The sequence below is a fragment of the Mchenga conophoros genome, linkage group LG18 (genome assembly GCF_057382185.1).
Source record: "Mchenga conophoros isolate Kocher_MC1m ecotype Shallow Benthic linkage group LG18, M_conophoros_male_GT1.1, whole genome shotgun sequence".
Taxonomy (NCBI): Eukaryota; Metazoa; Chordata; class Actinopteri; order Cichliformes; family Cichlidae; genus Mchenga; species Mchenga conophoros.
The window spans coordinates 26389778-26511673 of record NC_140543.1 but is presented as its reverse complement, the minus strand read 5'-3'; the positions used below and the strand labels follow the sequence as shown (position 1 = coordinate 26511673).

Genomic DNA, 121896 nt, shown 5'->3' with positions numbered 1-121896 from the left:
AAAATGGCTTCTTGACAGCAACACCTGATCTTGATGAGCATTGTCATGTTTTTGTTGCATTATCTTATGTCTTAAGGACATGACTGTAGATCATGTTCAATGAGAGTTAAAAGCTCATTGAGAATAGTGTATGAAGATGTTCTGACTTGATGCAGCTGATTAGATGGTTTGTAATGATTTGTATAAACCACACGACTGGTCACACTTGGTTGTTTCATTGAACAGCAATGTATAGCAGTCTTTTCTAGCTCTTCCCCCTGTGAGGTAAACAATAACGGGAAGACAGACATATAGAAGACATCTTCATTTGCCAGAGAAGAAGTACACATGCAGCTAATTATAGTAATAGCAATAATCACTATGGCTAATTAAAATGCCTGGGCCCTTTATCGTGCACGCTGGCTCACTGGGACACTGAAATGTGAATGAAAATATGAAGCCATTCTCAGTGTTATATAACCGTGGTGCTTTCCCTGCTAACAAAACAAAGCACTGAAGAAAATAAAAGCTCAAACTGAAGTGTCAAAGACATGTAGACATGTCATGTCAAAGACATGTAGACATGTCATGTCAAAGACATGTAGACATGTCAAAGCTATACATTAGTTCTGAAGGCCAACAAAATCTCAGCATATTATCAGCAACGTTTTGGAAATCATGATGATTAAAGCTGCAGAAGAGAGAAATCTAGAAAAATAAACATCCCTCCTCCTGCAGCTTCCCCCGCTCTCTATTCTAATCCCATCTATGTGGGCTGAAAAAACACAATACTTTAAATTTAAATACTGCATTATCCCACCACTTCTTACTTCCTGTGAGAACAACTTTTTTTTCCACGACTCACCGGATCTCAGCCACAAGTCTGTGAATCTCCCGACATGAACTTAAGCCCAGCCCACAGGACGTGCAGGAATCTCGCTCCCTCTCACACTGAATTTACATCTGCTGCAAGGTTATTAATGTTTTTGTTTCAGATGTAGCCACAGACCTGCTGCTCACAATGTGGGTCACAAAAACAAGTCTGCTTACACATTTCATCCCAAAATTAAAGCACAGCCTCTCAAAGCATTACATATGTGGGAAACTGGAACTTTTCTATAACAAAAATGTTTCAGTGTTGCATTTACTGATCTACAGCTGTTTTTCTGCTACTCTGTCCTTCAAGAAACAACAATCGTCCTACAGGAAATACTGGCATCATTTGGACTCCATCTACAAATAGTCACATGATGTGTGGACTTAAAAACACCACAGTAGCCAGATTCATATTGAAACATATCAGCTTGTCAGGAACCAATTTTTATTAATATCATTAATAATGTGTCATCAGCATCATCAATGAAATGAGTTAGTCTGTTTAAAGCAGAATCAAGTGTGCATTCATTGCCCTTCTTTTCTTGATGAACACTTCAGTTCCACAAAGCGAGGAAGAAAAAGGAAGGGGAGGAGACGGAGGGTTTGTGGGTGTGTGTGTGGAAAATCGGTCAAAAGAGGGCAGGGACTGCAGTGAAGGAGGAAACGCAGGGAAAACGACGTCTGGCAGAGCAGGAATCTCCCCCTTCACTGGGATATGATTGGTTTTTCCCTTGTGCAAGAACAACAAAAACAAAATCAAAAAAGAAAGATCTTCAGAATGGTGCTCTAAAAAACAAAGATGACAGAGGAAAAGGGGAATTGCTTGCTGGGATGTGGTGTTGGCTGTTGATGTGTTGTTGGTATTTTTTCTTCTTCTTCTTTTTGTTCCATAAAGCCACGTTAGGATTTGATGCAGTCGTCGTCATCAGAGGTCTGGCTGCTGCTACTGGTTTCGGACTCGGAGCCCTCCTCGACGTGTGCCTCCGCCACACTCCTCCAGGGGGTGAAGTGGAGGGTCACACCCCGTGTCCTCGGGAGAACCCCATTCCTTTGAATGCCGTTCCTCTTCAGCTGGTCAAAACACAATCACGTCGTTTAATGTGTGAGACAGACTGAGTTGAGCTAGACGTAAGCAGAGTCAGCGTTTCCTCTGAGAGCTCACCTGTTCAGTTTTAGTCTGGAACTCTCTCAGCTCGTCCTCTGTCAGAGGCAGGAAGTTGTCATCATTTTCTGGGTACTCCTGCCAGCCCATGGCCTTCAGCAACCTAGATAAGCATAGTAATTTTCTGCTTAGCTGTCTGTGTGTTTTGGCCTGTGTGTATATATAAGGCTGTTAGCAGTGTCCTACCTGTGCTCTGCCTCCAGGGAGCTGGACAGGTGTTCGGTGTCTGAGTCACTCAGAGAGTAAGACAGACCATTCTCATGACAGCCTTCCTCGCTGTAGGCTTTGGGCTCTGGGGTGCTGCTTTCACCCTGCAATAATTATTTTCAAGTTTAGCCCCAGCTGTCCTTTATGTGCTGACAAAAAGCTCTTATCCAGCACCATAACATTACATTTCACACATGACTTCTATGTGCAGAGAATGCAGAGGCCATGATCGTGTTCCACATTCAGCAGCACATTCTCTTAAAGTGTATCTATTATGCTAGTCTCTAGCTCTACATTTTGATTGAGGTTTTAAATGATCTACAGTTAGGACCTGTGCAGGTCCCCTTCCCTAATAATCCCTTCATGTGATTGGCTGCCTATTGCCTGGCTTCTATAAACAACCCACGAGCTGTGAGGCACACTTCCTCGTATAAGGAACCATGACCATATACGGAATTTCATGCAGCTTGACACAAGCACAGAAGAGACGTAAAAAGAAGAAGCAGTGTGATGAATTTTGCTCTGGCCCTGTGTTTAGCTTAATGGGTCCCTTTTAATACTTTGGGGGGAAAAAAAACTAAATATCCAAACTGCTGCCTACCTCTCCTGATGTTCCTGGGCTGCTGCTTGTTGTCAGCTCTCCAGTGCCTTCGTCCTTCAGAGCTCTCAGGAACTCGCTCTTACGGTCTGGACCGCGACGCATCAACTTCAGCCGTGACGGAGCAATATCTATGGGAGGAGTCGTGCTTGAAGGGTGCTGCAGGTGTGAGCCGCAAATAGTCATGAAGTGACAGAAAAGGAGAAATAAAAGTTACTATTATTCTTTTTGTTACCTGAGACATCAGTGCAAGAGATCTAAACTATCTGTTCAACTGATTTCAAAGCATGGCAACAATGACACATCTGTAGTAATGGCAAAGCAAGACCTTCACAAAACTGCTTGCTTTTTATTGGGGTTGCTTCATCCTTCTTCTCACCTCTTTTGTAGTATTGTGCTGTGGTGCACTGACTGGGGTGCTGGGTTTGGCTGCAGAGACGGGGCTGGTGAAGACTGAATCTCGGCCTGGCATGTGAAGACCAGACTTTGTGATCTCTCTACCACTGGATTTCCACTGGGTGCTCTGGAAAAGAGGACATGAGAGTGTTTAAAAACTCTTTTACTGCAGGCTACCATGCACGCTGGCCAGTGCACCGGTGTTATCTCTATTATGCACATTTGCTTGATAAGCAATTCTTCTCTCGGAAATTGAATCAAGCAAGCCGTTAATTAACTCAAAACATCTCGACAGTCATACTTTGGTAGGGGCCACAGCCGGCTTTGGGACCAGGTTCTTGTAGACGCTGGAGCCTGTGATGGGAGCTTTGCTGCCGTTGGTTGGCAGGGCACCAGCAGTGGCAAACCCTGCAGAGAAGGCTGTGCTGGGATCCTCCTTGGAAATTTTTTTGATAACCAGCATTTTGGACACCATCTGTTTGCCACTCGGTGGATTTTCTGGAACATAATCAAGACAATCAAATTAAATCTTAGAGATGATGGTGCAAGGGAAAAAATCTTTTGTCTTTTTGAGCACAGAAATTGAGTCAGGGCGAAAAGCTTACCCCATACTCCAGCGTGGGGAGCGACTGCTCGTGTCTGAGCCCCAGGCTTTCCAGTTGTTTCAGGGTTGAGCGAAGGCTAAAAATAAAAATAAACAGGTGCCTACATTAAATATGTAATCTTTCAAATTTTGTAATTACAACTTATGTTTAAAGGCAATAATCTGAGTACAGACTATGAGGCATAACACTCATAAATCCTCTTCTGCTTCTATTACAAGGCAAATATTGAAAAGGAGAAAATGGTTCCAGTAGTTATCCCACTGTAATGTAACAGGAAAAACGGAGGTCAACTACTCACAAAGTCCTCCTCCACAAACTTCAGCTTGTCGTCCTTGCTGTCCTTGCGTTCCTCGTTGGGGAATTTGTCCGGGTACGAGGTGCCCTTGCGGGGATGGAAGTTACCATTGCGCTGCCGGTGCCCCCCCTGCCTGTCCCTGTCGCCTCCTCCCCGTTTGGGGTGGCGTCCCTGGTGGTGGTGGCTGTCCTGGGAACCCCGCGGAGCTCCATGCCAGCTGGGGGTTTCCTTCCAACATGAGGCCCCTGCCAGCCCACCGTGCCCTCCTTTAGCCACCCCCGAGTCCACTGAGTCATGTCTCAGAAGCAGAGAGGGCTGCTGCCATCCATCACCTCCAGAGAGAGACACATACAGTGGAAATAATGACTGTCTGACAAGCAATACCAATGAAATGTGACTTTGACAGCAAGGGTTTCCTCACAACCTTCACAAATAACATCTGAATGCCTTGAATCTTTAACACTATTTCTCTGTGACAGTAATAACCTCTGATGACTCACACTGTGTGCATGTATTTGGTATAAGCAGAGAATGGAGGGACGGCAAAGAAGAAACGCAGAAACTTTTTCCTGGGTGAAGAAATGATTCACCCAGGAAAACAACATCACAGAAAACTGAGATGAAACAGCTGAATAGGAATGTGAGACTCCACACCATCACTGAGATTCACAGAGAAGGTGAACCATCATTATAAAACTGGCATCACACCACATTTATTCTTAGTTCACACAAACGACTGGATGACAGCAGTAAGAGGGGACTGTACAAAAACAGATTTTCAGGGTGGAGGACACCAAATAACAGCCATATTCTACAGAGAAAGCAGAGAGGTGTGTGCGTGCGTGCGAAGGACGATACGGCACCAGCACCACCCATTTACAGCACTGTTATGACACCACTGCCTTCAACACTATAATCCAAGCACATCATATCATTATCCAAGATGGAGACCCAAACTGGATGCTCTTACATCAGAAGTTTATTTCCTGCTTAGATCTTCAGCTACACAAAATGCAAGACTCCAACTCTAGATCTTAAAAACTGGAACAAAAGAATCTAATTCATCTTTCTTTGAGTCTCCATAAAACCCTAACTGTCGATCACTGAGAACATAAAACAAGTAGTCAACGTCACTATCTTTATAATCGCACCTTAGCAGTTTTGAATACAAACCCCCCCCCCAAAAAAAACAATGTAGGTGGCAGCTGACTTAAATCTAAGGATGATTTTAAAGCCTTGACAGACACCTCCACTCCTCCTACATGGGTGTGTCAGCTTAAGAAGTCTGATTAGACTTCTTCTGCAGGCTGTGCTGACAGGTACAAAGTGCACTTGACTGATATCTCCCCCATTTCCTTATTGGTTGTCTTATACTGTCCTACTCACTCTTCATTCACAGCTAGCCGATTTTTTTTTTCTTAAGGGAATGTCCAACATGGCTTCATTCAGCTTTCACCTGACTAGATGTCTAAATCAGAGGGATCCAACCAAGACCCAATTCACCTAAAACTGTCAGACAACAGAAGTCATTACTGCTCATTAGATCATTGTTTTCATTTAATGACTGACCAGTTAAAAAACCCCAATGATAAACAGCCTAGCCAAGTTTTCCACATTCATAGAATTCCTTCAGTCTACTATTGTTATGTTGTAAATTAATATTTACAGATCACAACAGAAAGGCACAAAACTTTCAAATCTAGAATATTTGTAACTAAAAATTAAATCATACATAATTGTCCAGATCTAAAAATAATTTAAATTTCCACCCATTTAAAAAAAAGAAGAAAAAAAAGAAGAAGAAAAAAAGCATTTTTTGTAGAATTTGAGTCATGGCTTTACTGCAAACACTTGGCCACTGGGCAAGACTATACCTTTTAATGAGCCAGTACTGGCCCCCAGGCTTCATGTTTGACACTCCTGAGATTAACATGTACTGTAACTTATTAACAAAAAACTACAACAGTAACACAGTGTGTAAAGACCCAGAGGTTGTGTTTTAGCTACAGCTACACAAGATTGTAAGTGAGCTGTTTATACAGTGTGGCAATGCATTTAATTGGAACAGTGTGATATCTGAAAAAGGTATGACTATGTCATGCATTTTTCTCTCTTCAAAGCCATTCCTGAAAGAAAATACATCATATCTGTACAGTACAATATCCTGTTGTTATACTGTTCATTTTTTAAGCGTTTGTATTGTATAACAAACTGCAGAGGACCAGATCAGCCTGGAATCTGATGTGTGCAGAAATGGGAGAAGCATACGTCCCAGTACATTTGCATAAAGTCAGAGGGAAAGCAGAGGAGGAACACAGCAGAGAGTACTCAGGTTAAAATGTGCTGCATGATATGAAAGGCTTTAAACCACCTCTCTGCAACCTTTTTATTCTTACTGAGAAGTTTAAATACAAAAATGAATAGTAGGCTCCATTCACACTTCCCCTCATGCAGTAAAGCCCCCAGATAATAACAACAGGTTGAACTGTTACCTGTCGGAGGACGCAGGGAGCCATTGTTGAAAAAACCATCAGAAGAGTTGTGGCGGCGGCGGCTCACGGCAGTTCTGGCATCTTTGTGGGGTGGGAGATCACCTTGTTTCTCAAGGTTGGCAGCAGGGGACTGGAGGAGGAGAGAAAGAGAACAGTGTTAATCAAAGCTAATACGTAACAATGCCCAGAGAAAGTGGACAATAACGTAACAGGCCACTGCATAACTGTAACTGAAATTAGAGAATTTTTCACTACATTTTCCTACTTTATTTTTGTCCTGGCGAAGAGACTTAGATTAGCTTAATTCCCATCTGTACTTTTTTTTTCTCTCCTTCTCCCTCTAACTATGAGTCAATCTATTCTTGAGGAGAGAAAGTGGAGGAAAAAAAAAAGGAAGACAAAAATGAAACTACATAGAATCGTATAAAACTTTGTCATAAGAAATGTGCAAATGAGAAAACCTAAAAAAATCCAAGCAAACACTGCACACCCAGCTCTTGGTGGTAAATCCTGAAGGTTTAATAATACTGCCTAAAAGCGCTCCTCTTGATATGAATCATATCCTAGTCATCGGCTGAGGTTCAAAGATCAAATCAGATTGTGTTCTTCAAGCTTCATGGAGGACTTCTCAACTCAGACACACACAAAAAGAAGCTAAGAAAATGTAGCTTCAGCCTGTCTGGCGTATGCTGGCTAATCCCTTGACATAAATGACACCGAGGTGAAGTTGTGTGCAAGGTGGATAATAACTGTCTAGTATCTCGATTTCACAGAGACCAATGAGCTTGGCAACTGATTACACTAAGCTCCAATAAACCGCTCAAACATGTAAACTACATGCTGAAGATGCTGCTTGGTTTTTAGACTTGGGAATTAACCAGCTTATAAATGTTATTCAGTCAGCATTGTTTTCTTGTTGGCCACCACCTACTGCCGAATGGATAACATCACTTGGTTCAACAGTCAGTATTCATATCTCAGACCACCTCTTTAATTCAATGGTTTTGCATGTCCATGACGCTGATACTGTTATCACCGTTACTGCCCTGATACAGGAAAATATTAATTGCGTAGAAGAGGCTCTTACTTGTGCTGTGAAGACACCGAGAGACCACATCACATATTACTTAATGTGAGATATGACACAGGCTACTTCTATTTACACATCTAACATAACTGTTAGACAGCTGACTAGGCATCAATGTTGACCCGAAAAGGGATTTAAAGTGGCCTTATATGCCAGTCAGCAAAATTCAGGGGTAAAAATTTAATCAGCCTACAAAAAAAAAAAAAAAAAAATGACAGGCTGAAGAATAGAGTGGTAACAAAACACATTTGGTCATCACAAATTTCACTCAAGCAGCATGTGTTGCTATTCTGAAGACCTAGAACCAGTCCCTCCAGGAATCTGACTCCTCACCAGGACATTAAACATCAAACATGGCAAAAGTTTAAAATAAAATGAGATCAGTGAATGTAGGAGCAACACCTGTGAATCAAGAACATAGGTTTCGGAGTTTTCTATTAACTCTTTACTGACTGACTCTGGATTGATGTCAATGACAGCAGTCACCCCTCGTGGTCATAATGGTTTTATCATTTCCACATCCACAGGTATGCAACAGTCCTACTGGCTTTGAGTGAACTTATTTTTATCATCAGACAGTGAGTGTGAGGCTCGGCACAGACATCCACTGCTACACTACGCTACAATGCACCTTTCGGGCAGACTTCGAGAGGACTTTGAATAAAACTGCCTGAATCTTCAACAGAGCAGAGTCCCCGTTTAATACAGTCATCTTAGGGCCACAGCTCTGGCTATGATCACTGAAGCCCCAAAAACCTATTGTTCTGAACTCAGGTGTGCAAGAGGCAGCCAATCAGGAAAAAAAAAAAAAAAAAAGAAGAGTTGGATTAAAGACAGATTAAAGTTGGATTAAAGACAACATGCTGAAGAAAATTTCTATACATATATAGAGGGAAATGTTAGGATAATAGGTCCTCTTTAAAACCTAATGTGGTACCTTTAGTGGTTACTTGAAGTTGAAAAGGTTTTGATGACCCTCTACTGAACCATGTTCTGACTACACTTTCTGTCCCTAAGCACATTTCATTGCTGAGTGCACACACATGCACTCTCATACTCAGGTGCACAAACACTGTTAAAGGTGTTTGAGCATCAGTGAGAGATACACTTGGAATCTCCGTCTCTCTCTTTCTTTTCTGTTGTGAGTGCATAAAGTACAAACACACACCGATACGTACACCTACCTTGGCAGGCTGGGGTGTGGAGAAGTTAAGCCAGGCAGGGACAAAGTCATGCTGCGCCATTTAGGTCCAGTGTTTCCGGTCAGTGGATCGAGGCATCAAACCTCATGGCCAGGATCTACCAAAAGATTTTTTTTTAAATTCAGTGTGCAACTGAAAGCACAGAAACACGACTCTCTGATGTAGAATTAAATCCCATTTCTCTTTGATTGCATGTCATCCCTTTCATGTGTTTTGTCTAGCATCAGTTATCTAAAGTTAACTGCTTAAAGTTTTTCCACAAGAGAAGCCAAGGAGTCTTATTCTCAGCTGAAAACATGGATGTAAACATCTTGTGCAGAATAATATAGATATTATATTAAATATATAAGTGCTTGGCATGTTTTAATTCAAATAAAACAAACACACTACACTAGTTAACATCACGCTCATGCATGTTTGTCCTCATCGGCTGGGTGAAACTTTGACATTACCCCAGAGTCTGTGGCTCTGAAGTCCTCTGCCTCCTCTCTCGGTCCGGCTGGGCTCGGTTCCTCCTCAGGCCTGTTGGCACTGATCAGAGTGTGTGCACTGACAGATGGGAGGCAGCACACCAACAACAACCTCTCCACCTCCGCCAGGACAGCGCAGCCCCTTTCCCCAGAGGCAGATCCCTTCGTCCAGGGTGAAGCACTTGGAGATATGTCAAAAAACTGCAGGAACGATCTGGAATGGCAATCCAGAGAACTGGCCAAACAGGAAGCAGTTTTTGAAGTCCAAAGATAGGAGTCTATGCAGAACAGATTTTCTGTCTTGAACCAGAATCCAGTCAGTTCTAATGCCAGTCTTGTGCAATGAATTCAACTGATTCAAGTCCAAGCAACTTTTTTTCTTCTTTTTTCTCCAGATAGATTGAATTCCTCAATTTATTTGAACCATTTGCTCATAATCTCATGGTAAGACTTGAAACCTGATTAGACTTGATGCTGATTGGCAAAACAAATTGATTGACTAGTGATTTGTCCCAAATGGGAGGAAGAGCCAGGTTATTATTAATATAAAGAAACAGTCTGTGAAAGTCGTCTGCACTGAAGCATGGACAACGGTTTTTGAAGCAGTTCCACTTTGACACCAGGTGCGTGGAGAGAGACAGGTGTTGTCCTGCCACACTGTGTGCCAGTATGTTTTTTGTGTTGACTCACCTTTTACCGAATCATTTTAAGACCTACTCAAACACATTCAGAAAAGAAAAATTAATTGAGAGACAGTCTTTTATTGGCAATGGAGGTCACTGCAAACCACTGCTCACCTCATTAAAATGGTGAAAAGACTGTCTTTGTTTGGAGAAAATAACTCAAAGGTTCAAAGTCACATGACAATGAAGCCAGTGAAACCCTACGTTACATTGCCGACATAATAAGTTCTCGTTAGTGAAACGGTGAAGATGTTGAATGGTACATCATAATGCTGTTTCTAGCATTATATATTTTACTCCCATCAAATTATTTCAGGTTTTGACTGTAGCAGGAACAGTGTGGACCTCTGGTTTCATAGATATGCAAAATCAAAATTCAAAAGTTGAGATGGCTTTAGCAACAGCCAAACATGTCCAAAAAGAAATCCTCAAGTGATCAACTACTCTTTTTCCTCAGGAGAAAAAAGTGAAAGTTGAAAAGCCGCAACATCCAAAAAAAAATTGTCAAGTAGGTCTTTCCTTTCCTTTTTGAAAGTGCTTTTCCCCCCTCACACAGGAAGTTTCAGTGGAGATTTCAGATTTTCTTGCTTTATGGTTCACGGGTATTTGCACAGGACCTGCAATAAATTTTAAAAGAAAGAAAAAAAGAGGTTTGCATTAAAGCTCTGGGGGTCAAAAACACACAAAATACTTAAGAGTTACTTGCCAAATTAACTACACCTTTCACAAAGTGGACCTAGCATGCTTTTCATTGCTACAATAACAGATGTTCATATTAAACTTGGCAAACATTTCAAATAACGAGATCAGGCTGATCTTGCTTTCATAGACGGGTTTTAAACCCATAACAAGGCCATCTCAGGCACACAGCCACACAGTTCTTCTGGCTGTCAGGACAAAAGCCTCATCCATCTGCTGTTCAAACCCTTTGTTTGCAAGGTGAAGAAAATCAGAGATACGCCGGTTTAAAGGAAGGTGATATTAAAAGGGAGAGCAGTTTCACACAAAGGATGACCCGAGGGTTTCACCGAGGCTCAGTGTAAGTCATACAAGTTTTATTTTGATTGTGAATCATGCAAAGCATCTTTGGAAGAGTCCAGGAATAAAAAGTATGGATGTGGAAACAAACATAATAGGTCCAAATTACCTAACAATACAGATTGATATAAGAACCCAGCAGTACATATAACTTTATGAACTTTTGTTCAGCTTGTGTTCAAACTGTTTTTTTTTAAACGGTGCACTGTAGAAGTTAATTATTTCAGATGCTAAAATTTTAACTGTAAAACTGGGGTGATCAAATCATTAGAAAACACAGAGCAATAGGTCAATAATGCTGCAAAGTACTACGCCCAAAATAACTATAAGATTGTTTTTCTTCTAAGGCTCCTGAATTAATAAACTTCCCAGACAGAGTAGCTAAACGTAAACGATATTGTATGTCTAGAGCTGCATTACTGCAAATAGCTTCAGTTTGTGTCAGCCATTATCACACTATGAAAAACATTCCGCCCTCACTGATAAACTCCCAAATAACTTCCAATTCAAGAGAAATCAGCTCCAGAAAAAAGGACGCTTCTGACACTCAAAGACGTCTTGAGAGATGCAAGAGAGGAGAAAAAAAATCAATCAGGACTCTGTGATCTCAGATCCCTTTCAGGCTGAAAGCTGGCTCTTTTAAAAACAGTGTCGGCTTTTTTTAAGTGAAATATTTATACCAGTATAAAAATAACATGCACGCTATCTTCCTGTGCGCAGACTGCTGCGAATATTAATGGGCCCAATAGTGTCTGTAAATACGGCACGAAACTGAGGTGACAATCCCAAACACCATGTTCGTACATGCACGAAGGCATGGCTCAAAACCCAAACAACAAAAACCCCACAATATATATGCACCCTTGTTTCACTGATTCGGGCTTGATAGCGTGCACCCACTGAACTATTACGTAACAGTTCAACATCAATGAATTTACCACAGGCACGAGGTACAATGTGCAGCGCACACACTTCCTTCACTCTGAAACAACACTCCAATGAATGGCGGCGGCAAAAACACTTCTACCTTTGGAAAACACCCTGCATAACGCCTAAATGCGCTCAACTCACATGTACACAAACACACAAACAGCAGACCCACCTTAACACAGCATACACACACTTCAACTAAATGACTAGCTGAATGTTATGAAGTTAAAAGTTCATCGAAATAATTAAAGACGCTAAGCGGCCAACAAGTACCACACACAACAGCGCTGTCAGATCTGTCCTAACTCCACTGCTAGCTGACTCTGCCGAGATAACTCAGGTTAACGTTAGCATAGGAATTGTTAGCTAATAGCTAGCGCTATCTAGCCTGTTGGGAAGCCCGAGAAAATTGGTTGGTATTTGAAAGGAATTAGCAAGGCTAGAGGGCTTAGTCCAGTAAACACGGATTTAATACGCCTGCGGTAACTAGAACTGACTATTTAAGCAGTTGTCACGGACATACAATAGAGGTAAACAGACCTTGCTTCGTTGGAACAACACAGTTTCAAAATGGCTACCTTAGCAGCGGCAGCACACATTCATTAGCTTGCTAAGTGCTAGCGAGCTAACTTACAGTCTTTCCTACGATACCTTCCAATAAACAGGATAGTCGTAGATATATGTTGATTCAAATATACACTCACTCTGCAAAGACCAGTGACACTGCACTTTTTTGCAAATATAAACTGCTTTAATCGCAGGACTATCGATGTTTGTTTGGGTTTTCGGTGATCTTACCACTGGCGCTGGCACAGGGGGATTCGAACAGCCTCAACTGTGCTCCATTCACGATCTGTCGTGATTATGCAACTCACTGGGAGTCTAACGAGTTTTTCATCTCAGCAGGCTAAACAGTGCGGCTTCGATGTAATTGTTATAAACTCCGATAAATAAAATATACAAATGTCTAAAGATGCAACATTATGTTTCTTTGTTATTTTTCTAAATATTCAAAGAAAACGGCGATAATAGTAAACAATGTGGGATTTTGCAACCTTGAACGCAACATAATACCTCCCCGCCAAGGACAGCCAATCCAGTCGATATCAGAGTCAGTCTGGTTCCGCTAAAAATATTAAGAGACAGACATTTAATCGAGCGCCGATATCCTGACGGCAAGCAAACGACCTCTACTTTAGCATATGAAATATGAACTTTCTCACAATTTGTTATATGTTTTTGTGTTTTCGGTGGCCACTGAAAACTGTTCTCTGACTAACATTTATATGATAACGTTTAGGTAATTATAAATCCTGTGGTTTATAGGTTGTTACATTAGCACAGCCTTGTATTACATCAGGTTGAGGTTAATGCTAGCTGCACCAACGTTAGCTCAGGGTGTATCTCGTCACTGAAACTTCAGATTGCATGTGCTGTGTAAGTGTGATTCTTTTTCCACGCCGAATATGATTAGCTTCGTCTCTGGAAGACGTATTTTGTCTGGGGTAAGAATAGTAAAAGTTTTCATTTGATAAATATATCATGCCTACTAACGAATGCAATAATTCTCTAGGTGCCAACAGAATATTCATGATGTTCTGTGATTGTGCATGGTTTCAGGTTCCAGTATGGAGATGTCTTCAGCAAATAAACAGATTACCAAACTACAGCACAAAAACTGTGCTGCTTCACACTCGAGCCTCCTCTGTCTTTATGTCATTCAGACCATCTACCACCAGCAGACTGTTGAACATCAAACCTGTGAGCTGGCACACATCACATCTCTGCCACGAGGATTCCAGAGGCAAATCAGAGAGAAGTGACAGCAAAGAGGGTTTCAGTTTAAGAGCCCTCGCCAAGGCTCCCAAACCAGCTCTGTACCTGGGATTTTCTGGTCTCATCCCCTTTATTTCTGCCCCTTTTCTCATGGCTGCTACACAATCTTTCCACCCTGAAGTGGCATATGCTCAAGTGGTGTACGGAGCTTCTATAGTGTCGTTCCTGGGAGGTGCCCGTTGGGGGTTTGCCATCCCAGCTGGTAGTCCCGCACAGCCAGACTGGATGAATTTGGGTAACAGTGTGGTGCCGTCGCTTCTGGCCTGGCTGGCGTTGCTCTGCAGGGACAACATAGCTGAAGGAGCTCTAGTTGTTGTAATGGGACTGGGCCTGTCACTGCATTACGACCTGACTCTTCTGCCTGGCTACCCTGCCTGGTTCAAAGCCATGCGAACTGTTCTCACTCTGGTTGCCACCTTTTCTCTGGTGGCCACGTTGGTGCTTAAAAAGCTCTGTCCAGAGAAGAAGTTCATAGAGACTTAGAAGTGGTTTTAAGAGGATAGTTTGTCTCTTTAACTGCATGAACATAAGAATGGAAAACATCAGGTGAACATCTGCAGACAGTCGTTGTGGTGCTACAGTTGAATGAGCCAATTTTGCTCTTATGTAAATAATATATAATAATTTGAAAATAAATAGCAGTTGTTTCCTGGGTTGCAAAATATCTGGTGAAATTCCCTTCTCATGAGGAGTGAGTTAAATACCTAAATATAGCAAAGAACAAACAATGGGCTTAAGAATTCCTTTAACACATGCAGAATCATGCTCTTTGCTGCGCTAAACACAGGGGAAAAATACTCTTCTGGAACATGTGTTTAAACAGATTATTTAAACATCTCTTTTTTTATGGGAAAAGTTGAAATAATAAAAATCGAGCTTCAGGCAGCTTTTAGTCAAAACAGCTGTAGAAATTCATGTGCTTTTGTTTATAGGAGTTCTAACCTGCTGCCTCGGCTGTGTTAAACATTAATTATTTATCGGATTGTTGTTAATTTTAGCTGCTTCTCACCGGTCAGTCACATAAAGGTGTTCATTCTTCTTGCATTTAAAAATTTTAAGGTCACCAGCTACTTTATTAGGTACACCTGTTCTTTAATGTAGATATATACCGGTAATTAGCCAATCACATGGCAGGAATTAATTTAGGCCCGTGAAGTTCAAACTGAGAATCAGAATGGGGAAGAAAGGTGAACGTAGCATGGTTGTTAGTGCCAGACGGACTGATATGAGTAACCGCCAAGGTATCGAGATTTGTGTCTCTAAACGCACAGCATGCCAAACATTGAAGCAGATGCGTTACAAGAGAAGAAGACCACACCGAGTGGCACTCCTGTCAGCTGAAAACAGGAAACTGAAGTTCACATTTAGGTAGAAATGGCTGTCCATTAAACAGACACACTGGAGTTTTTATAGCAGAGTTGGAAGTAAGTGATCCCACATTTACAGTCTCAGTGTTTTGTAAACATCGGCTCCAAATAGATGAGCCACAATCCCAGTGAGACGTCCAGTGTAATTACAGCAAGTGTGACTGCTGTAGTTCGCTTGTTTGCACAATACAGAAGAAAACTTTCCTGCTTCAAACAGCTTTACATCCGTGCAACGAATCTAATAATACTAACATGGTCGTTCACAAATGAACCCAACACACCTACGTACCATCACCTAGGATATCGGGGAGTAATGTCCTCCTGCATGCTGGTGTTTGCACAGAACTATCAGAGGGGATTATTACATTTTAACTACACTGAAAAAGAAGGGAATAAGGTTTAAATGAAATAAAGCATACACATAACTGTTTTGCGATGTTTATTAAGTCTGAAAAGCAGCATTATCAGTGTGGTGTAGTATTGTGTTTTTGCAAAGGTTTAACTGTGCATGATAAAAAGAAGCTGTGCTGTGGCACCACTTCGGTCAGCTTGAAAACAAGAGGAAATGTGATGCTGTACCATAAAGATGCTGAACATATTTCTAAGCGATAGGCTGCACACCTCAACATCAGATAGTACAAATCTGAAATGATAAAGCAGTCTTTACTTGCTCGGAATGAAGTGTAAACAGCGATGGAGAGGCACTAGTAGAAACATATGTACATAAATAATCCAGTGGAATGAAAAGGAGCGCTCTGGCATGCTGTTCGAGTCCACAGAAATTTTTAAACTTAATGCAGCCATAGGTTTTATGTGGTTCTACTGTCAACTAGGCTCAAGGGCTCAGAGTGGTAATGCACCGCCCTCCAAAAATTCTTTAAAAGAAACTAAACAGTGCTTCATCACCCGCCAGCAGTTTTCTTAGTGCCCCACGGGACTTTCAAAAAACCCTCTGTGGTTCATCAAAAATAGAACTTCTATAAAAAATAATTGTCATCACCAAGATAGCTGTGCCTTCAAATATATTGTTCTAACGTTGTGACTGAATTGAAAATAAGGACACAGGAGAGTCATGTAACAGTAAAAAGAACATTTTGGCAGATTTCAGTACTAAATGTGCTTTCATGTTCATATTCATTGATTAATTTAAAAAAACAAAAAGGAGACATCCATGTATAAATACTATGACAACATATGAAAGGCTGTTTAAACCAAAACACACTTTTCTGTATGTCTCTTAAGGTGCAGCTTTTCTCCAGTTTATGCTGTGTTTGGTGAATGATTCAGGTGCAGGACATTCCCGTCTGTCAGAGCACAGCCAGCCCGCCGTCGCAGCGGCTGGTGATCATGTTGCCGACCTCGGTCCAGGTGTCCAGGTGAGGGTCGTAGATCTCCACGGAATCTACCGTTACGGGTGCGGAGAAGTCTCTGGTGGTTGCTCTTCCTCCAACCGCATACAGCAGCCCGTTTACTGCCGACACCGATACACCGGCGCGTGCCGTAGACATCGCAGCGACCTCCACCCATTTCTCCTGCGGACAGACGTTTGCAGACGTGAGGAGAACGTTGGAGCATCTGTTAAAATTTGTAAACAGATTATTTTGGCTCTTTACCTCCTCTGGGCAGTACTTCTCTACTGTCTCCAAAGCACCAAGAGCCTCGTTCCAGCCGCCCACAGCATATATGCAGTTATTGAGACATGCGACGCCCACGTAGGCCCGTCGAGTGGCCATGACGGGCAGGGCGCTCCATCGACGCGAGATGGGATCATACACCTCTGCTGAGCGCAGCTCCATCCCTTCGTCGCTGATCCCTCCGATCACGTAAATGAAGCCTGGGTAAAAACCATTGCGTTTAGAGCTGACCTCCAGAACTGAGGGTTCAGGTGGTGACGTGCAAAGAGAAATGTGAAAACAGTGCAAGTACTTCTCGTTATATTCTTTCTTCTGCATAACAAATCTGATTAAAGCTTTTACGCCTGATTATACAGATGCATTTATTTTGTTTAAATGTATTAAAGGGACGGACACACCTTGGAACTCACAACAGCCAAAGTAATAGCGGGGAACAGCCATGCTGCCAATGACCTCCCACTTGTTCTCCTCCGGGTCATATCGCTCCATGGTTTTTCCGATTTCAGAGCCAATCCAACCACCTGCAGAAGAACAGGAAAAACACGACTTAAAGTTTGTGCAGAAGAAAGTGTCACCACTTGTCGGTCATCTCACCACTTATTTGGGCAAATATTTTTGAAGCATTCTTTAAATACAATACATTTTTTGCATTCTACTGAGATTTACAAATCACTGCATGTTGTTTATGTTTATATTTTACGCAGCATCCCGGATTGTAAGAAAGCCCTTTCTCACTCTGCATTTGCAGACTGCCACATCTCTCTATTATGTTTGTGAGTGAAATTAAATCAGGCACATTTTCTCCTAAATACTCCCATGATGCCCGTTATGATTTAATTACACTTACTAAGCTATTTTATTGTCCTTTCACAATGTGGTATTGCACAACCTCAACTTCTGCAGCAAGAACTCGTGCATTTAAATTTTCACTTTCAGTGTTTTCTATTGTCTTCTAAGTTCTTAGAATTTCTTTAAACCACTAGGTGGTGTGTTCCAGTTCTAGTGTGACCCTTACCGAGTGCATACAGAGCTCCGTGGCAGGGGCAGACACCGACTCCGCATCGAGGGAAAGTCAGAGACGCCACGGCGGCCCACTGTTTCGTAACTGGGTCGTATCTCTCTGTGCAGTCAAAAATCATCGAGTCTTTTTCCCCTAGTAAGGAAAAGAAAAGACCATTTGTTGTCAGATTTCTACTCATTAAAGTTAATTCTCTATTTAAAGCAGAGCAAACTCCCAGCTCTCTCTCCCTCACCTCCCACCACATAGATCATGCCTTCCAGGACTGCGACTCCTAGCCCGCTGCGGGCCTGATGCAGTGACGACACGGTGGTCCAGTACTGGTTGAAGGTGTCAAAGCGTTCCACGCAGCTTAGCGCCCGGCTGTCACTCCAACGGCCGCCCTGCAGCCGAGTGTAGCCTCCTGACATGAGACAAGAAGAAAAGCTCCACCATCAGATCTGCTGCATTGCAAGACTAATTTAAATCTTGGGACCCTTTACTCCACCCCACTTAGACGTAACACAGCAAAGATACTAAACCTATGGCATAGAGGTATTTCCTGGCTTTTCTTCTGGGTCTCATCTTGGCTGGCTGTAGTTGACTGTACATCTTATTTTCTTTGGGGGACTTTGTGACTTCAGTGTATTCTCTCAGCAGAGTCTGCAGTGCCACCCGCAGGCTGAAGTCGGTAATACCTAAAAATGTAAGAAAAAATGAGGCTTTGAATCTCAGGAGTTACTTCAAATTTTCAAACAATGTATTAAACACACGACATTGAAAGTATTAAATGCAACAGGAGGAAGAATGTCACAAGTTTCCTACCTTCTATGTACTTGAACAGCCTCTGTGGGGAAAGCAGAGGGAAGCGGACTGGTTCCAACACCTCTACCACATGTTTTTTCCTCTTTGCCACGTCTTGGAGAACCCACTCCATGGCTGCTGTAAAAACCTGGTACTCATCCTCGATCCTCAGCTCCTCACTTTTTAAAAGTCTCACCAGCTGCTCTTTTGACAGGCCCCTGAACTCATCAGTGACACACACCTAGAGGGGAAGCGGTCGAGAGGGTCGATTTGTGAACGTTCGATGTGGAAACTACAGAAAGAGTTTAAGTAACATAAATGTTGTTGCTGATGGAAATTGATGATACTGTTTCATTTTAACAGAAAATAAAACACAGACTTGGTCTTTTGTGTGTACCTCTAGGAAGTGAACATGGATGTAGTTCTCAGTAAACTCCAGCATGTCCATGCAGGCGATCTGCTCCAGGAACTGAAAGATGCCCACACAGTTGGATGGGTCCATGTGACCCTTAAGAAACTCCCCACAGATGGACACCACCTCATTCAGCTGCAGCATGTCGGCTGCCACCATCAGTTCCTGAACATTCTCCACAGTGACGCTGATCACTCCTAAACAGAAAGAGAGCACATTTCCAACTAGGAAAAAAGAGACTGAGCAAATAAGTGCCTACATTTACATATCACTGTAAAAAATTAGTTATTAAAGAGCCCTGACAGATGGGTAAAAGCAGAAGGAAGGTAAAAAAAAGACATAGAAAACCAAACTGGAAGCCAAATTTAAATGAAATTTAAAATGTAATATAATAAAAGAGCAAAAACTGACATTAAAAAGATAAAAACCCCAAAAGGACCTGTTAGCAGAAATACAATCACCTTTACATTTAAGCCATGACTTTGTACAGCTATCTGTAGATCTAACGCTGCAAACTTTCTTGCAAAGGATCAACATTTCTGCTTTGTAACTCAGGGTCATACCCATATGTGTGCTTTACATGTGATCGGTAAAGTCTGTCAATGGACAGAAATCAGGATTGTTATGATGCAGTGTGAAGCCTAGCTGCTGGATTCTGAATCAGCTGCTGAAGAGAGATTGATGTTGGAAAGGAGGCAGGTGTGTTAGTCAGGACCAGAGAGAAGATACACACGAATGAGATTTTCCTAGTCTCCAAACACACTCCCAAATATCTGCTAACAGCCTTAATTAGTTAATTTGCATTTAACAGGTAACACTGCTGTCTTGAAGGGAAAGTATATCTGAGAGATTGGGAATGCTACAAAACAACACAAATATTCAAGAAGTTCAAGACGGGGATATCAGGGCTGATGCAAACCTGTGTATATGAACTCCAGCAAGATTTCAAAGACATCAGTGTCCACTCCAAGGATCTGCACTTCCTCTTTGTCTGCCTCCCTCATCCCACCAGCGAACAAGGCAGAGAAGTAGGGGCTGCTGGCAGCAAGCACTAGCCGGTGCACCTTGAAGACACGGCCGCCGACTTTAAGCCCCACGTCACAGAAGTCGGAGCGGAGGCGCATCTTGTTCATCTGGGCCAGGATGAGTCTGGCGTAGCGATCTGAAGCCAGCACAGCTTGCTCTAAACCCTGGGTTGCCATGGCAGCTGCACCAGGATTACGGCAGCATCCACTGGACGTCGACACAGAGATGGAGGACATGGCAGCGAAGGTACCTCTGCTTTACCATGGAGGCCAGTATCCTCAATCCTCCTCTCCTGTGAGGCTCGGGCCTGAAAAGCACAGCACACAAAACCAAAACACAGAGGCTCAGTGCATTGTTGTGTAACCAGCAACTTCTGATTTATCGGCTACCGGTGAAAGACAAATAAGAGTAAACCTCCCCTTCTTTGTGGTTCCACAGGAAAACATAACGAAGCATTAAAAAAAATAGTCGCCACTCATCCCACTGCTGTTATATGATCTGTAACACACACACCTGCCGGGCATGTTAGCCGTCTGGCAGCTCGCTAGGGTGCTTGTCAGTGATCATAGTCTGCACGACAGTACCAATACTCGACCAGTCCCTTTCCAGACGGAGAATTACTGACGGAAGTACAAAAAAATAAAAAAAATAAAAAAAAAATGCAGCGTTTATTTTGCATTTACTGGCAACTCACCCTTAAGTTTGCTGATGAGGATGCAGGCAACTTCCGTCAGCCTGCAGGCTGTCTATACGTTTTTCCTGGACCGACTGCATTGGTCTGAATCTCCAGACATAACTAATTGATCCACGAGAGGGGAAAAAATTAATTTCTTTTAATTTGCACCACTGATACCGACAAGTTTTTATCTTTGAGTCAATTTAAATTACACAAATATTTTTCTCTGTTATTTTAGTCTAATTATAATAATTAATTTAAACGTTATTACCAGTTTGCCCCAAATTCAGGTCAGGTTTGTATTAGCACTCACCGCCAGGTGGCAGTGTTGGCTTTGAAGGAGCGGCATGTCCTTGACAATAGGCCATAGCAACCTAACGTAAATTATCACAATATTCCTACATATTTGTCCCCCGGTACAGTGTTATTTTTTTAGGCTTTAAGCTCTTTCGGTTGAGCCCACTGTCAGACTCACTGGGCTGCCCAGTTTACTTTATCTTGGGATCAGATTAGTTTAAGTATTATGTTGGAAAACTGTTAGTACATACACTCTGGGACTCTGGGCCCTTTAACCGTGTCTGCTGAAAAAAAGTGCATCTGAACTACAGTTAAAAAAGCGAAAAAAAAACCGGTAACGATCACTGGGCTTACACACCTGAAATACAAGTCTCCTAACACCCATCACTCAACTAGTATTTCCAGCTCTTTCAACACCCTGTGATGCACAAGAGAGTATGTCGTGGCTGCAGCCAATTAAAAAGTCTAAAGTGCCAGCCTAGCCAGCTTTTGAGATCCACCCTCGGCTTGCTGGAACTCCCTCCCGTTGCCCTGCGCTGTTAAATTTCCAGTAGGTCAGGGTTCCCTATAGGGCCTCCACAGTAACCATTACCTTAGCTCAACAACTAGCTTATTAGACACAACTTAAACTGGCTCTGAGTAAACCAATAAGACAAAGCTAAAACCTGAAACTGAAGAAGCTTAGAAAACAAACAGCTCCATGTAACTTTAATTCTCTCCTTGAGTCTCTTTATCGTGCTATGACCTGTGAGGGATTTGTATATCCTAACTTAAAGTGGCTCTTTAAAAGTTTAAAAGTTCTCTGGTGTTGAAATACTGAATTGTCATTAAAGGTCATTTTCCTTGCCCGATTATTATTATTGTTATTTTTCTTTTACTGTGTAACATATTTATCCCAGTCAAATACTAATCATATAGTGTTCCATTTATCAGATAGGGCTCTTTGTCATCCTTCAGTGAGCTCTTTCTCCCTCTGTCACTTTCCACTTGGTGTGTTAGTCACATTATTTCATTTTTAGCAGTCGTGAGGTGATCTGTGCTACTTTGCAATTCAAGAGCCTCATTAGCGTTTCATTGACGTGTGACAGCAGCCTCCAACACAGATGGTACATGTTACATACATGCTCCCTGCACACTCAACATGCCCATCAGACATTCATAGAAAATCCAGGCTGAAGTTTAGACTCTTATATAAAATAATAATCATGAAAATGAATTGTGTGTGTGTGCGTGTGTGTGTGACAGAGGTGTATTTGTCGCATGAAAGTGTGCCTTTTGTTCTCCATCCTGCTGCCTGGGGAGGTGTCTCTTGTAAAACAGGTTTTAAGGTTTAAGGTGAGGTACTAAAATGAACTTGAATATGATGACATACTTCCTCTGGTTGAAAACTCTTACAGTGTGTGAAAATGCTCTTCTTTTTAAGTCCCTCTTTTTTCCCCCTCCAGAGTTTTTTGCTTGTCATCATTGTTTTCTCTGGTCATCCTGTCTCTCCGCTGCGGTGACTGTACCAAGAATTTCCCCATGTCGTGGGAGACAAAGTAAATAGTGCGAAGGTCATCCTATGGAAAGTGCTCACCATAATTGCCATTCCACTTTAAGTGCAGTGTGTCTGACTTTTTTCCCCCATCAGGGGCTCTATCCTTTTTTTTTCTTTTACCAAGAAAGAAAAACATTATGAAATGAAACTGACAGATTAAAGCTGCATATAGGAGTAAAGGGCTTCAGATTAAAAGCTTACCCGATAACACAAAACAAGGGATTTCCCTATGATGATGGGAGAATCTGTGTGATATTCTTCTAACTTGTAGCAGATACTTAATAGTGAACTTTCCTTCTTGCTGCAGTCTTTGTGTGTAACTCCTTCGTTCCTTTACCACCACCATCATCATCATCAGCCTTATGTTTTCAGACCAAGCAGTGTCTGTCAGTCTTGTGCCACTTTAGTTTTCTGGCCACGTGCCTTGCTGCTGCTTCTTGTTTTCTTCTTTTTTAATCTATTTGAGAGCTGAAGTACCACAATGAGATTGTCCAGCTTTAGAAACGATTCCCCCACCCCCACCTTCCCTTAAGAAATAGCACAACATAATATTGCATGAAGTAGGAGGAAGGAAAATCACCCCAACTGTCGCTGAGGGCGTCCTGCTCTACCTGTTTTAAAACTGGAGGGATCGCCCATCCCTGGTCTAAGGCGGTATCTGAAAATCTGATTTGGCTGTGGTTCTGGATCTTGATGGTTTGTCAACAAACAGCATTGTGTCTGATTGTGTCTCATCCCTGTGTCTGAGCTGGATCAGTGTCCGCTCCTGTTTCAGTGCGATCCGAGTCTCTTTGTTCAAATCAAAGCTACCAGAGGTCACTCAGTTATAGCAAAATATATGCCAATAATAACTCGTTATTTTAGATCAACTTGTATCCAGGACTAATGCTATTTCCAACTGAGCACATCCAATCATTAAAGTTTGATTTCAGTTTCTAAAAGTCAACTTCAAATACAGGTTAACTTATACAATAACTGCATCTTTTTCCAAACTGATTAGGTTAGTGTGATTTTTGTTTACATTTTGCTTGAGGACACATACCAGTAGCCCACAGCAAGAAATCTCGACCGTTCTGGGTCACTGGGAGAACATATGGCTTAACAATCTAATCCAGAAATTACTGACCTTAATATTGTGATGAATATGTACAGCACCAAGTATAGCATTGCATACATTTGGATTTGTAACAATATGGGGCGTTTTTCTCCTTAGACGGACCGAGTCACTGGAGGAAAAAGTACTGAAAGAGGGGGAAAACAAAAAAAGGGACAAACTCACAACATCATTTTCACTCAGAAACTTTGATGTGCATCATTGACCATAATTCGCCCAGGCTCAAACAATTTTCTTTTCCATGACTTCAACAGCTCAGTGGGGGTCGGGAATCCAACCTGTTAACTTTCTTCCTGAGATGTATGTGTGTGTGTACAGACACATACACAGCATAGTGACATCTAAGCTGTTATTTGTGGCGGTATCAAAGGAAATGTGTCTGCATGGTGTTTAATGGTTCAGTCTGTTGCCTACATGCTTGTTGGCAGGCAACAGGATCTCCTGCCTTCAGCCTATAAGCCAGCTATATTGTGAGCTTGTAAAAAAAAAAAAACAGAGAGGGGGAAAAAATCCCTCTTATCGATTCTGCTTCCAACATAGCAACTGACTGCTGATTGGCTAACCTGCGGCTGGTCTCGGACTGCCATTGGCTGATCGCGTAGCGTGAAACCGTGGAATCGGACGGAGACAGAGGAGAGGAGCGACGCGATTGGCTGCTGCAAACTGAAAGCGAAAACCTTTTTTTTCTGAAAGCCTGCAAGACAGTTGATGGTGTGTGTGTTTTAGGCGTGACTCCAAAGGTAATTCGTTCTGCTACCCCCCCTCTACTCCAGTCGGGACTTATTTAAATTGAGAACTAGTAAGCGAGTTGTAGCACTGAGGTGTGCTGACAAGAAAAAAAAGTGGAGGGAGAGGGCCTCTGAGTAAAAATATGTAGGGGGGGCTGGGTTTTTACATACGTTCAACTCTTATAGCTGGAAGCCAGGCGAAAGTAGATGTTAGCAGTGATAGCCAAACTGCTATAAAAGCTTATAGTTTTGGGGTCATAGCCATGTGGCAGTGTATTTTATGTGCAAAGAAAATGTAGAAAAGGCCCAGCTTGACCTTTCAAGCCTTCATTTTAATAACCAGCAGTGAGAGAAATAGGCCCTGCACTTTCTCTCCTCTCCTTCCTGCCCCACATATTTTTCTTCCCACCCTCTCCCTGTCTTTGGGACACTCAAGCAGCCGCCTGAGGGTGACTCATTGGTACACTCTGTCCTATCCAGAGCCCTCGAATAGTAAGACTACGGAAGTGCTTAGCGGCCACTTGGAATATATGTGAATATAGAGAGGCAGCGCTACAAACAAAGACCAGAGCACTGCAAAGCCTAATGTTCGGGTTATGACAAAAGTAAGAAGCGGGGAAAGATGTAAAAGCCCAGTCTTCAGGCTAAATCTTTATTTAGGTAAATGCATCATCAGATGAGGTGTAGTTTTTATTACCCAGCTCAAGTTATTGGAGATAATTAGCTGCTGATGTTAAAGTGTGTCAAGTGTCACTTGAATTTGTGCAATCAATATATACTGATTCCACAATACAGGATTAATATAACATAGATAATACAATCAAATGCATTTATTTAGGCATTTAGAATAGTTTCTCATTTATGTTATGCAATTGTTATTTTATAACATTAGGTAATTCCCACCGTGAATACATTTGTTGAAAGCGCCTTGAGGTGACTGCCGTTATGATTTGGCACTATATAAACAAAAATAAATAGAATTGTTATATTTAGGTAATATTTCACTTGACCGACCCTGCAAAAGTCAAGTTTTGGAGCTTGATTTCATAATGCTGGATGAAATAACATTAAGATAAAGTCATTTGCAATTACTCAACAATTGTTCTTGGTTGCTAATATGAGTTTTTGTGATTTAATCTAACATCAGTTAACCTATCCAAAATCTACCAATTTGTTGGTGAATAATCCACAAATATGTTCTTGTTTTTTAAACAACTTAAATTTTTTTAAATGCAATTCAAACTTCTGTGCTGCTATATCTCTATGCCACAGGTATGTTGCTAAATTTCAGGAATGGTAGCAAGGCTCCATGATATGCAATTGGTGAAAAAAAAAATCAATTGGAGTGAATGAGACATGATGTGACTCTTACCATTCGAGGGCTGTGGTGCTATCTATCTAGCTACACTGCGTCTGGTGAGTCCTAGCCAGGTTTGCATACTGCGTGTCCACCCACTCTCCATGCTGACACGGGTAAGAGGTAGTAATCCGTGGCCTGGAACTCTCCCCCAGTACATCCCTGCCCTCTGCACCTCATTAATCCTTACCTAACACAGACCTTCTGTGATGGTTGAAAGAGGCCACCTGTTGCTGTGGTCACACAGGTGGCCAGTGGTGGTGTCATCCAGGGTCAACATTATCATCATACACCCCAGTGGCAATACATGTGTTTTTCTGAGGATTTTGCACTGGTGAAATTAGCAAATTCAGTGTAATTGTCAGACAGGGGTGATGCCGACTGTGTGATAAACCTAGAAGGAAAAAACCCCAAGCTGCTCTCAAGTACCAAATGTTAATTTCCTTTTTTTTCCTTTACAGAAGGATCAAAAATTTGAAAATGCATGTGAGAGCCATGCAAAGCATGTTCCTAAAAAATTTTTTGGAGTGACTCAACGGCAGTCAGGCTGAGTACGGAAGAGCCTGCGCACATCCTGCTATTGTCTTTATCGCTTCCTTTCTCTCCCATCTGTCTGCAGCATGTCCTCCAGTGCCCTCGCTGTCTCCCACCTTGGCAAACTCAAAGATAAGCTCATTGGACTACCACGGCTTCAGTAAAGACTGTAAACCCAACGTAAGTTAGTGTTAAGCATAGTTTTGGTCACTGGAACTTTAACAGCACTTAGAAAAATAACAAAGCTGCCTTCAACCTTTTTATGATTAATGTGAATAATAATTTTTAAAAAGTGTTTCTTGAACAGTGTTAGCAACAGACTCGAATTAGTTGACAAAACCATCATCAGTTTATTGTCTTTCAGCAAGAAAAAGGTCAGGATCTCACATTGCTTAGCGTCACCTGAGGAATTTCCTCAGTCCCCCAGTGAAGTTTGATTATTTTAAGAGGCTTAAACAACCTACTTCCATAAAGCAACCTTTAGAAATACACTTTTATTATGTCTCTGTACAGAGCGTCTATTGTCCTCAAACTCGAAAAATGTGCCAAGTTCAACATGGATTCCTTTCCTCTTAAGCTATGTAGGCTGCATGTCATGGAAAAAAAAAACATTCATAGCTCAAGCAATGCCACAGTTCAAGTAATTGAGGCAGGATACTTCCGGACCTCTGGCAGTTCACACAAACATTGGAGGCCACTAAAGAGTGCATTTTTGTGGCAAATGTCAACCTCTTGCAACAACAATACCTTCACCACCACCACCACCGTCATCATACATTGCAACAATAGAAATACTGTTGGATTGCACTTTCATCTTGTGGCATGTTTATAGAAAAAATATATATAGAATACAAAAAGCTTATACTTCTTTGAGTAACAGAATATAACATACAGTACTTCAGATTACGTTTTGATCAGCAGGTGTACATAAACTGCCCTACCCTTGCCCAAATGCAATTACTGGACTAAACAGGGATGTAGTTCTGCTCAATATTTAGTGTTTTGGTCAATGGGTATATGCTCTTACTATGGTATTCTACAGGATGTTAATGCTACATAATTATCCACTGTATATGAATGTCAGTTTATTTAAAAAAAAAAAAAAAAAAAAAAAGAGAAAAAAAGGGGGGTGGAAATAACCAAGATGCACCGCAATGTTTCACAAATTCATGTGGCATTTTACCCCCCCCCCAAAAAAAAAAAAAAAAAAAAAAAAAATTACTTGGCCCTCCAAACCACCTGGATGAAACTACATGTTTACACCATTCCCCCACCCCACCCCCACAAAAGCACTTTGTAGTAATAATCCAATATTTAATCCAATTTTAAAAACTGAACAGTTTAACTCAAAACATCTCTAGCAATGTGAATTCTTGGCTTAAAGAAAAAGTGCAGCACCTGATGTCAGTGAGTAGATCTCAGGTGGTCAGCACCCCTACCCAAAAGGTGTGTGTTAAACAAATGGCAATAAATGAAGTACACAAAAAAAAAAAAAAAAAAAAAAAAAGCTGAAAGCTTAAAACAGTCTTAAAAAAAATTAAAAAAAAATAATTCAAGCTGACATTCAAGTTGCGGTTCCACTTCTGTGAAATCCCATTCATAAAACCGTTGGAATCACTGTAGTGCAAAAAAAAAAAAAAAAAATTTCTATACAATGCACCCTGATGCAGTCTCTCGCAGTAAACATGTCCTTTTGTCTGTCACCACTGGATTACATCTCCGGAGCGGCAGGGGCCATCCCCGATGTGTGTTTTGGAGTCTGTATCAGTTTGTGTTGTTCCTCTGCGTGCTGTGAAGGTGTGGCTGCAGCTTTGGCGTGCACCGGATGTGACAGCCGCACATCCAGGGCGTCATTGTGTTGCACTAATGAGTGCAGGCGATAGTGCAGGACAAGGTCTTTCAGTGAACAGTGGACATCATAGGGCTCGGCAAAGCCGTATCCGTGCGGTGTGCTGTAGATCATGCAATGCTTGACTTCTTCGTTTACGCTTTAACGGAAAGAAGGACATCTGTAAGTGTCATGTGATCAAATCAAGAGCAACAAGCATCTCAAACAGATTCCATTTTTTGGGGCCAAAATGCTGGACTTACACAACGGAGCAGGCGTAACATCCCTGTTTGCTGCTCTCGCGGATCAGAAATGTTCCAGGGACTTTGCCTTGAAGCATCTCCTCTGCCTGCGTCCGACTCAGTTCACCAACAAACCAGCTCGTCTCATCCTGATGTGGCAAATTCTTCTCATCTCCCTTTAGCACATACGTACTGAAAGAAAGAGGGTGGTTGTCATGTCTCTTTCAATTCTGTCTTCCATTAACAAGTTATATTTATTAATTAAAATTAATGTTTTTATATTAAAATAAAGAATGTGTTTAAACTTACTCATCAAGGCTGTCGTTATGTGCCCCCAGCCAATCATTTATGCGTTTCTGCCGTACGCCTTTGTGATTAAGCCAGCTGCAAGAAGAAAAACTAAACATTATAATCCCTAATGATTGTTACCACAAATGCCACAAAACAATATTCTGATGCCACTTACTTGAGGTACTGGTCTCTCATGATACGTAGCTGGATGAGGTCTGGCCGCAGGTTGTTAATCTTCCTGTCCGTCTCTCTGTAATCCTCCACCTGCGTCCTCAAGTCTTCCTCTAAATGAATTTTGCTGTCATAGATCTCTGCGAGACGGCACTTCAGCTTCTCGTAGTGTATCAGAAAGCTGATGAGGGAAAGGACAGGTCACAGGTGTGACCAGAGTTTAGGGGTTTATGTGCAAAATGCACCCACATTTTAAGAGCCCCCCCCCGGCCACTGTGCAATGAAGTACCTCTCCAAATCTTTGTCAATTCCCTCCAAATGGCTGCTTCTCTCAAACTCTTCTCCGTAGCGCTCCTGCTCACGACACTGCTCCTCAAAGATCATCATAGTCTCATTAAAAGCCTCTATCGCCGTGCGCTTCATCTGGATCTCCTGTGTCATACAGAGTATATCCATTCAGAAAAGACTCAGGCATTTGTTAAAAGTAAATCAGACCATTAAGAAAAGATTTATTTTATTTTAAAAAGGCTGCATTTTTAACCTGTGAGGTCTTTGTGAAGGCTTCGTAGAGACGATCAAACTCCTTTGATTTCTCTTGGTACTGACTGTGGACCTCCTTAAGCTTTCTTCCAGTCACATCCACACTGTCCTCTTTCACCTAAACGCAGAAATTTCATTTGCTTAGACGACGCGTATCCTTGTGTTTATAAAGTAAAAAGAAATACATTTGTATTTACTCACGAACCTGCTGGAAACGGGACACAGGATGGGTAAGCATCAGATCCAGTGAGGCATTATATTCCACCAACGGATGGTGCTCATAGTACCAAATGAGCTCCACCACCGACGTGAATGTGAGAGGGTCTGAGAAGCCATACTTCCCGTCACGGTGGTAAATCTTGATCAGCTTGTTGTGCCCGTCTTTTCTAAAAATTTGAGTAGAGAAAAAAATTAGATCAGTGCAAAATACAATTTAAACCTCACCATTAATATTTTCTTTTAGCGCTGCGCTTGGAATCACTGTGCTCCTCTTCTCTTCATCTTACCTTAATGTCAGCGTAAAGTCTCCCTGCAGCTTTGTGGATGCATCGCGCACCAGAAAGGAGCCATCAGGTGTGTCTCGGAGCTTCTCGTTTACCTCCTCCCTGTGGGAAGTCAGTTAATGCTTAACGGAATTCAACGTGCCAATATGTTTAACAATCAAAACATCACACGAGACCTTTGAAAGGATGGGATATTTGCTGAAGGACTGCGGATGTTCTCATCCTTTACCTTGTTATGTCACCCCAGTACCATTCAGCGTCCTGTAGCGAATGCGCAGGAGGCGAAAGGCAGTTGCTGTTCATGGTGGAAGATGGTGGCTTTGTTGACCTGGGAGGGAGAGCTGCATGCGAAAGACAAAACGAGCATGGAATGAAATGCAAATTTTCCCCTCTTTTCTTAGAGAATTTAACACAATAATCTGCCACAAGATCTACTTAAGCAGTTACTGTAAACACGACCCCTTCAATATTATGACCCCCCCCCCTCCCCATCCATCCAGCCAGCAAATGAGGCACACACAGTTTGTAACACCCTTGCTTGATGAAGCCTGACAAGATCTGAGAACATGCCCGGGCAAGTTTCCAAGTTGCCAAATCATTACCAAGATCTTCAGTGCTGTCATTACTAAAAATAGAAATGTAGCTTATGAGTTAACTATTAAATTTGTTTTTTTTAATTAATTATTCCAAATACTTTAATTATAAAATCCATTATACACTAACCAGTATCCAACTCTTGTGAAATAAATTAAAGTCCATTCTCTAAAGTTTGCCTCTGGCACTGTCCTGAATTGCATGACTGGCATTTAATAGGCTATAAATTATATTTTGAGTCTCTTGGACCACCCTTTTCATTTTATAACCATTGCGAGCTTAGAGATCATAAGTTTTCCATCAACCCTGAAGGGAGGAAGAGGGAGGGGGGGGATCCGTGACTCTGGCTTGAAGACTAAGCGTTTTCCTTAAAAATGAAAAACGAGGGGAAACCGCATCAAGAGGAGTGAAGGGCGATATATTTCACTGCAGGACAAAAGTGCCTTTCACGAGGCAGTTAGGGAGAATACAAGAGCACCCTCACACAGGGGAAAGTGTGGCTTTCTCCCACCATCCGCTCACCTTCCACCCCCCCTCCTCCTGACCTCAAAAATAAACAAAAGACAGGTGCAGCAGTTCAGTGAAACGCTGCGGCTCCTGAACTCTGCAAAAAAATTTAAGTCTGCACACCTTTCCCCCCTCCTCTTCCTTCCACGGAGTCCTGCCAAAAAACACTCCACCGGCTTCCAAACGCCACATGCTTGCACTAGTACATGCACTAGCAATGCATGCAAGAAATTATTTAAAAAAAGATGCCAAATTAAAAGTCTGAAACGCACACAACACAAACTGGCTGACCCACTGTTTTCATTTTTGTTGTGCTTCCTACACCCTGTATTGTCGTCACAGATTTTCAGCTCTCATAAACCTCTCCTGCAAGCTACTTAATTAACTGTAGCCCACTTAGTATAGCTATTCGTAAATTAAATAAATGTATTAAGGCTAAGGACTCTGACGCAGTTTTTTTTACTAATCAATTGGCCAAATTCAATTAACATAACTCAAATCGGCTACAGCACATTCGCTAAACGTTTTCGGCGCAGTAACAACGCAAAAGCAAAACAGGCTACAAAATAAGCTGCAGGCGAGTTTATCGGAGCTAAGTCATGAGACGAGCTGCCTGTAGCCTACTTTCTGAGCTAGCGAGCAAATTAACCACGGCTGGCTGCAGTGGAGAACAAAGCGGTCGTTCATTAACGCACTCGCGACTATATTCTCTATAAAATGCACTCTTTCCTCTGCCGCACACGTTTGGGTACGTGTCGTTTAGGTTTAGTGGGACAACGCAAAGCCGCCGTGCATCCCTGTCAAAGTTTGCCATATGTGCCGAGACAAAAGAAAAGAGGCAAGCCACTGCGCCTGGTTCTCCGAAAGGTATTACGTAATTGCCAAGTGAATTGCGCTATGCATGCCTGGGCAATGCCACTGGGAGAGCGCAGCACTGAGGACCTGACCATTGCAACGCTTTGCCGACACCTGCACAGCATTTTCTCAGATGTCAGCTTTACTAACAGATATTAACCGATAAGAAAAAAAGAAGAAGAAAGCGGGCATTGATAAAACGCTCCCCGACCCCCCGCAGATCAGATAATGGCTGGTTTTAACCCTAACTTACCTGGTGCTTGGTCCATTTCGATGTAGAATAAACCTTCGGGAGGATAAATCATTCCTGTTTCACTAGAGTAGTCCAGGTTGCCGCTGTTGTCTTCGCAAGTCTGAGCAAAATAATAATAATAAAAAAAATGCACGTTTCTTTTAACCTAATTTAAGCTAGGCTACTTAAGAGTATTCGCAGACGCCACGTCCTACATTTAAGTGAATAAAAAGATAACTCCTTGGATTCCGCGTCCATAAGCATCCCACAGTCAAAAATTTAGTGTTCTTAAATCGCCTTTCTAAACAGAGACCATTTTCAGACATAATAGATTGTCAGTCCGTGCCTTCTCACTGTGTGGCGGCGCTCTAGTTCATCTGGGAAGTGGAGCGACTTTAAAGGGCTGTTCGTAACATCATCTTGGTACAGTCCAAGCTGCTACCACAGTAGGGGTGTTCTTTTTCTTGTTGGGATCCTGTGTCGTGTACAAAAAGGAGCTATTGAAATGTATCCTACGTAATTATTTAAAAGTAAGCGTTTTAAATGAAAATGAACATATATGCACTTAAATAAGTAAATTGTGTAAGCAGATATATGGCGTTTTCCACATAACATCCACGAACCCCTAAAAGTGTAATAGTACATTCCAGACCGTTTCATTCAGATCTCCTCAAGCTTTGCCCTAACAGCTGAAAAATCCTTTGCTGTACATGAATGGATTTTTTTTTAAAGTTAAAATTACGAAATGAAAATATTTAACGTGTATCTTTTAAGCAATCAAGAATTAGAGCAGTTTCAGCCATTATGGTTGCTCCAGTTTATTGATAAGTGAACACATTCTAAGAAAACAATGTCCTGTTACAGGTTTTAGCATAATTAAACTTGGTTGGCTAAAACACCTTTTGTAGTTTCCTAGTTGGCAAGTAAGTATTATATTCTTGTTGAGCTTGCCAGACACGTTCAGCAACAGTAAATGGCATCTTGGCTGACACCGCTCATAATTACTGCTGCTGTGAGATCATCCAGTTAAAGATAGCAGGTGTGTAACCACCTGTACACTTTAGGTCTGAAAGAAGTGGTTATTTTACAGTGACACATTTTGCTATTTCTTGCCTCATATGCTAAAAATGGCCAGAGTATTAACAGTACTGTCCTCTTATGTGTTCGGAGTGGATGAATACACACATTGTAGTTTGCTCATGACACAGAATGACATTGTGCTGTAAATTTAAACAGCCATGGCCTCTTCCACCAGTTGAACTTAGTGGCTACAGAGAGAGAGAGAGAGAGAGAGAGTGAAACAAGGCCCGCTTGGTCAGAGGTCTGCCTCTGTTGGTGTCCAGGCGTTTATAGCCACTCCCCTTTTGACCCAAGTTTAGAAAGTCAGGGGAGGTAATTGCCTCCAGCATTCCTTTTTCCCATCAGTAAGTTGATTCTTTCCTGTATCCAGTCTTTACCCAAGAAACACTGAACTAGCTGCCATGATCAACCTTGTTAAGACAACAAAAAGCACGATTATAGGTGGATGTGGGTCATTTAAGCAAACACAAATTGAGATTATTAACTTGTATAATAAAATTCACATTAGTCTGTAATTTGCTTGTTGCACTGAATCTGAGTTTAACTTTCTGATTGATGTCTGTGGGATGTTGGCATGTTTCTCAGGCCTTACATCCACCGTACAGCAGCTATGTAACTGGGTGCTCACACATGTCTGAGTGTTTGTGTGCTCCCGGTGCCCCCATACTTGAAGAAGCCTTGAAGTTTGTCATGGCGTACTACTCGGCTGCTTCCCCTTCCCCCCCACTCCCACTACCACAGTGTCAGAAGAGCACAGAATTTGCCCCCTTTAACTTCAGGGTCTGACCTCTGTGACACATTTCACAGCCACCACCCTCCTGAAACAGAAGACAGCTGGAGCTCCAGATATGTTAGCAGGGGGACAGTGGGTCTCTGGGCTCTGTGTTGCGGATGTGTTGCTTCTTGATCAGCATTAGAAAAAGTTGAACTAATTAGGTTATGCTGTGTGTTCCCTGTGCGTCAGTCGCATTCGTTGTGTGTACGTGTAATGATCAGGGAGAGGGAGGGCTGTCCTGTGGGATAAACCTTTAGGCTCTGCACCCCAGATCCAGGCAGTCCTGATGGGATCAGTGAAGACTAATCGGAAGATTAACAGGATAGGCTGATACTGCAAGCCTGCCAGCTGCCTGCTAGCTGATGTGACTCATCTTGATATCCACCACTGCAGTATGCCACCAGATTGTGGTAGTGCTGGGAAACACTGTGCACGAGCTTTAAATTAATAGGCAGATGTTTCTCTGTGCAGAAAACAGCTCAAGTTTTATTTTGTTAGGTTTAAATTTTGACACTAATCTGACAAACAAGAGAAAGTCCATTTTAAGCAGTAAGGAAAGTGGGTGTCAGCTAAATTATAGTTTTTAATTTCTGACAGGAAAAGAAATGTAAATAAACTAGAGACAATTTTATGAATCGATCACACCAGCTGCAATGCCTCCAGATCCATATGCAGTCATCCCTACATTTATTACACGAGTACTTAGCACTAATGAGTTGGACCACCAATAAATTCAAACGTGGCCCGGTACAAACTCTGTGTGATGTCCAGTTGTGCCCACGTGCGCAGGTTATTGACTAATTCAAAGCAACCCAGTGAAGTGTGATGTGTGCTCCCTAAACCAGAGAATTTCTAGTGATCTCTTGTGTCCTCTACACGTGCATAAAAGTGAGTGCAGGAAATGTCCCATGTGATTATCTTACATTTTTCACAGTTTATATGTAAAAGTGATCACAGACTCACAAGGTGAAAACAACATATATTTTATTGCAGCTGTTAACTGGAACCCAGGAGATTGGGAAATATGATTGGTTTGGTCTCATAGAGATTGTTAGATCAGTGTGATTATGGTGCGCTATATGTTAACTCTAGGGAAATTATGAAATGAGTGTCAATCCCCATATTTAAGAGTGTTAAGTGTTTACATGATAGTCCTCCTGCTGGTATTCACTCAGCCACAATAAGTCAAACAAGCAATACTGGACTTAGTGGAATAATCTCGTGTTTTTTTAGAATAATGATTGTTTAGACTTTGTTAAGGAACGTTATTAATCAGATGTTTTTTTATATTCCTCTATAGTGCAGTGTGGGCTGACACAGTATGGAGAAATCATTTCTTAGTTCAGTTCACCAGTGTCAGTATCTGTGTCATGGTCTTGCACTGTAGCCCTGAGCAAACTGCACTTCTCTTAAACCTTCTGTACTGTAGTGTGCTACTATTCACGGCCATTGAAGGGATGCATAATGGCCTTGGCAGGGCGTACGATATTCACCATGGAGAGACTGTGGGATTTCCCTGATCCGCAGCCAGAACCAGCACACAAAGCACGCAGCAGTCCTGCCAGAGGCAACTCAACTGTGGGCAGAGTGTAGGGCGGCTATGGTCTGGACCCCAGGACCCTGCCATTGAGGAAATGTAAGTGGGGACAGTGTCTGAACGGCTTGAGTTGGAACAGAAAAACCTTGGATGACCAAAACTATGAGCTTCAAATAGCTGGGCCCTGGGAAACATAGCTTGTTCTTTTAGGGAGGTCAAAGAGAAGCCAAAAAGAGGAAAAAAGAGGAAAAAAATAAAACCAGTGTTTGATGGATGGAATGTTAAATTGGAGGCTACTGTTACTATAGACATCAGGAAAACGGACATATCATTTTTCCAAATGCTCCAGTGCTGCCCCTCTCTTTCTCCGTCCTCTGAATTATCTCCTAGAGGTCATGCCTACCTCTCATCATCTGTCACTCCATACCGTCAGAGCCTAATCTTATTAACCGAGGTGACAACTGAGGTCCTTGTGGCATGTCACCTCATAATATCTGCTAGTTCGGTGTCTTACTTATGCAGAAGATGACTATTCAGTGGTATCAGCAGCATGAGTAGGGGTCTCTTTTTCCTCTTGTACTTTCCCCACTGTAGTGTACATTTCAATGTTTTTTTCTCTGATTCTACCAATCTCCGACCTGTATCCCCATGTAATGTTTGTGCTATATGTGTAAGGTCGGGGGGGGGGGGGGGGGTGTCCCATTTCACTGCAGGGCAACCTGCATGTGACGAATAAAGCTTTGATTGATTGATTGATTGATTCTGTTTCTCTGAGCTGAGGCTTTCCCCGGCTCTGTGGTGAGCCAAATCAAGACTGGAGATGAAACCCTAATGCCAAATGAATCCATGACATGCTGTCATTTCTTGTCCTTCTATCATATAAGTATAGGTATGGATCCATGTAGGTAATTGGGCTGCAAGTAACAAAATTTTGTTGCTGAATAAGATGATGATCACTTTTTTTCCCAAGTGTTTCAAATATCAGAAATACAGAAAAACAACCTTTCATGTACTTTTTGTCATTACTGTCAAGCTGAAAAATAATTGTAAAACAATGTTTAAAGTTAGACTTTCTGTGACTTATTCAGTTGCCTATAATATTCTGTGAACAGTTTCCAATGTGAACAACACAATTCTTACGTATGTAACTTACTCCTCAGTGCCTCTATTCCACATCCAGTAATATTGTTTTTCAGATATGTTGGAAGTCAGATTTCAGAACTCCCGAGTGATATCACTCTTGAGTTAGTGCATTCCAGTAGTAAAGTGGGAAAAGCAAGAAAAAACAGGCCTTGCTTTGGTTCTGAGTTAGAGCCATTCATGTATCACTATCAAAAACACAGCTACAACACATTTATGGATAGAGCTTGGTCAGTTTAACTTTAAGTTTTACAGTTTTACTACTGTTTATATTCACTGCCACAATTTTAGATTGTTAACTCTTGGTTGGTGGGGTTGCTCCCACTTTTTGAGTAGGAAATCCGAGTTGAGGAGCCACTCTAGATTAACATTACAATTGAAAACTAGGTAATTTGGATTTCCAAGTTAATCTGTAATGGAATAATCAACAGTAAGCAACATTAGCTAAAGTTATCTTAGCAATAGAGTCCAATAATCACTAATAATGACATACATTTAGCGCCCAGTGAAACACAAAGTCCATATAAAGACAAAGCAACAGAAAAAGATGTTGGTTCAACCAGCAGTTCGCTTGAGGCAGCGTTGGCAAGGAATCAAGATATGGTTAGCCAGCAAGCTGCTATGTTAGTTAGCACTTTTCCCCGGAAATAGGACTAACATTACCTAGATTAAACCATGTGCAGTATAAAATGTGAATGTAGCTTCTGGGTCTGAAAAGCAAAGCTAACATAGAGGTGCTTAAACCTGCATTCTTTTTAATGGCCAGGATGTGATGCCTTGGTTGCAAAAAGACCCATAGATGTTTATGGAAAACATACTGTGTCTTTCTTTTGGCTGATTACCACGCAAACCAGCTAGATGTTATCTAATGTAGCAAAATAATGTTAAGTGAAGAAGTTTGGCTAATTTATAAATGACCAAGCTCATCATGCTGACTTTAAAAAAATACTTTATCAGCTCATATTATATGTTGAACATCATAGTGAAAAAGTATTTACTCCCTCCAACATTTGTTATTATTTTCCATCCAGGCCTCGCTGGCTTCGGTTAAGGTCAGAGTTCATGATTCAACAATAGGAAAGAGACAGGACAAAAACAGCATCCATCAGAGTTTTGGAGTGGTCTAGTCAAAGCCAGGACTTAAATCAGATTGAGATGGTTTGGCATGACCTTAAAAAGTTTGTTTATGCTGGAAAGGCCTCCAATATAACTGGATTTAAAAAAAATTCTGCAGAGAAGAGTGGGCCAAAATTCATTCACATGTGAATGTGAATGACTCACTGCCAGTTGATTGACTGCTTGGTGGCAGTTCTTGCTGCCACAACCAGTTATTAGGGTTAGGCGATAATTACTTTTTTCACACGGGGGCAGGTAGATTTGGTTATCTCTTTTCCCTTAAATAATGAAATCATCATTTAAAAACTGCATTTTATATTTAGTTATTTATCTTTGTCTAATATTAGACATTCATATTACTTTCATGATCTGAAACATGGAAGTGTGACTAATATGAAAAAAATAGGAACTCACAAAGGGGGAGAATAGTTTTTCAAAGCACTGTATAAACACAAGTTACAGCTAGCCTTTTCCCTTTTTGCAGTACTAGCCATGAAGCGTGCAAGGCCAGGCTGGATAGTGTACTACTTTGTCACGTACAAATCAACTTTGTAGTCTTTATAGTCATATCTGGTATGCAGTGTATATACAGTGGTCTCTCAGTAAGTCCAGTTCAATAAACAGAGTGTGATATAGATACACAACATAAACACAGTATTGCAACATATGCAGGACAGTCTCATGGAGGCCTAGCTCTCCTCACTGTTTTGGCAAATGACGGTTCCCACACGGAGTGAAAGCATGAGCGGTGCCAGATAATCTGATGGGTTTTTTTGTTTCTTGTCCAGAGACAGGTGTAAATAATTATTTTAGCAGTTTAGCTCCATTCACAGAGGACTAATTCACGAGTGATCTCTAACGCACCCCCGGCTGAATTGCAGCCAATTTCTGTACAATGGGAGTCATAGGAATGACTCTCCTAGATTATCTGTGTACAAACTCGAGCAACAGGATGTTGACTACAGTTGCTCTTCTCCCAAACTGAAGTGGCAACAGGTGTCATTAATATTCAAATTCCTTGATGTTCTTGAAGAAGCATTAAATTGCTTGTTTTGCCTGACGAATACTCCGAAAACCAATGATGTTCAGTTAGTAATAACTGACATGAATGTCCTTTCCATTTTACTTGGAAAGTAAATTCTAAAACTCACAGCTCTGCAAACAAAGATGATATTATTCTTGATACAGTGTGTGACAAATTGGTTTGTGCACAGAAAAGTCATGTTGTAGTCAGCCCTCAGCTTAAGCAGCAGAATTTCTGTGATGATTTGTGTCAAATCTAGCTCTTTAAATAGGAGTCATGTGTGTCAGTGACCAAATGGTATAGCTGGAAACCTCTCTCTCCCTCTCTCTCTCTCTCTCTCTCTCTCTCTCTCTATCTCTCTCTCTCACTCACTCACTCACACACACACAGACACATGCAAACACACACAATCCGAGGCTTTCATGCAAGGCAAAATGGAGAAGCTGAGACCTCTTTCAAGCTCCTGGGCAGTTTCCCCCCTTGTATAAAGGGACACTAGTCTACTTGGCTACACAGCCATCACATCAGCACTATAACTCTATTAGGCACAGCTCCAGGACACACTAAGCAACCCGTAGTCTACAATGGCATCATTGTCAGCAGGGATTGCAGCTATTGTCATCCATGCTACAGGATTTATTCCCCTCCTCCCATATTGCGACCTTCACCTCTGACCCTTGCTGCCATCTCACATGCTCAAGGGACTGAGCGCTTGTGAGGTGTTATGACGTCCAAAGTCTTAAAGACCCCTTCACAATGACCGAAGCCTCCTAAGTGGATTCTCTTGATAGCACAGCTCCTGGGACGATTCAGGTTAGTGTCAGCAAGGAGAGAGGGTTGGGAAGGGGTCAAAATAAGGAGCTGTGATGGGACTGATTGACCCTTAGAAAGGGTCAGTTAGAAGGCATGAGAGGAGAGGAGCTGCCTAAATGGCTCTTTTCTCTCCTTTTCTCCCCCTGGGCAGGGCAGAGAATCTGTATAGTTATTTATGAGTGTGTGGGAGAGCAAGTGGGGCTGCTGTGAAAACCACCAGACCTCTTTGTTGTAAAGACTGGGCTGAGGTGCCTGCGGTTGGTTCTGTCATATATACATGCACATGCAAGTGCTCACACACACTATTAAGAACCCCTCCCAGAGCGGCAAGGACAGAGGAGAGGACACTGTTGCGAGGCAGATTTGGAAAATGAGGTGTGTCTCACACAATAGCTGTCAGCAGTTTGATAGGTGCTTCTCGGGCGTGTAGACCCCAACAAACTTCAGCTGGAAGCCACTGACATTAATTTGAACCAAAGTTGACACACGCTTGTTTAATGTGATTACTGAGATGGAAGGATTTTTATTAACAATTGTTATTCCTGCCATTGCATTATTAATAAAAAAAAAACTATTTTAAACAGTATGACCTCCACCACTAAACGTTTAATGAATTGCTGCATTCGTCGACACAGTCACTCCAAATTATTGTTTTGTTGGTACTAAGGCAGTGATTCAGAATATGCCCGTGCTGGAGTTTTGTTGAGTGTTTTTCTGCTGTATTCTGATGCATGCCTGAGACAGTAAATCCATGATTTCTGAGGTTACCATGAGTCACATATTCCTCATTGTAGAGAATAAATTAGCATTGCCTTCCCAGAATTGCATAAAGTTACTGTTCACACCACTGCAGCACGTCTGCCAGTGTAACACACACCACTTCTTTTTTTTCCCTTTCCCTGACAAAGTTAAATTAAGCTTGAATTTCACGCTGAAGTCAAATGGTCATGATGTCATGGTTTGAGGACAGAATGACTCGGTTTGTCTGTTGACTGAGAAGGCCTATTCTTGCATGTTTGGGTGGGAGCGTAGCATATAATTGCAGAGCGGGATAGCATGAGGGGATGGGGGAGGGAGCGAGTTAGCACGCAACATGAGTTTTGGCCCACAGTTGCTGGTGTGGGTGCCAAACTTGTCCAGAGGGCTGCTGTGTGTATCTGTGTGCGAAGCTAGGTTCTGCTCTGCCTAGAGGCTCGCACCGTTCCAAGACACATCTTTCATTTGCACACGCTGAATAACTTAGGGGAGCCCAAGGCAGTCTGGACAGGGGATGGATCTGGTTTTATGTGCTTTTTTAGGGGATGTTGGGCCATTGCCTGGCTGCGTGAGTGTGTGCAAACGCAGGAGAGTCCAGATCTTTTCTGGACGTGCAAAATTCTTCTTCTGAGTGTCCCTTTTCAGAACCGTTGCATTGTTTAGTTGTCAAGTTAGTTGTTAAGGAGCAACCAAACCACTGTACACGTGTTGCAGCCATTTGAGGATTACACTGATCCAAAAATCTGACAGTAAAAGAACAGAATGGAAAGCTTTGTCGGTCTTTTCATATCCTCTCGGTGGGAGGTAAAAGCCAGGACCTCCAGACATGGGCTAGCACTGGTGGGTGTTAATGGGGGAGTTTGAGCGCTCAACAGCCAACCAGATGGACAGCCAAACACTGTGCATTTAGGAAGATCATATGGGATAACCTTGCAAAGACAGATTGACATTTTGCTGACAAAACAAACCACCCCTGTCCGGCACGCAAATTGCCCCCTTTCCTTTTAGCCAGTACACACACACACACACACACACACACACACACACACACACACACACACACACACACACACACACACACACACACGTGCACAAACTCTCATACAAATACCTTAAGTGGTATGTGCTTACACAGGCTTTAAGGAAGTTATTTCAGCATGTGTTAAGAACTCGACGGGGAGCCATAACAATAAGAGGATAGGACAGAAGAATCGACAACTACACAACTCCTGCGCAAACATTAGCACCTGTGTAAATGGCACAGCCTTGAGCCAAAAGGACAGCAAGTAAATTCATTTTCTGAGTCATGCTTTGGAATTTCATTTGGTGCTTTAAGGCCAAAGGTTGGGATGTATGTCCCAGAAGGTAAAGAGTGGCATTATCAGTCCTAATTTTCCCTGCTAATAGAATTAGACTGCTTCTAACAAGATCAAGTGTACAGCAAACTAAAGTAGGTCTTTAAAACTATTTCAATTGGTTATGTTAAATCTGTTTAACCACGTAGATAAATCCAGCCTTATCAGATTCCATTACGTGACCCCAGCCCCCTTTTATCTCCTTTTGGTGTAGTCAAAACATTTCACTCGGTTTAGAACAGAACAAAATATTCTCAGTCATGAAAGAACAAAAATCGCCAGGAGTCACATTACCCTGGTCTATGAAACCTCCAAGTCTCCCTGCAACAATTTGAATATGCTCCACATGATTTATGGCACATAAACTTCCTCCCACCCACACACAACACAAATTTACATCAGTAATACAGCTTGTACCCACACTGTGTGTTCCAAAATACTGATTACATTTGTTGTCATAACATTTAACGTAAATTACTACTGTCATCGTTCCACTTCACGCTTGCGTCTGTGGCCTTTTCACCACACTCTCCATGTCGGCACAGGAGATTCTGTGCAAGAGATGACTGTACTCTAAAAGTGCTGACTGCACAAGGTGAAATTGTCGTGGTAACCCAGAAAAATGATGCCAAAGACTGTTTAACTCATCTGGTTTTGACGAGTTTTATAGAAAAAAGTCAAATTACACAGGGAGTTGTAGCTTTGCAGATTAAGTGTAGTCATATTAACTGTTAAGAAAAAAAAGAAATATAAGTGCAACAATACAAACAGTTACATTACATTCTGGGAAATTTTCTAATGACTCGGTCATATGAGAGAAGAAATAGGATGATACAATTCCTGTACTTAGGAGAAACTAGTTGTTGTTTGATGACTGCCCCATGATTACATAGTTTTTTTTATCTAAACAATTTCTGTCTAACATATGATTCCCGAAAAATAGCCAACATGTTTCAATCCGTCTGTGCTATTGTGGGCAACTTGTTTGGGAGTCAACTCAACTGGTTGCCAGCTGGTTGTGTTGTGGTTATATTTCCATATAAAAGCAAGGTTGCTGAGTCCTCATGTCATTTTGCAGTTAGATTGCTATCCTGCATCAACTATGTCACGATGTATGGAGGAATTTGGTAAATTTGTATGCCATCATAAAGCCTGCTGACTTTTTTCATCAGTATTAATTAATTATTAATTCATTCAGTACATTTTTTACGATCCAAATACCTGGGAAATAATTCCCAACAGCCTGCATTTTGAATTTAGTGCTATTTAGCAAATATTTAAATGCTAACCCCCTCAAAATAAAATGACTTCGGGACACTGTCCTCTTCAAATGTGTTTGCACTACGATCAGTACTCTTTGTTTGTTTCGGATGAAGGAGCTGGACATGTTTCTGTAAAAATGACCTTCAGTGTATTTACACATGTGCATAACTGGACATAACACAAATCTTATTTTTTTGGGGAGCTTTAAGATTAAAAACCATTCAGTGTCCAATTTGCATCCACACACGGACCTCTGCAAGGTAATGTCTGGAAAAGTTTGCACATGTGTGAAAACAGCTTAAGATGACAGTTGAGCACAAAAATCTCATGCGCTACACCTATGCATGTTGCGTCTGTTGTAGTGACCGTGTTAACATGCTGAGCTCAAATCAGCAGCACTCATGCTGGTTATGCTGCACAACAAGATAATTTGATCTTTGGAAAGTGTCCCGTGAGAATATTTTACTACTCTGCCGCTGCCTGTATGCTGATTTTGTTCCTTTAAAAATTTGGAAAAAGATCCGTTAATGGATTTGTTAGCTTAATTTGTTTAGTGATAAATATTACGGTGAAATTTGGTGGGATGTTAGGCAGCTGAGATGCGCCTCGCTCATGTGGTCCCACTCTTCCTGTAAAACCCCCTGGAGTGAAAACAAAGATGAGCTTAGTGAATGGATTTAATCCTGTTTGATCATCTAACGAGGATAGAGCATGTTGCTTGAAGGTCAGAGGCCTCTTAAGTTGGTATAGCTACTTTGACAATTACGCCTGTCACAGAGCGTTAGCTTTTATCAGCAATGGAAATGTCAAAAGGTAAACAGGTCACTAATAGCCCGAGCCGGGGCTTTGACTGCAGAAACATAGTTGTGTGCTCAGATGTTCTGGGTGAAGCACAGACAGCCAGAAAAACAAACAGACTGGCAAGCAGGCAGTACGGAGGCGAGCACACAGTTGTGACAAAGAAATCCTCAAGATCACATGGTCGTGAAGATAGTTTATGCCGCATGTCTAACCCTTCTCAGTTTGATTACACTCATCATGCTCAAATTTATGTTACCCACAGAGATTCTTGCTTGTGCTATTTTGGTGAGGGCTGTTGCTTGGGCTTGTCTCTGACGATTCAGCTAAGTCTTGCCCTCTCTCTGCCCAGCTCCCACACATACACACACACGCACACACACACTACGTTCCCTTTCTCTGTCTTTCCCTCCTCACTGCCCAACCACATCGCCACACTCAGTTTTCCATGGCTTGTCATTCCCTGGTGCTCTGCGAACTAAGTAAACTCACAACACAATCCGGAAATAGTGTTCCAGGAGGAGAGGGTGGGAAGGAAAATCCCTTGACTGGTGCTGGCAAGAAGTCGGGAGAGAGAGAGAGAAATGGTATTAGAGCCATTCACACTTCATACAAGACTTGTTCCTTTCACAAAATTCTCTTTTTCATTCAGAGCTCTGGCTCTTTACATTTAATAGTTTTGGTGTGAAACTCAATTGTTCAACGGAGAGAAACACACACTTAGTGCACACATGCACAGGTTCAGAAACTGTGCACATGTGCACTAACTAAACAGGCCATCGGTGGCAGAGGTTAACTTATCTTTAGGCCAAGTGGTCAAAGGTCAGTATTAAAAAAGGGCAGATGTCTCTGTGGAGGCGGGTGTGGAGGAGTGGAGCACAAGGTGCATGGGCAAATGTTGTCTGAATTAGTTCAGAGTCTGAGAGAGGAAGTGGGCAGAGTCGGGTGAAGACAGGTGGTGTGCCAGCAGGTTAAAAGCAGGGTCAACTCCATAACTAAGGTGTCATCTGGATACCTCTCCACAGCTGCCAATCACCATCAGGCCACAGCGAGACATGCAGCGACAACAGTCCCTACAATTATCTAGTACATGCCCAGGAAATGTTCTGTGCCTGTTGTGCAGTTGCCTCTTGGTCAGGGTGGTAAAATGTTCCACCTTCATTCGTCAGAGGATGTGGTCAGATCTCAGCTGAGAAGCCTGGGACTGTATATATGAAGCAGCTGTGGAACTTCATCGCTCAGATCGGATCAGTATATTCGGTATTAGTTAAAAATGAAATGTGCTTTTGCAGGAAAGAAAATGAGATAAAAAGACCCTGTCGCTGATCTTTAAATGTGTTTAGCTTGGTGCCTGCTTGGTGCCTGTTAAATGGCCAACAAATGCCTTGCTCACTTTTTACAAGGGGAGGACAGCCTGCGTGAGTATGTCTTACTATAACAGTCAGTAACATGAGATGGGGAACCACACAACCGCTAAATCAGTAAAATGGGAACCCACAATCACTGTAATTTGGGAGAGAGCTGGTTAACCGCCCCTCATAATGGATGGTGTTTCTGTTTAGCCTAAGGCGTTGGAGCTGAGGTCATATGCAAACAAGGCAGATCCTAGGGCCTCATAGCATTTGTACATATATTTGATTGAGTTTGCAAAAACATGCTCTTTGACAGGCTACATGAGGCTCTGTAGCTGAACTCTTTTAAAAAGGTTCTTTCATTTTTAAGGCCAGAACTACTGTCACACCTTGGACCTACATCACCTTGCACATGACCTAACAAGCAAAGGATCTCCCGGTTTGATCAAACCCATTATGGGCTGTGGTGACACCTTGCATATAAGGGAGCAGCCTAAACTAGCCTAATAAGAGTTGACACCAAACCTAGCACATACTTAGTATTGTGTTTTTGTGGGTGGTACAATATACCCAGCGTGGAAACGTGTCAAAAAATGCTGTTCATGGAAGCTGGAGGGTGGCCCCAAAAGCAAGTCAGTCCCCATAGACCACTATTTATAAAATGTGCAACTATACTCAACTTTGTTCAGAAATAAATAGCTAATTTCCCCATATATGCCAACCCACTTTTCATGCAAACATCTGAAACATAATATGGATGTGGGATGTGTGTGTGTGTGTGTGTGTGTGTGTGTGTGTGTGTGTGTGTGTGTGTGTGTGTGTGTGTGTGTGTGTGTGTGTGTGTATTCATATATTTGTGGGGACCAACAGCCCTTATGGGAACCAAAATCCTGGTCCCCACAAGTACAGTTGGGTTACAGTTGGGTTATGGTTAGGCATTCATTTTTCATGGTTAGCGTTAGGGTAAGGGAAAGCATTATGTCAGTTAGATGTCCCCACAAGATATGAATGCCCGACGTGTGTGTTTGATTGCATGAGTGTGTCTACTATTAGACCAGCTAAGACCATACATTTGTGTTTCAGTTTTGCAGGGTGAACGTCTACTGTGAATTATTTTACACTAACTGCACGTGTCTATGTTTGTGTAGTTCACCCATGTGGTCTATGGGCTGACCCAAGCTGACCCATTTCAGAGTTCTTCATAGGTCTTTATTAATTACTTGTATCCCAAAATATGTGTTTATAAGGAAATTGTTGTTTCTGAATAGGTCAAGACTCCCACTACATTGTTTATCCAGTTCAGCTTATTAGAGTCTTAAATCCAAGCATTAGCATGTGAACGCCACCTATGTCTTTGTACAGTGTACTCAGTTCATTTGATTGTCAACTAGTTCTAACTAGTAACTATTCTGATATTTAAGTACATTTTTTAAAGTGGCATATACTGGTTATTTTCCACTCAGTAATTTGACTCTTGGAACCTTCTAGAGTAACTTTGCATAATTTACAGTTTAAAATAATCTTTTATTTTATCTTATAATGGGCCTGCAGTCCCTCAGGTCATCTTAAAGAGGCCTTAAAGAATAAAGGCCAACTTTCTTCTGATTGGCTGCTTCTCGTAAACAGAAGGTCCAGACAGCAGCTGGGTGTGGCTGCTGTGCTCACAGTAAATAAATCAATAAAACTGTGGAAATGTAAATCTAAATTGCTAAAACTCTGATTTTGGTCTATACGGATTACATGCACACACTGACCACATGAATTGAAATCAATGTGAAAATCCACATTATATAGATATAGTATATAGATGGTTGAACATAAGGAAAAGCATAATAGAGCCACATTAAGTTATAAAGCCTCTCTCGATCTGTATTTTATGAGTAATCAATCATGAAAACGATCCAGTTAAACTTAACCAAATGTTATAATTTCAGCTTTACTTGAACCATGTGTTGATTGTATTAATTTTTTTATTTTTTGGTGAATGTTCCTTTAAATGATTACATCATCCACTTTGCTCCTTTTCCCCCTTCACCATGTCCCTCTGTACTCCCAGCCTTTTCTGCCCAGAGACAATTGGCTAATTCACCAGTGTATAACACTGCCACCTCCTGATCCACAGGACCGCCAGCTGTCTGGCACACCTTTCGGTGGCACGCTTAGTCCATCCTAACATTCAAAATCACATCTCTTGCATCAGAATATGCAGACTCAACGATGTTAGCTGCAGGTTTCTTTACCACATGACTTCAGCCATATTTTCATTAATGGGGGGAAAAAATGGAGAACAGATTCATTTGCCTCACGGTCACAACCAACCCTGTCTGGGTTTATTACATGTTATGCTGTGTGATGGTGCTGGTGTGCCATCTAGTGGAACAATGAGGAAAATCCCATCACACCGTTGCCTAAAGACACCTATACTGTGACATTCCCTGCTAAAACGTCTGCATTTTCAAACAAGGACAGTGTAAAAAGTTACAGCTTGGTTTTGCGTGTTGATCGCATTTTGTAGCATTCGGGTCACAAGAGAAAGCGTGCAGTTGCAGTACGTCTTTTGTTTTTCCCACAGGCTCAGCTGACATCCACGAGTCTGTGACTTTAAGAGAGGACCAGGACACACTGCAAAGCTTCCATGAACACTCAAAGTCTCTTTGTTATCGGCTTCATAAAAACAGGTGCTGGAGGGGAAGAAGCACAGAGCGATTTATGTAGCAGTTTATTTTTTGTTTGGAGGTCTTTGATTTTGCAGCCACTCGTTTCACATGATGTCTAGTTTCTCCAGACAACTGGTGGTTCTTTTATGGCGATATGTTTGCTTTGATGTTCGTTTTTTCACTTTTTTCTCCTTTTTTGTAAAAATAAAAAGAAGACTAGAGGGGAAAATGGAGGAGAATCGAAAAGAAGCTGTTTTCTGGTTTATATATAAATAAATAAAAAAAGTAACCAATCTGCTTAAGAAAGTATTTAATAAATATCAGACAAAAGCCACCGTAGCCAGGCCTCATTTGCCATCTATTAATGTTTTATTTCTTGCACTTCCACAATCAGTTTTTTAGAGTTAATAGGCCGAGGTGGGTGCATATTAAAAGCATTTTTTAAGCAGTCTATGATGTCAAATATTTAGATGCTGTGACTGATTATAAATGAACATGTAAACAACATTATATTATAGCTAAAATATCAAATTAAGAATGTATTAGATTGCAGTGCCCTACATATAATTTACTGTTCACTTATACGTCCTCATTTTGCTTACTGTTGGAACTGTGGGGATCTTTTAAAATATGACTCATTAACAAGGCTGATTATTACGATCACTCTGAGCCACTGTTTCTGAGGTCCCATATAACTAATTTCAATGATTTGTTGTTTTTGAAAGTAATGCAAATAATGTTTAAAGCGAAATCAAAGTTACTCCCAAACTGCGTACAAAGGTTTTTCTGACTACGGGAAAGTAAATATGTTTTGTCAGATTTTTGTAAGTTGACTGTAAAAAAAAAAAAAAAAAGCAAAGAAAGAGATTAAATGAAGATGTATTTCTGTTGTTGATGCTGATATGTGCATAAAAATGTGCAATTCACTTGCAGTCTGCAAACAAATGTTCTACAAATATATTTTTGAGCGTCATATGTGAGAGTATTGTTGCTGTTCTGTTTGTTGATGTTATGTCGTTCTAGTCTTTCTACTTGGAAGGTGCGGTACTTTTAAAGATAGAATATAGGCCGAGCATTAATTTAAGCACTGCCTCACCCTGAGCCTGTTCAGTCACTATTTGTAACATGGATCTTATATGAACTGTTTTGTATATCAGTGTAAATGTGATGACTGAATGAACGATTAAACATCAAGTATTATTTTTTTATGTCTCACTTTTAAACCCATGTATCTATCAGATGATAACGCGGTGGAGTAAATGACTGTTTGTCCTTTAATCTCCTAAAATGATTGAAGAAACTAGAAAATTACACTTTTGCCCTGCAGCAGAAACATGGCCTCTATGCCTCTTTTCATAGGCGGAATAAAATAATGGCTCTTGGGAGGGAATGACAGACATGTGATATAGTTTAAATAATAGCAATTACAGCACGCAGTCTATCCAGAAAGTGACAGTGGCACATGAAAACTGTTTCAACCAGTTCTGAAACTCACACTTAAAGGTTGAATGGAGCAATGGAAAGACTGTTTTGTGACATATTATGATAATACATTAAAGTGAAGGTGCAGTGTAAAGTTCATCAGAGCTAAAAAAAAAAATAAAAAAATTACAAATTAAAAAGTCATAGCTTAGCTGGACAAGATGTGGAAATAGTGGGGACATAGGATTGAAACAAGAAGGTAATAATGTGGAAATAGTACGTTATTACCACTTAATTACCAAAGTAATGTCTTCTCTTTTCTCTCCTGTCTCCCCTCAGCCCCCAGATACTCACAGCAGATGGCTGCCCCTCCCTCAGCCTACCTTTCTTGGGGTTTTCTCTCTAATATTGTAGAGTCTTGACCTTACAACATAAAGCAACTTGGGGGCCACTGTTGTTGTGTATTGGTGCTATATATGAATAAAACTGAATATATTTAAATCAAATACTAAACAGCAATAGTTTGCACAGGTGTACCTAATAAAGTGGCCTCTGAGTGTAACTTCTGTAAGGCTTGAGTAACTTTATTCAGCAGGTGGCAGTATTGAGTCACTAAGAGCGAAAGGATTTAGTCCTGTTGCAGCTTCCTGCAGTTAGATCTCTGTGCAGGCCGTCATTAAAATTCAGTCTAACCTATTTGTACACTGTGTGGGACAGCATCACTACAGCCTCGCACATCTGCGTCTGTAGACACATGTTTACCTAAATAGCTGTTTCTTGTTTTTGTCTCACTAATATTTGTGATCTGTTCACAGCTTTCTTTCACTCCTGTCTCTCTGACACCCAGAGCCCAACAATAGCAGTAATGCCAGGCTAACAGAACAACTCACACCTCATTCTCCTTGTGCTCTTCTCCATCCGGCTCTCCTTTGCTAATCCCACTTGCCATGACCTCTGAACCCTGGATGTCATCTTACATAAGAGGCTGATTGAGGGAAGCACGCGGGTGCAGCCTGAGGTGTGTTGTGCCAGCTCGTTTAAGCTCATTAACGGTTACTCTAGGATACAAATAAACAGCTACAAATAAACTTCAGTGGCAGAAGCTGGGGAAACTTATTCCGGTTTACAAGCGTCGTGTTCAGCTTCTGGTTCTCTGAATATTTTAGGTTCCAAGGTTTGGAACGTTTCTTGTTTTTCATTTGGCTGCCATAAAGGACACTGACTCTTTAGTTGTGTCTGCATCTGATTACACTCTGAGTATACACTTAGCATAGAACAAAACAGCTGAGGGAAAGAACACACGCTTGAATTTTCTACTGTTTTAAAATTATGTGACCTCCACAGTGGGGTCTCTCCCCAAACAATCACACACATACATACACCCACAGACCCATCTGTCCTTGCTGTATCGGTGAGGGTGAGTCACTCTGCTCCAAATGTCCAGCACGCTGCCATTAAAGCAGATGAATAATCAAACCACTGCTTTGACTAAAGCAATTGGTCTAACACGCGCACACAGTCATAGTTTGTCCTTTGTCCTTCCCGCTCTTGCTTACTTCCAGGCTAACATTTGGGGTCCCTCCTCCCAGTGAGCACGTCTTATGATTATAGCTGACAGGGTGTACTCTGCGGTGGTAGATTTTCTGCTGTCCTCAAGTGGGACACATTTTTAGCAATAGAAATAGTCTTGCAGCTTTGTGAAGTCAGTATATTGCTCTTGTTTTCTTTCCAGAGAACTAGCAAAAAACCCTCTGAACCAAAAAAACTCCCAAAAAGTGTGTCTTCAGCATTTTCCCCCCACAAATCAAAACCTATGTGACTGAAATTGAACAAATGATCTCCTCTTGTCATCCTCTCGCTGTTAGATCTGATTGCAGCCCTCCACAGCATCAAAGGCATTATTCCAATCCACCTGCTAAAGCTTAAGTGGCTCACTGGTTCTGATTTGGACTTGTATTACTTGTATTACCTGTATTACCTGAAGAATGAATTAAATATATTTTTGTATTAACAGAACACTCTATATGAGGAAAGTTTCAAGGTTAGGTTTCATGATCAGCCACCAGCACAGTGAAGTGACCCAGTATAGGCACTGGTCCACTTTTAGCTGTAGAATATTTGCATGAAAAAGGACAACATAGAGCTTTAAACTCACAGCAAGCGAGTCCTGTGTTTGAACCCACCGGCCTGTGGGGGGATCCTTCTGTTTGGAGTTCTACCTGTACCTCTGTGGGTACTCCAGCTTCCTTCCACAGTCCAAAGACATGTATGTTAGGTTAACTGGTAATAACTGGTGATTCTGAATTGGCCTTAGGTGTGACTGTAAGCATGAAAGGTTGCCTGTCTCCCTGTGTTGATGGCGAGGTGTTTCCCGCCTCTCGCCCCAGCATGTCTGCAAAGAAAACGGATGGGTGACCTTTTTGCAGTTCAGAAAATTTTAATGAATTTAATCATCATAAATCATAAAAAAAAAAATACAACAGATTTATTTTCAAAGCAAAAGCAATATTTGAATTAATTCAAAATAAAAGAAAATAGTGTATTTTATTTTATAGGACCTTGCATAGTATGTAGTGTGCCTGCTCAAGGCAAGCCAAGAGGTGCTTAGGCATCAGGGGACAGCAGCCATGTGACCGTGGTTTCAGGGATTGGTTTAGTGCAGATGTGACATCAGCAAGCCTCCCACTCCCTCCCTCCGCCCCTCTCTCCCCTGGTCTTTCTCTGCCTCTCTATCTCTCTGTAGCGCTCTGTTTTTTCTCCCTCTGCCTTTCCTCAGCATCCCCCCTCTCAGCGATGGCGTGTGTCAGTGCCGCTCGGCCGTCTGTGGCCTAACGCACACAGAGAGGACCCCTATTCCTCTCCCGATTTGCAGCGCATTCCTCGGGTGTCTCTTCTCCCCGTGTCCTTCACCGCTCCTGCTGCCTTGCAGCTCCCACCCCGCCTCCCCGTGCGGGTGTCTGGGAGTCGGGCCCTCGGGGGTGGAGGAAATCAACATCGTGCTTCGCTGGGGAGCTGTGCAGAATTAGCTATGCCCTGCCCAGGCATCTTTTGACCGGTCGGATTCCTCCATTTCTGCCCGCCTGCAATCCAGAGGGCAGCGTAGGATGAAAATCTGCAATCATGATGCAAGGTAAGTGATGTGTGCACTCCTTTTATTTTCCACGTCCTGTTTCTCAGCGTCCTCCTCCTGCCCTCTTGTGTCCTGCTGGGCCATTAAAAAAAGTGAATGCAGTGATGTGATCTGTCATGCCGTGCGGACCTCTGGTACGACTGAGCTGTATGCATGACCAGTGTGACAATGTGGCTATTGTGAGTACTTGTGCGTATGCGTGTGTGTGTGTAAGATTTATAGAAAGGTAGCTGTAATGCCTGAGAAGATGTTTGTGGTGTAGAAAGGGGGAGCTGCCATTCACAGTGGTAAAGTGTGTACAGAGTAATGTCCTTTTGGGTTTGTGTTTGTTTTTGCGTGTGCCTGTGTGTGTATGTGTGTGTGCATGCTAATCTTGCAGTTATGTCATATAGATGTGTATGTAAGGAGACATGTGACCACTCCAAGTAGCTGTACTCATTCATTACTACTAGCTGTTGCTATCAGGTGATCCTTCAGCCTCAGAGCATTTAGTGCATGTCTCATATAAACTGAAGTAAAGGATGCTGTCCTACAGTTAGGTGAAGTACATTATAAACCATCCTGCTCTGCATGAGAGATGCTGGGTCTTTATCATCCATTTGTGCCTACGTGGTAATGGAAGGTGGCTATTATTAGCAGAGGGCCTGCAGTCAACCTAACATGATATTGTACTCGGTTCACAAGCTGGAGGAAACTCACACAGATGTCACAAGCTCACCGTAGCCTTTGTTAGCTACATGTGCACACAGTGTTAGCATGTAGTTAGTGACATTTAGTGAGGTCTGGACTAAAATATAGGTGTAGTAATAATATGCTTCTTGGGCTTAAGATAAAATGTGCAGGTCCTCTCTATAAATCAGAATCATTAATTGCAGTAGTGTGGGCAGTAATCTTGGCCAGGTGGCCTATTTGTACTAGAAGTTTATGCTTTAAAGACCACATTGCTAGTTTTACAAGTTTCAGACACTTAAAAAAATGTAATTCCTGCTGATCATTTTCCATGGCATACCATAAGGTATCAAATTGATCTTTTCTTCCAGGCAGGAGTAAATGTCAGGAGTGTATAAAAATCAACTTGCAGAAACTTGAAACCTACTTGAGATAGGGCTGGAAGCGCGTTAAAAAGAAGAAAACCAAGGGAGTGGGTGGAAAGGATGGACGTCGTGGAAAGGGCAGAATTTATTGTCTGCTAACATAAAGTTAAGCTACTGTAAGAAACTGTAAATATCTAAAATACTGAACAAAAGTCAGAGGATAAGATGTGAAGAGAAAGCAGAGAAAACCTGTTCAAACCGCTCATCGGAGCAGAACTGTTCTTTTTCCTTCTTTATTTGAAACCTCCTCTGTGTCACTGGTAACAGCGGCATGCTAGTTGAGCTACACGCAACTGACAACCAAGATAGCTGACTAGCTGTTTGTTTTAGGGATTTACACAAATTATGGATGCCATTCTTCTGTTTATCGAGGTTTGCGTTTATACAAACTGTGTCATAGTCTGAAAGAACTTGACAGTGAATCCAAGGCATCGTTCTTGACAATACTTTGTCTAAAAACATTAGTCAGTTTCCACTGTGAACATTTCTCCTACAGCTTTAGTCTTATCTTCTTTCCTAGATGCAGTTTCCTTTGTTGTAAATAGCTGTGTGTAGATGTCAGTGTGTAGCTTTCTTCTTGAGCTTCCAGCTGTATCATCTGCTAATTAACTGTGTAAAATGTAGAACAACAGTATATAGTAGAGAAGAGACTACAAGCTGCAGAACAGACACTGCAAGGATACCTGAGGTTAAATTTGGTCATATTAAGAAAATGATATAGCTGTAAAAAGGCTGAAAGTCTTGTAGCACATTACCAATAAATGCAAATCCATTTGTATTTCACGTGCAGAGTAAAAAAACCCCAAAATAACTTGAATTTTAATCCTCGATTTTGAAAGTGGAATAATGGCACTATAGGGAAGTTACATAGTTAAATTATCAGCAGTAATGTGAAGAACATGTTATTTGTGAGTAAGTAGGGTGACGTGTGAATCCATCACTTTGGTCCTTGGAAATGTTTTGCAGAATTGTGTCTAAAGATTGTGTGTCTGTGAGTTGGCATGAAGGAGACCCTAACTCAACTATATTTACAGCTAGTATCATTAATTAGTATGATGCCTCTGTTTAATGAGGCTCTCCTCAGGCAAACTCTGTAAATGGGTTACAAAAACAACACAGTCCTGCTGTGACGCACAGTGTGATCTGCATCGCTTTGCAGTCAGTCTGACCAGACCTCTTGTACTCGCTCGGCGTGTGATACGTAGTCGTTCAACAGGTTTGTTACTCATCAGTGTTGGGACTGATCTTTACCAACAATGTCACATGCAGGTTAGGACTGGAGAGAAGAATCGTGGTACAGACCTGTGATTGACTAACAAAGAGACAGGATGCAGGAATAATATTTGCCAGTCGAGCCACTAATACGTCACATCACAGACCCTGTCAGAAGAACGTGAATGCTACTGATTAACATTTATAATATTTGTTAGGATTTAAGTATGAGTGAAGGTAATCACCACATCAGTGACTCGGTATTAATTTAATTTTGAAATGAGTTTCTCCTGTTTTGTGTTTATCTTAACGACACAATATCTGTGACATGAATTAAAAAAGTAAGGCACAAAAAAAAAATTAAAAGCGGTAAGTCTGTTTAGAAAATGTGATCCAGTTTAAAGCACAGCATGCAGATTACACAAAGGGATGATGAGCAGAGCAACACACAAACGGTATCAGCTGCTTCTGAGTGGCACAAAATGTTCATCCTCCCAACTGTTCATCACACGTGTCCCTGTCGCTCTGGATTTGACTATCAACTGCGCTCACTTCTTCTAAAACACAGTTATGCAAACCTGTCGGTTGCTTATTGGGGGGGAAAAGAAAATGCGTGCACACGCACTCAAACTCACACTCAAACACACAGACTTTTTTTTTTTTTAAAGAAAACTGCTCTTTGTCAGAATTTGTTTAAGGTGTCTTTCAAAGATTTTTAAGTGGAGTGCATTTAACTTTACACTTATTCAGACTTTTTATTTAAGTGAAAAGTTACATGTTATAGTGTAATAGTACGCAAGTCAAAATACATTAAAATACCTAAAGTCACTCATCTTGGTTAACTGCACTTTCTGGAATATAAGTACGTTGAATTATTGAGCCAGAATAAGTGATTCATTACTGTGACTATCACAGTAAGCGCTCTAGACCAGTGATGTTGGACTGGAGCACTTTTGACCCATTAATTCACTCATTAAACAAAAGAGTACTTTATCTTTAATTATACCAGCAAACAGCCTTCATAGATAACACCCAGAGAATTTTTGTTTAGCATGTTAGCTAATTCTCTCCGCTTTGTATTGCTAATTAGAGAATGTTAGTATGCTAACATTTTATGCTTTAATTTGCTAACATGTTAATAGATGTGATGAACTCCAAACATCAGAATGCTAACACTGTAAATGCACGTTAAGCTAAAGTTATTATTAGTCGGGCCTAGGTAGCCTCACGGACCTGTTAGCATGCTAGCATGGCTATAGACTTGATGTAATTTTTAAATCAATACACTCCTGCAGCATGGAGCATCATTAAACAACCTCCAGTTATTTTTATTGTCAGTTGATAATAAGTGCTCCAAATTACATTTGCATACAGCATGTTCTGTGTCCTAATCATTTAAAAAACCTTTGAAAAATCACTATAAGGTGAAACAGAAAAAACGTTTTTCTTTGTGTTTATCGTTCTGATTGCATCGCTGCATGTTGCCAGCCGACAGTGCTGCAGGACTTTTGGCATTCAGTTTGGCTGATGGGACGCTGTACTAGATCCCTGGCTGCTCTGCTCTGAATCGTGCTAATGAAGTGAACACATTGATCAACGGTTGTTCATTTTTTCTTAACAGCCTACATAGTCAGGAAGGGGACACTGCTTCGTTTTATGTGGAGGCTCTCTCCAGATTGCCTGGGGTTTGTTCCAAATCAATACGTTAATTTTTATCTTACTGTAACTTCTCTGTATCCACTAGCCCGTACTCATCCCCAGGCTCTTATACACCCAGCCCATTACTCTTCTTTGTTATTTGCTTTCAAGTGCATTTTAATGTCTAGATAGTTAATTTTATATTTGGCTATAACAACTTAAAATGAGTTCTTAATGATAATGTTCACGCGCTCCTTTCCTGTGTGTGTTTCTATGCTAGGACTGAAAAACCGAACCAGGAAAGCCCTGGGCTTACGAAAGAAAGACAAGGACAAAGAAACAACGTGAGTTTCCTCAGACACTCACTGGTAACAGGAGAAAATCCCTAAAACACTTTGAGAACTCATTGGTTTGAGAATGTGAATGCATAGAGATGTAAAACAACCCAAACTACTGCTATGACACTAATAAAGTTCTTGTTGGATTTATAAAATTATAGGAAATTTTGTGCTATAGGTCTATGCGGTACCTGCAAAAGATACCAAAAATAATCTGAGTACCACAACATGGGTATTTTACATTAAATAATTTAAAACAAGACCCACTTTTTTAAAACCACATACAAATGAAGAAAAATCTACTGGTATACTGGTACCTAATTTTTCCATCTGCTTGTTTTGTCAAACAGGAGCTCACCTGACAAAGAAGGAAGTGGAAGTGGAAAGAAAGGAAGCGTACGTACATACACAATGAAAGTGTTTCCTTTAATTTACCTGGGTTTTTTTGGCCCTCTAAGTGTTTGTGACTGTTTAACAGAGGAAACTATACCTAGGAGATTATAACAGCACAACAGGAAACTACAGCACAGTGACTTTAACAAGATTTAAACGGATTAGTTGGAGGTCTCTTCCTGTTAAAAGGTAGTTTTTCTGCACCGCTGTTTCCAAGTGCTGCTTTTTGGGGATAAAAATTTCATTTGGGTTCTTTCTTTACCTGGACATATAAACACTTTGGGAAGACTGTTAACTGGTGCTATGAATAAAATTACATTTAACTGAACTGGGCCTGCAGCAATAATTTATTCTGATTATGGTACATTAAAAAAAATCTAAAAGTATATTAAAAAATATAATTTTGATATTAAAAGAATTTTAGTTTAACGTCATAAGCTTTTATCGTTTTGCCTTCTTTATGATCTCCGTTTTGATAGAAAAAGGCCAACGGGGCTCCCAATGGTTTCTATGGGGAGATTGATTGGGACAGATATGTAAGTATCCACAGCCTACACCTGCACATTTTCTCTCTTTGTCTCTCTTTTTGCATGGACTCTGCAGCTCTGGCATTGGAAATACTTGCAGTGCTGTGCTGTGCAATCAGTGTCATGTGACGCTAGGTTTAAAATTACAGAGTAAAGGGTACAAATGTGTGTGAGTTATGGCGGTGCATAATCTGTGAGTCAGCAGGAGCTTCATCTACCAAGTGGAACGTCTCCAGCAAGACATCTGTGAAATCTAATCTGCATTTCTATGCGCTGCTGAAGAGTTTGAGAGTGGCTAGAAACAACCGTCACCATTTCCCTCTCGCTGTCTCTCTTTTGCAGGCCTCTCCTGATGTAGATGAGGAGGGCTTCAGCCTCCGGCCTGGTGACGAGGGTGATGATATCCTTTTAGTCGGAAGGAGAAGTAGCACTCTTAGGAGTCTTCGCCAGCAAAAACTATTGATCTGTTTGGCTTTGTGACTCATTGGTTGAGTGCTTTTCAGCATTAAATAGGCCAAATCCCTGCGTATGTGCACCCCTGCTGCAAGGCAGCCGGACACAGCCACATTAGGTCGAACCGGCTTTACAATTGTCGCTAAACCACAGTTCTCATTAACCACTGACGCTCAGTTCTGCTCCCACAGGTGTCAGCAGTGGGAGTATATGTTTGAACTGGATTCATAGATAGTTGACACTGTGGAGACCTTCCCTGAGCAGGAAGATTTAGTGGAGGTGGAGAAGGAGTGTCAGTTACAGCAGTTGTAATACTGGTAACTGGGACACAGAATGGATATCTCACTCCTGTCCTGCACCGTTGTCCTTGCTTTAAATGCTACAGAAGGTTGAACTATCTGCATTTTTGTACAGCATGTTGTACTTCCTCCTCTTTGCCCTTTACAAGTGTTCACCAGCCTCCAAAGAAAAGCACTTTTTCTCGTCCAGCGACTCAGAGGATGACGAGGACAGCAAAAAAAAGTTCAAAATTAAGATCAAGCCGCTGGTATCAGACAGTGCCAAGTGTGTGCTTCCATCCATGGACGAGCTAAAAGCGTCAGTGGGAGGCCTGGCGCTGTCCCCGTCTCTGGTGAGTGCTGCTGATCTGCAGTCCTGTTCTGCTGCACAGTTGTGAAGAGCACAATAGTCACGCTCAATGCAGTTCATATACTTTACCAGCTGCTAATTTCTCTCAAATCTGTTTGACTCTCTGCCTGCGCTTGTCTTTTCTTCTCACTTATTTGCTGCCCTCTTGTAGAGGAGAAGTCCGGTAAGCCTGTCACACATTTTCACATCTGTATCAGCACCCTGACAGATGGCATGAGATGTGGTGAAAACGCTTGATAATGTGTTCCCTCCTGTCGTAGTGATCTCGTAGACTGTCTTCGCTGGCTTTCGTTTTTTTTTCCTGGATGCACTTTCTTTCCCAACCTCACTGCCTCACAAAAATCACAACTTTCTTTTTCTTCTTGCTTCTGTTCCTTCAGTTTTTTCCTGCTCAGCGACAGCTTTATTTAAACCTTTGTGGCAAAGCGTGTGCGTTACATAATGCAAAGCAAACCTAACACACATACAGTTCCAAACCCGTTGATCTAGAGACCCTGCTGTCTTCGGTGTGAGGCTGTGTGCGTGCTGATTGTAGGTGATGCTCGTATTGTCCGCATAATCTCCAGGGAGTTACGGCTCATGCTGCATTATTGAGGCTTTGCGGTTAAAGTAAAGAGATGCGGTGTGTGTAGTTGTAGTTAGTGTCCATTTGACTGATTTGTCACTCACTCTCTGACCCAGGTCTGTTCTCTCTTCCTTTTTGCTGGTCTCAGAGACACAGTCCGGTAAGTTTTCCCTCTGCTGGCTGTTTTACCACTGATAGCCCCAAATGCAGCTTTCTGATCTCCGCTGCCTTACTCTGTACAATGCAGAAAATAAAGAGAAACATTTTTACCTCAGGCTGTAGTGCTGTTCATCCGTTGTTTAGTTAGCGAGTTGCCTTGTCCACCAGAGATACAGACGGGAGAAATTTCCGCCTTCTCATGAATACGTGACACTTGACTTTTGCCTCTCAAAGCTCCAAAAAATGTACCACAGCTCTGCAGAAGGGGTACGCCATTAATGTTTACACCTTGTCATGCTGTCATGTCAGCATGAGCCTCCCATCACGGTTAGATGCATACTTCCCTCTGCTGACTGACACAGTTAGCATGTGTGCTTCATTCACGAAAAGACTCACAAGAAAGTATGTATATTTTTCTGATGATCATTTCTGGAAGGAGGCATTTCTGCTTTTCAGATGCTTTTTATTTTTCGAATGGAGTTGGTAGTTATGATTTGGCAGCACTAGACAAAGCACAGACTTCTCAAGCTGATGTCTCCAATTCTGTTCAAGTCACACCAAAACTATCAAGACTGATGAAGAGCACTTAAGCCAGAGGAGTAATACACAAATTAGATTTCCTATAATCGTACTGTGTTTTGATATAATAAGAAAGAAGAACATCTTAAAGGACTGAAGATCATGTGTATTTGTATACGGTGTATAATATGATCTGTAGCCTTACTTTTTCTTTTGTTTGGATTTCTTTTTTTTTTCTTTTCTTTTTTTGCACGGGCAGATGAAAAGGAACTTGTCCTGTAAGTACACATCTCTAAAAATCACTTTTTAAAATTCCTCCCGTATTCCTGTACTTGTGCTCATAACCACATTGCTACTGCACGCATATTAAAGAGGATATATTATGCTCGTACCCAGCTATTTGAGGAGCTTTGCATGACTCAGGGTTCAAAATAATCGTTATTTAACTTATTCTAAGCCTCTGTGTAGTCATTTTTTAAATTCTATGTCTGAAACAAGCCTTTTAAGCATCTCTTCCTTTAAACCAACTTTCTTCTGATTGGCTGCCACTTGTGAACAAAAGGTTTAAACAGTTGGTGGATGGGACTTCTCCACTCCTAACCAGAACAACATAACAGTAGTCTCAGCAGAGCAGGAGCTGAGCGTTTGTTATTTTTCTTATAGGTGAGGAGATCGCTAGACCCAGACGCTCAACCCCGATACCGAGTCCTGCCCCAGAGACGCAAAGGTCTGTCATCCTTTTAGCAATGTTGGCAAATTAAACGCTTCTTTCATTAAGATGGTATGCTATTGCTCTGCTTCAGATGTCCCTTGAGCAGCTATGTGTGCTATTTTTTTACTTGTTGCATGTGTTTTTTTGCAGTGACAGGCTGTCACAGAACACTCCTGCCTTCTTTGAGCTGCCTTTAGAGAGAAAATATGCCAGATATGACGGTCAGTCCTCCATTGATCAGACATAACTTTACCCAAATGAATAAACTCCCTTTACAAAGGTGACACTGTTCCCCCCTTTATCCAATGACAGTGGTACCTTCGGATGCGTGGGGAGATTCTAGACCCCGATCAGAATCACAGCTGAGCAGAAGTTTTCCAACAGGGGGTGAGCAAACATGAGTGAACTTTATCTCTGTTGTAATTCGTGTTTCTAAAGAAGTTGTGCTGACCTTGAATTGTTGCACCTGTCGCAGCTCCGCCTCCACTCCCTCCAAAAAACATTCCATCGAGAAGTCACTACGGCTATCCTTCAGAATCTGCTGGTAAATTTATTTTCAAACATCAGTCAAGAATATAGTTAGATCAGTCAGCTGTGATCTCACTTCTCCAATATACTCTTTGCAGCCGATCTACCCAATGGGAGGGCGGCTCGCAGTTCGGCACCAATCTACCTGAATGTCCTCTCCCCAGCCTCTTACCGAGGCTCCCCTGCCCCCGACCTAGACGATGTCTTTGGACCCATGAGTGAGGACACCATGTCTCCCAGATGGGTTACTTTCACTGATGACAGGCCCCCACCGCCCGATGAACCGGCTCCACCTCCGCCACCCGACTCTCCTCCGCCAGACACACCTTCATCCACCCCTTCCACCCCCTGCCTCTCGCCTGGACCACCTCCAAACGAACCCCCACCTTCACCTCCGCCGTTTTCCCCTGGGTCTCCTCCTCGTTTCACTCCGCCAGACTCGCCTCCCTCCATTCTACTCGGACCTCCTCCGCCAGATGAACCAGCCCCTCCTCTGCCCCCAGAATTCTCCCCCTCTAATTCCCCTCCTGGGTGCCCTGAAGAGGATGCTATTGATGAGGAGATGCTGCAGTTTGCAGAGTACTCTTCCTCCCCTGCCCCCATCAGCCCTGTGCCTCCTCTGCCAGCGGAGCGTAGATCCCCTCGTGCTGGAGTCACGTCTCCACTGGTCCTTGGGGGTTTAGGGGGTAAGAGGACTCCAGAAGGTGTAAACCTGAGAGAAGATGTACCAGACTTTGTGGGTTCCCCCAGAGAGCTGACGCCAAGCTTCAGGGGCACGCCACCTCCTCTTCCTCCAACTACCTACAGGTCTATCATGTCTTCCCCGGGACCCTACTCAGGCAGCAGTGAGTACTCTTGTGTTGCTGCAAACACGCACAGTGGCCTCTTCGAGATTCATTTACACCAAGCACGATTAATGTTTTTTATTTAAATTCTGCAGTGTCCTTTAATTTTGTTTGCTTTGAAAAAAGTGAGAATGACGAGGCCACCAGCACAGCCACAAAAATAAAAATCACAGAGATGAGCAGGTCAAACTTTAGTGACATCTAGTGTTGTGATTCTGAAATGACAGCGTTTTGTTTGTAGTGCATAACAGGTCTTATCTTTCCAGAAATATAAGGAAATATAATGTTGATATTTTAAAGGGGGACTGCTGAAAATGCTTAAATGGTCTTGTTTAACATATACCATCATTCAATTGGTGAATACCGAGAACAAGCATCCCACATCAGACCAGTATGAAAATTACAGGATGCTTTCTATCAGCACAGAGATCAAGCGGTAACGTCTTCCTACAGATTTTTTTTTCACGTGAATCAGAAGAACACCTACAAAAATCTCAACAGCAATTTTATTTCATGCCAGAACCAACCAGAGTCTCGCACAACAGTTTCTCTCCAAACACAGCTGATAGAAGGGAAGTGCGGCAATAAAAATCTCCGTCACTGTGAACTGAAGGCTGTGCTAACCACAGACACTGGTATGTGCCACAGGCCCCTCATCTCCAGCTCGTCCTACCACACCTCAGTCTCGAGGCAGCCCAGTCCCTCCGCCTCCTCCTCCTCGTCCGTCCTCCCGACCAAAGCTGCCCCCGGGGAAACCGATCACAGACCTGGTATGTGGGAAAAGCCCTTTCTTTTCTTTTACCCTCATTTATCTTTTGTTCCTGAGACTGTGTTTTTTCATTCTGAACAAAATAACTTGTGTTACATCTCCAGACCCGGCCATTCAGTCCGCCAGTTTCAAGCAGCCCCCCGCCTTTTGCCCCCCTGGCCCGGGCAGAGAGCTCTTCATCAATCTCCTCCATTACCTCACAGAGTGCAGCGTCCACCCCAACTTTAGGAAGGGACCTCAACTTGTCCACCACAGGTATGCTACCAGCAAGATGGCTGTCATGCTCGTCTCTGCGGCTTAGCTGCGCATCTCAGTCCACATGTTGTCTGTCACTCATCGTGTCCTTGCCTCACAGTCTTGTCCCTCTCCATGATTCTCTCTTCCTGATGTCTCTGCTCACTCAGAGGCCTCGCAGCCTCTGGTATGGTTTGACCACGGCAGGTTTTATTTAGCTTTTGAAGGTGAGTTGAGCTATAGTGCTGCTTTAGTGACACCAGTGCATGCACTGTACGCACCTGCCCCGTTTCTTTACTGGCTGTGTCCACAAGAGTGCTGCCACCCATCCCCATCTCCTGCTCACTTACTTAGAATCCAGATCCATGATCGAGGCTTTGGTTTTGCTTTAATTGTTTTTGAATTATTCTGTCCTCTGTGTGTGAAACCTACTTTCAGGCAAGTAAGATATAACCCAACTACGGTTTTATAAGGAGATGTTATAGCAGTGTCACTTGTGTTTATGTGTGTTTTAGGGTGCTCCAGAGGTCCCAGTCCACTCACCATGGGACCCCAAGACACTCTGCCAGTGGCAGCTGCCTTCACAGAAACCATCAATGCCTACTTTAAAGGCGCTGACCCCAGCAAGTAGGCTTACATTAAAAATGCACTGACATCATGTCAGCATGGATTTATGCTAAAACTGAAACACTGCACTGCTAATAATTGCAGACAGGGGAATGTTTCTAAGGCAGACTGGGCTAGGTTGTTTTAAGCCTAATTAGGTACACAGTTCTTTGTATTCAGGGTTTTTATACTGAGAGGGATCTGTGAGCTTTATATTTTGTTTAGTTTGAGTCCTCTCTCTGCCTCAGATGTGTCGTGAAGATCACAGGGGAGATGGTGCTGTCCTTCCCCGCTGGCATAACCAGGCACTTTGCGAGCCACCCAGCTCAACCTATCCTCACTTTTAGCATCAGCAACTACAACCGACTGGAGCAGGTCCTCCCTAATCCACAGCTGCTGTGCTGGTAAGATGAAGATTACAGACAAACATATACTGGAGCGGACAGTTGCCCATTTTTACAGTCCAAACAAAAGAGATTCATAGTGTTACTTCATGCTGGCTGAATCAAAGATGTTCCTCTCATCCCTTAGTGATTCCACTACAGACAGTGTAGACAGAAAGGAGTTCTGGGTAAATATGCCAAACTTGATTAGCCATCTAAAGAAAGTGGCTGAACAGAAGCCTCAGGCGACATACTACAATGTGGATATGATCAAGTATCAGGTATATAATATCCGTTAATATTCACGGATGTGTTTTTATATTTTTTCTATCTATCCAGTTATCTCACTGTCTTCTTTGTCTTTGCCATTTAGGTCTCAGCAGACGGGATCCAGTCCACTCCTTTGAACCTGGCAGTGAGCTGGCGTGGCGATGGCACCAACATAGACCTTAGAATAGACTACAAATACAACACGGAGGCTCTGGCTGCCCCGGTGCCGCTTCACGACATCAACTTCCTGGTTCCTGTTGATGGAGGCATTGCCAAACTACAGGCCATGATCCCACCTGCCACCTGGTGAGGATTCCTGGTGACAAGGACTCTTAGTATGTGGTCGTATTGAGAGGCTAAGGCCGAGATAGTATTGTAAACTGAGCAAACTGACGTGTATGTTAGTGCATCAACAGTCTACCTTTTACCATCTATTTGTAGAAACTAGGCTATATTATTTTCATACTCTGTATTTATATAAGTGTGTATAAATATTGGCACAGTTGCCTGTGTATTATTGATATGCACTGTATTCATCGTATTATTATATCTGCTCTTTAGAGTACATGTGAGAGAGTAACATGTAACATGGAATTTCTTTCCTCATATAGGAATCCGGAGCAGCAGACAATACAGTGGAAAATCCCAAGCCTGTCTCACAGGTCTGAGAATGGAGGCAAGTATTCATTTTTGCCATGTTCATACTATTTAACATTTTTAATTTCTATTTCATCTTCTTCTTCTTTGGATTTTAAAAGTAAAATCTTTTGGTCCCGTTACACAAATATCACATGTCTGGCAGGAGTAGGGGCTCTCCTGGGCCGGTTCCAGATGATCGAGGGTCCCTGTAAACCCTCCCAGCTGACAGTCCAGTTCACAAGCGAAGGAAGCACTCTGTCAGGCTGTGACATCCAGCTGGTCGGGACTGGCTACCGGCTATCATTGGTCAAGAAGAGATTTGCTGCAGGTCAGTTTAAGCATCAGAAACAGTGGCTGACTGTCTTCAGTCTGTGGTTTGTTAATATAAATGCACACGGACACTTCCCAACTATCTGACATGTCTTATTGTGTTTCACAGGGAAATATTTGGCAGATAATTAGCGGACCTGTTTGCGAACAGAACCAAGAAAATCAATGGCTTTTGACTGTGAAGACTACGGATCATCCCATGTTTAGTGCATTTGAAAATTTATCTTTAGGAGCCATTAGATTTAATGGCTGGAGTTCATTAGAGTAACAGATAACAACACAGAGGTGAAATGTGACATTCTCGGTCAACTGACTGCTGCTGAGTTTATGCAAGTAAATACAAGTCATTAGTTTTGTGCACTTGGAACACTTATGAGCTTATATAGAGTAACGTTTAGGGAAATCCCAAGTCTATGTTCTTGTTAACTTAAAAATAATTGTGGATTTCATACAGTGATCCAGCTTTATTTGTTCTATTTTCCTCTTGTTTCACGGGTTATCACTTCGAATGCACTCTTAAAGATGATGTGAATAATTTGTATGACAAAACAATCTTAAACGAGGTGGAAAAGATGGAAAACGTTTTAACATAAGTTTGCTTTGCAGATGTATTCCAATTAGTTATAGTCACATGGTACTGTCTGATTTGCACTGCCACCTTTAAATCAGATGTTTTTTGTTTATTTTCAACATGTGTGACTGTCGTGATTGTTGTCCAAGCAGAATGTATTCCTCTGTGTGGACAGCTTTGACACCGTCATATCCCTTTTATCTGTCTTATGATTAAAGGTGACAGTTTAAAATGACCTGCAGCACTGGAAGAACATCAGCACTATGAATCCTAAGGTGCTCTTGACATGGAATTATGTTTGCGCCTCAGTCCTGGGAACTTTAGGGAACAATTTGATCATGGGTCATGATCAAATTGATTTTGTAGGGAAACTTGTCACAATAATAATTAGAGCAAATAAAACTGTTTGCTCTATGATTTGTATGCTTGATCCATTTAATCATCATAAGCCCACGGTAACCAAGATCCAAACTTAATGCTATTTTGCTTCCTTAGACTGAATGAACCATTTAGACTTGGTTAGCAAAGTTACATTTTGATTTATAGTCATCGTGAGTGTTTTGGATTATTGGAGCTATATTTGTGGCCATATTTGTATGACAGGGTTGCGGGCTAAGTTCGCTGTAGGTTCACTCAAGTAATATAGAGCAGAGACTTCTAGGACATGATGTGCAACACGGCAGGAGATTTGGCAGATGGCTCAGAGAATGATCAAAAAGACACCCACATGCACGACGGGTCCAGTTCCTATTAACTGAGGTGGTGCCTTGCAGAAAACGAGTGGCATAGTTAGTCCACTGAGGACACCACTGTCATTGGAAATGAAAAGTTTTTTTTACTAAACTGTAAATGTTAAAGGTGGAAATCACCAGACGGTTGGGTGAAAGTCACATATCTGTTGATGTCTTCACAGACAAATTCACATTTGAGCCGATGTGAGTTTACTAACTAACGTTATCTCAGGATGATGGTGGTTGAGCTGAGCGCTTTTGTTCGTAGTATTCAGAGTATTTTCATTCATTTCGTAAAATATCGATATTTGGTGTTTACGTATTGATAAAATACTGCAATAATATGCAGTGTCGGTTTTTTTCCCCACCTCCTAGTTTATGGGGATTGACTCATTTTTGGAGGCAGCCTCAAGTGGACGTTAAAGGAACTGCAGTTTTGGTCATTTCAAAGTCAAACATCAGGCCTCAGTTTGTTGAGTGCAAAAGAGTTTCTTTACAAACCACACTTGATGTGCTGGAAAGACTGTGCTCAGGGCTGAAGCGCATACATAACGCCATACTTTCACACACACAGCCTTTAAACACTACTACTGGAAGCATTTTTACCATTAACGAGTCGTGTTGGCAGAGAGTTAGAGCAGTGTGACCTGGTGCACAACAAACGCATCGAATTACCACTAAAGGGCAAGTGCAATGTTGAGATACATCAAAGGTCTCACATTACAGGACACAGGTGGAGTTTGTGGTGGTGTTTTGTGGGTAGAATTGCATTATACTGAGCTGACGCTTATGTGTGAAGCTGCTACTTTCACTGGGACAGCTTGGGTAATTTATCCAGAAATTATATTAGGAAGTCTAGAGATGCAAGAGTGCCATACACTGAGGAAAAGGACCTTTAAGTTTCCAGAGAAATCTAAAGGGACCAGGGCTATGGATTGTAGGAGTTGCCTTTGATGCTGCTTATAAACTCTGACAATAATCTTTGATGGAGGACATCACAGAGCAATGAAAAGAAGTGTCTATCAAAAAGACAGCACTATTTATTTCCCTGCTTTATTTTCTCCCTTTTCCCACCATGTCGAATAAATGTTTTATCATTTTCTAATAGCAATATTTAAAAGACTTAAGTGTAAAAAGTGTACATAAAAAGCTATGTTTCAAATATTTCTCTGAGCATATGGACGTGTCTGTGATCGTCTCTTGGTTTCTTGATGTCAGCGCTCATAATGCATTTGGTTCTGCGTAACGACACACAACACTCTCTTCATCTAACGTAGGTTTCTTGTAACAAAAAAACAAAGAGAAAAAAAAGAAAGAAAAGGTGTTGATGAATAACTCCAAACAGTGGCGCATGAAATCTGCACCTGTCCATCGCCGGTCTTATCAATGCAATACCACTTTATCCATTTCAGTGAGGTCATGATGTGTGTGTTGTTGTATCAGTGTGCTTTGAGAAGAGACTCCTTTGCCTTCACTTGCGCCTCCATTCTCTATTTTGCTGGTGATGCACCTTCAGAAACTCATTGTCAATCAAATCTGGCATGCGTTCAATGACGTACCCATCCCATGCATCCGATATAGGTGTTTGACATCCTCCTGTGTTTGACTTGCACACAAAAGCACACCTTCAATTTTCTTCATGAAACAAATTGTTGCTTCATGTCACATGTGTGTGTTTCACTTTTTTACAGAGCGTTTCCATGTGTTGACTCACACTTTGGACTCGGGCGAAATTCAGTTCCTTAGAAAAAGAAACATGGCTTTTTTTTGGTTGAGTAAGAACGACTTTTGTTTTTCTTCTGTTGAATATGCTTATATTTTTCTTTGCCTTATTTTTGAGTGTACACTAATATTCCAAAACCAGAGGTTTTCTGTAAGTTTATTTTTTCTACAACTTTTTTGGCTGTATGTATTCTTTCACTGCATTAGGATCAGAATATGCAAACATTTCATGTAAATTTCCCATCCAAAGATTTTGAGAGAAAATATATGAAAAAAAAAGTCATTATAATGTAATACCTGTTTTACTTGGTAATAAAGAAGAGGAAATAAGAGTCATTTATCTCCTTCTCATTTGTTCAAAGATGTAAAAATATAACACCTACAGGCACATAACCCGTAACATTAAATGTACAACCTGGCGCTTCAGCGACACTGTAAATTATTGTCTGTCATAACTTAATAGTGAGGTCAAATAGGCTGAAAACCATCATCATCAGTCATCATGTTATATAAATAAACACTCCCAAGCAACTACAAAAACAGTCCTTAGTGGGATTATGGGAATTTTTTTACCCCGTCATGGTCTTATTCCTGCACATGACGACAGTTTATGAAGCAGGATGAAGGATGAAAAAGAGAATGAGCTGCTTAGTTAGTTAAAAATAAACTGTATTATAAGAATATACATAGATATAGATAAAAAGCTTAATTTACTCATATCCAGTTATTTACAAATCATTATCTTTTAATTTAATAGTTATCTTAATTTGATTTAATTATCTTTTAATATTTCTTTCATCTATTCCATATTCTTTTTAAAAATGTATTTAATACACTCTTATCCTATCTTAGAAGAGTGTTTTCCCCCACATATGTTTCTTTTAAGGATGCATTCAAGGATATAATTTTTCCACAGCAGCTATTTGCCGTAAAACACAGGTGTTGCTAATCACATAAATTAAGGATCTGTGCATAAACTGGCCAGAGCATGAATATTATATTTTTTTTTTATTGTGTTATATGATATTATTAGATTATTTGTAGCTCCTGTGTTTATCTTTTTCATGTCAGTATAACGTTTGTGAAAAAGGTATATTGTTGCCACCTCTGTAACTGTTATTATAATTATTGGCCTCCTTTAATAAAATGTGGGGTATCAAGCAAGAAATATTCAGAAATGGTACTTTTTACTGACATGAGCCTAAAGTGCTTTACAGGAAATAGTTTACCACAACACAACGTTAAAAAGGGAAGAAGATGGGAGATGAAAAGGGTACACAACTTTGCCTTTAACGTAAGGTAAGGTGAGCCTTAAAATTATATCTACTGTAAAATGTAATTAACTCAGCCTCTCGTTTCCAAGCTTGTCTCGGTCGTTCACCTCGCGAGACTTTAACAAGCACTTCACCGGAAACCCCTCCCACAGCTTAATGGACCGTTTCCATAACAACACCAAGCCATACCAGACGACTGGTTCGGCTTAGTTCAAGGCTGGTAAACTGGTAATTTGGCTCAGTATTCTAATTTTATCATCTGTAATCGATTTTGTAATTAAAAACTCTACTTTTCAAACTCGGTCTAGTGACTCTGAACGCAAATGACACATTTATGAGCGTATTGTTTTGTACTTTGTTAGGGTCTACGTGCGACATTCAGGTCATTCAGAACCCAAAAATAAGGAGAAGTGGGGATGTCCGATAAAGAAAAACAGCAAAGGAAAGAGAAGAGGGTAGTCAAGGTGCCTTCTAACGGGAGAGGCAAAGACACAACTGGCAGGACTAAGGAGTGAGTAGACTATTAAGATAATATGGGCCAGTGTCCATCTTTTAGCTTTTTAGCTTCCTGGTAGGTTATGAATGATTTTCAAAACAGCATTCCCAGTGCAGCATGTTTGGTTGTGAAACTGCTGGTCAGTCCACATGGCATCTGTCCTGGTATTCTCTTCAGCATGATTATGTCTTTCAGCTCTATAAGCACTGTGTCATACATTGATGAACTGGGCCACCATGATGACAATGCTCGCCTTGCTCCAACAATGGAGAACACCTACCAGATGGGTGAGTTAGCCTTTTTAATTGCCTACAAAACTGGGGCTGAGTTATAGGTTCTAGGCATCACAGAACTAACAAATAAACTGAATATATTTTGTTTGATCATTTTAAGCAGAAAAGTAAAAATTCAGCCTCACGGTGGTAAAGAGTGGCCTACTGTTTTGTGTAGGATATAAATTGAGATGGACAAAAATATGAATTTTTCTTCTGTTCACATGCATCCATCATGTTTTTACCCCACCATCAAAACTACTAGACAAATATAAAATGGGATTTTTGTTAGTAATAAATGTTTTCTGGCTTTTTTCGCACCACAGGACCTTACAAACGCTTCCCTGCCAACGCGGCCACAGACATACTTAAAGACGTCCTTACCAGTTACCTCCAAGAGGAGAAATATGAAGTAGAGTGGTCTCAAAAAATGACCAAAACATTGTGCGAGGTAAATGAAGAATAGATGCAACTCTTTCTAAACATGTTTAAATTTCTCCATTATTCAGAGTGACTCTTCTTCCAGGTAATAAGAGCCCGCGTGAAGGAACTAATGATCCCCAGATACAAAATTGTCATCCTGGTCCACATCGGCCAGCTCACCGGGCAATGCATGCAGATCAGCAGCCGCTGTCTCTGGGACACGTCTAATGACACTTTCGCCTCGCACTTCTTCAAGAACAGTTCTCTGTTTGGCGTGGCGAGTGTTTATGCTGTTTACTTTGAGTGAATTCTCTCTTTCTGTGCTCTGTTTTTGAGTAGTTGTAAAGAAATTTAAAACAAATCTTAACCAAACCTCACAGTGTGCTTTTTTTTTTTTACATTTTATTTATTTTTTTACATTTTTGCACTCAGAAATGATGTCATCCTTACAGTGTTCTGTACAACAGAGATTATGCCAAATTAGGAGTAACTGTGACAGACTGAGAACTTCCTTGAGATGTTCCTCTGCTCTAGCAGAGCATGGACAGGTCGCTTTTTTGACAACCCTGTTGGCAGCACGTTCTCATCAAGGCCGCGTTTTGGTCCCGCAATTGACGTTCCATTACTGACACATCTATCCACTTTAGGAGGTTTGCCTCTCTGTTGACTGCCAAAGAGGTAAAAATATTTGTTTACTAGAAGTCTCTAATTTAGGTTAGATAAATTTAAAAAGGAAAATAGAGGTGAGTCCATACTGACCTTCTGGGAAAGTATCCTCTTCTCCCATAAATCTTCTCCACCTGGATCCTCCGCAGTTGAACACCACTGCCCTTAGAAAAGCTCGACCGCACAGCTTCAGTGTGTTGGCGCTCTCCTGTGTCTGAACCTGCGCCGCACTCAACATGCACAGCAGCACGATGACCAACGGTAGGGATCTCATGTTGATGTTTCTCAGGACACGTCCCGATCGGGTCTTATATCGCACAGCCTTCCTCAGGTGTTTCCTGAGTAAATGCATTATCTATGCATTATCATTGGTGATCATCGTGTGCTTTTTAACAGCGGATGTAAATCTGCCAATTTGGGATATGTGTGGGAATCTAAGTCACTGCAAAGATCGCTGATTGACTGCATTTTGGTAAATGTTAAAGGGAAAGAATTGCTCTTTTATGTACGAACTGCAGGGTTTTTATTGCCGTGGATTCAGCAAAGTATTTCATAATGGATCTCTTGAGATATGCGCCCTACGAGATAAAGAGGTGATTGCTCTCTGCATAGCAACGAAGAAGCACACACGGCCGCTATCACTGGCATAAATCAGTGATTCCACGGAAAGACAGTTGCTATTACCGGTACACTTGTTAAATCGAACCTATGTTCTGGGTTAGAGTTGTCATTGCTTGCCCGTCTTTATATGTCAACAGTGGAGGGGTGGTGTTATAAATCGATGTTTTATAGCCTGGTTCAGTTGGAAAAAGTCTAAAATTCGTTTGTTCTTTATGACATTTAAGGTTATTCATAACATCTGCTATGTTTCTCAGGGTTTTATGGGGAGTTTACACATACAGCACTCCTGTAAACTGTGACACATTCACAAATGTTATTTTAATATTACTGTAGCGGACACAGGTATTTCTTTTTAAAATACAGGGGATTTCTTTCTATAAATATAAGTGGGTTTCTTGTTTGCATAGTAATTTCTCTTGTGTCTTCAGAGAAGAACCCACAAAAGAAAAAGTTAAACAGATTTCACATACACCTTGTAATAATTATCTGATTTAGCAAATTAATATAACAAGACTGAATTCCAGTGGTACATATGTACTGTGTCTATATGCAGTTTGTTACTAGCAGCATTTTGCAAAAAACTGTCCCTATTTCCTTAGCTGAATCAGCAGAAAATAAAAAAGATAACATACTTTGGCAGACATAAAGTTGTATTTTTCCACCAGCAAGGTGTTTACTAAAGAACTATTAAATGCAAACTTTGCATATCTCTTCATAGTGTGTTGTGTGTCCTTAAGTTTTTGTGGAAACTGGACAAGTGGAGGACAAAAGAAGAATCCGGCCTGAAAAAGTGTCTCCAGCAAATGAACGGTATCTGAAAGTCATGTCCTTAAGAAATAGGAAAAAATCCAGCAAAGACTTCACACAGGATCCTAGAGATATATCTGGCACTACAGTTGATCCACCTACTGTTCACTGAAGCCTCATCTGAAATGGTCTCAGTGGAAGGGTGGCTGCCAAGAAGCCATTCTTAAGGAAAGGAATCAAGGAGAAAGGGCTGAGGTATGCCAGATCACACAATAACTGGACTGAAAATCAGTGACTACAGGTCTGATAGAGTGATGAATTCAAATTTGAATTTTACAGTTCAAATCAATGTCAGTATATACAGAGAAAGTCAGGGGACAGGTGCAACAGTGAGTGTCACAGCCATCTGTAAAGCAGAGTGGGGGCACTGTCATGAATTGGGGCTGAAATTCAACCATTGGTGTCAAAATTGATGTAATTATGAAAAAAAAAGTGCCATCTGATTTTGTACCAACATGCAAGAGCATATGGACAGCATTTGATTCATGTTGATTCCAAACTCACTGCCAATTCAGTAAAAGCATACCTAAATAGAAAAAAAAAAAACACAGTACAAAAGTTATCAGTCAGTCAGTCATCGAATGGCCTCCCATGGTCCCAGACCTCAACATTACTGAAGCAGTGTGGGATCATCTTGACAGAGAACAGAACAAAAGGCAACCAACATCCAAAGAACATCTTTGAATGTTCCTCAAGAAGCCTGGAGAACTATTCCTGAAGACTACTTCAGTAAGTTACATTCCCTAAGAGAGTTCATGCTGTGTTGAAGAATAAAGGTGGTCATATAATTTTTTTCAGTTTATTCCAAAAGCTTTTCCACAATTTGATAATATCTCCTGCAAAACTTTAGAACTGTATCTGAGCTCTGGTGGACAGCCTAGGTCCAAACCAGTTAGAACCTCCACACCAGGACACTGGCTGCACACCTTCTTTGTCACATACATCGCCATCACCTTTAGCCTCTGTGTCTGTATTCTCCCTGATAAGAACATAAAACCACTATCAGAAGAAGAAACATGTGACAGTGGAGACATTACAGAAAACATTTGAAAACAATATTTTTAATTTACATTTAAAAGCTGGCTCCATGGTATAGTGGTATTTGATGCCTATGGAAGCCTTTATGAATAAGTGAGAAGCTGAAAGTAATTTTAAATATAAAAGCTGAATATAATACAGTAAAAGGCTTTATAAATTTAAATGTTCCGAATTAAATAAAACACAATGAAAAATTTCCGTTACAAAACTAATTATTTTTGCGTTAAGCTTGCTGTTATAGGAGTACATTACTACATCACTGCTTGCGGTCACTCAGTTTTTCTATGGAGACGTAGGTGGGCGGGGCTCCACATACGGGAACTACCGCTGACCCCCGACTTGACCCTGTAGGATTGCGAACATGGCGGAGGTAAGAAAGTGAAATAAATATTCGGAAAAAATAAATTTATACTACGGGATAGTTACTTCAGTCGAATATTCACACTGTTTGTGTGTTGTAGTTTAAGTGTACGAAATTAACTGTGGGATGTTTTCGCTGCTAAATAATGAGCATTTCTCGACTCAGGCATGTTTATTAAACTTCGGGTTTAGCTAACATTAGCGACGCTAGCCCCGTTTGGAGGTAGCAGCAGCGTTAGCGATGTTACTCCGCGGTTTTCTTCGAAAATACTTAACTGTGTATGATATTTTTATTCAGCCGTGTGGCGGATTTTTATGCTTGGAGATATTTTATGGGTTATTTTTAATCGTTATTTGTTGCCTGTTGATACCAAGCCTAACTTGGACGCGTTAGCATAAATATCTAAAGGAGAATTAACTAGCTTGGAACTTCTCTTGTAAGTTAGCGAGCTGAGAAAATTAACCTAGTAAGCACTTGGCTGTTGGCGCTAAGTTTGGGTGATTGCCGGTGATATACACGGCGCTGTACCTGTGACATTTCAATCAGCGAGTTGCTAAATAAATGTCCCCACAGGAACCGGTGACAGTATTCTTTGTTTCAGTTTGTGTTGAACTGCAGTCAGCTTTAGGACAGGGTCGGGCGCGCTTTTCTCCAGCTCCCGTTTACAGTCCTCTGTCAAAGGAACTAGAATATGTCAAGTTAATCAGGAGTGAGCTTTTTTTATGTTGTTGTTGTCCATCTAATGACGTATTGCATCTGATGCAGTTTTTTTTAAATAGTATTTAAAAAATAAATAAATTATATTTTAATTTGTTGCTCTTTTTCTGTTTTTCAGCCCTCCCTCGGGAATTCGAGCCCAGGTAATTTACATGCAGTTGGAGGCTTTCTGTAGTTGTTTGGTCGAAAGACACTGATTTGAAATCTTTTGTCTATCAGACACGGATTCATTTTGATTTTGACATTGATCGATATTAATCGTGTTCTGTGGTTTGTTTGTTTTAAAAAATATGATTAGTTTGAAACGGAAAATAAATGTATCAAGTTTTTAGGCTTAGGTACCCTCTATGTTTAAGACAACACTGTTTTTTCCTGTACTTATTTTGAAGCGAGAAATTAATATTACAAAATACTAATTTAAAAAATAAGTCCGTACTTCTTAATCGGTACATTTTGCTATTATTAGTATTTTTTTAAGCATTGTACTCACCACACCAGCTACCTTCATCATCTGAAAATTTCTGTGATCTTGACATCACTGTCACAGTGTTTGTATATTACGATATTAAATAACAATGTTAGACTAAATAAGATTTCTGATGTGGCATCTCATGTAATGTGGTCGTTTCAGTTCTGCACGCACACACCCTGGAGATTATCAACAATAGCACCTTCAGTAAAAGGCTGATTGCATCAATGTGCAAGTCTGAGCCCTTTTATAACAGTTACTATAAGAATGTTTAATGCATAATAGTAATAATGATTTTATTGATATGTTTGCATATTTGAACATGTTAGCTGGCAGTTTTATTTATATATTATCAACTGATTTATTTAGGAGTTAATATTTTGCTGGTTGGGATATGTGGTGTTATGATTGTGTTGAAACTTCTATGGCAGTGTAATTTTGTGTAGAGGATTCATAAAGGATCTCTGTCTGATAAGAAATTGCAGTGCAGCCAGTGTAAAAAGTTTAAAAAAAACCCCATGAAGTTGAAGTTAAACTGTCAGCCAGCACTGTGAAAAAGGCTTCATCATCATCCTCCATGTGTTCAGCTTCTTATATGTTAAAGACAGATCTGCTAATGTTAGCTGAAGCTCCTTTGGTGAATCAAGCACAATATAGTCTTCAGCTTTTAGATATATTTTGCCTTTGACCGGGTGTTTTCTCAGATGAGATGTGTTACTGTGGCCAGCTTTGCATTTTGCACTACAGATGTAGCAAAGAGCAGAGCAGTGGCTAAAATTAGGCACTGATTGATTTAGTGCTGTCCGTACTACAGTCCTCTGCAGTACTGAAGTAAAAAGTCCTTAGTTTAGTGCACAGTACTTCAAGTAATCCTATGTGGGTATTCAGTTTGTAAGTAGTTCAACATTTATATAATTTAGAATATAATATTTAACAAATTAAACCATAAAGTAACATTTCAGCTGCCCACACTCATACAGTATATGTGAAGATATGCAAATAAAAATACTGAGTGATTCTTTAGAGCTTTACAATTTGTTGCAATTTCCTTAAATGAAGATTAAATTCTGTCATATTTTCCTTCTAAATTTCCATTGCCTCTTTCATGCTTCCTTTCATAGGAGGTTCAGCAGGTTCCGATGACCATGATTTTGACCCATCAGCTGAAATGCTTGTCCATGACTTTGACGATGAGCGCACCCTGGAGGAGGAGGAAATGATGGAGGCATCAGATGAGACCAATGCCAATGAGATTGAAGATCTTACACGGGTTTGTGTCAGGAGATCATATTTGGTTTGGTCAGGCCCATGGGGTAAATAAAACACTAGTGTAGTTCAATGTTTATTTTCACAGTCTGTAAGGGAATAATCCTGAGTTTCAAATAGTGTTTGAAAACACTATTTTTTTGGGGGTGGTGGTGGTAATGGATTGACCCAGCCAGAACAATAGTGTAGCTCTACAGCAGGCAGTACAGAGAGAGACAGAGTTGAATGGTTTAGTTGTAAATACCACCATACTGAGTGAATGGATAACAGCTGGCTAGCTGAAGGTTCACTAGTGTTAAAACATAATGTTTTCCAGTTACTTTTTTACTTTTGTTTAACTTTGTTTAATTCTGCTAACTTATTCAATGGCTCCACGGTGTAGTGGTTAACACAGCTGCCTTACACATGAAAGATCCCTAGGTTGTTTCTGGGAGGAGACACAAATCCAGGCTCAGGGAATCGTAACGTAAATGTGCTTCTGGTATTTAAGCCGGACTAATTATATCTTTATGTATTAGCCGTTTTCAGACATATTGGCATTTTTAATGGCCGACAAAACAAATATGCCTCAACCGTGTTCTGACTGTTGATGTTGTATAGTTTATCCATCAGATGCAACTTCTTGGTTGGCAGCACCTGTTTGGAATGCCATAAATATAAAAACATCTGAGCAGAGTCAGGCAGAGCAATAAAGAGTAATCCACACCTCTAACAGTAAAACAATCTTATTTTTAAGCTGTGTTGTCTTCTAAGGACTAATAAATACATATAACTTGTGTTAGGGAAATCTACCTGTTTCGTATTTCTGAAAGAAAAAAAAATCAGCTGCTATATTAGATTTTTTTAAAATCCTAAAATAACATCTTGCATTGGGTTGGTTTCTACCTAATCCTGGTCCCAAGCCTGGATAAATGGGAAGCTTGTTTCCAGAAGGGCATCTGCCATATGCCAAATCAAACATCCACCAGTGTGACTCAATGGGAAATAGGAGCAGACCACAAAATTTCACTTTCCATTTAAGTTAATTCATGGTGGAATAATTAAACAACAACCGTGTGGTAGTGGTTGTAGGGAGAGTTGCACTCTAAGCTCCATTTTGCACTACTTTGTATTTTGGTCAGTAGATGCCACAGTCTGTGGAACCTCACCTGCACTGACTGACTACACAGAATAGATAATGAATAACTGGGTAGTGGGAAATGCAGCACAGGTCCCCAGTAATTTGATTATTTTTCATTTCTAGTTGAAGAAATTGTAACTGTTGTTATTCCATGTTTTTCACAGCATAGCTTGCTCAGGGCTGAAATGTTTATTCTGTATAATTGAACTTCAATTTCTGTTTATGTCTCACTGTATGTATGTAGACATTTATGTAGACATCACTATGTAGACATTTTAAGACAAGTTCATGCAGCAATGATTTTCATTGTATTGGTTTGAACCTAACAGTTTGAACCTTTAAAGTCTATTTTGTTCAGTTTTTTCAAAGAAAAATCAAACTTTAAATGTATTTAAATGTAACATCCAAGCATCAGTAAACCAATCTGCTTTTAATAGGAGGGAGAGATGCCTATTGATGAGCTGCTGAGTCTGTATGGTTATGGGGGCGACAGATCACCAGCAGATGAGGATGAGGAGGAAGAGGAAGAACCAGAAGAAGAGGAGGATGATGAGGAAGAGGATGAGGAACTTGACAATGATGAAAGCAGCAGAAGCACGGGCGAGCTGAAAAGAAATGAGGTATGTTTTGGAGGGCTTGTGTGTCATTCCCCTCTGTGCCTACAACTGTATGTACATCTTGTGAGTCTTTCCTCTGAACAGAATGTTAAAGGTCTATCCTTTAAGCTTGGGTCCTCTACCAGAGGCCTGGGGGCACAAGAGTCCTGCGTGGACACCTAAGTTTGGGAATAACATGAGAATGAGGCAACATAAGATTTTTAAATTCATACCATAAGTGCATCTACGAAAAATCTCAGTTGAATTAGAATCCTGGTGACCTCAAGGTCAAGATCAGAAGTAAACTTTTCTGAAACTTACGTACAGATTTATACCATAGGTGCTGGAGGCTGAGGAATGGCTCTGGGGGCTGCTGGTAAATTTTTTTTACCTCACAGAGTGTGGCTAGCACTACTATAATGGAAGGCTCCTTTGCCACCAGGCAGCATAGCCATCAGTCTTCGATGATGCTTCATTGGGCCAATAGAATCTACTGTGAAGCAAATCGCCCAACTCTGGTGGGCAGTATTGCTTTGTGATGGGGGCGTTGTTGCCACTCTGTTTCTCTGTACTATTGAGTAAGTGAGGACTAAGGGTGTGGTCTGTGTAAAAGAAGGGATAAAAACAATATAATGAGACATTCATGCAAATCAGCCATTATCTTTCACTTATGTGATATTGTCAGGTAAAGTTGTGGTTATAAAATCACACAAACATGCGGGGGCTTTGAGTTCTGTTAGAGAAAGAAGCACCCACACAGAGCTACACATGCATGCTGGATTTTTGTCAAGAGTGGCAGATGATTTTTGAAATTGTTTAAACTTTTCTAACTTTTTGTGATTTGCTTTGTTTGTTTGTTTTTCAGAGTGAGGATGTGAAGAACTCATTGGAACAGGCAGGTGAGACCCAGGCAGCCTCAGAGGGTCGCACGCGCTCAGTCAGGTCACTCGGCACAGCAGAACTTATTCGCCCTCAGAAACTCAAGTACTTTGAAAGTATGTGTTGTACTGCTAATACATTTTTCTTATCTTCCTTCTTTTTACTTGTGTTGTTTTATATTTGTAAACAGCTGGATAAGTAAATATCACATTATGTCTCAGGCAATAATGATGCCGAGGAGGAGTCAGATGAAGATGAAGATTATGTTCCGTCTGAAGACTGGAAAAAGGTAAAGCAAAAAAGACATGTGCACCATCAGATGAAGCTGAATTCATTTGGCCGTCTCTGTGATGAGCTGCTGACTTACAATGTCACCACTGCAGAATTATGAGTTTGTTGTTAACTTAATACTGAATACTATATGTTATTTATGTATCTATTTTAACTGTAAAAAAACAGCGATTTAGGCTATGTGAATTGATAAATTTTATATGTATGTGTAAACATTTAATAAAATAAATACAAATATTTGCCATAAAAGAAATCCAGATCTTTTTCTGTGCTCTTAGTACACTTCTGAAATAATCATGGGGCTACACTCAGTGTGAATGATGTTTTTCCCAATAGGAGATTATGGTGGGTTCCATGTATCAGGCAGAAACTCCTGTGGGTCTGTGCAAATACAAAGACAATGAGAAAGGTAAGTTGGGTTTTTGTGTATTTACACCATAACCTTTCTCAGCCTTCCTGGATCCAGATAAACTGAGGAGGCTTAAAAATGTTGATGTCTTGCCCTTCGTTTCATTTGAACCTGTACTTTCAGTTTACGAAAACGATGACCAGCTGTTGTGGAACCCCGAGTGTCTTCCTGAAGGCAAAGTTGTGGAGTTCTTGACAGAGGCTTCCAGGCGGACGGGAGAGGAGAAAGGAGTGGATGCAATCCCAGAGGGATCCCATATCAAAGATAATGAACAGGTGACAGCAGCTCTTCTGTAGCTTGAATCAAATCACACAAAGCAGATCACGTGCTGTTATGTATAACTGTCGTCTAATCTAAACCTGCTTGTCTGTATCCTGCTGGTAGGCATTGTATGAACTGGTGAAATGTGACTTTGACACAGAGGAAGCTTTAAGAAGACTTAGATTTAATGTAAAAGCAGCCAGAGGTAAGCAACCTATGCTCACAGATGTTCTTCACATTTTGTTCTTGTCTATGTAGCCCTCTGCATTTTGAATTTTCTTTTAAAAAACAGTTGAATTCAAATGAAACATTAACACTTATGACTCTCTGTAACAGAGGAGCTCTCTGTCTGGACTGAAGAAGAATGTAGAAATTTTGAACAAGGACTGAAAGCTTATGGGAAAGACTTTCATTTAATACAGGCCAACAAGGTGAGAGAAAAACACATTAGTTAGAGATTTCTGCTTCTAACATGGCGCTAACATGAGATGTTTACTGTCAGGTGTTTTCTGGATACTTAGGGTTGGAATCTGCTTCATTTGAACCTTTTTGCTTTTTGAGACCAGTAAAATTGATTTGTTAAGATTTTAAAATGTCTGCAAATCATTTGACTTTTGTCCAGTTGCTAAGCTCTTATTTGATTTGTCTCTTACTTGAATCTGTCCTGAAACTGTGTCTTCAGGTGATGGTAATAATGGTCATTTCATGTCTGCTGAATTAAATCTTTCAGGTGAGAACTAGGTCTGTAGGAGAATGTGTGGCCTTTTATTACATGTGGAAGAAGTCTGAGCGTTATGATTTCTTTGCACAGCAAACCAGACTTGGGAAAAGGAAATACAACCTTCACCCCGGTGTCACGTAAGTTAACTTTTAAAAAAGTGTATGCAATTTTGAAGAACATTGCTCATAGAAAATTAGTAATGGAAGAATGTGCAACCTCCACCGACTGTGAGGTTGCTTATGTAAAAATCTTCTTTTTTAAGTATTAAGAGCTTTGCAAATGCTTGGTTAAATTCCCTTTGTCACCAGTGATGGCCACATTATTATAAAATAGTCTGCTGAGGCAGCGTACCTGAAACTGGTTGTTGATCTTCTGTTGTGCCTTGTCTGCTGCTTCCTTCTGTTCCTTAGTGGTCATCAGTTGTTCTCATTTTCTGGCTTGAACATCTCTCGGAGTTGTCTCTTCTTTACGGTTAGTTCAGTGGACTGGCAGAAAGAATCAAACCCGGTTTATAGAAGCCATCGCATAAGTGAAGCTATAGATTTAATGTCGTAGAAACCACCCACAGTCACTGTCAGACTGGGGAGGGACACCTGACCACACAGACTGCTAAACCATATGAACAGTTTAGGTTGTGTAACAGACTGTGTGCATTGCTTTCTGTCATCAGTGACTATATGGACAGATTACTGGATGAGACGGAGAGTGCGACATCCAGCAGGGCAGCATCGCCTCCTCCCACCACCTCCAACAGCAGCGCCAGCCACTCGGAGAGAGAAGACAGCAGCAGTCAGAATGGTGAGCTGATACACATGATGAGTGCACCACGTTTATCCTAAAATATAACCAGCCTTTCATTTAATGAGAGTTTTGGGTAAATGACAAGAATTTAAGACAAACTATGATCCTGTGCTTGAAAACTGACTCAAAGTTACTCTAATCATCACTTAAATATTCAATACAGTCATTCATATGCAGTGATGGGAATAACGGAGACTAACGGCGTTACTTTTTCAGTAACGAGTAATCTAACTAATTACTATTCCTATCGTTACAACGCGTTACAGTTACTAACAAGAAAATGCGGTCCGTTACTATTTTTCAACAAACAGACGGTTGAAGCTGTGTTCAGCTTACCGCATCTTCTATCAGTTGCACGCAAGTAGCTGACTATGTAAGTAATCTGGATGCTACAGCTTTAAGCAGCTGCGCGCTCCCGCGGACGGTAACCACGATCACTGTCTAGCACAACACCTGGAGCTGAGGGGGCAAAACAATGGCATGAGTGCTGCTGTTTGATTGAGGAAGAATAAAGGAGTCGTGGTAAGCCAATCACATGACCACTTAAAGACAAAGCAACAAGGTGATATATACCAGTTTATAATTGTGTTGATAGGCCACGTAAAACCAGAGTCATGATAAACAATATATATGCGGCGTTTTTTCCTCAATAGTTTCGTCACGTTTACTGTCTAAGGACAGCGCAGCAAGCACGCTCCGCTTATGAGCAAAAAATTAAAAAAACAAAACAAAACGGGAAGTTTTAGGAGTGACGGCGAGAGAAAAAGAGAGAGAGCGAGTTTTGAGATGTGAGAGATTTGTGACGTTTAGCGTGTTTTGGGTGTGTAGTTAGTGTGTAGTGTTGTGGATAGTTTTGTGTTGTGTGTCAGAACAATGAGGCGACTGCTGTCTTCAGGTAGAAAAAGGAGTGATACACCTGCTGCTGTCAGACCTGCAGGTATCAGGCTGTGATGTTCTCCTTTATAGTGGACAGAAATTATTGTTTGGAGTGGCACAAATGGTAATTTGTGTGGCATCTTATTGAATGCAGAACTGCTGATTGTTCTGTAAATAGTTTGAAATGGTTATTTAAAAAAGGACGATAAAAGGTAAATGGATGCAAATAACTTTGTTTTTTGCAAAACTTGTGCGTAGGATTTTAAAATTGACAATTTATATTTGCATTTAAAGTTATGAAATATGATTCATTAAACATGTTTGTGGTTGTTACAGTGAACTTTTTCTACTCTGATTTTATGTTTTTTGTGCTGAAAAGAATGATACCAAACAAGGCAAAGTAAATCGTTTTTAAAGGTAAAATGTGGAGGGAAAATCAAAAGTAGTTAAAAATGGCCAATTATACCCTGGACCCCAGAGGGTTAAACGTTTTTTTTTTTGTGTTTTTTTTTAAAAGTAGCGCAGTAGTTACTTTGCAAGTACTTAATTACTTTTAGAATGTTGTAACTCAGTTACTAACTCAGTTACTTTTTTGAAGAAGTAACTATAATTAATTACTTTTTCAAAGTAACTTGCCCAACACTGTTCATATGTAGTTTACATAGACCACTTTTGTCCCCCTCACACCTCTATTCTGCTGCATGATTGGGTGCAGCAATCATCAAGGACAGAAAGAATGTTTTTTAAATCACTTTCCTGTTGTTTCAGATAGAGACCATGAAAAAACAAAACAGTTAACGGATACAGACATCAGATAAATAGTATGACAGTAAAACAATTATAAGCTACTTGAATTTTAAAATCACCAGTCATTTCAAACAATATGACCATTTAAAATTTTTAGATTTGTAATTTCAGTTTTTGCTAGTTTCTTTCTATCTCCTTCATCTGTCTCCTCCACTTCCACTCTCGCCTCACCGTCTCCATCTCATTCTCTTCCTCCTAAACTGAAGTTAGAGTTCTAAAAGAAGTAATCCTACATGAATTAGTTATCGTCAGCAGATCAGCCACATAACCCTCCCGTCTCCGGACAGCTGACAAGAGATGGCTAAATAGCAACATAACATTCAGCTAATATTAGACTTCACCGGCCTAAAACTCTTTAAGTACTTATAAACAGCTTGATTACCTTCTCACATCACAAGAGTTTATTTGCTAAGTGTGAGATCCACTTCAAAAAAGTGTCAGAAACACCTGTGAATGGCAGCAAACTGGAGCTTTTCCAGTGGCAGTCTCCCACTGAAAACGCTACATCCAGATTTACCTACCTGGATGATTGAGAATTCATCAAGACGTTCCTCTGAGTAGATACACTTGTTTGTTTACTCATAGATGCCATGGTTTATCGCATCTACATAATGTTTAGTAGGTTTTTCACTGTGTTTTAGGATTATTACATGTCCAAAATGGCTGACAAGTAATGTGCCATGAGCACGTCTGTAAATACTCTGCATGAAGGTTGCACTTCCTGTAAATGGTGGAATCTCAGGAACCTGATCGAAAACATCCGACAACACCTGAATGGCTTTTTTTTTCTTTTCTTAAACTTGTTAAATATGTCTAACCCCGTGTTTCATCTTTCTTCGTTAGGTGTTGCAAGCCACACGGTGGATGGTGCTCAGTTGCCACCAGCAAACCAAGTCAAATCTGAGGGCGTTCAGTCCAACGGTCCGTCCCATCCGCCAGAAGCTCCGCCTCCACCTTCAGACAACAACTCCAACGGCTGCAGCCAGCCCACTGCACCCACCCTCGACAGAAATGGCTCCCTGGAGCCTCTGCTAGACCACAGGGACACAGCACCCGACAGGCCGGCCAAGAGGTGCAGGACGGAGGCAGAGCCCGTGTGCCAAAGCGAAGTGGAACCATCCAGAACGCAGGAGAATTGATGGCTTCACAGCTGAACAGCGTTGACTAACAGACACTGACTTGGGGGTGAAAAATGTTTGTACTTCTCCAGTGATGGGTAGATTTAGTGGGGCAGAGGATGAGGAAAATGAACCCTACTGACCCATGAGCATAGCATCTCCTGACAGAGAGAGACAGACTGGCTTTGAGGTCAAAGGTCACTGAAAATCACATCTTGAAGAACAGCCAACCGAGGTCCTCCAGGAGGGGTGGCAGTTACCCCCCCACCCGACGTCCTTCCATCCCATCAACCCCCCCAAGCTCATCCCAAAGTATCATAGCTAGATAACGTCCATCAAAACATCCCCAGCCTCCCTTTTTGGAGCCTGACAAAATTTTGCCAAGAATTCCCTTTTTCTATTTGTTCTTAAAGATAATAAATCACCTTCGATATTTTTTTACACAAGATATTTATATTTTTTAACAAAAGTAAATAAATCCTAGTCTAATGATGGGTGATTGCCATTGAAGCCATTTGCTTGCTGTTATAAGGATTTGATGAAACAGGACATGTCTAAGTGATTACATGCTTACGCTAGAATAAAGATGCTTAGTAAAAACAAGAGGAATAGGCTGGTGCTGTAGCTAGTTCTCACTTTAGTTGCACTTTGATTGTATGTTTCCCATCTCTATCAATGAGATGTGGCGTCAGAACCCAGCAGAAGTCCATGTTCACTCCTTCACTTCTTTCTCTGGCTGTTTGTTTCAGATAAATAAACCAGAGGGTGACTCCTCCTGCAGGTTTGTTTGTGTAAAGCAGCTGACATCAGTGATGTCCTGTATTATAAGTCACCATGTAGAAGATCTCTGTATTTTTGAATTTTCATAGTCGGTGCATTGCTCAACACTTTGTTTTTACTAGTCAGAATGTGATTTTTCATGTAAAGTTTGTATAGATTTCTTACCTCGAGCGGTTTTATAACTGTTTGTCTGTATTTTCTGGTCTTCCTTGTAGGCTGTGCTTTTTGTTGGAAAACTGTTCCTACTTTTGTTTCTCCAAAACGGTTATAATAATAAAAAACAAAGTAGCCATTCCTCTTTCCTTCTGTTTGGCAGTGCTTCCCTTTTCTGTGTGATGTTGATTCAGAGAGTTCGTTGCAAAAAAAGCTCCTCCTTGTGTGCAGCTTTGAATATGCAGAGATTCTTTTTAAAACCAGAGCTTAGTTTCTGTCATTCCTCAGTAATTGGCTTCCACACAGCAGATTTCCAGGAGTAAAAGTGACCTGGCTGATGTGAAGGTGTCACCTGAAAGAACCTAATGTTTTGGTACAGTAGCTGTTCAGCGTAACGATTAAATGTTTTATTTTATATTCCATCATTGAACGTGCATTCAGAAGATAAGAGGAGTTTGTCTCAAATAATGTTAATGGGTTTTTTTGTTTGGACAATATTGTCTTTTATTTCTATGTAAATGATGGCGTGAATAAAAATAAAGTGTATTCCAAGGCTGGCTATGACTTGAATAATACTGACATTTCATTTAATTACTGTGCTAAATAGAGTCAATAACAGAATAACAACAGCTTCATTAGAAAATTATTTATGAATTAGTTATGTATTGAAACAGAACTGGAAAATAGATATTTAATTTGGAAATGAATGAAAATGAACAATTATAAAAATTAAGTTCATATAGTCTTTTGGTTGCTCCTTTCAGGGATCACCACAGCAGATTGTCCTCTCTCATGGCTGAACAACCTTCTCTGTGTGTCCTCTTTCACTACATCCACGAGTCTTCTGTGTTTGCCACCACTCAAAAACATTTCCACATAGAAGACGACAAACGAAAATTTTGCTGAAGTTCTTCCGTCCCAGGCGGGGTTTCACTCTTTGGTTTATGCCTTTTCTGTTAAAATTTAAAAAGCAGTTAACTTCAGAGACTCGTCCACTTTGTGTAGGATCCTCTGAACTCGTACAGTGAAAAACAATATAGTTTTTCACAGTGTAAAAACAATATTGTTAAATTCCAAACATCGATAAGGTGAAACCTTGTGTGGTTTTGACTCATTTTAACGGTTCTTACTTGATTGCTCCTGTGTGAAGGTGATATAGGAGTACACCAAGCTCCCAGCAATGCTGTGGGAAACAAAGATGAGAAAATGTGCTCCTGTATTTATTTTTTTTAAGCGAGTATTGGACTTTTTCCTATCACAGACATTCTAAAACATGGGCAGAGCTTCCAGTTTGGAAAAATGAAGTAAAGGTGGAAGTGGCTTAAACCTGTATTCTATCTGAATGCCACCTAACAGCTTTCTTCCTTGACCACTCTAATAAACACTTTCCTGATGAGTTTATGGCTCAGTCGCTGGGTCATACTAAAGTGGGGAAAAAATAAAGTCTGTTTTATAAATATTGGTCATAACATGTTGTTAAAAATTAGGATATGAAATTAGGACAGTTTCTAACAGGATTATCTGTGGTGACAAATCGTTTATTCAGTTGATTTTATTTATATAAATATAACTGGTTTCACGGTGCACCCGCCCCACATCATGACACCAAAAAGCATTCACCTTCGAAGTCAAACTTGTGCTTTTTGATTGTGGTGGTAAGCTACAACTTGTACTTTTTGGGCAAATCTGTATCTGTTTTCGATTTGTGTCATCATTTTCTCAAGTTTCACTAACACTTGGCAGTTAGTTGGAAAGTGTCTGCTGACAAGTTGACAAACTATTCCAAACTACTGGCGATCTACTGGCTATCAAAGCAATCACAAGGAGGTTTTTGGTGCAGCACCCTCTTTGCAACTGATTTCATTGGCAACAGCCAGCAGTCTTCAGAAACTAATTGCCAGCTAGCTGGGGACTACACCGGGACACAGTTTTTAGGGGTTTGCCATCCAATCTCTAGCCCTCTTAGCCTTTGAGAATGAAGTCTGAGCTCCTTCCTCCACCCATGTCTGCTATGCTTCTGCAAGCCACTTTGCAACCCTCTTCAGCTCCTCTCTTTGCTGCATCTGAATGAATCAATGCCCTATCTGGTGTTCAGTGAAGTTTACTGCCAATCTCCTCTCATACGCTTTCCACTTATGTCTGGACACACAAGGAAGCCCCAGAACAAAAATATCTCGATCATCTTTGAACTGCACTGGTCCTAAATCAGCTCAACAGTTCAGCTGTTCAATCTGTCTTACCTGATGTTCAGACCTATAAAGTTAGTCCAGGTGAATATGTAGTCCCCTCCAAACACCATTCCAATGTATGTCACGAGGATATTCTGTGGATGTCGCAGGGAAAGTCACTGCACATGTACGCACTACACATCAAACTGTGAGCGTGAGCCAGCCTGAGATGACTCACCTTAATACAGCCAATGATGGAGGTGGTGAGTGCGGAGTTGTACTGTGTGCACAGCATGATGGAGTACATCAAAATAAATCTGTGCAATGAAGCGAAGCAGAGTTAGACGAAAAGACCAAAGTGGGCAATCATGGAATAAACAATGACGATTAGGCGTCTACTTTACCCCATGACACAGGAGAGCACAAACTGCACAGCAAACATGCGATCAGACCAACCATTATACTCCAGCCCCTGTACCCGAACACCCACGCACACACACACACACAGCACTGATTATCTGAGCTCTCTGACTCTTAAGTCTTACAAACCAATCAGTGTTTGAAAACTTACCATTTGCAAGTCCCCTGAGTAGTAAGCGTACGCCAGAGTGGGGAAAATCATTATCAAAGCATTGTAATAAAGAAGACCATATTTGCCCAGCTCCTGTGTGGATGGGAGAAGATGACCCTTTAAAGTCTTCATGACAAACAGCCAGTGTATATACTGTGTGACCTGCTGCTCTGCTCACCTTGGAGTCCAGCTTCTGCTTCACATATGCCCCACTGGCTGCTGTCAGAACATTATTCAGCATTATGAATACGTATCCTTCCAGATCAAAAGCTAAGTCGGCGCTACAAAGCAAAAAACGCCACAGAACGTGGCAAAAAAAAAATCACACACATGCCTCTTCATAAAGCCCGAAGCGGATGGCGGTGTCTGTGTATGTGACCGTCTCACCTGGCCGCGATGAAAGCACCAAAGATCATGGTGAACACCGTCATTTTAATGGAGGTAGAAAAGGTCTTTCTGTGAGGAAAGTAGACGGGTGGCAGTGTTAAAATCAGTTATTTATGCAGAAAATCTGAGAGAGAGAAAAATATTTTCTTACTTTAGCAAGAATCCCTCAAACACCATGGTAAGAAAAATACTGAACCTCCTCAGCACAGTAAACATGGGTAAACTGAGGCAGAAAAATACAAGCTGTTAAGTTTGGCAAGTCACATTTGGGACGCTGCGTCTCGTGTCATGTTCTATGAAGTTCTCACTTGAGGCGCTGGGTCCCAAACAGTCCTGATATTTGATTCCCGACATACAACAGTGGCAGCGGGAACATCTGGAAAGACAGGGTATGTGTGAAATGCGATGACCAGTTCTTCATCTTTTGATTTTCAGCTTTATAAATCCCCACCTCACCTTGCGTGGAATACTCGAATCCAAATCTGGAAATGAGATAACTCCCAACATCTTCCCAATCCTCAGAACTACAACCGTAGCCAGCATCTGCAAAGGAAAGGGGGGCACGGCACATCAGACGGTGCTACCACATAAACAGAAAACAGCTTTAAAGAGATGCTTACTTGGCCAATTCCAACGCATGTTGATGACGGGAATCTGTAAAACAAGACGACACGACTCAGTCATATGAATGATGCTTTACCTGACATTCCATTACAGACGATATGAGGATGAGAAGCTTCATTTCCTGGAAGTTGTCCACTTTTTTGGAGGACTTTCTGGTTTTCATCTTGTTTATGCCCAACTCTGACCCTCACACATATTGAGATTCATAAGAGGTTTGATGTGTTACGCATTTGTAGTGGGGCAAAGGTTACGTCAAAGGTGCGTGTCCTGTGGTACCTAAAGTTTCACCTGGACCCATTTCTCTGACAGTTTTCAGATGTCCAGCTTCGTTTATCTGACACCCCTTCTTCTTCTTCTTATTGATAACGGTGTAAAATTGGTCAAACGTGCCCCACCAATCAGCAGCTAACTTAGACTTTGCACCTTTACCTGAAGTTTGTGAGGACGCTTTTGTTGACGACGACGATGACAAACGAGCTGACTCCGTAAAAGACCGCCGCTAACAGCTTCAGCAGCACCGCTGAGGTGTCCCCGGATGTTTGTCTTTCGGTTGTGGAGGATGTTCCCTCAGACGACAAGCTCTTTTGGCCGGGCTCACCCCGACGTTTGACGTGCGCCGCCATCAGAGGGGTCGACAAAGTTTGTTTAAAAAAAAAAAAAGGAACTCCAATAGGTCTTCCCGCGCATGCGTGACTGTGCTCGGTAATCCCGTCGGCGAAGAAGGAAATGGAAAGGAGGGAAACATCCCAATGTTTAAGACTCTTTGAAAAATGTTTTAATTCAGCTATGTCTATCTTAATTGATCTAAATAAAAGCTGGTTTAACTTCTATGTGCAAGCATGACTTCCACAAAATAGCGTCTTAATTTTATGCTGTAGTAACACACCTAGCTACAACCAAAAAAGCTAACCACCTTCATAACCACTGAAATAACCAGGATTTGTTAAAGTGCCAGCCACACGGGCAAGAAAAATGACAGTAAACCCTTCTTTTTCGCCTCAGGTGTGTAGTATCAGGCTACTTGTTTTGCTGCTTTCCCCTAATCCTTGTAATCCCTACAAGTTTGACTTTTTAAACGACTTTCTTTCACTCCAGCCTAGACAGGCCCTGAATAAACCACAACCTCATGTTTGCAACATGGAAGGTTTTCTGTCATGAAGTAATTCCCAGAATTTATGTATGTTTGAGACCTAATATGTTTACTTTAAATGGTAAACAGACTGTAGTGAATAGGATTTATGAAGGGGTTATATATAAGATAATTACCTGTTTTGCAAGTATCTTTATGACTGCGTTGCGTTCTCATCCTTTTTGGTCCCTTAAAAGTATCTCTATAACATCTATAATATCCATTTGTTACAGTGTTGCTGCTCTCTTTGGCCTGATCTCTTTTTAAAAAAAGGCATTTTTAACAGTAATGAAATGTTTTACCCGGATAAATGAAGGATATATACAACAGTCACTTTGCCAAAAACTGATTTCAGCTTCTACCTTGAGACAGGAGTGTTATTGCCAGCTCAAAATGACTCCATATTATCCATGACAGATATGTCTGACAGATTACAGGCTAACAAGTCATTTACAACAGTTTAAATTCCCATAAAAACAACATCCTGTTTCTTTCACTCTAGCCTAAATGAGGAACTGGCACTGAATAAACTACCGAAAACAGCACATCTGTGAATGCATTTAAAGGAGCCACTGACAGAGCAGACGTAACACCTCTAAAGCATTTTTATTAGAACAGGGATGTTTGCAGAGAAAGTTTTAATGTCATGTGGCTCAAACGGTCCTACGAGGAAAACTGCTCCAGCCTGTTGTATCAGCGCGTCGCCAGCAAGTCTTTGCAGAGCGCAACAAGTAAAGCTTTAAAAATTCACTCCATCAGGTCTTCGGTGTGACACCCTCACCCCAGCCTGCACCCACCCCAACCCACACACCTGCTTTTATTAAAAGAAAAAAAAAAAAAACCTAAAATGCTTGCTGGAAAATGCTGAGACAGGCAGCTGAGAGCACCTTTAACTCACATTTTACATTCTGTAGCTTGTTCCACAATGACCGCTGACATTTCTTTCAGACAAATTATGCATCGATGCTTGTTCACAGATTAAAATAAAAATAAGATTACAAAAAAATCCAAAAACAAAATAAAACACCAAATATGGTTTAAAGTAAAAGGGAAGAAAAACAATCTTCGGAGGAATTGGTGCTAATAAAACCAAGTGCTTTGAGATCTGAAAGACAGTACAGATACTCTAAAAGAGCGAGATATGTTCATGGTCTAGCTACGCTATCATTCTCACCTACATTTCAACAATCACTTCATAAAAGACATTAAGAACTACTTCAGGCGACAACTTGCACTCTCCTGTTTGAGAACGCCAAGTTCAGCAGAGAAAATGCTTCAATCCTAAGCAACTAGCTGTCAAAAATCACACGCACGCTCTCACGCTTTTCTGCAAACAACACACACTCACACAAACACACGCCCGCACGCATATTCTTAACAAAACAAAAAACAAAAACAATATTTGCTTAGTGGTCCTGAAATTACAAGTTGTATAGCCTGTATGACCTAAGAGGACCAGCCTAAAGATACATTGGGCCCCGGTACACCCTTGGAAAAAAGAAATATAAGTGGGTAGCACTTCTGGATCAGGGGATGTGAAACACTACTAACCACTGGTCCACCAAAAAAGAGGCAAACTATCAAAACAAAACAAAAAACAATAAGAGGCATCAACTTTCACTGCACGACAAGCAGAAAAATACCAAGCTTTAGTAGAAGTCACATTTAACCTGGTTACCCATCCTCAACTTGTGCCTCACAAAGGGATGGATAGTCAGGATCCAAGTAATTACACTTTAAATGCATGTTAAGCCGTACTTCAGACATCTAGTACAAGTACAAGGTTCTAATGTAGTGTAGTGCTACCACATCAGCGTGTATTACTGGGAGGGCCAAAAAATACACTCCAGTACAAAGCCTTTTCTAAAGTTGACCCCATAATACTGAGCTGAAGTCGTTACAGGGAGAAGAGGAATACACACACTTCAATCTAATTGCAGAAATGCAGAAATTCAAGCAGCACAAAAAATATCAATGAAGTATGCGTAATCTCTGGGGGAAAAAAGAAAAGAAAAAAAGTATGAAAACATCCCTGCTTTCATGTTCCTAAATACAAAACTTCAGTGTAACAAGAGGTCCTTTTCTGCCCTTTTTTTTGTCTTTTAGTCTCCTTTAAAACAGGTAAAATTTAAGTCCTTGGGTGATGTGAGTGGGGTATGGGATGACAGTCTTCTTGTGTCATTTATTTTTTTTCCTCTGTTTTTCTTATATACTTGAAGATGTGGTAAGCATGCAAGCCTCGTAGAGGAGGGGCCCGGAAGGGCTGATGGGTGGGCTGGTGGTGAAAGAGGGAGCCTTTTTAGGCCAGGGCCGGGAAGGCCTCAGGATCATCCACATTGGGGACTGACACTCCACTAGCCTGGTGGGAACAAGCACACAAGAACCAGGACAACGTTAGGACGGCTTGAAATGAAGCTGGTTTACATGCAGTTCCTCCACTGGCCACTTGAGGCTGGCTCCAAAAGGGAGTCAATCCTTATACTCGCATGTTAAAATGCAGAACTTCACTGAAGAAAAGCATTTACAGCCTGCAACAAAAACAGTTTCATCTCTGTAACCAATAACCCCCATCATTACTCCTTCTATAACATACCCATTAAAGCTGTTAAAATACTCATAAATAATGCAGTTTTAGGGCCACTTTGAGTGACAGGCAGATGCCTACACAGGTGTCTGTGGCTACTATTATACCTGGGAGGCTTCACCTCTATTAATTGAAGTCACTGAACTGTATCACTGTGTCTGTAGGGCTCGGGCCTACAGTCACACCGTACTTTTGATTGTACGGTTAACAATCAAAAGTCCAAGGATGCTGATCTGGTGTGTGAATCTATCAAGTTTATAAGTGTTAGCTGGAAAAACAACAGCGCGTATTATCTCTCAATCAAACTAAACAACAGCAAAAAGATCTCACCTCGCATAATGCAAAATTTTAGGTTTTAAAAAATGGAACGACCCAACCCAGAGACAAGTTGGGTGGAGTAGCTACATCGTTTAATCTACGAATTCTGGGCTGTGGGTTGGTGATAGCTGAGGCACATGGTGTATAAAAAGTCAGCAATGTCCTGCAGACTCAATAACCGTGTGACCTTCACAACATGCGTTTCTATGGATGAGCAGCTGACGTAGGTGTAAAGTGAAGGAGGCAGTGCTCCTATCAATGGAGTGTATGTAAATTGTCTTTATATGCGGTCAGCTGTAGTGCTGAATCCATCAGTCACCTCTGTAGCTCCCTTCAGTTACAGGGAGCTTGTTAGTATCTTAAAGCTTACTTTTGATTTTCGGGCTCAAAAGTAAGTTTTTCACGTTACAAGAGGCTTTTGACACTTCTGCTGGGACTGTACCTGGATTTGTACATATTATAAACATGTATATTTATGATTTTGTCTGCATAGAGGAAAATATTTGGAACTCCTCTAAGACATTTTATCCATAGCATAACATTTTTTTCAGCTTTTAACCAGTTTTGTTAATTAATTCAAGCATAATCCACATTTCTGCTCAAATAGTCAAAAACAAACAAGAAACAGTATAGATGTGTCAAAGAGGATAACACTGACTTATTGTCTTTACTAAGCTAGTAAATACATGGACATTAAATGAAGTTCTAACAACTATAGCGTATATTTAGATGTACACATACACACACTCTGTGATACAGACTGGGTGTAGCTTTGCCAAAAAATATCTTAGACTGACTAACATTCGCCTGAAACCCATTATTAATATGAATGTCAAATTTATTGACAATGAAAAAAAAAGAAAAGAAAGGAAAAAGCAGGTGCTTTATTCAAATTTAGACACCAGTATTTAGGACAATTCCCTGCTTGACTAACATGAGGTCAGTAACGGAGTTTTGCGTGGTGGAGCATGTGTTCAGTGCTCTGTTATTACAGGGTCTTAGTGATCCACAGCAGGTTTTTCCAACTCAGTGATTTTACAGCCGGTTCGGTCAGAGAGCCAACTCTTTTGTGCAGAACACTAAACCTTTGTTGTCGGCAGTGATGGCAGCTGGGTTTTTTTGCCATTACCTTTTCGGAACGTCCTCCCCCGCGTGCCGTCCTGCTGCCTCCCCCGCCGCGGCCTCCCCTCCCACCACGTGCGCCCCCACGCCCGCGACCGGGGCGGCCAAGGTCTCCGAAGTTGATCTCCAGCTGAGATGTGATGTCGTTGGCTGGTTTGCGGAAATGGTGGTCACTGGACTCGTCAGCGGCGGCCTGCTGATAAAGAACCGTAGATGGCCATCACGCTAGATGTCAACTGTGCTCGGATCAGAAATGCAGCGTTCCATCAGTGAGCTCTGCTTCTTACCATGCCTTCAGCTTTAATGTCTTCTCAGTATTTTAAAAAGGTATCGCCACTGAGTCGCAGCTAACACTGAACATTTGCATGGGCTGAGTGAATGAAAAAACAAGTGTGAGTAATGCAGGTACCTTGTGGTAGAGATTGTGCGATTCTGCTTCTGTCTCTGCGGTGTCGATCAAAGCCCCAACAGGTCTCTGGAAATTGAACAAACCACAGTTATTTTTAGACAGCAGAGTGACCACCAACCAAACAGCCTGAGCATGTTTACCTGACACTAACCACGCACATCACAGCAAGCCTGTCACTATTGCCTATTTAAATGCAGTTACTTACAAGGATACATGCTGTCCACTTTAAACATGGTTAAGGAAAACAAACCTAAATAGCTATATCAGCTGTGACCTGTCAGTGTCTATAGCCAGATTTCTGTCTCTCACACACACACACACACACACACACACACACACACACACACACACACACACACACACACACACACACACACACACACACACACACACACACACACTGCTGTGTTTGCTTCGGATTACTCCTCACCCCCTACCCAACCCTGTGGCTTGTCACTGCAGGGCAACCTGCACGTGGCGAATAAAGCCTTGATTGATTGATTGACTTCAAAGTAAACAACTGGAATAATCACAATAAACTTAAAATCATCAGCGTGCAAGTCTAAGCTACTTGAGCCTGACTAGATCTGATGCAGAACAGTTAATTACTGAATGACTGTTCAGAATGTATTGATGTACAACTGTAGCCTCAAAAGATGTACGACAGAAAATGTAACCAATCATGGTGGAAAGTAAGACAAATGACAGCCAGGATGATTGTGCGTGACTCTGATGGAGAAAATAACCTGTTTTATGCAGGTGGCGTCAGAGCACCACGTAACCACACTTTGCACATGCATGTGGACATCAACCTGCATGTAATGAAGGCTGCACTTGCCAAGCTAATCTAATAATGTGTGTGCAACGCTACACATTTCAGAAAAGCAACTTTGAGACACATCCACACTAACTAGCTGAAGCTCCACACAAGACCTTCTTATAGCAGCCGTCCTTGGCTTTTCACGTTTCTCGTTTGTACAATCTCACCACATCTCATCGGCTTTACTGCTGGTGATGCACGGTGGTTAGTAACCTGCGTTGTTTAAAGACAGTTGGCAAGGAGCTTCTACCTGCATCACCGCCCAAGCTGACAGTACTAGGGTATTACATCCTATGAAGCACCAGTAAAAACCAAGGGAAAACAGTCTATATAATGGGGTTTGCAGACAAAAAAAAAAGTCTCTTTACTTTGTAATAACTTAATGACTGTTTCAACATGCACATGCCCAAAAGCAATATGTTCCAGTTATTATATAAACTGATTAACAGTTTCCAATGGCTTTTAAATATATGCGCAATAGTTTTTGACTTGTAAATTAGTCCCCAGGAACATCCCAAGTGTAGATGGCAAAGGTCTTTTTCAGGGAGCCAAAGGACTAAAACTTAAAGGTCTAAGCTGCGGGCGAGAAAAGCTTTCAGCACACCACACTCACGTCTTCGCTCTTGGACTTGTGCAGCACGTATCCTTTCTTCCACTGGCTGTCGGCTCCCTCGTTGGGCTTGCGGATGTTGAACTCCACCTTGGTGCGCTCCTTGTCCTGCATGGCCTTCCACTCGTCCAGGGTCATCTCTTTGGGGCCTTCATTTTTCACCTCTTCGACCTCGTTCTCTCTGCAATGCCAGGAACACACAACACTGTAGGAACTCGCCAATCCTCTTACCTCTATACATGCCCTCTAATCCTGAGGCCAAAAGGTCAGAGGCAGCGTTTAACAAAATCGCCCTTGTTGCGTCACAACAGCAGTGCAAACGCTAACGGAAACGCAATGTGACAACTTATTAACTTTGCACACGGGGATCCTTTTTCATCCAAACATCCAACATCCATCCAACACAAGGACACAGGATTCTCACTTGTTCTCGGAGCCAGCAGGCGCGTTTTCCTCGCCCTCTGGGGTCGTCTCAGGGGGAGCGGTTTGTTCAGCCTCACTGGGAACAAAGATGCACAACCTCTGTATGAGTAATGGTAAGCGTCCTCTAGCTGAAACATTAACTGTCTGAGCCTCTTCATAAAGGAAACAGCGACACTTCAAGCTTAAAGCGAACAGGGAAACATCCCAAGACATCCTTAAACTGCAGCATCCTGTGATATGACAAAACCAGAAGCACTTCAAAAGAGAGAGAGTGCACACAGTCTGTAAAAATATCACATGCGCCTCATTATCCTGCTGACAGCGGCGCTCCGACAAACAGGCCATGTGTCTGTTTGGGGAAACTCACCTCACTTCGTCCTTCACGTTGCCCCAGTTGTGCGAGCCGCTTCCGCCGCGCTTCTCCTCGCTCTTCGGAGTGCTGCAGCGAAAACAGAAAGGGAAGACGGCCAACGGTGTATGAGTTCTCTTAAATTCTCTCGGACCTCAGTGAGGGGCTCTTCTCATTAAGGGAAGTGCTGATTACAGCCTGAGACAACATAAAGAACCACTTTCTTGAGATGCTGTTCCCCCTGGACTCTCACAGAACCCATATAGTCAGGAGCTGCTGGGTCTAGGACTCTAGTAGAGCAGCTTTGCATGATTTACAGATCAAAATAATCTCTTTTTGTAATCTTATACAGGGCCTTGGTAAAGCCCTTCAGTTGATTATCCAATCAAAACTATATTTTAGCCCCTTCCCCCTTTAAACTAGCTTTCTTCTGATTGGCTGCCCCTCATAAACAGAAGGAGTGAACAGCAGTGTGCCTGACACAACCTATGTTTCTGACATCATACACAGCAAAGACTGGAAAAAATAAGCGCTTGTTTATTTATCTTTGAGCTCAGAGATTACCGGCGTGTATGCTGATCTCATTATTAGAAACTGTACGCATATTTAGTATAAACATCTATTGTTGTAACAGTATTTACATGACAAAATAGGAAAATAATATAAAGCATAATAGCTTTCATGCACTGGTAGGCGATTTCTACTCATGACCTCAGCTCAGCGCATACTTACGATTTGTCGTTGCTGCTGTGTCTGTCGAAGTCTCGTTTGCCACGGGAGTCAAAGCCGTCGCCTCGGCCCATGCCCCGCCCTCTTCCACCACGCCCGCCCCGGCCGCCACCACGCCCTCTCGGGGGCCTGTCTCCAGAAGGCCTGGTGCACAGAAACAGATGCAATTTAAAACACGAGGATGAACGTGATGTTAAGAGAAACATGCACTCCATCAACAACAGTTGCAAGCTCTCAAACCCTGCACACGTCTTGTCAATGCGCCTACATCTGCACCAGCCGGCATGTTTTAAATAAGCCCTCCATCCCTCTCATCATTGCTGCTCACTTTTCCACAGTAAACTCTCCAGCCCCCTCGGGTTTGTCCTCAGCAGGTTTCTCAAAGCGGCGCTCGCGGGGTGGTCTTCGGTCCGGCCTCTTGTCTCCAGGTCGCCCTTCACCCTGCACACCCTGGTGCTGGGAACCAGACTGGCCCTGCTGGTCTGCTCTTCTTCCCACCCGCCTGATACCTGCAAATCAAAGGAGCACAAGCTGAATTTATGCTCAGCTGTGTTGTTTAGATTTTAGACCGTGTGTGTGTGTGTGTGTGTGTGTGTGTGTGTGTGTGGGAAAATGCTAAACAAAACGAGAAAACAACAAATGCATCACCTGATGTGTGGTCTCCCATCATCTCCTTTCAGCAGTACACACAATGAGAACTTAATGTAACTGCACTGAAGATGGCTCTATTTACTTGCTTTGGATGAATTCAATTAAGACCAATACACTAATAAGATTAGTTGGGGATAATAACAAGAACAGCGCTCTGTCTAGTCTTCCCAGCACAGGTGATGCCTTTTCCTTTCTCCCTACATTTGCTTTGCAAAGTCAGAAGCTGCTAATAGAGCTGTATCCTCCACACAGAAACCCAACACTGCACCTTCCTGTCAAACGCTAGCAGAAACCATTTCTGCAACACAGGCTCGCCAGTCTGCACCTCGCTGCTGGCTTTAACCCGCTCTGGTTCGGTACGTGTTCAAGTCCAGCTACGTTCCGTCTGCGAGGCTTTATTTTTAGTCTGTCCTCTAATAACAGCAGCACAGGGTCCATATTGACCTCACGCTGTGTCTCGCTCAGCCGAGTCGAGCTAACGTGGCTAACGGGAGCTGCACATGACAGTTGCTACGAAAAGCAAAAATAAACATGCATCGCTCATTAGCGAGAGAAGCAGGTGCATTGTTTCCCTTCCTTTCTTTTTCATTACCTTCTTTCTTCAGGGGGACTGGCGCCTGGGTCTCCTCCTTTTTGTCCAGCAGAGGGTTCTTTCTGTCCTTCTGTGACTCCTTCTTCGGCTGCTTAGCGGCTTGAGCCGCGGTCTTGGTGGAAGCAGCGGCGGCCCCCTCCTTCTTCTTGTTTTCGGCAGCCTTCAGGATCTCGAAAGGGTCGGACTCATCGTCCAATAACTGGTCGAACCGGTTGGTCACGACACAGCCGAAGCCTTCTTGCAGTTGTCCGGGCATGATGGCGCCCCTTCAACGGGATTCACCTCCGATTCTACGAGGCTTGATGCGACCAGTTCGCTGGATGCTGCCACAAGATGGCTGGGAAAGCTGCCCCTTCTCTTCCGGTGCGAGCATCATCCGGGACATCGTGCAGCGCACACCAATGTGTGCACGCGTCGGCTGCAATGTTTTTATTTACATTACGTAACGCTACGCTCATGTCCTCCGCGAGTAATCCGCATTTCTGAGAAGGTGTCACATGCATAGAAGTTACAGGTACTGATGAGAGTAACTTTATAACTGCAGACTTCATGCAGAATAAACACAAGGCCTAAACTGTGCCCACTTATACCTGGATACATCTGTATGTGCAGCTACACCTCATCCTGATGCTACTGACAGGCACATCATCAGATTAAGTCGGATTTGCCAGTTTATAAATAATAATAATAAAAGGGTGGTGTGGGTAGGGCCAACAGGGACATGCTGAGTAACAGCAGAATCAGCTCTTTAGGTTCACCGAGAAAGCTGTCACACGGGTTGAACAAAAATATCGAGGAAATATCTCCAGGTATTAAATGTTGGCCCAGTTTTTTTGTTGTTGTTGTTTTTCAAAGTGTGCTGAGGTTTGTCCTGGAGTGTCTCAAATGGACAGGAAGTTGACTGTGTTCACTTGGATTTAGGTTTTCAATTTTTGTATTTTATCCTTCTGCAGTCTCAAAGTGAAGCTGTCCAGATGAAGAGTCGGCTTTCTGCCATTTCATTTTTGTAATAACAGAGAAAACTGGTACAGTGTGCCACTGGATTTACACTTACAGTCTGCAGATTCTCCATTAAACATTTAATAGGTTTGATAAAATATCGTTTTAGAGGGACATTTCTGCATAACTGTAAAGCTGGGCTTTGTCTCTGAAATGTGTCCGGAGTTCAAGGCATGATAATGTGAAAAAATGTACTTTTAATTTGCTTACTACACTACTTCCACTACTTTCCTGTAATTTACAAGAAGAGCTTGAAACCAAAAGGAGACATGCATCGCACGTGGTCAGCGCAGCTTTACTTAAGGCAAAACTTCAGAGGGATATACGATGAAGGATAAAAAATAAAGTCGCCAAAATATATCGATACTTGAACCAATTCACCACTCTGCATTGTGTCTGACAAATATGACAGTGTACAGAAGTGCACCTGTGTGACGAAGTAATAACTTTTATTCAAGGCGTGCTATTATTAGCAAATGAAATTCTATTTGAATTGACATCCATCATTTCTTTATATTTTACTTGGAAAATTAAATGAATTTATTTAATCACAGGAATGGTTGACTCAAGGTTCTTTATATTTTAACAACAATACAGAGAAAACCCCAATAATCAGACCACCACCTATGAGCAAGCACTTGGCGACAGTGGGAAGGAAAAACTCAATTTTAACAGGAAGAACCAGGCAGCCATCAGCTTTAACCAGTTGGGGAAAATAGGTACAGCAATTCATTGAAACGTGCAAACACACATGTAAATAAGAGGCAAAATGAGCTGAAAGTTAATATTTGGAATGACCCCATTACATAGTAGCACATAGTAGTGGTGTGGCATTTAATATGTCACACCGCTTTATGAATGTGTAATGTATTTAATATGTAACTTTTTACCTATATGCACTGTTAGGCACTGTTGTATTCTTCAGGTCATTTAAAAGTCTATTCATTACCAAAACTGGCACAGAAGCTTTAGTTATTTGAACATTTTTTTAGATTTTGGACTCCAGTACTTTATAAAATTTACACATATACATTTTTTACAAATAAAAATGGAAACAAAAAAAGAGAAAAATCATTGGATAATGGACAGGACTAAACATCCTTTCCTACTAGTCGCCTAACAAAGAAAAAATATACTTGGTTGTATTTTGTATATTCCCTCAGAAAATGTTGGATTGACTTTTTGTTTTTAGTTTAGTAAATGCAAGAGTCGATATCTGAGGCGACTGAAAGATAACAAAATCTAACAGTGGGGTGTGATGCTGTGGACATATGGTAATGAAATAAATAAGCAAAAAAAATGCTGATACTGGTCTAAAGCAGCTGATTTATTTACTTGCACACTTATTCGTCCTATTGCAAACTATAAGTTTTTCCATTTATTTACTTGACAATCCTTCCATAATTTATTATTTGTATGGAAACGATCTCCAGATCACACAGAGCTGATGGTTAGTCAGTGGCCTCAGGGCATTAACAAAGACCTAATTAACTTTGTGGGGCAGGAAACATGATGCAGCTATCAGGTGAAAACACAGCAGGGTCCACTTTACAACAGGAAAGCGCTTTCTTGTTACTGATCTCACGTGAACTTGTTGACCCTCAATGAACTTCCACTGTTTGTTTAAAAACAGTGATTCTTGTGAATCTGAGTTCAGAAACCGTGACAGGCTCAGCTCATGAAACATAAAATCTCTTCATTATTTTAACAAAGTTTCAAGAAATGCAAAGCGTGTTTCTATTATTAACATGTTGAAATATGAAACAATGTGAGTAATGTGAGGAGGTTTGTAGAGAGCTCAAAGTAGCTTATCAAAAAGGCCCTTCCTGCCCACACAGTTATTTAAATTAGACCTCTCAGTGTGATGTGCTTCAAGTTCACCGTATGATTGGAAAGTCTTTAGAGCAGTGTTAACAGAGGACTGAGGGAATATCGGTGGACTTTAAAAAAAAGAAAGGAACAGTTGCATTTCCTTCATAACTGATTTGTTTAATTACATAAAAACAACCAAGCTAAGCTTTGTCTGACCTGGTGGAGAGGTGCAGCTTGATCAAAGAAAGAAGCCATTAGCTGTTGAGACAGAGCTTTCTTTAACATTTTGACTCAGGGAAAATCTTCCCATGGGGTCCCCTCAGAAGTAGTCAGAGTTAACATAATCACTTATATAAACCAAAGCTTTGACCTTGGCTGAGGTAGAACAAGCGTGATCATTTCACCCTCTGTTCAGTGGTCCACCTGGGAAGGATGGGATGAATAAGGGCAGTGACACTGGTTCAGATTTCACAGGATCCATTTCAAGAGAGCAAAACCTTCCGGTACAAAAGAATCACTTTTACTCTATCTCATTGAGATACCGCTGATGAGCTTCATTGTCAGCATTTCTCTCACACAGTTTCCTTCTGACCCCTTTCTCAAGTTCAAGAAGTTTTGAAAAGAGGACGTCAGCCGTTTCACCATCAATATCCATCTGAGACGTGAACACAAAGCAGAGAAAACCTGAATTAAGTTAAAAGCAACACATCACACAAATACCATCTGCTACTCTAAAAAACGCTCTGTAACACAGGCCTGAGCACTTTCTCTGTGGAATACAGGGCTCTCGTTACTCACCTGTCGTGGCTCGGTGTAGTTTGTCCCAAGCCCTGATGTTAAACTATGATACTTTGCTCTGGGATCCAGAGATTCTGGCTTTTGCAGAAACAGCCAGTGCTGTGAGCAGAAACACCAGGCCATGAATCTGGGTTCACAGAGCCTTTACAGTGCAAATATTCAAATGATTGTAATAATTTTCAAATGGAAATACCAGTGCCTCTGCTCCATTGTACGGTGTAAGGGTGAAAGTGTTGGTGAAGATCCTAATCTGTTTTGCACAATTAGAAAATACATGAACGTGAGTCTTTTCATACGTAACTGTGGTCACGTTAAAAGATAAAAATAAAATAAGTTACCACTTACCAACCACATGATGGGCATGATTAGAGTCCAGAAGGAGGAGGGGAGGATACCATAGGTCAAATTAGTCATCACCAGTCCTGGGCAGACTACTGAGGAGAACAGACCCTGTCACAAGACAGAAAGAATTTATAAATCACAGTGACCTCGTAAGAGTTTCACAAAGCTTGCAGTGATAGTTACCGCACTGACATCAGAGTACGTGACAGACAAACCTGGCCGTTCATGCGCCTGTTAAGAGCCACGCTGAGCATGTCTGAAGCGTATTTGGAGGAGCTGTAGGGCTCCGTCCCTTTTCTGTGCTGAATGTCATCCATGCTGAAGGCAGACCGGCGGGCATTACTCGAAGAGGTCCACACTACCCTGGACGTATGACCTGTCTGACACAGCAGAGGCTCCAGCTCCCGGATCTGGAAAACCAGGAGAGAATTATATCAGGTCCAAGGTGGAAGTGCACAGTAAGGAGTGATGTAGGAGGGGTGCATGAATCACTGATTTAAGCAGGCCAGCATAAGAATACATGGATCAGCCTGAGGCAGGCATTAATAATTCACTGTGTTAGCCAAATCAAATATTCATTTTATAAAATTTTGTAAGAGAATAAAAAGCAAAAGATATTTTATCTTTAAAATTATTATTTTATTTTTAGCAATCTATGATGGATGCTTCACTACTACATGGTGATCCTACAATCCTAATGACACATTTATTATGCTAATTAAATAATAATTTATAATAATTCAAACATCAGGAACAAAACTTGCAAGAAAGAACAAGTTCAAAACATTAAAAACTACATCACACTTATTGGCCACTTTATTAGAGACACCCGCTCAACTGCATGTTTGCCCAAATATCATATTAACCAATCCCATAGAATCACCTCAATGCATTACAAATTTGGTCAAAACAACCTGCTGAAGACAGATATTCAAAGCTTTAATAGGTGCCTTTTGGTTTGGAGAGACAAAAACTGGGTTAAACAAACATATTGTTTACATTGCTGCACTAAGCAATGCAACTAAGAGCAACACAAACAGCAACAAAGTTTGTAGCTGACTTTCTGTGTCAAACACATCCGCATATTAAAGTCAGTATCCTGAAGTTTATTTATGCTACTGTAGGTTAAAAGACATATGTATGTATGTGTGTGTGTGTGTGTGTGTGTGTGTGTGTGTGTGTGTGTGTGTGTGTGTGTGTGTTTGTGGTGTACCAGGACAAAATGACCAAACAGGTTAGTGGCAAAAACTTCCTGTAGGCCATCTGAGTTGAGGTGGTCTTGTTGAGTCAAGAGACCCTCTGCTGTTGCAAACATGTTGATGACATTTCTGCAGTGGGGAAGGTACACTCTTATAGAGCAGCAAAGACAGCTTGAATGTATCCAATATCAAACAAAACAAAACAAAGAAATCATAAACTGGCTTTAGAAATGTACCTGGAAAATAAACCCTTAAAAAAAGCTCTGATGTCCACTTGTGGATTGGGCATAATTCCAGCATTTAGATAGAGAAAGTCAATTCTGTTGTATCTGGAAACACACGAATGTGTATTAAAGGTTAAGCTATCAGTTCCTTATTTGTAGTTCATATCACAAAGAGAACAATCACCAGTGTGATGACGTCAGCACGCGGCATCAAACATCTCTCACCTGGACTTGACCACCTTAGCAGCGTCGAGCACCGACTCCACAGAGCCCACGTCGAGCTGTAGTAAGTCCACATGGGCACCGGCGTGAGAGGTGAGGAGGGCGCTGCGGGCGGCCTCTGCCCGCTGCATGTTCCTGCAGGCCAGACACAGCCGGAGCTGTGTGTCCTCAGTGAGAAGCCTTTCACACAAAGCCAAGCCGATGCCGCTGCAGACAGATGGCAGACAAACACAGCCGTGCACTCGTATTAACAAACTTTCCCTGAACAACTGAGAGATTACCTCACAGATGAAGTAAAGCAAACTGTAAACATAGTCTGGAGTCACGTTATTGGAGAAGAGATAATGAAAAAGGATTTTCAAGTGACGTGAAGCTTCCATTTTCATGTACTGTTAATTATGGTCTTTGTTTCCGAAGTGATATTTAGTGGATAAGTTAACTAGTGTGTGGAACGTGAGGGGGGGGAAAAGGAACATATACAAGTGTTCTGTTTCGTCTCTTTTATAGCTGTATGTTAAGTAAAGGGTTACAGGAAGCAGTTATTATATCTCGACATAAAGCTGTAAACCTGAAGAAACAGCTAGTCTCACAGGGAAGCAGACTTATTTCCACTAGTAATCTATTCTTGAGCTTTAGACTCTAATGCTGAATGATGTTATCCTAAAGGTTTCCCTTTATAAATACAGTCTAGCAATTGCATAAGTATACTTTAGACATCAATACTATACAACTACAGTTGTAAGCAAGCAAATGTGGGGTGATTTTGACAGTTTCCTCACGTGCAGTCAACTAGTATGGAGAATCTGGACATCATCGAAAGAATTATACCCCCCGGGACTCGCTTTTAGAGCCCATATAAGTAACATATACAACTAGACAACAACTGTTTAGAAGAGCATCTACATGGATCGATGAAGTCAGAATACTGTAAAGAAACCACTACTGAGGAAGACCAATATGAAGAGAACTGGTTTGGCTATGAGACAAAAGAATAGCCACAGCGGACTGACTGTGGTGAACAGTCAGTACGCTGTTCACCACAGTCGTGGTGCTGAGCTGGGTTTCCACATCCATTTACTCAGGAGGATGGTGTCAAAGTTTGTGAAAGGAGTTTGATGCGAGTCGATAAGTCTGTGAAGGTCACTTCTGTCTGATGATGGTGATACTGAGGTGTGTGGTTGAGGATATACTGACCTTTCTGTCAGTAAGAGCTGAGTTTTTGGTGACGTTAGCTGCTGTTAGACTCTGTTAGTTGTTGTTAGCTGGCGTTAGTGTTGGACTTAGTAAGTAGTAAGTAAAATTTATTTATATAGCGCTTTTCACAGATAAAAAAAATCACAAAGTGCTTTACAACACAGAAAATGGAAATATAAAACAATATAACAGTAAATAAAACAGCAAATAAAACAATGTAATATAATAAAACTATAAAAACAGCATAAGAGGAAATTAATCAAATGCTTTTCTAAATAAAAATGTCTTCAGCTGTTTTTTAAAAGAGTCAATGGAGTCCGTGCAGCGTAGAGACAGTGGAAGAGAATTCCACAAATGTGGCGCCACCGTCTGAAAGGCCCGATCACCACGAGTTTTAAAACGAGTGCGTGGTACCACCAGCAGTCTCTGATCTAATGACCTTAAAGCTCGAGAAGATGAATGTGGTTTCAGCAGGTCAGACAAATATTGAGGAGCTTGACCATGTAGGGCCCTAAAGGTTAGAACTAAAATTTTAAAATGAAACCTAAAACTTACAGGCAACCAGTGAAGGGAGGCTAAAACTGGAGTAATATGATACTTGGTAATAATCTATCATATCAAGTGAGAATGTAATCAAACTGGTTATCAGAGGAAAAGTGTGATTTTTAGGACACTTGAGGCCAACATTAGCTGCTCCGGGGACAGGATAGTCGCATGTCTGATCGGCTGATAATAAGAAACTGTGACAATATCGGGAATAAATGAGCATGTTTACACATGTTTCCGTGTTTAAGAGCCCTGACTTCAGTTCGGGAGATGAGGCTTCAGGTGAGGATGATGTTTTTGTCAGATGCTGGTCGCCTTGTTTGTTTCCTTCATGTCTCTGCTTCTTTGGTTAGGAAAACCCCTTTGCAGACGATAAAACATATGTATCATCCCTTATATCTTGAGTTTGAAGGTACAGACACAAATTGAAATTTCCCTTCACGGCATGCAAATTCCTACGAGACCGCTTCAGAGTGGTCAGCCACTGTATTCAATATGACATTCCAAGTTCATGAGAACGCATCAATTTGCCGAAAGATGCAAAAGATGAATCAATGCATATTCATGAGTACGACATTCTTTTTTAGTTTTAACTTGTGACACACATACATTACATTTGAATATATGTGCTAGTGAAACATTATTACAGAGTAAGAAAGACAGCTTATGAAAGATTTAGAGGCCTTTAATCTCTCGCTGTATGAACCTACAGTATGTCTTTTACTAAGACGCACTGATACAGTTCATAGGTGGTACTTTGTAGTGTAACTAACTATTGCAATAACCTCCATTACCGAAAACAGGTTATACTTGAACAAGTCCAACATGTTTTTTGAAACTCATTGTTTAAAATGAAGAGTAGAAGTCCCGAACAGCATCTTCTAGCTAACAGCACCCGGTGTCCGTATGAACCGTTATAAAACAGTTTTAGCGGACTTACCTGTTGGCACCCGTTACGATGACGACTTTTTCCATGCCTGAGCGGAATGAGCAGCGGCTGTAGAGGAAGCAGACACCGGGGGCAAATTTTCAAACCTGCTGTATTCACCGGGGACGTTCAGCCCCTCGTCCGATGCAGTTGAAAACAGTCAGCCTATTGCTTAGGCAGCTGCGTGGTGTGATTGGATGTCAACAAACAGCTGGCCAATCAGATTTCACTACAGAGAGCGAGGTGGTCCAAAACGATTAAAGAGCGCAACGGTTGAAAGTACAGCCGTGTTAGCAACCCCAGCAGGCTAAAAAGTATCAAACTTATCGTATATTAAAAACCAAAGATACAAACGAAGGATAATAATAGCATTTCTTCTTTATTTACAGGTATCCTTGGTCCAACAGGCGTTAAAACGTTGTTCTTTGCTATTTCCCCCACTATGTACAATAAATTCATTTCTGAAAAAGGACATAAACATGTTTATAAAAAATCTACATCAGCTTCTGCATACGAAAGCACAATCTCATCAGGAAAACGTTTTCCCTCATGACAAAATTCAAATATAAAAGACAAAAACACAAAACAGTGCTCACATAATAAATGTGCAATAGGATTAGATATATGATGGAAAAGAAAAGGGAGGGGGGATATTATTGCATAAATAGACAGCATAACAAATCATAAGAAAATAATAAATACACAGAGGTCTGAATGCACTGTACGAATAGAACTATCTGCATTATATCTACAATAGGAGGCTATATTTAAGTGTAGTCTGTACCTTCACATATCTCTCCATTTAGAGCATAATTTTTGAGAAGCAGGCATTGACAAAAAAGTGAATATTTTATGGGTCTGACTCCAAATAAATGAATCTAAACCAAAGGAAGCAACCGAGACCCTGCACAGCACAGTGGAACGATACATCTCCTCTGCTACGCCAGGCTCTCTAACAGCTGAGAGTGTATCTCCTGAAAGCTCGGCCGCTGCTTGGCGTTTCTCCTCCAGCAGCTTAGCATGAGATCCTTGTAAATTCTGTCAGGACAACAGGGAGGCTTCGGCAGGTACACCTGGTAGGATGAAGCACAATACTCTCAATACAGTATTATGAGTATTATAAGTGTTACAAGACACGTCTACATACATATCTGAGAACTATTACATCCTAAAATCCTCCACAGTGGCACTCAGGAGGACTGTCAGGTACAGTGGTGTGAAGCTCACCTGTTTGCCCTGTTCCCTGAAGAACTCTCCTGTGTTTTCAATGACCTGCTCGTCAGAGAGCTGGGAGTACGGCTGCTCCTTACACAGAGTGAGAATTTCCCACAGAGTCACCCCGAAGGCCCACACGTCACTAGCCATAGTGAACTTACCCTGAGGAAAAAAAAGATCATAGACAGATTGGTATAAATTTAAAGCTTAAAAATTCTAAATTAAAATGTATAAAATATTTAAAATTGATCTGCTGTCACCTCTGTATAGAACTTATACTAACCTTTTAAATATATGTGGATTAGCAATAATCGTAGAACAATAAAAAACCCAATAAAACTGTAGTGGAATGTCAGATTTCCCTTAGTCTATAAATAACGGATAAATGGAGGCGATAATGTCCCAAATCCATAGATTACTCACTAGTAGGATGCTCTCCCATGACATCCAGCGAATGGGCAGTACAGCTCGGCCCTGGATCCGGTAGTAGCCCCCTCTATAAAGGTTCCGACTCATGCCGAAATCAGCGATCTTTATGGTGTATTTCTTACCCACCAGGCAGTTGCGGGTTGCCAGATCACGGTGGACAAAGTTAAGAGAGGACAAATACTTCATACCAGATGCAATCTGCACTGCCATGCCGATCAGCGTGGTGTAACTAAGAGAGAGAAAATAAATAGTGTGAGCTAAGTGGCTCTTTGTGTCATTTCCCTGATGATCATTTCAATTACATGTGAATTACACCTACCTGACCATGGTCTTCCCCTCCGTCTCCTCTTGTTCGATCTCATCTTCATCAGCGGCCTTTAGTCTGAGATTGCAGAGGAACTGGTTTAGGTCACCATTTTCCATGTACTCAGTGATCATGCACAGAGGATCTGTGTCCACACACACTGCCAGCAGACGGACGATGTTGGGGTCCCTCAGACGAGACATGATTCGGATCTCCTTCAGGAAGTCATTCCTGCAGAACGACAGGATCACGTAATCTACAACTTGACTGGCAACTGAATGAAAAGCCGTACCAGTACATCTCTGTAAAAGTTTCTTTTACCTTGCGTTCTTGTTGGCATCTTCCCGCAGTGTTTTAACAGCAACAAGCAGAGGGGACTCATTGTTTCCCTCTATGGACAAATCCTCACCCAAAAAGTCCTGCATGCCCTCTGCCTCGCACAAGTGGACCTGTTTAGAGGAGCACTTTGTCAGTTCATCATCCACTTGGCATCCCTCGAAACCATCTGTTTAATACCACTAAGTGTTTCCTATCTGGCAGCATGTAGTGATTTCATAGTCTGCTGCTTTTACCAGGCAGCAAGCGCTGTCATTGAATTTTATAAATGATAGCTATAAAGTTACAACAGCATAATGGCGGCGAAGAGAAAATGAGTTTAAAGCCCTTAAAGCATCTCCAGCAAACATTAGAGCTACTGGGCATACTTCTCCAAACTGGCCCTCTCCCAGTTTCTCCTTGAAGGTGAGCTTCTGTCTGGGGAACTCCCTCATGGATGAATCTGTGCCAGCAAAGAAATTCATGTTGACAGCTGTGATGGAGTAGATGCTGTTGTCCGAAGACTCCTGCAGACTGATGATATCTGCCTCAGCATAGTGGGGGGCACCATCGGAGCCTCCGGCTGCAAAGGCTCTGCAGGGGGTAGTCGATTCTTATTTGGAAAAGAAAAGACGGAGGATGGGACGTGTCGCTGTAGCTGACCTCCAAAGATGTTCACTTATTTCCTTTAGACAGCTTACCGAGGCGTTCAGTGGACTGAGAAAACTCGGGCAGTTTCCGGATGAGACGTGAGGGCTCCTGGTAGTCGGCACAGAGGGGGAAGATTCTTTCATAGGTGGAGTTGGAGGTCGAGCCACTCTCACTGGAGAGAGACGAGTGGTGGAAGGAGAAGGCCCGTGTCTGGATGGCGAGACGAGCCGTGAGCTCGTCATCCAGCATGCGACGAGATGCCTGAAGATGCAAGAGAGAAGCAGTTGGTATCTGCGGTGTTTTTACAACGTGAAAGTCTTGAGAGGTTTTGCAGGACATCAGTGTTGTCATGTGATGATATAAGAAGAAACTGACATGGAGGGAAAGGAAAGCTCTGGTGCTTTTGATAATGACGTCTTTTTTTCATATAATATCTGAAGCCAAAAAACCCCCAAAGAAACCCAAAAGAACGTAGCAGTAAAAATGCTGATTTGAGTATAGATCACCTTATCGCCTTCTTGAGTCTACTTCTTGTTTACCTTTGTTCTATATTTTTAAAATTTGGGAACAAATTTAAGTTTGCCAACTAATTATGAATGATGTTTTTGTGCATCCAGGGTTCAGTGCACACGTCACACCATATGATCAGTTGTGGATGTTGAATCATTACTGTAAGTTCAAATAACTAAAATTGATTAAATGATTTTAAAATACATTTTTTTCTCACCTTCTCCAGCATCTTTTGCCAGACCTGTCGCCACAGGATAATGACAATGATGGCCAATAGGATGGCTATAATGGCCACCAAACAGCCAATCAGGATCCTTGTATTGCTGTCATCCACTTTATGTGTAGGATCATCCCCTAACAAACCACATTAGAGTTGGATGTTGACATGAATTTAATGTAATTCATTACAGATCAAATTCTAAAATAATTAAATTTTTTTCAAACATAATGCTTTTGTTTCATTATATTTTATAAGAAACCGGCCATTTATTCTAACAATAAGCAGTAATTCTTGCTATTATCAGCAGGGGGCAGTGTTGAGCCAGGAGAAATTTAGGTCATGCAACCTTTTAAAGCATTAGAAGTCCAACCACATCTAAAATAAGGTGCATTACACGATCAAGGAAATATAAAAACAGATTTTTACATGAAATCAAAATCAAACAGTAACAACACATTCATGTCTTCTTCTATCTCATATTTTACCCTATAATCAAAAATGAAAACAGTGACTTAAATAAGAAAATATCAGAAGATGTTTGGCTGCTCACCTGGTAATATTTTTGTCGGGTGTCCATGCTTGCGAGGAGCCATTGATGTATTGTACACTGCTGAGCCTGTAATTGAAAGAAATAAAGGTGGTGGGACACGGCACATGCTCCCTTTAGATTATTGAATTAAAGTCTCTAAAGCAAAGGCTACACCTGATCTTTGCTTTTCTTTTTCTTTTTACCTGACTGGAAGGCCACCTCACTGAACAGCATCCAAAGGTCACTGAAGTGGAAGCGGCATTTAATGGTGCTGGCTGTGCGGTCCCCGAGGGGCACCGTGATAAAACGAGCGCTTTGGCTCACACGATCAACAGCAGGCCTGAAGGTCACCGGGTCTGCCTCCCACTCTGATCCTGACCGAAAGTAACAAGTAACCTGCCTGAACATCCTCACCCCTCGGCTAAACATGTTGTTGCAGTGAACCTGCGAAGGTGAGATGTGGAAGTATAAGAAAAGCATGATTAAAGTACTTAAATAGTCTGTTATTATTCTGCAGCCCTTACCGACCTGGCAGTTCTCTCTGTCTCTCTCTTTTTTTTTACTTAAAAGTGCTCAAAATAGTCAGAGCCCGACTGAGATGATGGTGCAGGAGAAGGTGTAGCCATGACTAATCTGTCTAGCTGTGCAGTAGCAGAAATATCATTCATCTTACATCTCTGATCTCTTGCCACGGCACTTATCCACGAAGATCAGGCTAATTATACAGAAAATGTAATTTTTTTTCTTCCTCCAGCAAGGCTGTCCTGTTCTTTTTTTAATGCCCCAATAAATTTTACAGCAGCTGTAGAAGGTGGGTGCTTGCCCAGCACAGTGCAGAATAGCTCAATTCAGCAAAGTGTTAGCTCTACAATTTCATCCCGCTCGCTTAAAATACCCCCTGCGCTGACTTCTTACCTTCATGGACGAGAAGTTTCGCACATGGTCGAACTCAAAGATCATCTCCACGTAACCTCTGGGGAAGCTCCTGTTGTTCCACCCTACATAGTCATAGCCAGGCCAAAAGTTGTAGCTGTGGCTGTGGAGAAAGTCGTCCAGACCCCAGGTGCCATCGGTCAGCTGGCCGAGCCCTTTCGTCAGCCTTGAGGAAGGATTTATGGTTGAGCTGAAGACAGAAATAGGGTTTTTTTTAAGGTTTGCACATATGCACATTTTTAAAATGCACAAATGTTGTTTTAGTTCAAAGAAAGTTTGTTAAACTCAGACCTTTCAGCTGATGCTCCATCGTACACAGAGTCATTGAAGAAGACATCCAGGCCTCTGTAGATCATTTGGTGTCCATCTGGAATGCTGTAGGACATCAGGCCATCTAAAGCAGGCAGGTCAAAGAGAACACGCAGCTGATTCAGTGTTTGCTCACATCATATTACTATATAAAGTGTAATGTAAAATATATCGTTTGGTTGAAGTTTCATGTTCCACTCTGAGTGTCATGACTAACCGAGCCATTCACAGCCGTAGAGCTCCACTCTCATACACACGATCATGGAGTGGTCGGTCACGGGCATAAAGCGGACAAAACGGGCAATGATGGGAGGCTCCAGGTCCTTCAGGACCACGTCATATGCATTACTGTTGCCTTCGATGATCTGGCAGAGGTGAGGAAAGATGTCTCATTTCCCACAAATACTCAAGTTGTTCGTGTTTCCCCATTTATAATAGTAAACAAGCACCTTTTACAATGCTTTTGAAACATGTTGCTAGCATTCAGTTAGAAGTGAACATTTGAAATATTAAAAACAAATGCTCATATATAGTATTTGATCTGTTAACATTTGATAAAAGATAAGATTTAAATGATTTTCAAATATACACAGTAGCTCAATTTTTCACTATCATGGACAATGTTAAACAAATTAAGATGATAAATAGCAGATTAGTATTACGTGTACACCTTATTTGAATCAGAAGAACACATCTTTACGTCTTTACACGCTCACCTGCCTTCCCTTTCTGTCATGCCAGCCCACCCAGCTGCTGCCGTCACGGCTGTACTTGATCCTGTATCGCTGGGCAAACTCATTACCCATGCCGTCGGCGTGCCGACCTTGGGTGCCCACGAGCGTGATGAAGTGCAGCGAGCGCAGGTCCACCTGGAGATACTCTTTGAGGCCGTCCGGCTCTGACATGATGTCAGGACACCAAGCCCCGTCACCGTCTCCGTTGTCAAAGTCAAGTCTGACGGTGAGCAGGAAAATAAATGGAAGAGTCGGTACCGGAAACCGAGGTCACAGAGTTCAGGTACACAAACACAGGGGAAAAGACATAAAGCGAGGAAAAATGTTACAAGATACGAACAGAGGAAAAAGCAGTGAGGAATAATGAAATTATATCCTATGTACCTGATTTTTCCTGTCTGAAAGAAATCATGTTTGCACACTTCCTGTTATTCCATGTTACCACTGAACACATTGTTAAAAGGCTCTAATTAGTTCACCAGTACATGATAGATAGACTAATCAGCCATAATTACTTTGTAGGGATTGTGATGCATTAGGCAGCAAATGAAGACTCAGTTGAAACTCATATTTTGGAAGCAGGAAAAGGGATCTAGGTGATATTGGATTGTAGCTTTGCCAGAACAAATACTCATACGCAGTGTTTCCGTATGCTTTGGTTTGGCAGCTGGTGAACCTGCAACAGAGCCTTGGATCCCCAGGGTTATACTTTAGGATCAAAGGCTGGTGTCAGTAATAGCAATAGAGCTACTGCAGTGCTGGCAAAGATTGAACTACGTCGCAGACCATAAGCCACAGATCAGCCAGAGTACCCATGTAGACCCTACAACAGTCAGTGAGTGCCAGAATCGGGCCATGAAGCAACCTGGAAAGAGAACTCATCTAATGAATGATGTTTTATTTTACATCACGCGGAAAGCCACGTGCATGCGTGTGTGTTGTTTACCAAGGGAAGAGATGGAAGCAGGGTACACTATGGGGACGGAGCCAGCCAGTGAAGCCAGCAAAGTTTTGCCATGAAACCTTGGGCCCCTGCGTTGATCTGGATGTTGCTTTCACACGTGAGATGCACGCTCATTCACTGCAGTGGCATTCGCTCATTTCCAAACAACATTGGAAAAAAAAATACTCAGCAGGGATTTGAAGAACATGGCGAAGAGTGTGGACTTCAAATCCCCTTGATCTCATTTCAAATAGATGTGATGAAGAATCAAATCTCAATGGAGACTTGATTGAAACCACTTAAAGAATCTGCTGCGAATAGACTGGAGCCTGATCCCACAGCACACCTCACACCAGGTCAGTACTACTACTACTGCTAATAATAGTGGTTGATTGCAGCATGCTACTTAAACATGCTTGCTGAAAGATGAAAGTATATTTTCTTAGGCTGAGTGAGATCATCTTATGAGAAAGAAAGTATTCTAAATATGTGCTATAACACTATTTACCCCTTACCCTCAACACAAGCCTGTTTGTGTCACTGCTCAGGAGCTTTGGAACGTTAAAAGATGAACTTCCATCATGAAATATATCAGCAATTCAACAAATACAAATCCATCTGGTGAATAACTTTAAATGTTTTGAGTAAAAGATAAACCAATTTAAAACAAAACTTGCTATGTTGGTTCAGACACAAAGTCTACGGTGCTTTTTTACTAAAAGAAAGCAGCAGTTAAGTTTAGGAAATTTCTTCAAATTTAAAGAAACTGAGTTTAGGGATTATCCCTGACAAACTATAATCTCTACATCTAATGAGAGGAAGGAAAGTGGAGTATAAGAGCACAAACATGCCTTCCAAATCTTGCAGCGGTGGACTCAGACCAGTGGCTGGAAGCAGAGATGTCCTCATCCTGAATCTGCCCACCGGTCATACCAAGAGGATAGCGGCACATTTCTACAAGCACACGAAGCACACATACACATAAATGTCTGATGTGTTCTTTCATATGTGCGATATGGTTAAAGTCTTTCCACATATGAGGGTAATATAAGGTTACTTTTGCATAAAATCAATTTTAAAGCATTTTCTGGACTTTGAGTAGTTGACTGTAAGGTGGTCACAGCTCATCCCTTCCCCCTCTAGCCCTCTTCCTGCAGCCCTGCAAAGGCCTCTAAAGCCAAACAGAAGCGTCACTGTGTAGGTGCCAGTCTAAGCAAAATGAGAAGGGAGTGGTATTAGAGCTGCCCACTCTTCATTTTTCATCTTTTAAAATCATTTCTAGCATGAGAAACGCTTGAGTTTGAAAAGCCTGACTCCCTTTGTTCTTATGTTGTGCGTGTGGCGACGGGTTGACAAGCAGTGAAAAGAGATTACTTTCCTGCGTTGATACAAGTAAGACGCCATAACTGTAGAGTCAGTTGAGGGAGCAGAGTGACATTGTTTACTTCCCACCATCTCGACTTATATTTGAGTTTTAGTTAGAGCTCCGGCGAAATCCCTCACTCGGATTTTTAGAGAGCGGGCAAACAAGCGAGCCTTTGACTGTGAAAATATTCTAGGGAGGAAAGTGAAATGAGTTCATATGTGTAAGGGAGTGTGTGTGTGTGTGTGTGTGTGTGTGTGTGTGTGTGTGTGTGTGTGTGTGTGTGTGTGTGCATCACCTACAACTACGCCTACAAATTTTCTAACTTTTTTTTTCCACGAATTCTCCCCCTTGCCTGTGAAAGGTCTGCCTGTTTTGAAGATGTTTGCTTTCTTGACCAACAGCTAAACCGTACACACACACACACACACACACACACACACACACACACACACACACACACACACACACACACACGCTTGCCTTCTGAGCCCACCCACCTCAACCTGCTTCCCTCCTCTCCATCTTGTCAACATGCTTGTCCCTCAGGAATATGAAATAGTTATTTTAAGCTTGAATATAACATATCCATACATCTGACTCTTACACTGCTTTGATCACACAATGAAGAAAATTAAAAAAGCACTCTGATTGGCTCATGCAGTCATGGCCACTGTTTCCAACTTAACTTAATAAAGATAAAGAGCGGGTATTTGTCAGCGTAGTGCCAGCGGGGTAAAGATAAACGTCTACCTGGGTTGACTTGAGATCTCACAGTGACAGCCTGCAGGAGAACGAAGGCGATCAATTTAACCTCCATGATCTTCAGTTTCATCTCACGGACGCCTGAAAGGAAGCTTGTGAAATCAGATAAACCAGTGTAAATTACTGTGTTACTTTTTCAAATATCCTCTCTGCAAATTCTCCTCAGAAAAGTCCGGGACTTGTAATTACATTTTGGATGTTTGGGATGAATTCAAAGGTTTCATTTACCACAACAGCATGTGCACAGAGATGCACGGTGGCATAATTTGCAACTCTGCCGTTACAAATTGCTCTATAATAGGAGACTATTAAAAGCCACAGCAACAAATGCCCACACAGACCTCTCTGTAACCCAGAGTCCTGCTCTTTCCCACGACAGTACGTAGTGCCTGTATTTTATTTAGCCTGTATGGACCACGTGAAGACGCGTGTCAGTGTCTGCTCAGAAACTGCACTTACTGTCACTGATGTGAAGCGTTAACCAAAATTTTTACAGTGGCAAAAATGCAGCAGGGCTTCTTTCAGACATAAATGTGAAGGGAAATGTAAAAAAACTGAATTTAACACACTGCGTAACACCAATGAAGTGAATCCCTGAGAGCCCTCATTCCAGTAGAGGCGTTTTTATAATCAGTGAGTAACTTTACAGTAACTGATTCCTTACTGAGTATCAGCCAGTTGCTACTTTTACTTGAACATAAGATTAATTAGTGAATGTCTTCCTTCATGTTGTCTCTCACTAAACTTAGGCAAGCTGACACTAAATTCCCTCAATGTCTACGTGGACATTTGAGTTAATAGCCACATATGTAAAAAAAGAAAAAAAAGAAAAAAATATACGTTTGACTTACTTTTGAACTTCAAAACAAACCGTTTTTCTCGGGAAATATTCCACATCTGTTGTGCGCCGATGCATTCAGGACCACAAGTTTGTGACCTCTGCCTCTGAAGGACTTCTTTCTGGAATAGCAAAGAGAGGGGAAAGGAGAGAGAGGAGAGGAAGAGACGCAGAAGGAAAGAGAGAGCGAGCGGAAATGAAGGCTGATGTAAGAGTCCTACTGGCCCGAGAAAAGAAAGAGAGAAAATAACACGCTTTGGGATTTTGAGGTGAGGCCAAAATCCCAGAATTCCACCTGATCCACAAATGGCTTCAATTATGGTGTATAGAGGCAGCTGAGAGCTGCAGTGGCAGCTTTCACCAAGAGCTGCTGACAGAAACAGGCTGGTGGTCATTTTCATGTGAAGATAAACTAGAACTGAAGGAGATGTGATGTTTGAGTAGGAAAAAAACCCCCTCAAACTGCTCTTACATTTAAATGGACCATGCTCTGTGTGTGTGTGTGCGTGCACGCACGTGTGTGTACTTACAGGTAAGGATTAGAAATTGGCCTTCTTTGCTAACAGTTTCATATGAAAGCCCAGAAGCATCCAGATAAACTTTTGTTGCTGTTGCATTCGTTATGCTCAGCTATTGCAAGTTTAGCATTGCTTTTTACATGTTTTATCTTCAGTTGCAACAGCCAGGCATAAAGCTCCTATTTAAAAATGTTTGGAAAGCCAACCAGCTCTGGGTTTACATTCATGTTTAGCATATGCTATCATTTAGGGGTTTTATGCTGAGCTAAAGTACTTTGATATTGATTTTTAACTAGGATTTCTTGCAGCTTAATTTGGCCTGTGCAAAGCAGTCATCAGCATAAAAACATCACTTATGTTGAAAAACTCAAGCAAACAAATTAACTCCATAAATCACTGTGTGACTATTATGCACAGAATATAATTAAAACTAGACCACAAAAACAGAACAATCAGAATCGTTCCTGTATTCAGCACTGCTTAAAACATATTCAGAATTTGGGTAATTTAGCCTGGTAGGCTGACATATCTTAAAATAAGATATATTTTGGTCTTTTATTCTACCTTTGACAAGCTAGAGATGTGAACGCTCTCTATCCGAGCTCCAATTTTAGTTTTTGGCTGGACGTCATTGTTTCCTCATCTCTTACTGAACATTTCTTTCTCACCACGTGGAGCGAGATTTTTAATAGACGCTCCTATGGTATAGATTTCATTACATCGCCTCATTCTTGTGTTCTGTACTTTACCTGAGTATTTTTTTTTACTTGATACATTTTTAAACAGCTATCTGTACTTTCAATTTCTTACATTTTCAAAACAGGTTTGTTACTTTCAATTTAACACATTTGAGGGGAGTTATCATTTCATGCCACTGCGAGCCTTCAAACAGCATTAAAGCAACATTAAATTGTAACACATGAAAGGCAATCCTAATAGTGTATCAATCACATACAAAGAGATGAAAGCGCCAAAACCATATGATGTATGGCATCACGCAGTCATGAGTTAAAGTGTGCCAGCTTTTTTTTTTTAATTTTTAAATAAATGTACTGAAGTAGCAGCGACTCAGTGGATTCCAGCATGTAAATGTGGTCAAGATGTTCAGCTGAGCATCATAACTGAGAAAAAGTTGACTTATAAGTCACTTTTAACATATATATATATATATATATATATATATATATATATATATATATATATATATATATATATATATATATATATATATATATATATATATATATATGTTTATTTTAATATTTATCTATCAATATCTTTGTTTCTAGACTTCATTTTATATGAGTGTTTGATGTTTGCTGTATATTAGTTGCTATGACAACTCAATTTCCCTATGGGATTAGTAAAGTCTCTCTGATTCTGATTTCCTAAATCAGGCTTTTTTGGGGGGGAATATATTCCTTAAAAGTGTACTATGCAATTTATTTCAGTTTTTTGGTGGGAAAGAAAAATCACACTGATGACGTAGAAGCCTCAAAAACTCATGTATGAAATATGATGCACTAGAGAAGTTTGATCCAGACTGGATAGTGTATGTGTGAAAGATAGCAAATTAAAATTTCATGGCAAATGATCAAAATGATCCTGCGGACACACGCTTCAGTGAAACCTCAAAAGCTTTGCAATTTATATTCACCAGCGTCTTTGGTTTAGATTGAAATGTGAAGTTGATTTGATAAAATCCCAAGGATTTTGAAAAGGTATAACATCAGCAAATCTCCAAAATGGCACAGTAAAGTAAAAATGGTGGACTTCCTGTCATGTTTGGATCATAGGTCTCATTGACCTTTCGTACATCGTGGGTTGTTGGACCTCTGTAAGAAATTTCATTCAAATAGCTCAGTCTGTGTGCTGGTTCATACTTTCATAGGTGACGCTGTGGAGCCATTTCGTCCTCTCCATACGTGAATTTTCACCAGGCCTGACATGTGGGCAAAATTTCATGCGCTTTCAAGTGTCTTCAGACCCTCAAAAAGGCGATTCATTTGACCAAGTAATGATAATAAGGGGAGCAGATACAATTTGGCCTTCACACTTTTAGTGCTCGGGCCCTAAAAAACCCTCACAGGGTTATGATCTTAGTAACTAGTTGCTAGCTCCATCAAGTATATCTCACGTGTTCCTTTCATGAGTCAAAGCACATTGTTCTGTTTGACAGGCTTTCAGTGTGGAACTTGACCATGATGGGGTCACAGGGCTTGAGCTATTCTTCAGGAAGCGAGTGAGAGAGGGAATAAAAGATGGAAACACTGCCGACTGCCTCAGGTATCCATGGATACATGACGCACAGCGATGGCTCATGGAGCTACTCACATCTGTAGGAGGGCACAAATATCACCCAGATGGTGCATTTAATCGGAACGAATAATGATGCACTGGAAAAAAACAGGTGAGGAATATTTGTACATTATCTTTTCTGATTCTGGTTCTTAGTGATGAGCTAAGGTATCGCAGGTTTTTGAGCTACATGCTAACATGCTCAAAACTCATTTTAAAAGCTCAACTGTTTTCCGTTGATACACTTATTTCACATCACAACAGAGAAACGTGGCAATGCAAAGATTCACTGCATGTGGTTGGAGTACTAGAACAAATTGTAAACATTAAGCAGGTAATGTATACATTTCAGCCACTGGAACAAAAACTGTACACAAAAGATGCTTTTGGAGCTGAAAAGAGAAGCCAGTGCAAAAAAGCCTTAAATTCACATTCCTAATAACATCCAACAGGGTGAACTCTGAAAGAAGTGCAAAAAAACGTCCTTTCTCTTATAAATGTGAGAAAATGACGTCACTATTTAATACTAAACAGTCACAGTAAATAGATGCTAAAGCAGCATTAGGGTGAGGCTACCCTGTGATTGGCAAGTAAAAACTTTTGGTTCTCCCTCAGATCTACCTCTTGCTTCTGGTTGGCTGATTAAAGTACAACAAAGCTGGCCCAAATGTCTGACTACAAGTCCAAAAACAAGTAGACTGTGACCTCAAGGGACGAATGCTCTGGAGGAATTTTTATTGCTCAGTATTCTTCCTGTGGGGAGCATAAATGTAGTGAAATTCGTGGCAGTCCATCCAGCAACATTTAACTCACAAACTACAAAATAAAAGTGAGTCTAACTTGCAAAACTTTCTGTTGCTTACTAAATTCAGAGTCACAGGGGTGGAAAGCCTATCTCAGCCGTTATGGGGTGAGAGCCTGGATGGATTACCAATCAGTAGTTGTCAATATCGAGGAAACGTGAATTCCTATAACAAATTATGGCGTTCAGTTTTTGAAACTCTCAGATATTTCACTGAATGCGTTAAAGCTTTGTTGGCAGTGTTATTGAGATACTTCAATCTGGGCTCACATTTTCATTCCAGTCTGTCTCAAAAGACCAAAACTAAAGGATAAATACAACACTGCACACAAAGTAAAACTGCTTTTCAATCCATTTCACCTGCAGAGTTCAGAGAAAGGGACTGAAAGGATTCAGAAGGGGTGTGTGTGAACAGAATAACACTGCCTGCAGACCATTTTTTCTTTACAGTATAATCAACCAAATGAAAGTAGAGACCAAATCCTGGAGGCCACCCACTATCTGTGTCAGCAGCAGCTGCACTACCGGAGCTGCAGGGTAACGTGGCAAGATGTGGGAGGGTAATGGCTAACGTTATTCATATTTTCTACCTTATCTGCTTACATCAAGCTGCTTCTGTCTGCAGTGTGCTTAATGGGAGCTGACCCTGTTTAACGACCACAGCTGGTGTGTCTCTAACGATAATAGGGGGCCATCGGCCTCACGAAGGACCACATCTCATTTTCTCAAGCATTTGGAAATACTAACGAGGAAAACATTTCTAAAAGGTCAGCCCAGAAACTGATGCGGCTTATTATTATGTTAGGGACATATTTAGGTTTGAAGCAACCCTGGATACATTTCAGCAATTTGTAAGTTTCACCAAACGAAGAGGACACACATGACAACCGATGGCATTTGAGAAAGGGCATTTAATTCCACGAGGAGAAACATCGATGTAAGTGCACTTTCATTTTCAGCACACTTCTTGTGAACAGACATAACCTTGAAGAGAAATGTTAAGAGACTGACGGTGCAGGGTGATAAGCTTCAGGGAAGAGAG

General features: G+C 41.3%; 13 protein-coding genes and 2 long non-coding RNA genes across 26 annotated transcripts in view; 6 read left to right on the top strand and 9 right to left on the bottom strand.

Annotated features, from left to right (window-relative positions):
* Positions 1-1262: 1262 nt before the first annotated feature.
* gpbp1l1 (GC-rich promoter binding protein 1-like 1) lies at positions 1263-12948 on the bottom strand. Of its 4 annotated transcripts, none has more exons than XM_085254041.1 (12): positions 12819-12948; positions 9352-10669; positions 8882-8996; positions 6611-6740; positions 4122-4450; positions 3824-3899; positions 3520-3716; positions 3202-3345; positions 2826-2981; positions 2204-2328; positions 2018-2120; positions 1263-1926 (listed from the first exon to the last, which is right to left on the bottom strand). In XM_085254041.1, the coding sequence occupies exons 3-12, from the start codon at positions 8939-8941 to the stop codon at positions 1756-1758; spliced, it is 1491 nt and encodes a 496-aa protein (XP_085110167.1). In that variant the 5' UTR covers positions 8942-8996; positions 9352-10669; positions 12819-12948; the 3' UTR covers positions 1263-1755. The 4 variants fall into 4 exon arrangements, with proteins under 4 accessions (XP_085110167.1, XP_085110166.1, XP_085110168.1 ...); XM_085254040.1 differs by having other exon boundaries at positions 12725-12851; XM_085254042.1 differs by lacking the exon at positions 12819-12948 and adding an exon at positions 12655-12800.
* Positions 12949-13171: 223 nt separating this feature from the next.
* Positions 13172-15656, top strand: LOC146553989 (transmembrane protein 69-like). 2 transcript variants are annotated; one of them, XM_085254730.1, is made up of 2 exons: positions 13172-13457; positions 13641-15656. In XM_085254730.1, exons 1-2 carry the CDS (start codon positions 13449-13451, stop codon positions 14337-14339), a joined length of 708 nt encoding a protein of 235 aa, XP_085110856.1. In that variant the 5' UTR covers positions 13172-13448; the 3' UTR covers positions 14340-15656. The 2 variants fall into 2 exon arrangements, with proteins under 2 accessions (XP_085110856.1, XP_085110854.1); XM_085254728.1 differs by having other exon boundaries at positions 13172-13525.
* Positions 15650-21562, bottom strand: ipp (intracisternal A particle-promoted polypeptide). Of its 3 annotated transcripts, none has more exons than XM_085254726.1 (11): positions 21428-21562; positions 20610-20892; positions 19990-20403; positions 19056-19267; positions 18680-18899; positions 18397-18552; positions 18111-18278; positions 17873-18010; positions 17256-17378; positions 16837-17057; positions 15650-16755 (listed from the first exon to the last, which is right to left on the bottom strand). In XM_085254726.1, exons 3-11 carry the CDS (start codon positions 20330-20332, stop codon positions 16531-16533), a joined length of 1806 nt encoding a protein of 601 aa, XP_085110852.1. In that variant the 5' UTR covers positions 20333-20403; positions 20610-20892; positions 21428-21562; the 3' UTR covers positions 15650-16530. The 3 variants fall into 3 exon arrangements, with proteins under 3 accessions (XP_085110852.1, XP_085110851.1, XP_085110853.1); XM_085254725.1 differs by having other exon boundaries at positions 20791-20892; XM_085254727.1 differs by lacking the exon at positions 20610-20892 and having other exon boundaries at positions 21428-21519.
* Positions 21563-24345: 2783 nt separating this feature from the next.
* Positions 24346-49098, top strand: LOC146553986 (uncharacterized). The gene is made up of 3 exons (XR_014889487.1): positions 24346-24460; positions 26425-26519; positions 47684-49098. It is a non-coding gene; the product is annotated as an uncharacterized LOC146553986 (long non-coding RNA).
* LOC146553987 (phosphatidylinositol 3-kinase regulatory subunit gamma-like) lies at positions 26666-32473 on the bottom strand. Its single transcript, XM_085254451.1, has 10 exons — positions 32124-32473; positions 30144-30255; positions 29918-30016; positions 29617-29797; positions 29413-29529; positions 29161-29303; positions 28876-29052; positions 28719-28793; positions 28431-28601; positions 26666-28327 (listed from the first exon to the last, which is right to left on the bottom strand). Exons 1-10 carry the CDS (start codon positions 32173-32175, stop codon positions 28051-28053), a joined length of 1404 nt encoding a protein of 467 aa, XP_085110577.1. The 5' UTR covers positions 32176-32473; the 3' UTR covers positions 26666-28050.
* A 2806-nt stretch (positions 49099-51904) lies between the features above and the next one.
* LOC146553985 (uncharacterized) lies at positions 51905-57922 on the top strand. Its single transcript, XR_014889428.1, has 5 exons — positions 51905-52320; positions 56545-56608; positions 56953-56998; positions 57081-57531; positions 57865-57922. It is a non-coding gene; the product is annotated as an uncharacterized LOC146553985 (long non-coding RNA).
* Positions 57923-58539: 617 nt separating this feature from the next.
* Positions 58540-68539, top strand: LOC146553984 (SH3-containing GRB2-like protein 3-interacting protein 1). 3 transcript variants are annotated; one of them, XM_085253765.1, is made up of 19 exons: positions 58540-58606; positions 58775-58786; positions 59305-59348; positions 60126-60144; positions 60530-60593; positions 60729-60799; positions 60891-60965; positions 61054-61122; positions 61205-61951; positions 62600-62721; positions 62825-62975; positions 63125-63181; positions 63470-63581; positions 63809-63964; positions 64092-64224; positions 64317-64519; positions 64825-64889; positions 65016-65180; positions 65292-68539. In XM_085253765.1, exons 4-19 carry the CDS (start codon positions 60126-60128, stop codon positions 65312-65314), a joined length of 2232 nt encoding a protein of 743 aa, XP_085109891.1. In that variant the 5' UTR covers positions 58540-58606; positions 58775-58786; positions 59305-59348; the 3' UTR covers positions 65315-68539. The 3 variants fall into 3 exon arrangements, with proteins under 3 accessions (XP_085109891.1, XP_085109892.1, XP_085109893.1); XM_085253766.1 differs by lacking the exons at positions 58540-58606; positions 58775-58786; positions 59305-59348 and having other exon boundaries at positions 59382-60144; positions 65022-65180; XM_085253767.1 differs by lacking the exons at positions 58540-58606; positions 58775-58786; positions 59305-59348; positions 63125-63181 and having other exon boundaries at positions 59387-60144.
* Positions 68540-69601: 1062 nt separating this feature from the next.
* dynlt5 (dynein light chain Tctex-type family member 5) lies at positions 69602-71115 on the top strand. The gene is made up of 5 exons (XM_085253768.1): positions 69602-69708; positions 69843-69991; positions 70172-70263; positions 70575-70699; positions 70775-71115. The coding sequence occupies exons 2-5, from the start codon at positions 69897-69899 to the stop codon at positions 70976-70978; spliced, it is 516 nt and encodes a 171-aa protein (XP_085109894.1). The 5' UTR covers positions 69602-69708; positions 69843-69896; the 3' UTR covers positions 70979-71115.
* A 74-nt stretch (positions 71116-71189) lies between these two features.
* Positions 71190-71620, bottom strand: LOC146553982 (relaxin-3-like). Its single transcript, XM_085253769.1, has 2 exons — positions 71431-71620; positions 71190-71338 (listed from the first exon to the last, which is right to left on the bottom strand). Exons 1-2 carry the CDS (start codon positions 71609-71611, stop codon positions 71202-71204), a joined length of 318 nt encoding a protein of 105 aa, XP_085109895.1. The 5' UTR covers positions 71612-71620; the 3' UTR covers positions 71190-71201.
* A 2457-nt stretch (positions 71621-74077) lies between these two features.
* On the top strand, positions 74078-85577 carry mier1b (mesoderm induction early response 1b, transcriptional regulator). 3 transcript variants are annotated; one of them, XM_085256041.1, is made up of 13 exons: positions 74078-74173; positions 75000-75024; positions 76472-76620; positions 78174-78356; positions 79198-79327; positions 79433-79500; positions 79839-79911; positions 80035-80186; positions 80296-80377; positions 80509-80603; positions 80984-81030; positions 81564-81691; positions 84221-85577. In XM_085256041.1, the coding sequence occupies exons 1-13, from the start codon at positions 74165-74167 to the stop codon at positions 84514-84516; spliced, it is 1437 nt and encodes a 478-aa protein (XP_085112167.1). In that variant the 5' UTR covers positions 74078-74164; the 3' UTR covers positions 84517-85577. The 3 variants fall into 3 exon arrangements, with proteins under 3 accessions (XP_085112167.1, XP_085112165.1, XP_085112166.1); XM_085256039.1 differs by having other exon boundaries at positions 80903-81030; XM_085256040.1 differs by lacking the exon at positions 74078-74173 and adding an exon at positions 74643-74873 and having other exon boundaries at positions 80903-81030.
* Positions 85578-86063: 486 nt separating this feature from the next.
* On the bottom strand, positions 86064-89947 carry LOC146553980 (nucleotide sugar transporter SLC35D2-like). Its single transcript, XM_085256044.1, has 13 exons — positions 89608-89947; positions 89175-89208; positions 89011-89097; positions 88863-88930; positions 88706-88777; positions 88555-88623; positions 88346-88448; positions 88168-88260; positions 88001-88068; positions 87835-87913; positions 87669-87751; positions 86559-86611; positions 86064-86381 (listed from the first exon to the last, which is right to left on the bottom strand). The coding sequence occupies exons 1-13, from the start codon at positions 89799-89801 to the stop codon at positions 86371-86373; spliced, it is 1014 nt and encodes a 337-aa protein (XP_085112170.1). The 5' UTR covers positions 89802-89947; the 3' UTR covers positions 86064-86370.
* A 947-nt stretch (positions 89948-90894) lies between these two features.
* On the bottom strand, positions 90895-99293 carry serbp1b (SERPINE1 mRNA binding protein 1b). Of its 2 annotated transcripts, none has more exons than XM_085256043.1 (9): positions 98915-99293; positions 98000-98180; positions 97675-97815; positions 96961-97032; positions 96595-96669; positions 96174-96351; positions 94741-94806; positions 94339-94524; positions 90895-92666 (listed from the first exon to the last, which is right to left on the bottom strand). In XM_085256043.1, the coding sequence occupies exons 1-9, from the start codon at positions 99168-99170 to the stop codon at positions 92607-92609; spliced, it is 1215 nt and encodes a 404-aa protein (XP_085112169.1). In that variant the 5' UTR covers positions 99171-99293; the 3' UTR covers positions 90895-92606. The 2 variants fall into 2 exon arrangements, with proteins under 2 accessions (XP_085112169.1, XP_085112168.1); XM_085256042.1 differs by having other exon boundaries at positions 94339-94527; positions 98915-99291.
* Positions 99294-100306: 1013 nt separating this feature from the next.
* On the bottom strand, positions 100307-107397 carry LOC146553978 (3-keto-steroid reductase/17-beta-hydroxysteroid dehydrogenase 7-like). Its single transcript, XM_085255295.1, has 9 exons — positions 107191-107397; positions 104514-104717; positions 104301-104393; positions 104079-104193; positions 103081-103275; positions 102869-102973; positions 102717-102773; positions 102524-102622; positions 100307-102380 (listed from the first exon to the last, which is right to left on the bottom strand). The coding sequence occupies exons 1-9, from the start codon at positions 107223-107225 to the stop codon at positions 102246-102248; spliced, it is 1038 nt and encodes a 345-aa protein (XP_085111421.1). The 5' UTR covers positions 107226-107397; the 3' UTR covers positions 100307-102245.
* Positions 107398-107546: 149 nt separating this feature from the next.
* Positions 107547-117475, bottom strand: LOC146553977 (discoidin domain-containing receptor 2-like). Its single transcript, XM_085253655.1, has 17 exons — positions 117250-117475; positions 116387-116490; positions 115122-115224; positions 113310-113547; positions 112811-112958; positions 112576-112678; positions 112267-112474; positions 111555-111795; positions 111373-111438; positions 110820-110956; positions 110143-110353; positions 109831-110054; positions 109448-109575; positions 109142-109357; positions 108817-109051; positions 108406-108555; positions 107547-108251 (listed from the first exon to the last, which is right to left on the bottom strand). The coding sequence occupies exons 1-17, from the start codon at positions 117312-117314 to the stop codon at positions 108117-108119; spliced, it is 2712 nt and encodes a 903-aa protein (XP_085109781.1). The 5' UTR covers positions 117315-117475; the 3' UTR covers positions 107547-108116.
* Positions 117476-121745: 4270 nt separating this feature from the next.
* The window catches only part of LOC146553976 (carboxyl-terminal PDZ ligand of neuronal nitric oxide synthase protein-like), a 22341-nt gene continuing 22190 nt past the window's right edge, over positions 121746-121896 (bottom strand). Inside the window, exon 10 of the mRNA XM_085254687.1 lies at positions 121746-121896. This exon is cut by the window's right edge and continues 3480 nt beyond it. The gene's annotated coding sequence lies outside the window, so the exon portion shown is untranslated.

Bases quoted from the DNA above. Each gene is read 5' to 3' on its own strand.
- gpbp1l1 (XM_085254041.1), bottom strand. From the start codon at position 8,941: ATGGCGCAGCATGACTTTGTCCCTGCCTGGCTTAACTTCTCCACACCC. The intron at 3,717-3,823 runs GTAAGCTTTTCG...ATTATGTTCCAG, and splicing joins TCCCCACGCTGGAGTATGGG to AAAATCCACCGAGTGGCAAA. The intron at 1,927-2,017 runs GTGAGCTCTCAG...TGTTTTGACCAG, and splicing joins TCCAGACTAAAACTGAACAG to CTGAAGAGGAACGGCATTCA.
- LOC146553989 (XM_085254728.1), top strand. From the start codon at position 13,487: ATGATTAGCTTCGTCTCTGGAAGACGTATTTTGTCTGGG. The intron at 13,526-13,640 runs GTAAGAATAGTA...GCATGGTTTCAG, and splicing joins GAAGACGTATTTTGTCTGGG to GTTCCAGTATGGAGATGTCT.
- ipp (XM_085254726.1), bottom strand. From the start codon at position 20,332: ATGTCCTCCATCTCTGTGTCGACGTCCAGTGGATGCTGCCGTAATCCT. The intron at 18,553-18,679 runs GTAGGAAACTTG...TTACATTTTTAG, and splicing joins GCTGTTCAAGTACATAGAAG to GTATTACCGACTTCAGCCTG. The intron at 16,756-16,836 runs GTAAAGAGCCAA...GTCTGTCCGCAG, and splicing joins AGAAGTACTGCCCAGAGGAG to GAGAAATGGGTGGAGGTCGC.
- LOC146553987 (XM_085254451.1), bottom strand. From the start codon at position 32,175: ATGATTTATCCTCCCGAAGGTTTATTCTACATCGAAATGGACCAAGCA. The intron at 30,256-32,123 runs GTAAGTTAGGGT...TTTCGCATGCAG, and splicing joins CGAAATGGACCAAGCACCAG to CTCTCCCTCCCAGGTCAACA. The intron at 29,304-29,412 runs GTTAAAAATGCA...TGTATGACACAG, and splicing joins CCTTCACAAAGACCTCACAG to GAGATCCAGATGAAGCGCAC.
- LOC146553984 (XM_085253765.1), top strand. The intron at 60,800-60,890 runs GTCAGTCCTCCA...ATCCAATGACAG, and splicing joins AAAATATGCCAGATATGACG to TGGTACCTTCGGATGCGTGG. The intron at 64,225-64,316 runs GTATATAATATC...TTTGCCATTTAG, and splicing joins TGGATATGATCAAGTATCAG to GTCTCAGCAGACGGGATCCA.
- dynlt5 (XM_085253768.1), top strand. From the start codon at position 69,897: ATGTCCGATAAAGAAAAACAGCAAAGGAAAGAGAAGAGGGTAGTCAAG. The intron at 70,264-70,574 runs GTGAGTTAGCCT...TTCGCACCACAG, and splicing joins GGAGAACACCTACCAGATGG to GACCTTACAAACGCTTCCCT. The intron at 70,700-70,774 runs GTAAATGAAGAA...CTCTTCTTCCAG, and splicing joins TGACCAAAACATTGTGCGAG to GTAATAAGAGCCCGCGTGAA.
- LOC146553982 (XM_085253769.1), bottom strand. From the start codon at position 71,611: ATGAGATCCCTACCGTTGGTCATCGTGCTGCTGTGCATGTTGAGTGCG. The intron at 71,339-71,430 runs GTCAGTATGGAC...CCTCTTTGGCAG, and splicing joins AGAGGATACTTTCCCAGAAG to TCAACAGAGAGGCAAACCTC.
- mier1b (XM_085256039.1), top strand. The intron at 80,378-80,508 runs GTAAGCAACCTA...TCTCTGTAACAG, and splicing joins TAATGTAAAAGCAGCCAGAG to AGGAGCTCTCTGTCTGGACT. The intron at 81,692-84,220 runs GTGAGCTGATAC...TTTCTTCGTTAG, and splicing joins AGACAGCAGCAGTCAGAATG to GTGTTGCAAGCCACACGGTG.
- LOC146553980 (XM_085256044.1), bottom strand. From the start codon at position 89,801: ATGGCGGCGCACGTCAAACGTCGGGGTGAGCCCGGCCAAAAGAGCTTG. The intron at 89,098-89,174 runs GTAAGCATCTCT...TTTCCTTTGCAG, and splicing joins CATGCGTTGGAATTGGCCAA to ATGCTGGCTACGGTTGTAGT. The intron at 88,778-88,862 runs GTGAGAACTTCA...TTTCTGCCTCAG, and splicing joins TTTGGGACCCAGCGCCTCAA to TTTACCCATGTTTACTGTGC.
- serbp1b (XM_085256042.1), bottom strand. From the start codon at position 99,170: ATGCCCGGACAACTGCAAGAAGGCTTCGGCTGTGTCGTGACCAACCGG. The intron at 97,033-97,674 runs GTAAGTATGCGC...TTTTCGCTGCAG, and splicing joins CACAGCAGCAACGACAAATC to CACTCCGAAGAGCGAGGAGA. The intron at 94,528-94,740 runs GTACCTGCATTA...GTTCTTTATCAG, and splicing joins CGCACAATCTCTACCACAAG to CAGGCCGCCGCTGACGAGTC.
- LOC146553978 (XM_085255295.1), bottom strand. From the start codon at position 107,225: ATGGAAAAAGTCGTCATCGTAACGGGTGCCAACAG. The intron at 104,718-107,190 runs GTAAGTCCGCTA...ATCTGTCTGCAG, and splicing joins ATCGTAACGGGTGCCAACAG to CGGCATCGGCTTGGCTTTGT. The intron at 102,974-103,080 runs GTTTGTCTGTCA...GTCTTGTGACAG, and splicing joins ACAGGCGCATGAACGGCCAG to GGTCTGTTCTCCTCAGTAGT.
- LOC146553977 (XM_085253655.1), bottom strand. From the start codon at position 117,314: ATGCATCGGCGCACAACAGATGTGGAATATTTCCCGAGAAAAACGGTT. The intron at 116,491-117,249 runs GTAAGTCAAACG...TGATTTCACAAG, and splicing joins GTTTGTTTTGAAGTTCAAAA to CTTCCTTTCAGGCGTCCGTG. The intron at 112,679-112,810 runs GTTAGTCATGAC...TGCCTGCTTTAG, and splicing joins CTACGGCTGTGAATGGCTCG to ATGGCCTGATGTCCTACAGC.